The sequence below is a fragment of the Seriola lalandi genome, unplaced genomic scaffold (assembly GCF_002814215.2).
Source record: "Seriola lalandi dorsalis isolate HSWRI2012SDOR001 ecotype SW California unplaced genomic scaffold, Sedor1 jcf7180002054144, whole genome shotgun sequence".
NCBI classification, from domain to species: domain Eukaryota; kingdom Metazoa; phylum Chordata; class Actinopteri; order Carangiformes; family Carangidae; genus Seriola; species Seriola lalandi.
Window position 1 is genome coordinate 323,443 of NW_019524697.1, and position 144,179 is coordinate 467,621.

The 144,179-nt window shown below is 40.5% G+C and overlaps 5 protein-coding genes across 9 annotated transcripts in view; 4 read left to right on the plus strand and 1 right to left on the minus strand.

Annotated features, from left to right (window-relative positions):
• The window catches only part of n4bp2l2 (NEDD4 binding protein 2-like 2), a 5,741-nt gene extending 3,020 nt beyond the window's left edge, over nt 1–2,721 (plus strand). For both annotated transcript variants that reach the window (XM_087173274.1, XM_087173273.1), the window contains exons 4-6: nt 407–495; nt 585–661; nt 763–2,721. In XM_087173274.1, the coding sequence (XP_087029400.1) occupies nt 407–495; nt 585–661; nt 763–931 (335 nt within the window). In that variant the 3' untranslated portion in view covers nt 932–2,721. The remainder of the gene's footprint in view (nt 1–406; nt 496–584; nt 662–762) is intronic.
• A 3,708-nt stretch (nt 2,722–6,429) lies between these two features.
• trmt9b (tRNA methyltransferase 9B) lies at nt 6,430–13,663 on the plus strand. Its single transcript, XM_023403555.2, has 4 exons — nt 6,430–6,705; nt 10,460–10,659; nt 10,869–11,042; nt 11,484–13,663. The coding sequence occupies exons 2-4, from the start codon at nt 10,503–10,505 to the stop codon at nt 12,440–12,442; spliced, it is 1,290 nt and encodes a 429-aa protein (XP_023259323.1). The 5' UTR covers nt 6,430–6,705; nt 10,460–10,502; the 3' UTR covers nt 12,443–13,663.
• A 79-nt stretch (nt 13,664–13,742) lies between these two features.
• Nucleotides 13,743–16,426, minus strand: hdac12 (histone deacetylase 12). Its single transcript, XM_023403557.2, has 8 exons — nt 16,191–16,426; nt 15,938–16,081; nt 15,433–15,592; nt 15,139–15,335; nt 14,873–15,023; nt 14,618–14,734; nt 14,393–14,535; nt 13,743–14,248 (listed from the first exon to the last, which is right to left on the minus strand). The coding sequence occupies exons 1-8, from the start codon at nt 16,305–16,307 to the stop codon at nt 14,225–14,227; spliced, it is 1,053 nt and encodes a 350-aa protein (XP_023259325.1). The 5' UTR covers nt 16,308–16,426; the 3' UTR covers nt 13,743–14,224.
• A 10,425-nt stretch (nt 16,427–26,851) lies between these two features.
• stard13b (StAR related lipid transfer domain containing 13b) lies at nt 26,852–87,032 on the plus strand. Of its 4 annotated transcripts, XM_087173275.1 has the most exons (18): nt 26,852–27,065; nt 28,578–29,638; nt 35,504–35,647; nt 36,767–36,913; nt 41,996–42,029; nt 77,330–77,401; nt 78,469–78,550; nt 80,485–80,548; nt 81,438–82,801; nt 82,915–83,085; nt 83,299–83,458; nt 83,706–83,904; nt 84,142–84,355; nt 84,807–84,921; nt 85,039–85,260; nt 85,453–85,670; nt 85,776–85,952; nt 86,127–87,032. In XM_087173275.1, the coding sequence occupies exons 2-18, from the start codon at nt 28,697–28,699 to the stop codon at nt 86,242–86,244; spliced, it is 4,443 nt and encodes a 1,480-aa protein (XP_087029401.1). In that variant the 5' UTR covers nt 26,852–27,065; nt 28,578–28,696; the 3' UTR covers nt 86,245–87,032. The 4 variants fall into 4 exon arrangements, with proteins under 4 accessions (XP_087029401.1, XP_087029402.1, XP_023259335.1 ...); XM_087173276.1 differs by lacking the exon at nt 36,767–36,913 and having other exon boundaries at nt 26,853–27,065; XM_023403567.2 differs by lacking the exons at nt 26,852–27,065; nt 28,578–29,638; nt 35,504–35,647; nt 36,767–36,913; nt 41,996–42,029 and adding an exon at nt 54,879–55,260.
• A 3,371-nt stretch (nt 87,033–90,403) lies between these two features.
• Nucleotides 90,404–144,179, plus strand: part of LOC147819278 (neurobeachin-like) — an 83,061-nt gene continuing 29,285 nt past the window's right edge. The window contains exons 1-6 of the mRNA XM_087173264.1: nt 90,404–90,652; nt 136,304–136,535; nt 137,809–137,909; nt 138,153–138,248; nt 139,307–139,428; nt 142,122–142,248. Of these exons, the coding sequence (XP_087029390.1) occupies nt 90,404–90,652; nt 136,304–136,535; nt 137,809–137,909; nt 138,153–138,248; nt 139,307–139,428; nt 142,122–142,248 (927 nt within the window). The remainder of the gene's footprint in view (nt 90,653–136,303; nt 136,536–137,808; nt 137,910–138,152; nt 138,249–139,306; nt 139,429–142,121; nt 142,249–144,179) is intronic.

Consider the following 144,179-nt stretch of genomic DNA (forward strand, 5'->3'; position numbering starts at 1 on the left):
ACTCCATAATGTTGAGCTCATGGCCCTGTGGGGGACGTACCAGCTGTTGCAGGACTCACTGAAGATAGCTTAATGGCTCTGGCTATATGTCCGGGGTCATTTCCACTCTGCGGAATGAATTTTGAACCAGTCAGAAGCCTCCTTGATGGTATTGCGTAGTGGATAAGAATCTAAACATCTAAATGCCTGACACATTTGCACAGTACTGTGTCTGAAGAGGAGTTACAGTGGTCTGGTGAACCACTATTTAAATCAAAAATGTTAAAAGGTGCCCGTTCAGCCAGTGAAGTCTTTGCAATATGAGGAAAACAAGTTAAGCTTTAGAAATGTGGTTTGATGAGATTTTTATTTTCTTGCCAGAACTTTGTTCAATAATTTTTTGTGTGTGTGTTTAATCGTCTTTCAGCTAAAGATGCTATGCATGATTGCCGGTCTCCAATTATTATTGATAATACAAACATTCAAGCCTGGGAAATGAAGCCATATGTCAAAATGGTAGGTGGTGATGTCACATATTAATAGTACTAATGAACTAATAAATAGTTTTTCATAGATCCTAATAAAAATGTCCAACTTTTGAACAGGCCTTGGAGAGAGGATACAAAGTGGACTTCTGTGAACCTGACACCAGCTGGAAGTTGGATCCTTATGAGCTTGAAAAGTATGATTCCTTATTTATTATCATATCACACATTCATGCCGGTGCAGACTTTGAAAACTGAACTTCCTAACATGACCTCACTGCACTTCTTTAACCTCAAGGAGGAACAAACATGGTGTTCCCCAGGAGAAGATCATGCAGATGCTGGATCGCTTTTCATTTCCCATATCCATAGACATCGTGATGAGTTCACCAGAGCCGCCTCACATTAACCAGAGACGTCGACCAGAGCATGCGCAGACGATGAGGAGAAACAGAGACTTCTGTTAGTTACTGCAAGGATTTAACCAGCCAAATAATTTGCCTTGAAGAACAACATTTTTGTAATGGTTTAAATACTGTTGCTGCTGTTTCTACATGATTTTAATATATAATTTTGTATGATGTAAATTTGTGGAATGGCAAAACAAATATATTTTCTCTAAAGAAGTTTTCATTATTAAATTGTCATGTGTAAAATCTTTGCTAGAAAAACTCTTTTCTACATTCCACTCTATTATTTTTGAAATTTGTAAAATATGGAACAACATGGAAAACCATCTGCCTAATGTTAGTTTCCTGTTTAAATTGATTACCAGTTGCTTGTTAAAATAGTTTTCAGCATATTCTCATTCCCTTAAATCTGCAGAGCATCTGTGAGAATATTCTGTTCTGGTAAACCACAAGTTTCATAGTCAGTTTATCTCTATGGTTGTACAAACGCATTTTTGTTTTGAGCCAAAAAGTTGCTCGTTCTCTCTGTTGGTGCTTGCAAGACACATCAAAATGCAATTTGTAACGTAATTTATTTGTTTATTTCTCAATATTTTATCAATTGGACAATTTCTGCTTTTTTTAATTTTAGTTTTTGGGCTAAACTGTGAAAGTGAAGCAATAGTGAATATACCGGTAGTACAAAATAGCCATAAACTGTTGAGTCTTGTTAAACACTCAGTTTCCCATGGGAGAATAATCAGAATAATCCCACTACACCTGCAGTGCGAAAACAATATATAGAGACATAAGCACTGTAGCTTCTCTGATATTCAGCAGAATAATAGTGAGTGTGGAGTGTGACGTGCCAGTTTGATAGCATTCATTACTGGGTCTCACAGGAAATCACATTTTGCCTTTGTATTCCCTCTGGTGTTCATTAAAGCAGCACGAACAGGTGCTGCTTTATTGACTTCAGCCAGGGATTATTTTTGTCTGGACCTCAAGATTGTTGTTGCTCGAACGTATATCTCCATTTGAGGAGGCATTTTGATCCAATCAGTTTGAAATTTTATACATCAAATGGTGTTGGCTGAAATCATTATTATACCATGTTAGACCCAACTGTTTTATTGCTGTGGATTTTGGGCCAAGCTCATATTTTCCAGTGGAGCTTCACGTGACAGATCTGGGTTAGTTTTTCTGTTCTCTGCTTCACATTATGCAGACCTCGCTGTTTCATGTTTAAAAATAGCACAAAAGGAAAAGAACATTGAAAACTGCATGCACATAAAGTGAGAGTTCTTTCAACCAAGTATGTGCTGTTTTGGCTGATAGAGGATGATCAGTGGAGGCTTAAAATACCAAGGGGGGGACATCTTGCATTAGTACCCCAGCAGTAACTGCAGGTAAAGCTATGTATGGTTGTTAAGATTGTCAGAGGTCATTTTGAAAGGCTTGTGATGTTATTAAGCAAATACCCTCATTAAGTGTCTTTCAGTCCATGATAGTAAGGGTCCACTTTTCTTTCAGTCCTCCTCATGTGGTATCTCATCATTAGTTTTGAAACTTCGCCCTGCTACATCATCTTATTTTACAGTGTTTTAAACTGATTCCAATTAGTCAAGGTGATATTTACTGCAGTTTGAAACACTGTATAGTATTTCCTTTAATTTGTCCCCCTCCTGTTGGACAGACATGGACATTACACAGATGCCAGCAGCACTTTCATCACAAGACTGAAGTGCATTTTCTGGTAGACTTTGTCCAATTGGTCTTGACAGTCACAAACTCAGAACCTGTGATTTTTCCTCACATTGCTGAGGAGCATGTGATCCCTCCATGGAATAAAATTGTTTGCTCCCTTATGCTGTCTCAAGGTTGATTGTCCAAGACTTGTCTGCAACTGCATGTCTTTTCCCTGCAGGTTTGTTAACATCGCACCAACCTTGACCTACAGAATCTAGAGCCAATGTGCAAGCCAACAGTTAGCACTTCATGAAATCATGTGTCACATCTTTTCTTCAGTATAAATACAGTGTATCATATGCCAAGATGAAGTCAGTCTGCATTAGCTACAAGACAGGAAATACAAAACTGATGGGCCACTGGTACAGTCAGATGACCCAAAAATTCCTGCCTTTTTAGTCTGAGCTGTTTAGTTGGGTGTCCCTGACATAACAATGACCTTGTGTAAGAGTTTTAGAGAAGCCTTTAAATGGACAAAGCCTCCTTATCTCCATTGAAGAGGTGGCAGTTTGACTCATTGTGATTGTTGAACATGTGACCTGTGATAATTATTTGACTTCAAGAAACTGGTGCATCTAGGCACAAGATCAATCAGTGAGTCAATAACAAAAATCAATCAATAAAGAAGACAAAATAAACTGTGATGAGAAGGGCAGTGGTGTTACTACTTCAGAAAATTTATGTAAGATAGTAACAGATTTTATATCAAAACAGAGTCCTTCATAGACATTTCAGGAGCTTTGATGGTTCCATTCTTGTAAAAATATTTAATGTAGCATGAAATAATCTCCGGCAACCAACTCAGGAACACCATTATATTATCAGCATGGGGCATAATGGCAGCTGCCTTCTGTTTCTTAAAGGGAAAAGCTTTGACCTTTGAAATCCTGGAGCTGTTCAACACCGTGGTCCTTGATGAAGCCGTGGTCTGTACATGAGCAGGAGCATTGGACACTTTGTTACACACAGTGATATGAACTGCTCTAGGAAATGAAATGAACAGCTCATTTCCACAGAAAAACAAGATTATTCTATTTGGCAGCAGTTTGGCCTAATGCAGACAAGCTGGTAGTCAACACAGAGTTCCCAACATGGGTGGTCAGTTTGCCTCCTTCACACACACATTATCTGAGACGTGACCTCATGTGGGTAACCACATGTCTTTCCTTGTAATTTCTATTGGTAGCTATTGGGATTTGATTATAGCACACTCCAATCTTTGCACTATCCATTTACTTAGAAAGGCTTTCTTTCAGTGACCTTCCTGGAGCATGTATAGAAATGATCTTTCTATTATTAGAAGATCACTTATTGTAAGACTTTCTTCCTTTAATTATACTGTGCAGAGAGCTTCAGCAGCTCCAGCAAGCCTTTATCTCATGAATGTACAGTGGATTTCAACTTTGATTAAATTGTTCAAATTGTACTTTTATTTAATGTAGTTTAAGTTAAACTAAGCAGTATTTTTCACTCTTTATATACAGTAATTGTTGGCAATGTTTTACATTTATCCTTTATGCTACAGCAAATCTATGAATACGCTCTCATATGTCAGCGCTGCATGGTCACAGGGATTTAAATCACCCAGAAAACCAGAGGTCCTTTATTAGTAATACTACAATAGAACTCCCAGCAAGGCTTTGGCAACTGTGAACTGTAATTTGTGTAACAGTGACACAATATCCTGCTGATTTTCCAACAACAGGATGTGAGAAACAGGAAAACTCATGAACATTAATCCCTGGAGGAGCTAACATGCCCATGCTTCCTCTAGTGGCACTGCAAATACACAAATACACCGTGAATGGCAATAGCTTAAATCAACCAACGGATATGACTCTGCTTTTGACTATTAGTTACCTCCTCTTTTATATCCCGCATTTTCTGTGTGCCTCTATTTCCTCAGCCAGATGCTCTCTCTTGATTTTCAGGCTGGGGGCTGATAAGAGTCCTTGAAACACAAACATCATGTACGATGGTGCCTGACTACTACCTGAATTCATGATTGGGCAGATTAAACAGAGCAATGGAACAGAAGCTGACATTAACAGCAGCGATGTGGGGGTGGAGGTTTACAAGGTTACTGTTGTTTACCAGCTGCTGAACCTCACCTGAGGGGACAAGAGTGTTTTCAACATCTCACCTTGTTTGCTGGCTCACTGTGTACGTGTGTTTGTGCTGTGCACCTCCCAGGTGTGAAGGTGTACAATTGTAAAGTGAGGCAGCCTGCGGTAGACACAGAGGGAGATGTGGGCTCCCTGAATGGCAGTGTTGAGTCACAATTAAGTCACTGCTATTAACCATCTTAGAGACCGAAAGGGCAGATGAAATTAGAGCTGACACCCAGAGGACAACAAAAACTGGACATGACAGGCTAATGGGTGCTAATTACCACCCCACCAAGCAATGCCTAATGGTACAGAACTCAATGTTTTATATGCAGTTGTTGCATTATTATAACCTCCACTGCAAGTGGAAAATCAGGATGAACAGGAAACACTCATGTAGACCTCTCACTGTATCCTTACTCTTGGTGCTAAAGAGAGGAAGTTGTAACGCACGGCTTCACAGAGCATTATTTATTATCATTTATGTTTTACAAAAACATATGGGTCATATATGAGCACATTAGTATACCTAGTAGTTATGTCAGCATGTAGGCTATGAAGTAAATGTACATCTTATAGATAGCTGTCGGTTTCTTGTCAGTATTTTCCTCCTGGTGCAATTTAGCCTGATGGAAAAAGGAATGAAGCATTAAATGAAAGCTCTCATGAGAATAACAGATTTGCGCACAATGATGGCTGTTTTAAAATCATTTATCATCATTAACCTATGGGGAAAAGTCATTTAATAAATGTTCTCTGTGAAACTCATTTTAAGTGGAGCACGAGGTGTTGTCTGTCGACTCCAGTTCACGTTGTTTATTGTGGTTGTCACGTGAGGCTGACAGCCAATGACAACCGTGTTCTGCAATCGCACAGCGTGTCATCTTTTTTACACACTGACGACCAACCAGCTGAGTCAAATCAACAATAATAAGACCGGACACTGGATCATACGCTCTTCAAAATAAGAGCGTGAACTTGTGTATTATTGAATGTAAAATGTCACATATTGAGCTGTTGCATAGAAGCAGTACAGAATGCAAATAGACAAATGTGCAGTAAATACTAGAATAAAGTGAATACAATTCATATCCACGTGCATATGATAGCTATAATGGACACCATGGTGAAATAATCAAATGTCCCTCCTTTTACCTTGGTTGTTTTTATTACACCAAAAGCACTTAATTCAGTATTTTCTTCAATACTGGTATAATACTCCTAAGAGAAGCTTATCTGGCGCTGCTCATCATCTGCATCCATTCAGCCAAACACATAAATCTTAAAACAAATCATTCACGAGGGCAGAAGAGAACAAGAAAAATAGACTTGGATAGGTTGTTGTAATAGGTTGTGAATTACTGTTCCCGTGTAGCTCTGTGTCATGTCATTGTTTGTTGTTTTCTGTTCATTAGATAAGAAACCTCAAAAGGCAATCATCAGGATCCTGTGATTTATGCGTCCTTTTTTTTCAATTTCTGTTTCAGCTCTGATCACTGTTTATTGACAGGAACAACATCTGCCCACACCATTCTGTTCAATATTCATTTACGGAATTTTCTTAATCTTATCTTACAGTACTAGTTGACTATCATTTCTCGTGTTATGATAGAAAGTTTAGGGTTAACACAGTATTTGCTTACAGCGTTTTCACACTTTCACTAATGAGGCTGTAATTTTGAAACACCTCACCGGAAAAGTCGCTGTAATTTAATTCTACCTTGACAGGTGTGGGGTTCAACATGCTATGGATATGATAGAGTCCGGCGGCCGGTGCGCTGCTGGAGGTCACACACGACAGGTATTCCCTTTCGGCTCACGTTATCGGTCCTCTCGCAGTCCTTGATAATGCGCCCGCTGTCGCCGTGTCGAGCGCGTGCCTCTGATCCTCGCGGCAGATCCATCGTGTAGATGAATCGCATGTGCAGAGAGGGAAGTTTACCTCCGGCGACCTGAGGACAGAGGCGGATAATTCCGCGGCGGTTTGCACGTTCGGTAAGTGGGTTTGCGTTTTCGGTGGATGAGTAGGATGCAGCAGAGAATGGGGAAATGTTGACATGATGATAGCAGTTATTGCAGCATGTGTTATGTTTTTGATTGGTTAATTGCCTCTAAAAAAACCGACCTTGGATTTATTGTTTTGTCTAGTTTTGAACGCATCCATTTAAGAAACTTTGAAGCTGCATAAAGTAGCAGCCCAAATGAAGGACAAGTCTGATATCCAGTGTGTAATTTGGAATACACAAAAAAAGGAAATAGCCTCAATGAGTTTGAGTTAACTGAATTGGATTTAGTCTGTCCAATGGTTGTGCTCTATTACTATATATAAGTTTAATTAATTTCTGCATATCTTCAAAACATATTACAGTGTATAGGTCCCATACATTACCGCTCAGAACAATATATGCTTGCAGCAGTGAGGGGAGTCCAAGTTTAGCAAACATCCTCTCTCCACATGTTGATGTTGAGTCATTAACTGCTGGCAGACTTGGGTGAACCTGGGTAAACCTGTTCTCTGTGTCTCCCTGTGTGTTCATATAGGGGGCCAATGGCAGCTGGCAGAATCACTGTGCTGCCCTGTCTGTTCATAATAAACAACACCAATCTCATCAAGGCAACGGGGAGGGCTCAGTTATCAACATGGTCCAGGAACATTTAAAGTTTGATAAGTGCAGAATGATGAGGGGTTTAAGGCAAATGTGAGCTATTGTGACCAAAATATCTTGTGATGGAACTGGCTGATATTTAGATATTCGCCAGGAGAGCTATATGCAACCACAAAAGACCCAAAATGTGATGGCTGATTTTATCTTCATCCAGTCAACGTCCTATACCTTGGAAAAATCCGTGTGCCAGACGTTGCTTCTGTCCCCTGATTTAATTTTAGTCCCCATTGTCAGTCAGAGGCAGTGCTCTCAGCCTCCCCAGCTGCCGGTTACATAATGTCAGCCGAGGACTACCACAGTTTAGTAAGCAGAGGGGGGAAATCGGGCGGAATAGAGCAAAGACAATACTGAACGAGGCCAGATTACAACATTACATAAGGGATGTTTTGCTTCCACTTGGCTGGGATGATGCAGATGATGGTGGTCCAGAAATAGGTCTGAGGGAAGGAAGATGGGATGCTGCACACACTATATGTGCCAGCGGAGGAGTATTCAGACAAGGCTGTTAATGCACAGCGAGGGTACAGATCTGGCTATCAGTTTGTAGAGAAGAATATTTACATTTCATGTTGCACAGCCCGGCTTTTGTTGCTAATATCCTGTGGTAAATGTTCCCAGCACATGTTCAGTGTGTACACTGGTGCACATTGGGCACCAGTGAATATTACATTCAAGGACATATCAGTTTAATATCTTCTGAGAGAGGCAGAGGGGAAATGTCTGATAGCTTTCCTGCTGGTTAACCTCATCAGCAAAGTGCACTGTGGCATTACATGGTTCATTAGGTTGTGTTACTTTGGTTTAGACATGTTATTGAGAATTTCTTTACAGACAAAACAAAAATAAATAGGTACGTGATAGACTGGGTAAGATATGTAGCAGTAAGATAAATGTCCACAATCCCAGACTTTTTAAATTCCAAATATAAATGGCATCTAAGAAAATACTAAAACCATCATAAGCAGATTTTCTCACTGTGGCGAAACTAATGTAGTTGGAGGAAAAACATAAACAGCGATGACTTTATAACAGCGCTTATTGACTTGGCAACATATGACAGCGACATGATGGCATTGATGTATGATGTCTGCTGGGATGGGTCTGCACCGACACCTTTCATCCATCACATGTGATTCAAAGGAGCAAATCATCTCTACATCACATAAAGCAGAAAATCTTTGTCACATTCCTCAGCTTGAAGATTTGAAGTGTGTCACAGTCCTGACTGCATCCCTGTCAGTGATTTCAAAGAAACAGACGGACGTAACCCCACAGCACTTTACAGTATGATTTAATGATGATTTGTTGCTTAATATTGTGAATGCTGAGGAAGAAAGTGAGCGCTTGCCTCTCTGCTGGCCTTATTCAGTAGTTAGAAAGCAACCCCTTTTTTCTATTATCAAATTAAAATGGTATTATCCTCATTGAAGTTAAAGAAATGTAGCCCACAAAAGATTTTAAAAGCAAAATAGTTCTAGCAGGCCGCAATTTTTTAATAAACTTAGTCATTTAAAATTTATGAACGGCAACAGAATTGCTGATATATCACTGTTGCAAGAAAGCATGTGATGAATTTAACTTTTATAAGCTTTGGAATAAAAAAAAAAAAGTGTTGTTATTAAAATTACTACACTTGAATTAAATTCTCCAGCTTTGTGAACATTTGCAGTTTGTACAAGCGTGCTTATAAAATCTCATTGTGGTCAGCATGTGGTGGAAACTGTTATGTGTGGTTTTGCTTTACATGAAATTAATTAAAGCAGGTGATAATATGCTATGAAAGATAGCTACACAGGCCAAATGCACAGAAGTTTTCCCCCAAAATAACAATGTAATCCTTTGGATAATAACGTAGAAGAACTCTTCATGCATATAGTGCTTGAGGGAGCCGCAACAGCACTGCAGGAGCTGTGGGCCGCATCCTAATACACTGAGAAGACTGCAGTGGGAGCTGTGAAAACCAGACATAACACAAACATCACAATTACATAATCCCCAAATTCACTCTGAAATTCTGTAATGCATCTCTGAAAATTCAGCAGTAAAATACTCATTAATGTGACAAGCTATTATTTATGACATTGTTATATACACAAAATAATATATATAATATGATTTCCCAGTAATCCTCAATAGGTAAAACAATGGAAGTAGTATGAATTTGGCCAATTATGTAATGTAGATGAAAATGTTTCATGTGAAGATTAGAGAAACAATCTCCAGTAAAGCTGTAACACAGTTAAATGATATTCAGTTCTGCAGTGCTGTCAGATGATGGAAAATAATGTAACCAGAATGAAGATCTATGCATATGTGTATGCATTAGCCTTGAATTTCCAGGGAAATTTAAAGTCCGCCTCAGAAGCAATGAGAGTCATTGTAGGTGAAAGTGATTCCTAGAACGTGAGCTGGTGCTGAAATCTTCCATTGCCTGTGACGCTGAAAGAAATATTATGATCTTTAAAACCCAGCAGCTGCAGCAGCTGCATGGTGGTAACCTATCGAATGCTTCACTCGGCTGATGAAAATCTTTGTAAAAGGAACTCTGTTTCAGACATGACTGACGTTTTGTTTTGCATCTTGTTCCCAAAATGATTAATGTGTTGACCTTTTGCCTCTGCATCGCCATGAAAACAATTTGACGCGGCCGCTTTGAAAATGGACCCGCTGAGTCGTGGGACTGCCTCCTCGGACTCCCCTCCCGTTTTGTTTCAGTAACAGACAGTTAATAACAAATTAAACCTGACAACATGTATTCATATGGCTTAACATCAGTGTGTCCTCCTGGAGCACTGCAGGGTGGATGTAAGAAGCGTTACTGATTGAGACCGCAGCAGGTCCTTCGAGTACAAAGCCAAGGGTTCGGCGTTAAATTACCCTTGCTGCCTGACAGATGTTTCAGTGTGTCTGCTGATTAAGGTTTCCTGCTGACCTTGTTGGACTTTAACAAGCATGTAGAGAGGGACACCTCGGCGCTGTTCCCCTGTTGCTCTTTTCTTTTTTTTTTTTTCCTTAATGAAGTAGAGTGACTACTTGATAGATTTATCATTGCGAAATAAGCAGATAGATGTTTGTCCCCACAGGCATGATGGTGTGAGGCCGCTGCATGAGGCAGCCTGGACAAACATGATGGAGGAGGCTGCCAGCCAGCTCGAGAGAGACCATGTGCACAGTGTCTATGACAAGATTGCTCCATATTTTAATGACAGCCGCTATAAAGCCTGGCCAAAGGTGCGACAGTTTCTGCTGGACCTGCAGCCGGGAAGCATCGTCGCTGACATTGGTAGGTGTCACCTCCAGCAGTAATGTAATGACACTAGATTCACACATCATTTGTGCTTCTTCTGTTGGGTTTTTTTTTGTTTTTGAAAACACAACTAATTCTAAAATTGTCTTCCCCTTAAAAGAGAAGATGTGTTTTAAATGTAATCAGACCAGTAATCATTCCTCATCAGTCTATAGCGCGGTAGCTGATTGTGTTGTCCTTGGCAGGTTGTGGCAATGGCAAGTACCTCCACATCAACAAGGAGGTGTTCAAGCTGGGGTGTGACGTTTGTCGCCCCCTGGTGGACTTTGCCTGGAGCCAGGGACATGAGGTCCAGATGTGCGATGGGCTGCATTTGCCTTACAGAGACAGCTGCTTCGACGCTGTGCTCTCTATTGCAGGTAATTGACACCGACACCGACACACACACACACGCACACACACACACACACAGACACACACGCGCAGTTAAAGTGAGGTTTGGATCCTGTTGATCCCTCTCACTCAGTAACAAATCACTCCCTTCATATGCATGAAGTTCAACTGATGCAGCTGCCGTTTGCCTCAAATTTAATGAACTCATAATAATGATAAACATCAGTTTACCTCCAGTCTGTGTTGCCAGGCCAACATAGTGAAATAATTCATGTGTGTCCTCCAACAAAAGAGTGCAATTAGGACCAAAAGCAGACACCCACACTATTAATTTATCTGGTGTGCCATACACAGTGTACATAATGTGTTTGTTGACTGCAAGTGCTGAATGTGACAGTTCATCATAATTAAATAAATGCCTACTCACCATCCTACTTAATTCTGATAAATTAATATTTTTGTCACAGTCATCCATCATTTGTCCACCAAAGAGCGCCGTATTCGAGCAATAAAGGAGATGGCTCGCACCCTGCGTGTGGGTGGACGCATCATGATTTATGTGTGGGCCATGGAGCAGAAACGTCGTAAATTTGAGAAACAGGACATTTTCGTTCCCTGGAACCCCAACCCTCATTCGCCCTCTGGCTTCAATAGAGAGCACGCCAAAACCAGAAGGAGGGCCACTGCACAGAGCGTGAGCGAAGCCATAGACAACACTGACAAGCACAGGAAGGTTAGAAGCACATCCTCTGTGGCAGACGAAGAAGACCTGACCTGCACCACGCCGCAGCAGAGGACTCAGAGACTGTGGTTCTTCTCTAGGTCTTTGGATTCTGTGTTCGACTTTGGAAGTTTAGCCATCTCCCGGTCGTCCTCCAGAGACCTGAGCACTTTATCTTCACCCACGGGTGAAAACGAGGGGAACAGGGCCAGCCAGTGCGGGAGAGGACGAGGCCTCATCAAGCAGGTCTCCAGCTTCTTTTCTCCTCCGCCTGTGATCGGATCAGAGGAGGACGTCTTTGACTCGGTCACAGAACTGCACAAGGGACAAAATGATCCTGGGGGCAACAACAACAACAACAGCAACGGCACAGAAAACCAGAGTGTCTCAGTATCTTTAGCCCAGGAGTGTGGCTCTCTGGCCCTGCCAGATCTGGTGCCTTTCCAGACGGAGCACAGGAAGCAGTCTGGAGATGAAAGTGAAGTAGGGCCACTGGTAAAAGAGCCGCAGGAAAGCACAGAGAGTCCTCAGGGGAGCGAGGGACAGATGGAAGGCTCCTGCCTGAGGTACTATCACGTCTTCAGGGAGGGAGAACTGGCAGAGCTGATAGAGAATCACGTTGCAGAGCTTCATGTCAAACACACCTACTTTGATCATGCCAACTGGTGTGTGGTGGCAGAAAAAGTTCAGTTGTGGAAAATATGATTTTTAACTTGTCTGATTTTACTTTGCATCAACTCTGCCTCAAGTTTTAGCACTGAAACACACATTTGATGATTTTTACATTCTTGTAAGTGTGCAAAGGTACAGATTTAGCCATTGTTGAAGGTACACTAAACACTAAAGGAAACCACTCCACTGCTGCAGCTCTCTCCTGAACTGTTTGGAAAATGTAATTTTTTATTATCGCCGTCAGCAGCAGCTGACAGACTTATTTATATCTAGCATTAATTTAAATGGCATCTCTGAGATGTTTTCGCACAGGAAGGCAGTGTTCAACAATGGCTATCACTGTTAACCATGTTTCCATGTTTTTAAAGTATTTATTTTATTTCAATCCATGAAACCAACAAGCAGTATCCAGAAATCCAGTGTGTGTGTGTTTCGCTTTGGTGTCAAGAATTAGATTTTATCATCAAACCACAGGAAGCTCCAGGATTTTAACTCTTTTTAAAGAGCATTTCTGCAAGAGAGATGTTAAGAAATGCACTGTTTTTCTCTTTGGACTATTATACTAGCCAAAGGGGAATTTCTGAGACAATAGTATGCTCTTCCATCTGCTCTTATCCGTTTCAATGCTTTGATTTCAGTGAAAAAAGTCTTACTTTACTGTTTGTTGTCTGCCTGTTTTTACAACTGCACGTTCCTTAACTCTGAATTCAAAGAGCTAAACTAGCAGCGAGTGTCTGTTCTGTACTTTTTGGTGGGACTTTCTGTAAACTGCTCATGTGTAATTTATCATAAACACTATATTATAAAAAGAGCTCAAAGTTGTGCAGAATAATCTTCCAAAGCATATGTGCCATTTGCTTGTTGCGTTTCATTCTCGAAGTGTTTCTAAGAACGCGCCGCCGATGTGCGTGCTTGATGTTGATACTTGTAGTAGCTGCGTCGTCGTCTCGTAACAAGCTGAATATATACCACTAGTATGTTTCGGCAAATCAACTGCCTCATATACTGTGAATAAACATTGCACTGTACCACAAAGATGTTGCTGCTTGATGTCAGTGAATGACAACTGTAGGTGAAACTTGAAAACATACTGGGTTATCTGTATCCATTGTGCCAAGGACGGTGCACATCTTTATCAGTACAGTATGTGTGGACCAACTGTTTGTTCTGAAGTGACACTGGTACTTTAATGTCTTATGTGACTTGATGTAAATGCTTTATTTGTTTTTCCTCATTAAATATTTTTGTTCATGACTGCTGTTGTATTGCATATACTGACATTTTATGCATGTAATACGTTGGTAGATTGACATTCAGGGACAACCACAGAGTGTATAGTTCAATAACAGAATATTTAATAGTTCTACAGACAATTACTACTACAGAAGTAACCATAAAGTATCTTGATGAGGTAAAAAAGTTGGACATCTTAAACCCCTTCAGCCAACACACCACATGCTATACTAGAAAGTCACTTGCATGACCATGATCACCAACTTTTCAAAAATGAAAACAAATTATATTTCCAAATGAATACATTACTTAACACATACAGCATGTAGGTTAGCTGTAAATATCTTGTTCCAATCTACCACAAAAAATTTAAAATCACATAATTTGTCCAGCAGATTACAATATAAGTCCATTGTCTCCAATATCTTTTTCATAATTCTTGATTAAAAATGTCATCCTGTTAATATAGAGTATAAAACAAGTTGTGATTCACATCAGATTCTTTTATTACCACATATTAATATTGGTAGATCAAGTATCAGTTAGGCTTTGAGGGTCGTCTTGATTCAGGGGATGAGGGTTTTACATTCCACATTCCCTCCAAACCTGAAAAACGAAGAACATGAATACAACAATCACTCACGTCCAGTAAAAACCAGTGGTTACATTATGTTTACTGTTGCTGTAAGTCTTTCTGTATTGAAAGTGGCCATTTGGCAACACCTGTTTAGGCAGCTGAGTTTCCTGTACCTGAGTTGCTGCTCTGTGGACGATGGAGTGTCTGAGGGCCAGTTTGTCGATGTCTCTTGAATATCCTCCTCCAATAACGGCAGCGACAGGAACGCCCCTGCTCACCACAGTCTTCATCACATACAGATCTCTCTGATACAGCCCTAGGAGACACAGAGTCATTGAAAAATAAAAACACTCTCGAAATGTGGGGAGAGATAGTCGTGCGTCAAAGTTCTCGCTCACCTTGGTCAGTCAGGCGGAGCCTCCCGAGTTCATCTTCCCAGTGAGGGTCGACGCCTGCGTCATACAGCACCAGGTCTGGACGAAAAGTCTCCAGCAGCCAGGGAAGGTGAGCCTCCACTGCCGAGACCATCATCAGACATAGTTAGTTCTTATTAAAGATAGAAAAATAAAGTACGGATCTTGAACTGTGACTAAACTGAGATTTAGTGACTTGACTGCAACACTGTTTAATTATTACTGCCTGAGTTAACATGCCTGTGGAGAGGTAGTCCTTGTCTTCCATCCCATCCTCCACGCTGATATCTAGGTCACTCTGTTGTTTGCGGAGGGGGAAGTTTTTCCCACAATGCACTGAGAATGTAAACACACACGTCTCCTCTTTAAATATGAAAGCTGTGCCGTCACCCTGTTGGATGAAAAAAAATTAAATTTTTACTAGTGTTAAAAAAAAAAGTGTTGTACTTGTGACATATTGTTCTGATCCTACAGCGTTAAAAGTAGCAGAGATGAGTTGATTCCACCTGATGCACGTCTAGATCCACAATCAGAACCTTCCTCTTGGGCGATGAGTTGCCCATCAGGTATTTGGCTGCAACTGCTAAGTCATTGAGGAGACAAAACCCTGAACCAAAGCTTGGAAAAGCATGATGGGTTCCTCCTGCTGTACTGCAGGCCAGACCCCTCTGCAGAGCGACTTCAGCAGCCAGAACAGTCCCACCTGTCAACAAGAGACAAGGTGAACCGATCATGCGGTGTGATCTTTCCAGGGCATGCAGCTGTGAAGTCACCTCTGGCTGCAGGTCTCCCCTCCTCACCTGTTTCATATCGACATCGTCTCACCAGGCCCTCGCTCCAGGAGAAACCTGTCCTCCTTTGTTCTTGCTCATTTACCTTCCCATTTATGAAGTTGTTCAGGTATTCCTCAGTGTGCACACAGCTCAGTAAATCTTTAGAGGCAATTTCAGGGACCCACACCTACTGAAGAAGGAAAACAGAGAGTAAAATGTGGGAAAACAAGTAATAATATCAGTCTTGTAACTAACTGATTTTTCACTACCAATTAATCCTCTACTATTTTTGTTGATTAATCATATAATTTATAAACAGACAGAACATTAACGGTTGTAATGGTAGTACAGTCCCAAAGCAAAAGATCCATTTACAGACACAAAGACAATGGAAAGCAGCATAATCATTCATAAATTGTCAAAATTGTGATCAATTAATTAACTAATAGAAGATATTGGTGATATTTAATCAGTTAATAATAATAATAATCGCCATAAGGATTTTTTGTTGGAAATATCAATGCCCCCTCACCTGTTTCTCTGTAATGACTTGGTCTTTGATTAGAAAGTGTAAAACCCGGGGAAACTTGCCCATCGGAAACCTGTGCGTTGGTGGGAGGTCACACACGTACCCGCTGTGATGAACTACTGGCAGTCCGCCGGATCCATGTCTTACCTGGGGGGTGACGAGAAGTTGCACTGCAAGGTCAGCTTCACTGCGATGCATTGTGTTTTTAAGGTTCAGAAAACATGACTTCACTCAACCCGAAAAAGTAACTTCTTACTGTTTCTGCACGGAAACATCTGCAGGCGGTGAAAGCTGCACCAAACAAACGTCCGACTTTTATTCGAGGTCTTTTGCAAAGTATTTGCTTTATGCAAATCATTTCTCTGACTAACATTAATCAAATGACAGTAACTGACAGAGGACAGAGAAATGTTGACTTATAGTCAGTCTGATGTTATGAAACGAGGTAGCAGCACGGTTGTAAACGGGCTGGAGGTGTCCTGTCTGTTGACGGATGTTTGACTGTGACTGTTTCTCCTCTCTAACGCTGCCACCTGCTGACACGGAGTGGAAACAACAGAGTTGGTGTCATGGTTGTTTACCACCATCTACTGATTTGCAGTAGACGGACAGCATGATAGTCAGAAATTACTTTGTCATACGAACATGTTTGTTTAAGGAAAATACATTTTTATGCATGTTGATTGTTGTAATTATTGATGGATGCTTCAGATTTCTTACACTATATGTAGGCCTGCTTTTTAATGAAGATAATAGAACCTTTTAGTGTGCAGAAAAACTGTCATTAGAGAGGACAGTAGCTATAGAGTAGAAGAGATTGGGCACATTGGTGAAAGTGAAAGTTATTCTGTTAACAGAGGAGGTTGCATTTAATCAACTGTAATGGGTATTCTGGTTTATAGGGGCCTGCGTCTTAACCAGTGTGTCTGGCCTTCCTGACCGTGACTAATGGAATCTGAGACAGGATCCGAGCTGCTTGCCTCAACAGCAGCTCACAGTTAGATGAAGATACACCAGAGGCATCGTGAGAAAAAGATGCAGATTTGACCAACAAAAAGCTCATCAATGAATGGCCATAATACCAATGATCAGTCATATGTTTTGCCCACTTAAAAATCTAATCATCTAAATGTGTATTTTACACATTATATAAAATAGATTGACAAGAGGCAATTACATGAGTGCTGTAACAGAACTGAGACTTTTAACTACATGTATGTACAGGTGTTCTTTTAACCAATAATCAGGGTTACATTAACATTCGTTATCTATCTTAGATTGTAACAAACTTTTCACCGCAAAGATGAATATATTTCCAGAACTAACATTTTAATTAAATTATGTTTGATCCTCAGAAAAAGGATGAAGGGAAGAAGCCTGGACACTTCAGGGCACTCCTGAGGTAAGTGAAGACAAAGTAGCAAGCTGGTGTGCATTGTGCAGGTCAGGAAAATGTTTATGTGTAGCAACAGTCCAGTAACAGTCTGGTTGCGGAACTATTTGTGTTGGATTTGCAGAATAAGCGATGAAATAAATAAAACAAATCATAATCTGTTGTTGTTTATTTAACTAATATGGCGCTCATAGAAATGTATAAAAGCAATATCACACTCAAGGTCGTGATGTTGCACTGAATATCAGCACTGGAGTTGAGGTAAATAAAAACTTAACTGTTGTGGTTTGCAGACAGAGGCCGTGGAGAGGCAACATAAGAAATATATTCTGTTGCTTCTAACCTTCTCTCTGAGTCATCATTTTACAAGTAAATTAAGACAAAATCACAGCACAGTCTTTGTCTTTAATTTATGTATTTGGTGATTTTGTCAGATGACATCGTGGTTATAAAATAAAGGTTTGTCCGTAGGCGGTCCAGCCATATACTATGTTTTGACCCAGTCTTGTTTAAACAACTGATAAACTGATAAACTGATATTAAACTATTTTGGTTCTGTGATAGTGCCAGAAAAAGTATGTTGGAAAAATGTACATTATATAAATCTTTACAATAATTACCATCCATTACTGTAATGTTACAAGAAGTCTCCTATAATTCCATGATATCTTTTACTTTTAACATGTTATTTGTTAGAATGGTCACATACCTCTAAAAAAAAACACAGAAATACATAACTACAGATAATTACAGTCATTACAAAAAATGTCATAAATCTAAGACCATTTACACATAAAACAAAACACATGTAGCCTAAGGCCTACTGATTTCTTTCTGAGAGGAATGTCAGGCTGAGTGGAAAACCATGTAAATGAGACATTATCATTCATGAGGCTCTTTTCATTTTGTAATCTTTTAGTTTTTTCCCTCTTTATTCATCAAATGATCAAAGCTACTTTTACAGTTAGAATTTTCAACTCCCCATGACAAATTGCTCATCCTATCTAGTGTATTTACATATAATTCTGAGAGTAGATGTTTTTCTCTACATTCAGAGTTTCTCTGTGATGTTTGTCTGTACTCTGACCATCTTTATCCATCCTCCTCTGTCCTCCTCTGCAGCTGTCACTGTCAGCTCCCCTCTTGTTCATCTGAAGTGTGCGGTGGCCGAAGTGCTGAATCCCACTGGCAGAGGATCATTTATGGTGTCACACTGAAGTCATGTCAGACTCAACTGTCTTCAACCAAATGTGTTCCACTTTAAAGTGACAGAAGACTCTGTGGAAGGGTAAGTGATGTGATGCAAGTATAGTTTACCCAGACCTTTTGTCCTCCACCCCTGTAATCTTTTGACACGTTGGTACTCTAGTTGCTATAGCTTGACACCAGTTTCCTTCCCACTGTACTGAAACTGGTATTGTGTCTGGTTTTGCTTCTCCATCTGTGTCTGTTTTACATGACTGGCGGGCAGCTCAAGGCACTGTCTGGCCTGCTGCCGGCTGTGGGGTTCTCCCATGGGTGTGTGTATGTCTGTGCAAGAACAGTGTGGTGGATGGGGATTAGTACAACCCCCACTGGGAGGGGCTAGTGTACTCAGAGGCAGATAAGAAAAAAAGACAAGAGCGGTGGCCCCAGGTGCAGAGGAGAAATCTCCTCATAATAGAGAGAGGAGATTAGAGAGGTAAAATCAATTACTGACTTGAGCCCCGTTAACAGGCATTTCAAACAGGGTGAGAGGAGGGAAGGGAGGGGGCTCTCTTTTCAAATGAAAGACTCCAATATATTCTGGCAGCAAGACTGAATAACTTTGTGCAGTTGAAGGTTATATTGATTCATTAACATATAGATTTTCTGTTGGCATCGCTCTAAATTTAATACAGCATAAAAGACTGTACCACTGCTTTTGCATGTTTTAGCTTATTTACTAGACATCACTTTTACTTTATATCACAATTATTCATTTTGCAAACCATGCTAATAGAAAATGTATATTTTCTACTGTTCTAGGTATCCACTGGTTTCCATTCATTTCCATACAATAAAAAAAAAAAAAATCTAGAGACTACTAGACTCAAACTGAAACATGAAATGAAAACATGACATAACATTCACAGTGAACAGCAAGTCAGCTTTAGTTTTGGTTCCATTATTGTTGTAAGATGTAGAACTCACATTCATTTGATGATTAGAGATAAATGTGTCAGTTATTTTTTATTTATCACTTCATTGTTATGGTGTATAAAATGTCAAAATAACTGAGAAATACCCTTCACACCCCTTTTGCCAATTAACAGTCCAAAAATACTCAGTTTCCTATAACGGAGGACTAAGAGAACCAGTAAATATTCACACTTGAGCAGTTGGGGAATTATAAATCAGTTATCAGATATGCTGTCATAAAATTTTCCAGATTTTGTTTCAGCTTTAGTGGCAACTTTTCTTATCAGTTTACATTTAAACTGCATCATCATGCAATGATAGAGTAACGCACAGACGAAGGGTCTTACAGATTGATTAAGAACACAACTAAAGCAAGTTTCAAGTATCTTTCAATAGATTGTCATAGATCTACTGGCACATCTATGTATCATATAGAACTGGATGGCAGACTGGAACAGCAGTAACAATACATCCAGAAATCTACATCTGCAAAGAATGTACTTGAAAATGGTCAGTGAAATGGAACATAATACATGACCAGTATATACGCACCACCTCAAACACACTGGCATAGTTTAATGTAATATTTAGTGTTTAATAGTGAGGCAGAAAGCACAGCTGACAGTCAGCTGGGAGGGAGCAGCCGTCTGCTTCAGGGCAGCTGTTTTTTAAGGCCTTGCAGCTCTGCCTCTCATTCCTAGCAAAGACAAAAGAGGACGCTGACAACTGCTCAGCTTTGATCTGATTTTCTCCTCTCCCATCGGGCCGCCTTAAATCAGCCCTCTCTGTCTCAATCAGTCTTTCTTCCTCTTCACCGTGTTGTCATAAATTGCAGTCAAATTATTTCCAAGTTGTTTCCCTATTTGGAAGGAAACATTTAAGTGTATTCAATCAAAAAAAAAAAAGCCACACGTAGACTCGGCTTAAAGGACGTGTTGGACCATACGTATTGCACACATGGAGTGGATCAATGTTATGCTGCACGCAATGTGTGTTTAACCAAACCAAATGAATAACCCGTCATCTCTGGATCTCCCCGTCATCTTGACATGTATTTTCACGTTTTTGGAAGAAAACGTGTTTGTTGTCCGACCCCAGTACGGGGTGTGGGTGGTGTGATGTTTGCATCAGACGTGGGATTCAAACATACCTGTCATTTACACAACATCACAATCACAACATGGAGCCCACAACCCCCTCCCCCCTGTCCTCACCCTCCACCTCACAGCTCAGAGCGGAAGGAATTCGCTGGTTGATTGCGCGACTGCTGGCGGAGCGTGTTGCAGCAGGTGAGGACAGGGGTTGTTGTTGGAATGAATTAATTTGTAGCTGCTCCGGGTGTGTGTGATGGTGACGGGCTGCTGCCTCGTCCCTCCGAGGCAATCCCCCGGTCACATGAAAGGCCGAAGTGATTCACCTCTCATCCCTCCCTGTCTTCCTATAATCACAGATGTGCTGGGGAGACAGGCCTGTGAAAGCACCGTGCAGCAGTGTAATTTACCATCATTTCAGTTAATGTTTACATCTCCTCTCCTTATTGCTGGAAATGACATCTTCTTTCTTACTCTCTCGCATTCCTCATTATTTGGGAATGCCCTGACAGCTGTCGTGTGGCCGCTGTGTGGTAAACAGCGGGTGCTGCCCGCATGTGTTGTCAGAAAGTGGTGGTGTGTGAGCCAACAAAATGCCAAGACAAGGAGTGAGGCCAAAAAATATACACTTACCCAAATATTTGTCAAGACCCAAAGCATTTTTTAGATCAGACATTTACTCACAATTGAACAAATTGTGTGAATGGGAATAATTGGATATGTGGGTTGTGGTATCCTGAGGTTATAAAGTTTTGTTTTTCATCTGCCTTACAACTGAAGTTTGAAAGAATTCTGATTATACATTATACTGATGCCAAATCTGAATAATTGCATAACCTATAAAAAAACCCCCACTTAATTTGTGTTTGAAATAAAGCAATAACTCAGATTATCAAGATTTAAGTACACTAGGCAATCACACCACTTATTTATGCACTGATTTTTCAACAACTTTCATCACTTGCAAATTAAATATAGAGGATTAGTTGAAGATGGTTGTGTCTGGGGCTGTTTCATCAGCAAAATCAGCCAATTATCAAACCAGATTAATATCTGTAGGCTGCCAAAAGTAATAGCTCTCAAGGGTTGTTACAAGAACAGTTGGATTCTAATTAATTCAACAAAGTGTGTGATGAAGTCCATAGGGGGGTGGTCTTAAGATTCTGAATATGGAAACTCTATGTAAATGATGATACCGCAGTTGTCTCATTAGCATATGTGCACAATTTTACATTAAAACACTCCTTAGTACAAATGGAAATATGGGTTAAGGGGATCTTCGACGTTTTGATGGATAAAAGTTTAATTTTTGTCCTTTTTAGTTTTATAGTATTTGTCTGTGAGCTCAGTTTTTACAGTCTTACTCTTATGTGCTCACACATCGAGGTTGTTACTGAATGAATTACTGCTCTGTGAGATAATATCTATGTAAACATGTTTCAAACATTGAAAGCAGCAGTTTGTTTGGAACAAAAACGAGCTATTGAACTTACACCTTGACAGCCTCAGACACAACGTGAACAGTTTGATCATAGAGGCCATTATCTCTGCACGCACAGCGACTGTGTGATGATTCGATCAGATAGAGACACAGTGAGACTGCAGAGAGAAGTGATAATACACAACATCTGCCCCGGTCTGTGGTATGCTGGGAATCTGCAGGGGAGTCGAAAAGCAGTAGACATATTGAGTCAGACTGTGGTATTGCTGGAATGTTTTCTAATGATGTTTACGTTTTGTATTGTACTCGCCTGTTTTCCACAGCTGGGTACTGTTCATGTTACATAAGTTTGCCGCATGCAACAGCATAACAACCACCGAAGCAGATATTTATGCTCTGACACATTCTGTCCTTAGACGTAAATGCAGCAGAAAGTGAAGTGTTATCAGTGGTACAGGGGCAGATAGAATATTTTCCCATACTGTGAGTCTTTACCGTCCTCACAGACTCCCTCTTGTTCTGTGCAGCAATAACATGTTGCATTGCAGCCACATGTTTCAGCAACACAGCTGGCTCCATTCTTTTCCCCTCACTTTAATCTCACTATGCCATGTGAAGACCACAGGCACTTCACGACATCTGCCCCATCTTGACAGCCGTGTTGATACCGCTGATAAGAAGAAGCAGAAAGGGAAATGACAGCACAGAATTTGTTTTTCCTCAAACACTGTAAAACATTCTCTCAAACCATAAACCATTCGGTGGTTGGATGTACAGTAACCTTTTTGAGTCAAATCACTGTGATTTTATCCCCGGTGCACTAATGTTTTTGCCAATTTTTGATTGTATTTTCATACATTTTTTATTTTATTTTGGAAGGTAACAGAGTACAAAGAGTAATATCTGACTTCCATAACGTTGTTAGTCACATGAGAGACAGATTAAAAAATGATAAGTCAAAACTGTTGCACCAGAGGCTGAAATATCCTAACTGCTCAGTTGGATCCTACACTTTCCATAATGCTTACTGACAGGATCTTTTTAACTAATCTCAAACTGAAAGTTTCACTCCAAGTTCTAATAATTTATTTGACATTACCTCCATAAAGTAAGTAGGCTATTACTCAAGCATATTGTTCTCAATGGATCAAAACTGAATGAGGTAAAATATGAACCTTTCAAACGTCCACATATGGTGAAAACGATATTTATTAAAAGTAAATATTTAGTAAATATAAGTCTAATTACTGTAGCTGATTTACAGGACTGAGGTGTTTTGATGAGTATTTTTGCAGTGTATCAGGTGGTTGTGTGCAGGTTGTGTGAAGGGCAGCTCTTGAGGGCTGAAATTTCGTGCACAAGCTTTTGTCAGTATGTCACATGTTTTACAAAGTCTAAAATAATAAGAGATTAAAAGAGAATTCAAAACAGAACCAGACGTATTCAATGGACTAAAACGTTATCCTAAAAAGTCTACATTTTCTAGCCTGTAGTTCTTGTTCTAGTTCTAAGTTTGAGATTAATAATTAATTGGAAAAACTATTTTGTATCCTCAGGTGCTGCAATTCTTTAGTGAGTGGGTCATGAACTCTGTCATTGTCAGTCTCTAACATGCTTCCAGCTGAAGTGGTGAACAGACTGGGAAATTATCATTCTTATCGCACTGTAAATCAGACAAAGACAAACAATAATATCCTTTTACAGTCACATTTGCTTCTTTCTTGAGTTACTGGCACTGAGCTTCTCCGCCTGCTGATGATCCACATCTGGGCCTTGGTATGCCTGCCATCTCTGGCACTTTGCTTTGGCAGCCTGTTCACGTTCCCCAGGTCTTGTCTTGACATAGTTGTCATAGCTGTGATCTGCAGCAGGAAGCCTTGTCTTATTTGCAGTTTAATGCAACGCAGCTCTATATATGAGTTAGTTTCATTTAGTGTTGATACTGAGGAGATGTAAGTTTTCATTTCAACCACTAGAATGAAGCTGAAATGGACACAAAAGCCCCAACATGTTTATTTTAATTTAATGTAATGATTAGCAAGTGGCATTACAACTTAGTACACACAAATATGAAAACTGTGAATCTGCAAAAAAAAAAAAGAAATAATAACTTGAAAGGAAAATCATGTGATAGACACATAAAACACACTCATTTTGAACAGCCAAAATACACACCTCTTCAGTCCAGATTGATATATGTCAACAACTATATGATGGATAGCCATGAACTTCTGTACAGGTATTCGTGGCTCAGAAAGGATGAATTCTAATGAATTTGGTGATCCTCTGACTTTTCTGTTGTGCCACCATGAGGTTTAAATTTGTGCGTTTGAGTAAAATTTGGATGGATTGTAATGAACTTTAGTACACTCATTCTTTAGTACTTTACTTCTTGACTAAATACCTGCTAAACTTATGACATTCTCATCAGCGTCAGCTTTACTTTGTGTTTAGTGCTAATAAGCAACAGTTATTTATTTAGCAGTATGTTAACATGCTTAACTAACAGCTAAACTAACTACTGTGGTAAACATTATACCTGCTAAAGATAAGCATGTTGGCTACTTGTTATCTTTGTGAGCATGTTAGCATGCAGACATTGACATTTAGCTCAAAGCACTACTGTGCTTACTGCTGATGCACAGCCTCACAAACTCTCAGTCTTGTTAATACCCAAATTGTCCCAAACAAATCTTAAAAAGCTGTAGCAGCGAAACATATGTAATATATATATATATATATATATATATATATATATATATGTGTAATATAAAAAAGATGTATTTTTTTATATTAAAGTGAGCTTATGAACACGGTAAATGACTCCTGCCAGTGTGAAACGTGTATGATCTGCCAACTCCATAACAAAAAGAGGATGGTGTCGAAAGTCTATCAAACTTAACTGAAGCTCTGAGACAGGGTTTGGCACTTGGCCAGTGTAAAGTGACTACCTTGCTCTCTTTTATTTGCTCCCAGGTGCTGATTCTGCCCTCTATCCCCTGCGGAAGCAAAGTCTGTGTCTTTGTTGCAGTGACACAAACAGGGCAGTTGTTTTTTTTTTGTTTTTTCTTTCCATCGGGGCCAGGGGCCGACAGGCTGCCAGGTTGGCTTGTGAGAACATCCAGCTGCGTTTGAGCTGAACTGTTCTCACTCCCACCGGCCTTGGACGGTTCACCTCCACAGCTCAGATAGACCAGGCAGAGAAAAGGCTGCTATTCATTAAGTGCAGCCAATTATTCAAGTTGGTGTTTCCCAAATGTTTTTCACTGTAGGAGCCGACACAGGGGACTGACACATTGTTTCTCTCTACTTCTATTCCTCTTGTCAGCTCTTTCTCTTTTTCCTCCACCCTTTCCCCAATGCTTTTCTCTCAGTCACACACGACTGCACATTTTTGTTTCCCTTAGCTGACTGAGTAAACAAGATCATAACATGTTTTCTGCCACTTGCCCCATAGTCCCACTTGGTCTGTATCAAAGTGTACACAGCCTACAGTTTGGTTGTAAGGGACAATTCGGATCGCGTTGTACTACTTTACTTTTATGATTAGTTGAATTTCTATGTAACCACACGTGAAATGCAAACACAGATATCCAACAAGGACATCAGGAATGTCACTCACCCTGACCAAAGATTGGGAAACATTAAAAGTTTGCATACATACCTTATTGACCAGTGAGATACAGTGGTCAAACAGTGGATTTACTGATGTTGTGCAGCTGTAAAGACAACTTGTAAAAACAAAAGAAAAAAAGCTGAGGAACCTACGACCCTCTTTGCTGAGAAAGAGTGAAAAGCAAAGTATTTTATGAATGAGAGAAGTCAGTCAGAACCCCCCTGCTGGTGAGATGAATAAACAGATGAATGAATGAATGAATCCCCCTATGATATAAAATCAAGGACAATTTGAACAATTATGATTCTTTCTGCAACACTCCTGTCCCATCAAGGAGCCCAGGAGTAGCATAAACAGGAAGTTCAAAGCCAATGAACAAGCAAATGCTGAGACATGCCCCTTTCATGTTTAGTCTCCACGCCTATCTCTCACTTTCACTTATTCTCACCCACAATCATACATGCAGTTTTTACTCACGGCTTGGCTTGAATTTCCAAGATGGTGATTTGTTGTTTTTTTTTTGCATTATGATTTTGCTTTTGTTTATCAGTCATGTCAAATGGGAACTGCTTGTTCTACATGGCATGAATACAAAGTATATGTTTGACCATTTGGCTATTCCCTGATTGTCCAAGTACAATTTTTGTTTCTTTCGGCACTAATAAAATGTGAATCAATACCCAGTCATTTAATGCCCTCAAATATAATTAAGCATCCCATTAGTTGATGATTTGTAAAGCCTCTAAATCACATTTACCCTGCTCCTAACTGGCAGCTCTCCTATATACAGTGGCAAATAAAAACATGAGGAAACATGATTTTGGTTTCAGTTCAGCATCAAATCCTCTCATGAAGATATCATCTTAACCTATGTGTAATATGCCTCAGTAAATCTCGGTGCTTCACAGCTTTTCAGACTTGAAAGCATTCCTCAGGTCATGGCTGCGGTTCATCTTGCTCCTGCACAGCTCGGGCCGATGAAGTCAGCCATTCCTCACAGCCTGTTTGTGAGGGCTGAAAACCCATTTCACCTTGTTCTTTTTACAGTGCCAACCATCGCTGCTCCCTCCACTACCACCCATCCCTCTCCCCCTCTCCTCTCTCCCCCCCCACCTCTGTGTCCTTTCTCCTCCCCTTTCCATCTCCCAACAAGTACACATTCTGCCCGCTCTTACGCATATTCTGAATGGTTTAGTCACTGCTAGCTGAACACTCCTACAGGCCCCCAGGGAAACACACAAGGAGGGGGGGTGATAGTTGTGATGACAAGCTTGCCTTTTAGCAGAATAGGCCTATGGGGACATAAGTGTGGCTCTGCGAGCGGCTGTCCAATCCTCTCTGCTCCTACAGGAACCAGCCTCACTGCCACTGTTTTGCCATGAGCTCAGTGACAGTTAGGGCAACACAGACAACTATTTTCCACCTGGCAGGTGAGTCTTTTGCTTTTTCTTTTTTCCTTTGAATCTGACACATGGATCTGGAGAAACAAGTGCAGGGACAAACGACAACTCAATTCCTCTCCTCATTACTCCGAGTTGAGTTGAGAACATTATATTATATTTTGTTCCTACGTGAGACGACTTGTTCATGACCTTTCTGCTGACAATTCTCCAACACGGGATGCCTTTTTCACTCTCTTAAATAAGTCGTACTTTTGCCTTGCCAGTTAACACTCCCAGTTCATTTTCACTCTGTGACTTCTTCCCTCCATTTAAATCTGCTCTGCATTCATCTGAGAATAATGAGACCTTCTTTGCATAGTGTTTTTTAAAAGAGGGGTTTCTTGGAAGGAACCCTAATCTCCTGTACACTGGTTTCACATTCACCATGTAAGGACAGGTTTTACAGGAGGCTCTATACAGCGTTAATTTACTTATTATGTAATGTCGCTGTATGGAACTGCAAATACATGGAATTCCATACAGCCAGATCATTGTGCCAGATTTATAACAAGTATCCTCCGAGTGGGATTTTGTCCTTGTCCTACCGAGGTTGCTTTATCTGCCTGTGTCCTGAAGGCAAAAGAGTGTGTTTGCGTATACGCGTGTTTGTGTGGGTGTTGCTTTGTGTCAAGTATCTCAAGGCCACGGTTAAGGTGCTGCCAAGTGCAGCTTTCTCACAGTAACAGCAGAGACCCACGTGTACAAAATTACCAAACATTTACTTACTGTAGCTGTGTTTTATTTAACGGACTGTGAAATAACTGATTGTTTTCTAGAATAATCTCTCGGCTTCCATCTGTACAATCAAGGGTTTAGCTGTTACAACATGCGGGGAAAAACATGCTGATTTCACTCTGCAGGTCTCATGTAGGTTATCTTTGTTTTGGAAGTTGCCTGGTTCAGTTGCGCTGTTATCTCACCTGCAAACGTCTTCTTAGGAAAGTCTTTGTGGTTGAAGATAATCCGTCTGTCTTTCTGTCACATCAGTGGAATTGTTTGTTTTTCCATGTAAACTTCGGATGTCTCAGACCTGTCGAAGGTGTGTTTTAGAGAAGGGCTTAATGAAGGGGTGAGTGGGATGTTAACCACAGTCGACCAGGGACATCTTCTGTCCTGATGAATGGTGTAGTGTGTAGTAAATCACCTAGTGGGGAAGAGCAGTCGGATTCCTCTGTGCAGTGATGTCACTGTGATCGTGTGTGAAACAGATCCAGACTTGAACAGCCCAGCCTGAGCCAGATGTTGAATTTCACAGCGAAGTCTTGGCTGGATGGCACGTACTCAGAGCTGTTCTGAGCTGGATTTAGAAGCTTTACATTAAACTCCGGTAGCATGCTGACACTTAGCAACCCACAGGATGCAAAAACATACGGAAGCACTCCGAGGAGTACGTATAATTTTTCTTGTTTTACCTTTACTGTGGTGAAATGATCTTCATCTCTCTGTTTTTCAGATGTGTTACATTCCATTCACATATTTTCACTTCTGTTTTTGTTTCAGGTTATCTGCTGTGCGGTTTGACTGAGCATCTTGGATAAAAAATGGCCATCCGATACATCAAGCACAAATACCTGTGGATTTATGTTTTGAATTATGAGAAACTGTAGAATAAAACAAAAATGGAGATTCCATCTGTGGTGAATTTGGAGGGACATCCGTTTCGGACAGTTTTAGGATCACAGAAGTTTTCGACACAGGAGTCGTCTTCAGATAACGTCTCACCAGACCTCAGAAGGGGTGATTGTCTCCCTGAAGCCCTAAGCTGCTCGCTGCTGGAGCCGGATCAGGACAAAACCAAGCTGAAGAAGAGTTCTGTCTGTGTCGGTCATATCAGCACTGAATTTCCTGAGGCTGTGTGCTTTGAGGAGCCCGGACAAGTGTCAATCGCTCCCGAGGGAGCATCCCCTGGCCCGAATCCACTGACCTCAGCTCAGCTTCAAGAAGCAGGTATTGTGTTCACATCACCTAGCTCAAATGAAGACTGCTGCGGTAACTTTCCACTTTCTGTTCCTATCATAGACGGTCAGTCAGACCAGGTGGTTTATAATCATGCTGGTCAGACGGTAGATTTGAACTGTGGGTGTGTGAAAACAGACTTCCAGAGTTTAGAGACAATCTCAAATGGCCATGTCAACAGACATCCAGAGGACTCGTGCTCCATCCACAAACTAGACTCTGTTCCTCCCCTCATCGGCCCCACATCTGTCCCTGATTCATGCCAGGGAGTCCTGGATCTCCCACGCATCGTGAAGCACAAACTGACCTCCATCACCTTCTCTGACCACACTTGTACCACCGGAGGTGAGAGCCATGCTTTTGCCAATGAGAGCTCTGATGATGGGGAGTCTTCACCGGAGGAGGAGGAAAAGGAGGATGATGATGGTCACGATGAGGGTGATGAGGATGACGAAAACGATGTGTTTCCAGAGCTGTCTCAGAGTAGAGAGCTCCTTGTCAATCACAGATGTAGGAGCAGTGGCAAAGACAAACAGAAGAGGAGAAGTAATCAAACAGCCAGCAACAATGGTTACGAAGCAGAGGGGGAAACCGGCAGCAAAGAGGTACGCGACTACTGATTTAAAATCATCCACAATTAATGAAAGGTGTTTCCACACTGTTGTATAATCACTTATTAACTAAAAAGAAATTAGACACAAGATTATTGCAGACAGAGACATAAAAGCACCTATCAAATACAAAAGCTTTAGAAATACATTAGAAAAATATTTTAGAACCACAAAAAGACAAGACAAAACATTTCATATATAATTGATATAACATAAATACAATATATCACATGTGAAATGTTCAAATACTATATTTGCATTTGTGATTTTACTACATGCCAAAGCCCATTTCCAATTTCCATCCAATTTTTGTCCCTTACTGAAAGCACATGTGGGATTGATCTTTTCACATCTGGTGTAATGTGAAATATCTCACGTTACACCAGTTTCCATTATGTAAGAAAACCATGTGTGTATATGTGAATTTAGCACATGTGAAATGGTGTTCCACATGCACCAAACATGTGAATTGTATTTCACATGTAATAAATTCAGATGGACATTTGAAAAAAAAAAAGAGAATAAAATAGTAATAAAATAAAATAATAATAATAAAACATTTTAAAAAGTAAAATTGAAGGAGGGGTAGAATAAAGTTGCATTTAAGGAACAAATGACCCCAAATTCAGTTGAAGTGGGGTATAAAACTTAACATACTGTCTGCATTTGTATAAAAATACAGAAAGCACATATAGAGAAAATGGATTTGTAGTGACATTTTTTAACTTCAGTACTGCCTTTGGTTCAAAGACGGAAAAGACAAAATCGTAAGAGTTGATCTCTGCCAGCTACCTGCAGCTGACATCATTACACTGTGAGATAGCTGGTGTAAGTGTGTGGGAGTACACCGACTTCACATTCGTACTGGTGAAACACAGATCCAGAAGGAATGCAAACAGCTTCTGCTTTCTCTCCACTCCCTCAGCAGGCAGCGGTGTTTTGACAGAGCCCATCGGCGGCTGCATTAGCCTTCAATTACTGAACGTCTCTCTTCTCGTCAACAAGTCAAGGCACATTTGAGTCTCCTTTTCACATAACCTCTACCCTGACCTTGGTTTTAACCATCCTGTAACCTCTCATCCGTGTTCTTTATTGCCCATTTAAACTCTCTATTTGGACATTCATAAATATGTTTAGAATCTGTTCTACATGTTTCCCGTTACAGCTGCAGGGAGCAGATCCGATTGCACATAACTGTCATGCTTTTGTAAACAGTCTGCAGATAATAGTCCACATGTAAACAGGGTAGAGCAAATGGCTGGTGGAGATTAGCCCCCCTGTGTGTTGGTTGGGTTGGATGTTGGAGGTAATGCCAGCTTTATGTGCAGAATGACACTCGGCTCTGAATGGGTTGTTTTGGAGAAGAGTGGAAGAATGCAGGGAATCCAGGGAGCCTGTTGTAAATATTATCAAAGGACAGCGGGTCAGTGCTTCTTCACAGTATCGCGCCACAGGCTCTGTTATCATACGCTGGACTGCAGTGTGGGCATCACTGTAGGAAAGACTTCAATTTCAGGCAACATGCTGGGAAAGAACAGAAGTCCATTGATTTCAGAAGACGAAATGTGGAAACCTGGAAAGAGACAGAGGCTAAATAAGAGCAACTGTACCAATATTAAAGTTATTTTGATTGTAAGTAGGAGAATTAAGAAGACAGGATAAGGTAGATGAAGGCATAAAGACAAAATTCATGAAGTAGCGCACGGATGTAGTTGTTAACATTAACCATATGAGGGCACTGTATGCCTAGTGTTTCCACTCTGTGTCATCTCATGACTCCCCCCTGCCTGCATCATTTAGCTCAGCTGTGACTAAATGCCCCCAAAAATAAACATTTCTTCACCATATCTGTCCCACTCTGCAGATATGTCTGTGCCTGCGTTCGGTTGGTGTTTTTGCATCGCAGGATATTAAGAGTGTAATTTATTCCTCCAAGTAGCCAGGTAGCCGTTGCCCTTTCGCATGACCGGCTGCTACATTTGGATACCTCCATGGTGATCTCTGGGCACTCTCTGTGGGTGGCGCAGACTAGGCACCGAGCCCAGAGCTCACACACTTAACTCCTCATTTCCATGTCAAAGCCACTGTGTTGGGGTTCACAATGTGGCCAATTTGCGCTGATAAAGTTATAGTCAGCTCACATTTTGTTGTCCCATGAAGATAACATTAATGCATTTATCTAAAGGATTGACTCATACCAGCTCAGTTGCCATGGTATGAGGGCTCCACACAATTGCCGGGGCCGGATCGAGGGGAAAGGCACGAAGAGATGAATCAAGGGTAGTGTCTCACTTGAGCGTCAAGCCTCCTCTGGAATTTGTCTCATTCTAAGTAGAAGTGCCCACATTCCTAAACAGCACCTTGTGGGGATGTCACTGAAAAGAGACAGTGTGAATGTGTTCCAGATTTGGCTTCAGCATATGCAAGAATGGGGGCATCTGTTTCTTCCATTTGCGTTTGTCTGACGCCTGGGGTTAATTAGTCCAGCTCACAAGATGCTCAGCTTCTTCCATTTCCTCCTCTTATACGTTTTCAGTCTTTATGCCCAGAATATCAAGATTTTTTTTCCCACAATTATCTTATAGAGGCTTTCGCTCTTTATCTGAAGACTTTAAATAATCCTTTCAATCTCTTGCTCATAGACTTCTCAGCAGCATCGGTGCATGCCATCGCAGTGACTTACATCCAGATCTGTAAGTGAATACATATTCCTCCTATACTCGCTTCATAACAGTGCAGCCGGTCTCTAGCTTAACTTCAGTTGGAGGAATGTACACCCACTGAGGCGTAGTCATGAGGATTTGTTCAGAACCCGTGAAAAAAGAGTTTAATTTGCACACACTTCTCTTGTCTTTTAACTTGGTGTTTCACTAATTTCCGTTGATGTCAGGATGATAAAGAGGAGATCCAGTGACTTTCTTAAATGTCCCGGTCACAGGTCAGATTTTGAATTTTTAGCGTTACAGTATAACCACATAACCAACCATATCAACATCCTTTTGTCACATCTTGCGGTACTCTGTGAAACAAGCTCAAGTCATGTTCACACTCTTACCACAACTTTATGTCTCTGATTTACATAAATATGAATAAGCTATCTGTCCTCATTCTGTGATGACAGTCAGTTGAGCAGCTCTCTGGGGAATATAAGATGGAATCAGAAATTGCAAAATTAGGAATCAGTGTTAATTTCTTTGACCTGGTGTCGTATTTTAAATCTTACACCTGGAGGAAAGTTTTGATGTCTGTATTTGTTTTTGGAGCGGTTCTTACATCTTCTTGACATCAACATATCCAAATTATACAAGTATGTCAAGGCCTTTTAATACGTTTGGCAGACACAGAGGATTGAGCTGTCTAAACATGCTGATCCAGTGTCAAACATTTTACAGTCCCTGGTCACTGCCACGCTTCGGAGGCAGACAAGAGCAGAGAGGGGAAGCTTTATTTTTTCCTCTCAATGACCCCGGGTGACCCCCTCAGGCTTCAGAGGTCAGCAGGGGATTGGCCAGATTTAGGTCATTCCTCAGGGATTGAGGGGAAAAAGGCACTTTCTCCCAGTGCCAGTCAGCTGACCCTGGGTGGTCAGCAGGCTGAATGGACCGTCTGCTGTCTAGAACTTTAATTTCTCATAATTTGGAGAGAATGCAACATGATATCAGTTTGTTTGTGCCTTAATCATATAATTAAAATGTACTGCCTCATGGAGAATGCTTGGCAGTTTGTAGGAAACATACTGACATGTTCCAAATTATGGCATATTTACCCAGACATATGTAACCAAACTCATGAGACTGTTTATGATTTATTAATGTGAATGAATGGCTTTTCTTTCATACAGTCTCTGACTCCATGGATTGTAAAGTGATTACAAACACTCTCACAAGAGGTCACAAGGATGGCCTGTCCCCATTTGGAACCCGATTTCTATTTTCTTGCTCTGGATATTTTTAGTCAAACCACAATGAATCAATGAAAATACTAAAACAAGTGACATATTTGTTTCCAAATTAAAAAAAAAAAAAAAAAATCAAAGCACAGGGACGACGCCCTGTCCAAGACATCGTGGGGGTTTCCCATCAGAACAGTTATTAACAAGTCCCTTCAATGAAATGATTGTGCATGTAGAGGCTTAATGTTATAAATGGAAAAATGACTTGATTCAGAAGTGGCCTTCAGTAATTAGGGCTCAGTCACACTTCTTAGTTTTAATTCCAGGAAATGAATTAATGGTTTTGTTGTTGTTTTGGGGTTTGTTTTGACCGTTTGTTTTGGTGCTGGCTCAGTGATTGTCATTTCTGGGATTTGAACTGTCTGTGTAGGTCGGAGTCAATCAACATTAAAGTAGCTGTCTGTTATGTCATCCGCAGGAGACATTTTGAAGCCTGGAATTTGGTGCATCACATGTTGTTTTCTCATTCGGTTGTTTTCATCCAAATAAATCCAAATTTCGACAATGCAGTGAAGCCTGGAGGGAATTCAGAGAGATCTTGGTGTTTTCTTGGATACAGCACCTTGGTGAATACAACTCAGAAAGGACATTTCAATCAAGATGACAGCTCTATAATGTCAAGGAGCTTCCTGGGAAATACATGTTGTTACGACTGTGTCAAAAACTTTGGATCAACCCACAAGAGAAATCCTCCAGAAAATTCACTACGCAATAGTTCCAGGATTTAATACTATGATTTTTGAACAGGGTCCACTATGATGCTGTTAAAGAGTGTGTAGCATGTGATCCTCTCCAGGACCACAGAACACACACACACACACACACACACACACACTCACACACACACACACACACACACACTGATATCTCTCCGCTTCAAAACAATGTTAATTTATGTTTTGGTGACTGAGGTGTATCCTGCTGATTTATGAGGCTGGACCTCCAGATCCTCAGACACAGCTCCTGTCTGTGTAAGGATGGTCTATTTATATACACTGTGTGTCTGGGGAGTAGTGAAAGCCAGTGCAGGGAATTCCATCATGGTCTGTATGGCATACATGTCTGGAGCCCTCCTCCTCCTCTGCTCTTTCACCCTGAGAAGCGGCTGAGGAGATCACATTTCCATGTGTGGCAGCAGCACAGTCCACTGCTCTAGCATCTGCAATTTACAAGATACTTTTTTGGGTTTCCCTGTAACTCTTGTTTGAGTTTAGGGCAGTGTAGTAAATTGACAGATGCTCTCACCTTACCTAAAAGCTCTCATGTGACAAATAAGTCTAACACGGATGGCAGCCAGTTACTGGACAAACCAATGAAGCTGATTTCTTCCACTTTTACTTTTACTGCAGGTTTGAAAGTAAAAAAAAAAAACCTTTTTTGTTTTGATGTAAGTTTAGCTGAAGCATATAATTAAGATGCCAAACAATTTTAATGAAGTGTCGACAGCTCAGCTTGGAATTAACATCAAATTAATGCCTGAAAAAACTGTGTGTAGTACTGTGAGTGTGTGTAGCCTATCTTAAAATGTGTGTGTGAATAATCTATGCACGTAGTTGATTTGATTTAGTAAGGTAATAACAAAAAAAGCTGATATGCTTTGAACGGCAACATCAAAATACTTGAAGATCCAGATAAAATGTGACACAAATATATGGAAATGCCAAATTTGGGGGAAATAATAAAATAAATATCAAAATAAAATCCAAAACATTATGTTTGGGTTTATGCTAAAATAACAGGATTAAACAAGTCTGAATAATTGTGATCAAAACAAACAATGACATCTGGGATAAAACAAGAGCCAAAAGTGTATTAACATTTCAGTATCAGCCCTGGGTCTTACACAGAACTCTATCAACAGGGTGACTTGTCTTCTCTCATCTTGGTTCTTCCCTGATTACCCACAGGAGTCTCCTCAGGTCAAGTCTCCCTGGTCGGAATCAATGAGCCATCTGATGAGGAAACTGGACCAACTTAATCTTGACATAGAGGAGGCTCTGAGTGCGAGCTCGTCACCCTCCGACACACCCTGCACTACCCGCAAGAAACAGGTGAGACTGTGTTCACACAGCCTGGCACCAAGAATGAACTGTGTGTATTCTGTGTTTATAAAGCCGCAGAAGTTCAACCTCCAGCACCTAATGGTATGTGCGCTGTCACGGTTGGTACTGTACGCATTCCTGTGAAGCGTATGCTGCATACTTGGTCATGCTTTTTAAACTTCACTAAATCAATTTACTTTGCTCTGTCGAGAGAAAATCCCATTGGATTATTTGGACCTCTGAGCGACAGGTGTTCATCAGAATTTTATGTCCTGGATAGTTTTAAAAAAGTGTTGCGCATCAGGTCTAGATTCAAACAAGTTCTCTCAAATCAAGCAGTGGTAACCCATAAACCCAGTGCGGAAGATACAGCGTGTTGATCTTGTGTGAGTCTCTCACATGTCTGGGACTTGTGAGATATGGGGATATAGTGTGTCTGTGACACTATGGGCTTTGTCAGGCCATCTTATAGTATCCCACTGAGTCGAGTCTGTTTTATGATGTAGGTTTGCAGCTCTCAGATGTGATACTGGAGTCTGCAGTGATTTAGTCTGGTCTGAATGGTGCAGCAGGAACAGACAGCTGTTGTGCCTCTGAAGCTGGAGCTGGGACCATGCCACTCTGTTCCTAAACAGGGCTCTTCTCATGGTGGCATGTTTCATGAAATATCCCACTGGAGTTAGCATTCAGGAACAAAAGTGCTCTTTCGGACTCCATATGTATGTGTCACACAGAGGAGCTGTTGTGTTGGAAGCGAGTTTGTATGATTTGGTCCATTAGGAATGGTTGACAGAGGCTTACATGCCTCCCAGGCATCTGCATAACCATCCCAGGCATTCACTATCACTTGCTTTAACTAATGACAGGCGACTGGGCAAGACAAGACATCTTTACTGGGATATTTGACAAGGTCATAATCTCTGTCCTCTCAAAAGAAGATCCACAAATACAGGCTCCTTTGTGTGCTTCTGTCAAGCTGAATTGAGAGTGGAGATTTCACTTCCCCAGCCGTTGACCTCAGCCTCTTGTTTTCTTTTCCCCTGGCCACCGTTGAGACCATCCTGTCCCAGTCTGTTCGGCCAGACAGAGACAGACCCAGTCCTGATTGTTGTTGTGATGTTGTTGCAGTGGGGTGCTGTTTCAAAGTCCACTTCAAACCGAAACCCGAACAACCAAGTTCTCCAAAGAGCAGACGGAGGGGAATGTCCAAGCCAAGGCAGATCTTCTGCCCCTCGCAGCGCCTCAGTGGGAACAAGGGCAAGAACCAAGAAGACGGTAGGTTTCTCTAACCATAACAGCTTCCTGCAGGCTTCCAGCACTTTATCTTAATCAATAAGAAATCATACAAGTAGTGTGTAGTACAATATATGTAAACTTTCTCCATACAGTACTGTGGTTCACTTCTCATCTTTACCCCTGTGAGCTGCTAAATTCCATCGAGTCTACAACTGGTTGCACATGTTTTCTTTTTTCAGCTTAAATCTGGCTTTAGTATTTTTGGGTGACTGCCATGATCTGTTTACTTCCTGCATTGCACAAAGTATTTCTCCCTGCTAATTCTGTTGTTGGGAATTTTTCATCCTAAATTAGCATTTCATGTATATAAAGTGTTCATCGCTGGATTACTTTGATCTGAAATTAATCAAACAAAATTTTATTAGAGATTTTAGTCCTTTGTCGTAGAACTTTGCTTTACATCCTTGTTTTAGCCACATGATTTATGTTCCTGAAAATATGCTGTACAGTACATCATCATCCAGATCCAGACAAAATGTTCAAGTCCTTTATACACCTATTTATTTATTTATTTAACACTGATTTATTCAGGGTAGTTTCACTGAGGGGCAAACTGTCTTTCACAGAAATGCCCTGATCGTATTCACACAGTTACACACATTCACACTTACCAGCTGGAGTTAAAGGCACCACTGTGATTTGCGTTGATGAGAGATTGGCAAGAAAAAACAGAATGAAGGATGATTCATCCTCTTCCAAATATTTTCATAAGCATTCTTATCAGTTTCTTCATGAGTAAAGTTACACTCTGTGAAACCTACATTTCACAATCACATATTTGACCCTTGTGGCACAATCACTGTGTTGACAGAAGGGGAGTGGGGGTGGGGGGTGGAGGGGGGTAAATCACGTTGCAGAAGTAGATTTCTTTTTTAAGATAAATTCATCACCATTCAGCTGAAATTCTGACAGTCTCGCCGCTGCAGCTGCTCTTCCCCCGCTGCATCTGTAAATATTTGAGGTTTGCATTGGGAATAAGGTCAGCTTAGGCATTCATAAACAAGCATCACTCACTTCGCCTGGACCAAGTATATAAATGTCACTATTCAACAGCACTAAAAGAAACAGACAACTGGGAGATTTGCAGAATGCGAGGCGGCTTTAAATTCAAAGCCTTTCAGCTTGTGCTTTGTGCTCTCTTCATGGCTCCGCTGCAGCGTGATGGCAAACAACCTGCTTATAAGAGAAACCTGCGAGCGGCCAAGCTAATGCTCACAGTATATTTCCTTATATCATTTAATGGTATCTTGCCTTCTTGTTACTTTGTGATATAAGTTCAATGGTGTATTAAGCCTTTGTTTTATTTAGCTGGAAAGATTGGGGCGAGACAGAGTTGAGCATAATTAGATCAGAGATTCAAAGAAGAGATTGTTTTGTCTGAAGGCACCGGGTACTTCAGATGAGATGAAGTTTGGTTCTCAGAGTAGATGCCACCTGTCTCTTTTGTAGAAGTCATAACTACCTCTTGAAAATGACAGCAGCACAGGTTAAAACTCAGCTTGAGGACAGCTGGGAATGTTGACAGATGCTAAAGACGAGAGTATTTTGGCTGCAGTGTAACCTTGAGTTTAATGAGATCACATGTTACTCAGTTGCTGTTTCATGATTTTCCAAATGATAATTATTTTCCAGTTATTTTTAAAATAATGACTTTCATGTATATCGCAGTGCTTATGTATATTTTCTTGCAAGCTTAAGGCATAGCATAGCATAAGGACTGGAAACAGGGGGGAACTGTTAGCCTGGTTCTCTCCAGTATTAATAAAATTCCCTGCACCATGAACTTCATCAAGTGTATTACACCAAAAATGTCCTATTCCTTTAAGTATGTGCGCTGGTTTAAGTCGTGACCCTGCAGAGTTTCCGAAAACAGATGAAACGACATGTCAGCTGTATTGCACATGTAGAGAGTTTTTTTTTTTTTTTTTTTCTCCTCTGTACCCTCTAACTCTTACATAAGAGCTCTGGAGTCCCTATGAAACTTCTGACAGCAGGGAGCGAGAATGCGATACAGATTGAATCACAGTCTCAGAGTCTAAGAATAAACCGGCCCAACGTGTGAGCTAGTGCACCCTGTTTGAATAGGCAGTTACAGCTTGACTGGGAGATGTTTTATGGAAGTATCTGGTAGAAGTTTTTGGCACCTGCCCGAAAAAACCTTGGACTCCCTCCCGCCTCTGTACGAGCTCTAACAACTGGAATGTGCCTCATATCTCCCTCAATCTGCTGCACATCATGCAGGCAGAGCTAATCTTAACTGGAATGTGATTTTCTCTTGTTTTTGTTTATTCCTTATATCATCACTTTCACAGTGAGTGAAAAAAAAAAATGGTATGCACGTTTTGTCAACAGACAGGAACCGTCCTGAAACGTTCCAATAGCGAATAGGTAAAATTAAGAATTTCCCAGTTTCGGTTTAGTTTAGTAAAAGTATTATATTGTACACAATAGAAGTGCTTTTTCTGACTCCTCTGAGAATGATATCACTCTCGAACTGACCGACAAGTCTGTTAATACATCAAATGCTGCTTTTCTTTTCTTTTCTTTTCTTTTCTATCATTGTACATAAAATGTCTTTGAGTTTTAAACAGTTGCTCAGACTGTGAAAGCATAATCTCAGGCTCTGTGTGTGTATTATATGAATTAGTTGTGTTGACCTTGTCCAGCAGTCTTGTTGAGGTCAGCTGTTCACGTTGTTCTATTATTGCTGGATAGAGACATATTTGGGTTGAGGACTGCTACTTTTAATTGGTGTTGACAGAGACGGGCAGAACAGAGGACACCCCGCTCTGTCATTTGGACTGACCGGTCGTGTAACTGCCCTGTTGACTCTTAGGCAGGGCGTCATTTGTGCTGAGACAGTAGCCATCATTCACACACACAGACCTGTCACTCCATATAAACATCCTTGTTGGTGTAAGCAAGGGGAAGTTGTCCCTCTGACAACAGCCCTGAATGGGACGCTGTGCTGTTCCTCCGTGGAGGATGTCACTTTTCCTGACCTGCAACCTTGGACATGTGTCTACCATCTGACTGCGATTGGACTGAACTAGGACAATGTGTGTTTAAAGTGGGTCAGGGCTTACCAGTATGAAATACTTTCTCTTGGCTGGCGAGAAAGAGAGAGAGAGAGAGAGAGAGAGAGAGGGAGAGGGATGTGTTTGAGTCTTTGAAGTCTTGTCAAATCGGCACATCTCCTCTGGGGCCCAGCATCTGGTTTTTGGAGTGCTAATTTTCACAAGTTTATTTCTGAAACTGGGTCTAAAGCTGCTCTTTGGAGACTAACTTATCAAATCCATCATATTTACAGACGAAAATCCTATCTCCCTCTCCTCAAAGACACGTAGTTTATGATTTTTAAAGGACAGAGATAATGACCCACAGTGTTTCTGTACGTTAAACCTAGCCTTTGAACTCCACTACAGAGGTATTTAGATATGTGATGAAATTCTGCCAGACTGTGCCAAATCTCACAGTCAATAATGAGGAATACATCAATGGCAGCACCTCATAGTTTTCAGAGGCCCCACTGACCTCTACCGTGTTTAAACAGAGGTAAAAATACATATATACGTATATATATATATATATAAATATATAAGGGTATGAGTCATACTTTTATGACCTGCTTTTGTATTTTCCTCATTCCTCTGTTGTGTAAGAGTCAGAGAGTTGGGTTCGTGTACCCACAGCTAACCCCGGAGCCTAACGGACACCCCTGGTGGTTCAGGGCTGAAACCTGCCAGAAATTTCTTGGCTGCGACTTTCTCTCCGCTTTAAATCTTCATCTTGATTTGAATAAATCAAACAAGGACTGCCAGGTGCCTCCACTGTCCTCCATTCTCATTTGCCATGTGGCCAAGAAGTGCCAAGAAGCAAGTAACGAAGACGGATAGCGCGCAAACAAAACCACCTGTCTTATTTAATCCAACGAATCAGGTCTTTTTTGTTGTCACAGCGAAGTGGCAGCCATATAGGTCGCTCATCCGGCCAAGTGCTTCTTTACAAGCGCAAAGCGCAAAGCGTTTCCGCTTCCATGACAACACTGTGGGTCCGCGGCCTTCATGAAACATGCAGTACACAACTGACTTATTGTGTTGAGTCCAACTTAACAAGAAAAAACCTTTGCAAATATGTTGATAGAAGTTTGAATCAGCATCGTGTGGGCTGATTGCCAACTGACTGTCACGACGAAGGGTCAACAGTATCGCAAGCAGGCAGACTGGGAGTTTATGCAGCGTTTTGTCCCTGTCAGGGGGGGAAAAATGTGGAAACAGGGCAAGCAAACAAGAGTGTAAATCAGACCGGTGGGGCACACAGGGGAAATGGAGGAGAGAGCTGGGCAAGGGAAGAGAAAGGAAGCGATCCTGACTGGTCCAGATCAGGAAGACGCTTTCACTCCCCCACCCTCTGCATGTCATTTTATGATCATGGATTAAGATTAAAGAGATGTGCTTCCCGCAGTTTAAAGTAAATGTTCAGTTTCATTTTGCCGTAACAGGTAGTATGAATCACCTATTCCCTTTTCCACATAACACAAAGATACACTGCTGTTCCGATACTAACACAGTATTCTCCGGGAACAGTGCACGGTTTTGTAAAATTTCCTTCAACCTTTGAGCTTCCATCTCCTGGTTCTTATTTAGTTCATTATCTGGGATATTATTGCTGCAGTGACAATAGATAAGTGGTAATAACAGGCTGACAAGCAGAGTTAACAAGCGCTAAATCATGCCACCATTACTGCTGCTTAGACTCTTTATTGACTTTCTCATTACAGCAGTGATTCCACTATTGAAGAATGCGCAGAGACATCCTCTATCCCTGAGTTTAGGGAACTGGGTGTGTGTCTCTTAATGGTTTCCACAGCCAAATAATGTGAATTGCTTTTCTGAGCTTTCAGCTACATTTAAGTAAAGCCAAATATCTCAATTTTTTTGTCGCCACTCACATTCCTCTCCTCAGTGGTTTCAGTTATCCTCAGCTCAAAATGACATCAAGGTAAACAGCGACTTACTGTGAGACAGTTACTGACATTTTGTTGTTTCTTTTGTCTTGTAGATGTTCAATAAGATGACTAACGCAGCAGGTGCAGGTAAGAATATATCATTATATATTACGTTCTTTGATGCAGTGTGGTGATATTGCTCTCAGAAGTTCACACTGTCATTTGAATGAGCTGGTTTTAATCTCTGGACCTAACCCTCCATCTTTGTGTAGATGTCACCCTCCACAAACAAGCAATTCAGGTAGAGAGGAGAATCTAAAATGTGTGTGTCTTTTTTGTCCGTCTTGAGCCTGTGATGGGCTGGCATCCTGCCCAGAGGGTTTTTATCTTCCTCTCTGCTCAGTGCATGCTGGGATTGCACCTTTAAAAAGATGGAGCAGGTATAGAAAATGAATGAGTAAATGTGGTAACATTAGTGACTAATTGGATATTAGAAAACTCAATCAATACGCATCTGTTTGGCAGAGACTTTTAAACCTCAGCATGCTTCGCCTGCATATTTATACTGCATTAAATTGAATGTAATGGTCATCGGCTCAGGAGATAGAGTGGGTCATTCTCTAATCAGAAGGTCAGTGGTTCGAGGCTCAAGTTTCGAGGTCCGGGCTCCTCCGGTCCACATGTCAAAGTGTCCTTGGGCAAAATACTGAACCCCAAAAATTGCCCCCAACGTACCATTGGCACATGAGCGTGTGTGATCGAGATGTGCTGTGTATATAGAAAGCACTGTTCGAATGGGTGAATGTTACTTGTAGCAAATATGTCATATATGTATCTTTGTGTGGCCATTAAGACTAGAAAAGCGCTATATAAATGCAGTCCATTCACCATTACATTTACTTTCACTGGAATTGAAAAGGTTTGTCCATTCAATCCAGACTTTGCACTGATTTCAGGTTGCAGAAGTTCCCTTCCCGTTTCTATCCATTTTAACTAAGACTATAAACACAGATGTATCTGGATAAGCACCAGATCTCCCTGTATATTATATAATTTCTTTTCATGGGGCAATTCAATGGCGTTTAGAAATGCTATAAGAAAAGGGAACCTAAAATTTAGATGCTGTTGCCTTGTGAAATTTTCTTTTCACATCCTGGGTCTAAGAATTCTTTGTGTTTTTGACAGAACTTTATATCTGGATCAGTTTCAGGGAGTCTTTTCAGCATCAGTGTGCGGTCAGTGCTGTACTGTAATTGAAGGAGCGCTGCTCTGCTGTCTGGCACATTATGAAAATCTCCATGCAAGCTGATCCTGTGCTGCGTCCTGTTTTGCACGGGGGGCATTACTCAGGCCTCAGACAATGTTAATAAGATGGACGGCCACAGGTGTCTGCGAGCTCCCGCCCTCCCTCCCAGCCGGTGTCTCGGGAATGTCCAAGCTCACAGTCTCTTATTTTAAAGGCCTTTCTACATATTGGTCACTTGGTGGTATGCAGTTAAAATTAGGCAGCGTGCCAGATCATTGTTTCTGTTTTGCTGAGGGGAAATGTTTCGCCTGGTGTTATGCGGCCCTTGGGGGGCAGCTGTGGGATTTGGTTAGATGCCATTTTAGGCTCAGGTTGCACTCTCACATGACCTCTGTTGTGTATGATGGTACTGCACAAGTGGACATTATAGGCTGGAAAAATTCCATGTCACTTTTATGCAGCAGTTAACTAATGTGTGGTCTGCTGTTGTGTATGGGGTATGCGCTGTCACTGATCACTGGTCATTCCGAACTGTAATTCTTGGAAACCTGAGTGTGAGACCACCGTGAATAACATCAACATATTTGTCAACACGGCTCTGAGAGTTTCTTCAAAGACATTTATCATTATATTTTTCCACTATATGATTTTCGTAGCAAACCGTGGATTTAGCCACATGCTTTCTGTTTTAGGTGGTTATCTTGACTTAAACGAACCAGACCAGAGGCAGTGTCACTGTCAACTTCATTTAACCATCAAAAAAAATGAAATCAACATATGGTTTCAATTGGAATCCAGTGATAGAATGACTTGTAGAGTGATGCTGTGAAAAGGACAAAGCTGGCACAGAGTCAGGCGCATTAGGTACAGCTGGGCTGAGGAGACCTCTTTTATGACACGGATACGAGACAGCCAGATGGTTCTCAGTATCGACCATAACAACACTGTCCACCTCATTAAAATGACATTGTCCAGGAGAGGAAAGCACATTCTTTGGGTCCAGATCCAGAATAGCAAAGCAGCAGTGAGAAAACCGTTGGTATTATGTTATGTGCCTCTTTTTTCTTTTCTTTTCTTTTTTTTTTTTTTTTTGCTCTCATATGCTTCTGCTTCTCATACCACACCACACAGCTGCCAGTAAATGAAACGTTCTGGGTAACGATAGAAAGATGAAAGACCTTGTGTGGGAACTACATCCATTTAAAATCTTGTATATTCATAAAACCATGAATGTGTTTTTTTTACAGTCTTCCAATTGAACTTTTAGGGACAATTTTGCAGTGTTTGCATGATTGCAGTGTCATTTACTGCAATCATGTACAATTTCGCATGCACATTGCACGCTTGTTAATGCATGGTCGGCTTATTGTGTAGTTTATCAAACATTACCACACCATATAACACTTGAATCCTAAGAGCTGGATGAATGTTGGTTGTTCAGTCACAAAGGTGGCCACTGAGTCATTTAAATCATTTAAGGAGCAGTGCAGCCTGCAGGAGCCGCTAGTGGTTTTGTTTTGTTTTTTTTGTTTTTTTTAAACTCTCATTCCTTTACATTTCACTCATCACTGCAGTGCTTTTAACAGCCTTGGATTCTGTTGAACAATGGCCCACTTGTTTGTCTTATAGTCAACGCTGATAATAAGCACTGCACCATTTTAGAAATGAGATAGTGAGCAGAGATTTCAAAAATAGTTTAGGGGATTTCAAAATTCTTCTCACTTGTTTTTATTTATTTAAGCAGTGGAAAAAAACAGGAGACCTTTTAGCCCTCTTGACTTGTTGTTTTGTTTTTCCTTTGGCTCCATCCTTAAACCACATATGGATATGCTCAGAGAAGATTTGGTCTATGGAGGGGAAAAAAAACTTAATCCTCCCTCTCAAATGTTTATTTTCTGAAGGCATTACTCAACATTTACAGAGCATTTTTCAAGTCTTGAGTGGCTGCCGGGCCAAAAGTGTCTTATTCCCTCTCACACAGTGTAATTTGTATGGAAATCTATTCCCTACAGTCTCTTTAATTGCTGTGCGGAAATTAATGGCTTCCTCTGGTGAGAAGAAGCAGCTACGTTCGTCCTCAAAACCCTGCTGTCTTAACTGACGCTAATCACAGAATCAATGAATCTGAAGTGACATTGTGATGCTGAAAGCTGCATCTCCCGCCAGGTTCCTGTCACAGATACAGAGGAGATGAGGAGGATGAAGCTGCATTTTGCATTTATTGTCGGGCCTCAAAAATGAATTTAGTAGTGCAGACATGAGATTTTGTAATGGATGTGTTTATGATTTCGTGCCAAGATAATATATAGTTTGTAAATGTATTTGTGTTTATTAGAAAGAGGGTAGAAGGAGTGATGAAGTCCAAGGAGAAGCAGTTACTCTAAATAAATGCTCATGTGCTTTTGTTATGATAAACATCACCTTCCCAAATGCCAGACTGGAGGAAAATGACACAAGTGAGGCTTAAACAGCGCTCTCTGGCCCTGAGCTGTCAGGCCAAGGCTTCCCACTCAGCCCCTGCGGTTTCAAACAGACTGTGTGCATTTACACAGATCCTCTGTCTGAATAAATATGCTAATCTACTTTCAGTGAGGAAATCTCCTGCCACTGATTAGAAGAAAAACAAAGATGAAACTTTGTGTATCCCCAGGAGGTTTCTTTCTATTTGTAAGGAAAGTGAAGTAAAGCCTTCTCTCACTCACACTTTGGCATGGATGACTCCCATTAAAATGCTGAAGAAAAAGGAGGAAAAAAGGGAAGTTTTTAAGTGTTTTATCGATTTTTTTTTTCCCTTCACAGTCGGTGTCAAATTGATTGCCAGATGCTGTCTTGTTTCTTTTATTGATTCTGATTCCAGGATCATTTAAATCAAGCTTCAGACTGTTTTGGCATTGAGATAAGTGTCTCTGGCATGTGTGGCAGACTGTGGAAGTGAGATGAACTAAATATTGAATGTGTGGGGTGTAAAGCAAGAAGAATGTGTCAATCTAAGACCACTTGGCAGAAAATGAAAAAAGAAAACGGTATTGGTGAGATTTATATCTTTTTTTTGTTTTGGCAACACCTCTGCTGATGAGCTGTACGACCTGAGGTGCTTTGGCACCGGATGTACTGTGTGCATCACAGGTCAACTGTCAACAGTGCTGTGACGCACTTTCCCTTGAATTACCTGTTGATTAAGTTAGATTTGGAGATGCTGCATTTCTTCATACGTCTATCCACGGTGGGTTTTTTCTTCCAGTACCTCAAGACATGTCACATCTTGAGGATTATTCCTGGGAACACCTGCCTGATATCAGCTCCCTGGACAGTTTCACTTTATACAGAGAAAACATAATACAGGCCTCGATGAGATGGATTAATCGCGCTGTAGAGTTAGAGCCATTCACCAGGATTTTACTCGTGACTCCCACAGTATGAGACTGGCCAATATGATCATCCATCTCCCTGTGAAATGACTCCTCTGGGGGGCCCCTATAAGTATACACTGCATTATAAATCAGTGCAGCAACAGATGAAGCACCAGAAGGTATTATATAATGTCGATGACTACTAATGCATTACAGCAGGGTTATCTTTTCTGTTTTTGACTCCCGCATGTTCCTCAGCTGTTCTCAGAGCCCAGGCCTCCATGCAGTCTCACCCTGGGTCACTGCCTGGTGCTGAGGGCTGACTGTGACCCCGGACAGCTGCAGTCTCTCTGGAGGCCTGTTAGGGACCCTAATATACACATCACGAGAGCTTCTTAGCAACGAAGGAGGACATATGAAATAGCCAGTCACCTATGTTGTTGATATCAGAACATGCTGAACGTGAGAAGGGGGCTAGAAGGGTGAATATTGAAATCAGATGTAGCCTTGGATGTTTTGAGCTCCAAGCAGGATTATTAACTTTGTTGTTATTCGCTGGTTTCTGTTGGGTTCTGACCTCACTGCTGTTGCTGCGGCTTTTATTAGGAAATCTTTTTGTTGTGACAGAAAAGGTCCAAACTTAGCTAAGTGTCACATAGTTCCCAAGCGGAGGCCATGGGGTTTTAAAGGAATAGATCATTTTAGATGGATTGTATTGTTTTTTTTCTTATTTGTCCAGAATTACACAATTACACTTGTAGATGGCTTTGTACTGTATGTCGTTGCTGTGTGCTGTTAGAAGATACATTAAATGGTGAGTGTAGCTGAGTCTTTGGAAGTCTATTAGTCCAGTAGTACACCCAAAATCCAAAACAAGTACACATATGATCAAAATCATGTAGACATCCATTTTTTCTTGAACATCTCCAAAACCATGGGCCGCAGGGATTTGCAGTCACAACAACATTAGTGAGGTCCGGCATCGATGCAGGGCGATGAGGACCGACTCACAGTCAGAGGTCCAGTTCATCCCAAACGTGCTGGATGCTGCTGAAGACGGGGCTCCACACAGGCCAGTCAAGTTCTTCCATACCAAACTGGGAACAGCATTTCTTTACGGACCATGACTTTTGTTGACAGGGTGCTTTCATTTTAAAACAGTAAAGGGCCTTTTATAAACTATTTCCACAATATAGTCTAAAATATCATTGACTGCCGTGACCTTAAGACTTTTAATAATTAGTAGTCCACAAACTTTTGTCATATAATGTACAACTTAATCATATGAAACTAATATTTCTGCTACTGCGGCTCTTTGTAACTGTATACTGGAGTATAAAACTTACTGTATGACACGAATGAGACTAGACTTTTCAATTATACAAATTACACCTTGTTATCCATTTAGGCCAGCTGTCCCTCTCTGGAAGTCTACTGGTATATTTTCATACAATTTAGCATAGCTGCTACTAGATTTAACAGATATCCTGCAACTGAGGATGTGTTGCTCCTCCAGTTTACATGCAAGTAGATAAATAAGACATTAACATTGCTGCAAAGCTCTTTGGTTAACAGGGAAGAAAATCTTAAATGTCACAAGAACCAATGTTTCTCTTAAGCCCTAGGAAACAAGTGCACTGACGGGGCAGAGACACTCTTCTACTGTGTAAAGCGAATAGGACAAGAAGACGATTACAAGTCTTTTCAAACTTATAAAGGAGACCTGTCAAAGAGTCTGTCCTTCCTTCTTTATTGCCCGAAGGACATGTGTGCTGCATTAGATGTTGCATTGGTATTGAAAAGAAAAGGCAACGTAGCCCCTTTTTTTTTTTTTTTTCGCCCCCGTGTTTGAATATGGTCGAGCATTTTCGTCAGCTCTTTGACTATATAAAGATGGATGTGGACATTGTGAAACATGTTGATTTTAAAGGCTGCCTATAGCTGCAGGAAAATCCATTTTCATGAGATTGTGCCGTTATTTTCGCTCCCCATCTACTCGCTGCCTAACAGGTGCCAGATCAGTGACATCATGCGCTAAATTTATAAGCAAGTCGTCATTTGTAGATCCAGCTCAGACTATAAAGGGTGCTGCTGGCATGACGAGTGCATGAAAAATTCCACACATGGAAAGATGGAAAATGACTTGTGGTTTCCTGAGTGCAGAGGCCAACCCGGCTGTTTGACAAGGAAAGAGAGGGGAAAAAAAGAAGCCTGGTAGTATTTCTAGACTTTTCTTTGTGTATACAGTAATTTGTCAAGGTTGTGAAAACATTAGAGAAACTATTTGGTTAACCCACTCTGAAATCTTTTAACGTTTTTATTGCAGTTTCAACATTTTCATTACAATTATTATAGCCATCACACATAAAATAGCACATAATATCATTTAATAATGCCTTCAAGGCCCTTACACTGAATGAGCTCATCATGTTGAACGATTCCCGTCATGTTTGAACATAATTTATTGCCAAGTATAAATCATCTGGTTTGATCCTGTCATTGTGCGCAGTGTGTGTTCATACAGAAAATCTATTAGCTGCCAGTTTTATGCTCTATGTTCTGTGAGAGGAAACAGATTTACTGTTCTGATTCCCAATTATACCCACGCTGCCAATTAGACAAGAGGTAGTCAATAAACCCTTTGGGGAACAACTTCCTCAAAACAACCAAGGTGAGAGTGTGTTCTGTGTGTGTGTTGGCATGTGTGTGTCTTGAGGAATTCAGGCCTGGGTTTTGTAAACTAAGTGGAAGGAGACGTGGGCAGCCGTGTCAGGATGCAGGCCAGTCACAAGGGGACAAGCACTCTGTGTGTGTGTGTGAGTGCGCGTGTGTGAAGCAACACAAAAGCTAACAGGTTGGTCCAGCACTCAGCTGCCAACTGAAGAAGAAGGCAGTAACAAGATTTAGGAAGTAATGAGACAGGAAGGGCCACACTGCTGCAGGGTCCCACACCAGGATGTTAGTGACTAAACAGTCAACAGGCTCGAGCCTGTTATCTTCTTGTGTGTGTGTGTGTGTGTGTGTGTGTGCGTACCTTTTCTATGATTGCTCACCACTCTGCTGGAAATGAATCCAAACAATAACTCCTTCCTCATCCAAAGCTTTATCAAATCTGGTGCTCCACTTCACAGTTCCTTAGTGCTCTTGCACACACACCTACACACACACACACACACACACACACGCGCACTCACACACACACAGTTTGCAAGCCAAGAACATTTCCGCAGAGTCGGTTTAGATACAGTAACCACATTGGCTCCGTCACTGGCCTCCCAAATTTCCCACATAAACCCGGAGATTCCAGATGTTGCAGGGAGGCAAAAAGTCTGCGCCTCCGCTGGGCCTGCAGCCCTCACCTCCACATCCTCAGGTTGGCCGAGCGTGTGGCACAGCTCACACCGAACGCCGTGTCTTTCTGCGCTCAAGCAAACCCGTGGGTAACCATGCTACTGGAGATTTACATAGCTGTGCACTTCCACCTGTACCCAGATAACAAAAAAAACACAGCAGAGGCTCTGTCCCGGGGCAGTGTAGCACTGCGGCTTTCTTGTGGTTTCAGACCTGATTAAACAATTTGGCTCAGTAATCAAAGAGCAGTAGCAGGCAGAGGCAGAGCAGACTTCCTGCATCCTCTCCGCTCTCTGGCTCACCGGCTTTAAAAGTTAAGGGCCCAGCAGGACTTGTTTGTGTCTCAGTTTGAAAACAATACCTGCACTGTACTTCCAGCTTATCACGGCTGATGAGTTGAGCAGAATTGTTGGCAGTGAACAAAAGTGATTACAGTGAGTCCACGCATGCATCGCTTAAAAAAAGTGATAATTTTAATTGCTAATACTCTGAGAGACAATGATGGTGATGCTGAAAGTACAATTCAGATTTTCTTTTCTTTCAAAAATACTTTTCTTCTGTGTTGCTAACATAACACAGCTTCGTAAACAAGTAGTCTGAGAACACTTAAAGTGTTCACACAGATGTTGATAGCTGCAGTTTGTCTTCTATTAAATGGAAATGTTTTGTATAACTCTTTGTTTTTTGAGAATCATGTGTAGCAGCATGAGACCCTTGGAGGCAAAACTGTGATGATTTCAAACAGGACTCTATGTAAGACATTTGTCATAGGATGGGAAACCACAAGCCCTGCTGTAGGTTTAATTTAAAGCAGCTGTCATTTTCTCATTTGGTCTTTGTCAGGCTCTTTACTGCAGTTTCTATCTTGGGACATCTTGAAGTATAAACATCAACTTCCTGTTTGAATTTGTATCATGGAGACTAATGTCAGTACAATATACTGTATCTTGTCTGCTGTATTTATTGGTGATTGCTGTGAAGGAGCCTCAGAGCAAAACTTCCCTAATGTGTATTTCACATCACTGTAAAGGTGATGGAAATTAGTCCCTGGTGGGAAAAAAGATAGAGAGAGAGAGACTTAAAACCAGCTTGAAAATGACTTAAAATCAATAAAACATGAGCTTATTTTCTACATCTGCCACCTCTGTGAGAAAAAGAGAGAAACTGTGGGAGTGAGAGTGATTGAGAAAGAAATGTACCTCTGTGATTAAATCCTCATTGCTCTAATAGAAACCAGGTGCTGGACAGTGGTGTAAATGTTTTCCCATGCATTTTTGTGGGCAATGCAGCCTGAACAGATTCAGACCTGACAGCATTACATGCTTTGTCATTCAATGAAACAATAGCCACATACGCTTGTCATGCCAGTTTTACATCCCTGTAGCCTCTTTATACAAACTTTGACCCCTGCAAGCGCTCACTTAAGGAAAAGTTTCATATTGATATTGAAACAAACCTTTGAATTTTTCTATTTTTACACCACGCTGTGTTGTGGTTTAATACAAAAAGTCAAGTTATGTAAGAAACTGCTGCAGTGGGAAGATTGTGAATAAACATAATGGTTTAGTCATGTGAAAATCTGCAGGTTTTTTTAATGTTTCTTCTCTTTGATGTAGTTGATTATCTGTTTGGAAACTAATGATTCTGTAAAGAACTACCTCCACTCTAGGAGGAAACCATGACGTTACAATGGACGGTCCTCTAAGAAAATAAAATTAGTGGCCACTTTAATGGATTGGGACCAAACTCAGCTCCTCCTTCCCCAACCCCATAATCTAAACCCAGATATACACCACATGTGTGGCTCCTCTGGAAAAATGAACTCGACTTGGGAATATATGGTCAGGAAATTTATAGCACATGCCTGGGACGAGCCCTCAGGGGCCGGGGTGGAGGTGGAGGGGAGCTCTCCCCTCTCCCCTCTCCCCTCTCCCCTCTCCCCTCTCCCCGCTCCCTGAGCCTTGTTTCCATTAGGCTAGGAAGAGCAATCTCCCAGACTATTCAAGGGGGCCTGGTGTAAGACCTCTTGGCCAACATCATGACCCAATCGCGGAGGAGAAATCAGTTTCCTCACATCTGGGATTTTCCCACTGCAGCTACGGGACAGCATTCCACATCAGTCACCAGACATGGACACAGGCAGCGCACACAGACACAAACTCTGGAATTTAGTGCACAAATAAATATGTGTGTTTATCTGCATGTGTTTATGAAAGAGGGGGGAGGGAGATAGTGAGAGAGAATGGACTAAAACTAGCCCAGAAAATGTGCCAAAAGTTTTTTTTTTCAGTGCAAAAACGGGAAAACGAGCGCTCTCCAAAAACCTGCCCGGCCAAAACAAACAAGTGGGTGAGTCAGCGAAGGGAAAACATTCTCAAGCTGATTGATGTTTCCTCTCCTTGCATCTGCTATTACTTCCACTGCCAAGGACCTCCAGAGGCTAAGTCATCGTCTAGCCACAATGATCCTCGCTGCGATAATGCCCATCTTTATTGTGCGAGTGGTTTCTCTTTTTTCGAGGGGACAGAGAGGAGGCTCAGCGGTGGGGCTGTGTTTACCTCTCTGGTGATTCATGTCGAGAGAGGTCAGAACCTTGTTGCCGCACTACCTCCATCACTTTTACTCTCGACGGCTGACAGGGACGGTATTGTCCGTCTGTCCGTTCCGGCCTTGTCAGTCACTGAGCCTGGAGATTGATTCCTTGTTTACAACTCTGACATCTAGTACACTCATTCATTATCCTGTTTTCAGTTCACGTCACCCCAAACCAGTCGGGGGATTAGTAAGACGATGGACAGGTGATGTTTTGACGTTCTTCTTTGAATCTGTGTTATTTTAGTAGGTTCATGTCTTCACTTTTGTAGGAAATGGAACGCTGGTATTATAATGAATTAAGATGGAATGTGTTGAATGTTTTGGGTTTAATTCGCATTTAATTATAATTATATTCACTCTCAGCCTTTTTTCTTTCTGGGCTTCCTGGTTCACGTGACCAGCAGAAGAAAAGGTGCTGACCCTCACCCTTCCTGAAAAGTCAGAGGATCAAATGAAACAGGTTCTCCAGACAAGTGTGTGAGTGTGTGTGTGTGTGTGTATTTTCTGTCCGCCAAGCTGCATTTTAGCCTGAGGTCAGAACAAGCCAGGCTGAAAATAGTGTCATGCTGATCATCACTTGTGACCCAGGCTGAAAAAAGCATCTATATTTCCCCACATATCTTTCATTCCTGTGACTCAGAATAACAGTGACAAATTCAGCGAGATCCAATTAAATGCAGATGAAAAGCTGTCACACTCCGAGAATTATTTAGTTCCCTCGCTGTGAACGAGCAGAAAGTTTTGATCTTTTGCTTCATAGGAAGCTTCAGTCTTTGATGTTTGTGTCATTTGAGTCTTAAACCTGAAAAATGAAGATGTAAATCTTTTCAGGACAGATGAAGTAAAGATCATAAGAAGGTTCTCTGGGTCTCTTACACACAGGTTTCGGGTCTTCCTGACTGACACATCATTTCAGGTTTAGACAGAGCAAATAGAAAACTGAGCCCTTCATTAATATTCTCCCCTCAGCTGCACACTCCTTTGGCACTCGGATATCTCACTATGTGACCTTGTAATAATGTGTAAATCACCCACCCCCTCGGTGGCAAATGGGGTCTCTGTCTTTATTGAAATGAAGTCATGTTAGCTCAGCTTCATAGGGAGAGGCCAAACTGAGGTCAGCAGAGGTTTGTTCATTTAAGAAACTGTCAATCTCCAGCCAGTCACTCTGTGTTTATAATGGTATTAAACCTGTTATAACAGTAACCCCAGCTGGTGACCAAGAAATTAATACAGCATGATATGATATCATCACTCTTAGGTCATGCACTGGCTCAATGGGTTTTCAATAATCGGAGGAAATTCCTAAAATAATTGTGGTATAATGATTAGTGACATTGCTATCTTGCAGGCAGCAGCAACTGTATAGAAGAATGGTTGTTTTTTTTTCTGTTGAGTATCTGCAGCGCAAGATATTGTGACAACAAAAAATTAAATGTTGCTGAAACTGAACCTGTGTTTTCTGTTGAAGGGCGTACTGACTCTCACCTACCAGGGGAGAACTCGGTGAGCTCTCATTGAGCTTTAAAATAATGGACGACATTGGCCTGAAGTGAGATTTAGGTCAAAATCCTAATAATAGCTGTCAAATCAGTCCATGCCAATCATATGTTTTAAAAGGGTCCAAAAAAAAAAGGCATATGCCTACCTGCTGCAGTTAAAAATAATACTCCAGACAAACTTTTACAATACTCTTACAATTTAAAGGAAATTATGATTGTACTATATTAAATTATATAATTGTTGGTGCATTATTGATCATCAAAGACAATTACCTGGGACTATAACTATAAATGAACATTAGTGTAGTGCTTTATTGTAGTCTGTGCTCACGTGTTATAGTTTGTAGGATGATAATGAAGTGCGAGACAGGGCTGGTGTATTTTATAGCTCAGTTTTGAATTGTGTCATTTGAGAGCTACGGTGTGTGTGTGTGTAGTGGTGGCTGTGGGGTGGATTGAATGGTTTGCCGCTTGTGATGCCTTCAGGTGTTCTGCGTAAAACTCACTACATACTTGGATTGGAAGCTCTCTCTGGTGGTTGTTTGATTCTAGTGAACTTGTGCTACATTTTGCTCCGGTAGCAGACTGGGAGAGACTGACCTTGGACAAAGCATCCAGAGGTTGTTGTATCTTACATCACAGAATTGTTGCAGATAGTATTTTGTTGTCTTTCGCTTATTTGCAGCTGTAATCTCAAGGACAATTTATACACAACAAGGGTTTTTTTTTTTTAGTTGGAAGAACACTATGGAAAATGCTTTTTAAGTGTTATGTTTTTTTGTTTGTTTTGTTTTTTGTGGATGATAAGTGCCCAGCTGTTAATTGCCATAGTTCCCGCAGCACTTGAAAGCATCACGATGTTTAGCGCTCGCTGTGCGCGGACCCCTTCGCACACACACACAGACGCACGTACACACACATCTGGTGTGAAGTGTGAAAGTCCTGTCCTGGTGCTTTACTATCACTGTGTTACTTTTCCTCACCCTATTCGCTGCTTCATTGATTTCTGATTGAGAGGAGTAAATTCATTTTTCCTTTCAATATGTTTACAACTGTATCTGAAGCCCGGGCACCAAAGTCAGGTCTGCTGCTGAAGTAGGAAAAAACTTCAATCCGGGAACAGGAAAGGTGATTTTCTGTCGCAGACTTAAACACGGGTTTGTGTGGGACGAGGAGGATTTTGTTATTATGTCCGAGAGGAGGATTTGCGATGACATCTAGAAGAAACTCAGCGAAACTGAAGCTCCGGCGGTCTTTCAGCGAGCAGCTGCGGAGCTCCACGTCCAAAGCCTGGGATTTACTCTGGAAGAATGTCAGAGAGCGGAGAGTGGCAGGTCAGTAGCCCGCTGCAGGCAGACCCTAGCCCGCTGAGAGAGAGAGAGAGAGAGAGCGGTGGAGGGGTAACCTCCACAGCAAAACACCTAGGTCAGCAAAGTCATTTTAATTTAATGGTGCCAGTAACAGGGATGACATAATTCATGGTGTGCACTTAGTGTCATTATAGTGTTGGAGTAAGAGTTTTTATAGAGTAAAGAAAATTAAAATGAAAATTGCATTAATTTGTCTTAGCAGCCTACTATTGTTTTTTTTTTTCTTCTCTTATGTTAGGTTGGTCGGTCGGTACAGTGTAAAACCATGGTTCTACTATAATGGATAAATATTAAATGTGCATGCGGTCCACTGCAAAAGTTCATATAATTTGTCCGCTGCTGTGTTTGGTCCAGTGAACTTAAATCCTACCGATTTTAACCGCATCTAAACGACGTAAGCAACTCATAACCTTTTGCACACGTGTAGGAAATCCTTAGAAATAATGTAGCTGCAGTGTTCGTATTAACACAAGCTTTATCCATGAGAGATGCCATGTGCCTGGAAACACCGCAGAGTGGCGCTGATGGGCAGTTTTTACACGACATGAAATATGAGTGAGAATGGACTATATCATCTCCCTCATTTGATCTGTTGCTCATAGCAACAAAAAATTAAACTATCTATCTATCTATCTATCTATCTATCTATCTATCTATCTATCTATCTATCTATCTAAAGTCTGTATTCACTGTGACAATGTTGCAGCTGTTTGTCAGTCATAGTTTCAAATATAAACATGATAAGATGGATCCATGTTTGTCCTCCATTGCCTTGTTTGCTAATATGAATACCTGGCTGTGAATAAACTTGGACAAGCAGTTTCCTAGCAATGCGACTCCAATGAAATGGTAAATACATATTTACTTTAACATCTTAAAATGCACCTGTGCCGGGTGCAAGATATCTTGTTCAGACACACAGTCGCAAGTCATTTATATGAAATTATGCACAAGAGATCTGGTTTCATCCCTTTGATACAGCCAGTTAAAGAATGGAATTATGGATTAAAAAATTTAAATGAATAAAGGCAAGATTTGGCTTCAGAGAATCTCAGGAAAAAGACAAAAGTACAAGTGACATATTATGTTGTGTTGGGAAAATGTTTACTTTGATTTTCAATCTACTTTGAGAAACACCGAAGATTTAGATGTTAATGCCTGCAGCAATGATTCTGTCAAAGGTCTGTGACAGTGTTAACAGTGGGAAGCAATCATTTGTGCAGTGGCCTAAGTCTACCAGTAGGTGCAGTGAACAGTAGCTCCTCATGTGGAAAAGCCACATGAATTACAGAAACTTCACTTTAAGCTCTGAAGTCATACAAACAGAGACCAGATGTTGTGTGTGACATGTCAGAAAGTATCTCATGTCACCGGTGTGTCGTCTGTGTTTGGCAGGATTCGAAGCTGCTGGTCAAGTTTCACGCGAGGCTGTGTATTTTGTGCATGAAGTTTGATACATGCTGGCCTCAGCTGTGCAGCCTGCTGAGGCACGTCACTGATGCAGCAGCTGAGTCCTGCGTTGTCTGGATATTTGACACATTAATCTTGCATTCTCTTCCATATACAGTATGTATCTCAGTGATGTGTGCCATGCATCTGGCAGTCTCTGCAGTCCCGAGGCCTTGAGCTGCTTGTATACACAGAACGATGGGGTGGTGGGGGGGGGGGGGTGGCAGATGACAGATGGACTTAAAGTTTGACTGTTTTTGCAAGGAAGTTTGTTCTTGGATTGCTATAGATTTATATTTGTGCAAGGGTTTTTGTGCCTCTGTGTATATGTAGATCCTGTGGACTGGGAATGCATACCTGATGTGTTCTGTGGGTCTGGCTGCAGAAAAGGTTTGTATCCTTTCCAAAATGGATTTTAGGGAAATCAGAGAGAGGGAACCTGGATTTATGTGAAATTTAGGTCAAGTGCAGTAGACCCTTGACAGCTAATTCATAGCTCATCTGAAATGGATTTGGCCAGACAGTAAGGAAATCCATGTATGTCAAATCACAGGAGGTGACCCATGTAGAGCCAAACACTGATGGAGGGCAGCTGTCTCAGGAAGTCAGATTTCAGTGAAAGCTGCATAAAATCTTTTCGCACATTAAAGCGCTGGCTCCGAGTACAGAATCTATGATACATTGTTCAGATTCAGACTTTTGAATGTGTCCTGCTGTTACGTTGAAGGTCACTCCGCAGTGAGCAAATATTAAAAAAAAAAAAGCATAAGCTTCCTCTGCCCTTGTGTGATTAATAGGTGTTAATTACAGTTTAACTGTAAAGCAGGAGCCAAATACTGATAAATGTGCACTGTCAGACTCTGCAGATAGATTTATATCAAAAAGCTCTTTTTAGTAAAAGGGGGCCATGCGTGAAATGTCTTTACTTCTGTATGGGCTTGACTTTGAACTGAGGCAATTGCTCAACACTCACACATAAATGAAATATCAGGATAGTGCAAATCACTATTTAATCTTCATCCCTCAGATGAAAGTTGGGCTTTTCATCCGAATCATTCAAACTGCAAGTTTTGAATATTCATCACCTGATTTTAATTGAGCATCAATTTAAAAAAAAGAAAGAAAAAAAGCTGTCTTCTTGTAGCAAGTGGGCGTGACTCAGCAGCATCATCAACATCAGTCTGAGTTCACCCTATCAGGCGAACATTAAGAACTAAAGATTGTAATTTCTTAAGTAAGATTTAAAGATTAACATTATCAAATGCTTTTGAGAAGTCAGTAAAGAGAGTGGAGACAATATCATCAGCTACTGGAACTGCAGCTGTGCTTGTGTTGTGACCAGGCTGAACAACAGACTGCTGTGTTGTGGCGGCTGTGAAGGTTGTGAGTCTGCGACAGTTTTTGAATCTACTGGTCGGTAATTGCTCAGATCAGTGACATTCCCACTCTCTTGTAAAATGAGGACATGAGGATGAATTATACCCGTTAAAAAAAAACTGATTAAAGATGTCGGCCATGTGCGAACCAATAAAAGGGAGAAGAAAGGGATAAAGGTTCGTTCAAGATTTTGTGTGTATCACTGTAGCATTGATCATCCATGATGCCTCTTGCATGTGTTTTAGCATCTGCTTAGGTTCTAGCTGCCGGGCGGTCTCTGTGGTCTGAGAGACTTTCTTGTTCTTTGTTTTCCTCTCTGACTCCTCAGTGGAAACACTGTGTGTATGTTTAGTATAGTCACATAAAACAAGACAAAAAAAAAAATCTTACTTGTACCATGACCAACGCAAGTCTTAAAATGCCTTGATTCTGAAAAGGCACTACTAATACTTGTGTTCAATACTCTGATTTTCTAGACATACTCTGCAGATCTACTGAGAATAACTTGGTAATGTACTGTATAAGTGAGAAGCTTGAATATCTTAGGACAGACCTCTATTTGGGGAAAACCCACCAGCTTCACGCAGCTGTTCAGGAGTCCTTATTTCTAAAGAGGAGATTAAAGTGAATAATTATACGTGCAGTCTTACTAAAAGAGGCGACTCCGGTTCACAGTTGTAGTGCAGCTGAGCACCTACTGCCACACTAAATAACCAGGCGTTAAAACGGCTTCCGAACCGCTTCAAGTTACCTGGATAGCGGCTCAACTGGGCTTGCAGTATTAAAGTGCAATTTACTCCCAGACCTGAGCTCAGAATTCAGACATTTGGTGGCTCATGAGGTGGAAATCTTCACTCACACTGGGGCTATTCTTAAGCCGTAACCACAGGAAACATAGCCACACCAGAGCCAGGACTGCCCAGTGCAGATTACATGTGTCTGCTGGTGAATCAAACCACATCAGAGCAGTGTCTGAACCCCACTCTGCTGCCTCTGCACTCATCGTCTGTGGGTCCCGAGCTTCCACTGCATGATTCAGAATCTAAGTTTTCCTTTTATGATCATACCTGCCTGGAGCTGAGTGCTGGAGCAGAGGAGGAAAGATGGATGGAAATGCACTAAATGCCTGTGTTACAGCTTTGGCTTAATTTGTCATCACACAATAACACTTACTGCCACTCAGTCTGGCCGGACGGGTTCTTACACAGTCAGTGTTTGTGCGCGTGTGTTTAATGTGCGTCTGGATTCCTGCTGCCATGCTGTATAGTAGTTGAGCTCTGAAACCCAGACGGAGGCGTGTTGGAACAAGTTTGATAAGGGCTGGAGTCACTGCGCCTGACACACAACACTCCTACTAAGGACAAACCGCAGCCATTTCTTCATGGCATGCAGAACAAAGTTAAACACAAAGACATGCTGGGGATCTCGTGGATCTTTCAAAATCCCTGCTGAGGTATTTGAGTGCTGACAGAGAGGAAAACACCATTAATCTCATTCATTATCATGTTTCATAGCAGTGGGTGATTGATTCTGTAACGCAATACGTGATGCATTTGGTGAATTTCTTTGTCTAGACAAGGAGGGAAGAATAAAGAAAATGGGGTCAGGGAGACCACACTGTCGCCGACAAGCTGTCAATCACTTTTGCATCTGACACGTTAAGCGATCCCTTCACTCCATGAATGAACACAGGTGTTTGTGTGTGTAAAAAGTGAGTCACCGCCCAGTGAAATCATCTAAATAGTGTCACACCATCACCTCGTACCTTAAAAAAGCAGCAATCACGTATTAAAATAGCTCCACCTCAGGGTGTGGGGAGGGCCATTAAACCCAGGAGAGCTTTATGAAAATGTGCAGCGGGCCCTGAAGTGTGCTGCTGAATTGTGGTCTTTGTGAGCTTAAGCTAGGCTGGATTTTGCCAGCCAGGTAAAGGAACAGACAGAGGCTGTGTTTGACTTGGTGTCTTGCCCGTTTGTGTTCTATTCACATGTATGGCGCCATGCTTACACTACACAGACAGGTCTGTATGCTGAGGGCCACAGACGGTCACAGGGAGAGTGGCAGGCGCCCGGTCTGGCACTGGGCGGGTCTGTGCACTTTACTTCAGGTGTGAGGAGATTGTTGTTCCATGTTGTAAAGCGGCTGATTCAAGAGGAATTTTCAATCAGAGCAGCATGAGTTTTACTTTTCAGCAGAAATGATCATCGCAGTATGCTTCTGTTTCACATGTTGCCAGGGATATCATTTTTTGTTTGCAGATGAAATGCATTTTGGCCTTGACTCAGTTTTTTTAATTCTTTTTTTAATTCTTCCAGCTAGAACTATATCCGAAGTCACAGCTTGATTGATGTCCATAAGCCCATATATCACTTCCTGTTGGTACAGCACACTGGCTTCTCCTGACTGAAATAACTGTGTACTATAAAAATCAGTAAACAGGGTTTGTTACATATTATGAAGCTAGTTACAACTTTATGCAAAATCTCAGATTGATTGACGTCTGCTGGTGCACATCTTATAACACCTCACGCGTTGCTGTCTTATACACTACCTGCAAAAACTATATTCTATGAACATTAGTCTCTGGTAAATACTAAATATGTTTTGTATGTATGCAGGCACTAGGGGAACAGTGTCCAGTGAGGCTTTAATTCCTGTCTATTGAGGTCACTGGATGTATTCAAGCTAAAAATTTCTTGTTCCCCTGAGGAGCTGACACTTGGAGGAGACCTGCTGAGAGGCCTTCCTGCGGCTGGAAGTAGGGGTTGTGTGGTGGGGGTGGGGGAGCAGAAATTAGCATTCTCAAACCAAGAAAACAACTTCTCCCTCTCTCCGCTGTAGTTTCCTCTAAAGTGGCACAGACTCACTCTCGCCCAGTAAACTTGGCACCTGTGCGCCCGGGAACAGCAGAAGAGTTGTTCTAGTGCAGGGCGGGTCCAGAAACCACTATTTTTGTAAGCCCTCCCACACCCCTCTTTCTTCCACTCCTGCTCTCCTTACTCAGCTCACAGGCATTCCAATGGTATTTATATTTCCCTCCAGAGCAGGGGGAAGTCGACAAGCGTTCACACAGACATTGGATTCAGCTCTGCAAGGTGGGCAGTACTCCCACTGCTTCCTCGCAATTGGCCTCCCTGTGGTCACATGACACGAAGAGAAAGACTGTGTGTTGGCACTCCTCCCCCTAGGCTCTGCTCTGCCGTCCCTCTCAGCTCACTTTTAGGCTCTTTGCGCCTGTATGTGAAGTTTTCTGTTGGTTGGAGAGTGTGTGGGTTAGTGTGTATCAGCCAGTGGTCAGGGGCTTGTTTGGGATACAGTGTTCCAGTTATGTTTCGGGAGCTCCCGGAGTCCACAGGCAGCGAGTGTCTGGGGAGTATGACCCCAGAGACTCAGGATATCTACCTGAGAATGGACCATCACCGCAGACGCTCTGGGTACAGGCTGGGCAGGATCATTGCCAGGCAGCAGCTACTCAAGAGGATTGCTGGAGGTAGGAGAGGTGTTTGGATAGTGACAGTTCAGACTGTGGTCTTTTGGTTGGAAATCAGCCTTTTTTTTTTTAGCTTTGGCTGAAGAACCACCTTTTGGTATTCTGTTTAAATTCACTCCTCCTCGTCATACACCCAGGAATGCTAGGAGTAACGGCCAAGCAAGCTGGTAGTCAAAACACGTAGTGAGTAAGATATGACACATACATCTGAATGTGAAAGGATAAATGCAGGATGACCTGCTGGCAAGTGAGCAAGGGCATTGTTGTGTTTGTTTGGGATCAGCTGATTACTTTCGTCAAATGTCAGTTCATATCTCTGGCTTTTCACCTTGCTCGCTTGTTTCCTGATAAAGTTGAAATTCAATAGAAATAATCTTTGGAAGACAAATATAATGGTAACATAGAGTGCTTGTGTGTGTGTTTGTGTGTGTGTGTGTGTGTGTGTGTGTGTGTGTGTGTGTGTGTGTGTGTGTGTGTGTGTGTCAATGCAGACGAAGCCAAACTTGACCTTCAGCCAATAAGTAGTCAAGGGTGCGGTTGTGGTAAATAATTGGTATCACTGACTACAATGGACACTGAGGTGTAAAGCTATACAATCAGTTATATAAGAATAGATAAGCCCGGAGTGTAAACAAGATATATCAGTGAAAGTGTCGCCTGACAGTTTTACAAGCCTTCGGCTCATATGTGGATGGCTGGATGTGGCAGGAGAGCAGCAGTTTTTTTTTTTTTTACTAGAGCAGGGCCTGACCTTTCATTCAGCTTTCTCCAAGGTCTGTAACCTCTTGTCTGTCTTGCAAGTACCTGGAAATTTGATGTCAGTCCTGGGAGGGGGCAGGGCACGCATAACAATAGAGAGGACAAAGCTCATTCTACGCCCGTTCCCTCCCTCCTGTAAGTGTGAGAAACCTGGTGCTGGATCAAAGGCTGGCCGCATTTCATAACAGAAAAGTCATCAATAAGAAACTGATGGCAACCCACCACTGAGCTCTCCTCTCATAGCCACACAAACCAGAGCATGAGTCTGATAATGCAGCTCCTTGTGTGGGGAAAGAGGATGGAGGCAACTCACGAGCCATGTTTTGTGATAGTGACAATGTGAGGGATAAACAAAGTTTACTGCTGGATTGATGTGTCAAGATGTCCCTGAGCTGTGTGTGCGTTCGCTTGTTTTCAGGGGGAAAAGCTCCATGATCTGATGTTTGCAGGCGTGTGCAGTCATGCCACCTGGCATGTGTTTTCAGATTACAGATGTCTGGTCTGACAGCAAACCAACAATTTAAGTCGTCTGTGACAAGGACAGCAAATATCCACATGTTTGAAGAAGGTTTTCAGATTCTTTTATCCATGGTAAAAGTCATTTTAACACCGTTTACTTGCTTGGTTATTGTCAGGTGTGACATTTTAAATACTTCTAAATATGACATGCTTTGATTTCACTGCCGTCTCAGGGGATCATTGATATTGATCCAATGTCGTTGCACAGCTTGGCGTTTCAAAGTGACCAAGATAACATTAGGCTTTGATTTCTCCTCAATATCATATATGAGTCTTGTTAATATTTTATATGATAGTGTATATGATCATGATCCTCAACTTCCATATAAATGTTAGCTGTTTCAGCTAGATACAAGCAGTAGAAATCACAACGTCAAATTGTAATACATGCATAAGGAAACTTGTGTGTGCCGAGGTGTGTTATGTTCAGACAGTTTGTAGACGTGTTTAACTGTTAGAAATGTGCTTACAGTAACTAATGAGAAACACAGGCGATAAAACACGGTAAATGTTAACGTTCCAGTGAATTAATCCCACATAATATCAAGCAGTTTGTTTAAGACAGTGAACACAACAACTACAATTATCTCCAACAGTTTCTAAGAATATAAAAGGTTTAAAAAAAAGCTGTGAGAAACTTAACGTGTTTCACATCTATTGTTATCTGCTTTCTTAAGTACTGCCATTATGCAATTTTCTTGCATAATTTTGGCTATTACATTTTTTTTATCTGACTTGCCTTAAATGCCTCAATGGAGCAATTTTCTTGCAGTGTGGCAGTTTTTCTTAATTTTCCCCAGGGAACAGTGTTCGTCGCTTTTCGGATCTCACCTTGTGTGATGCTGACGTTTGAGTATTTTAAGGGACTGACGGCGGAGTGCGCAGAGCTGCAGGATTGATCTCCATGCGTTGCAGTGGCTCCTGCATTCCAGCTGGCCGGCTCTGTTGACATAGCAGGTTGAAAGTGAATGGGGGCCATGGTGATGGACAAAGTTACTCATGTATTGTTTCACCCCAAATTCCAGGGAAGCCTGTGGGGTCTTAGTCATGTTTCCGATTTGATGGCCTTTCAAAGCCACCACAGCTTTGTGTGTGGGTTCTTGTTCAGTCCTCTATGATTAGCCATCGACTGACTGAAGATCCTACTGTCCGAAAAATTCTGACCACAGTATATCTCAGAGTCAGTGGATATAAATGCACGGCTGTGTGTGAGATGAGATGGAAAGAAACAGACGTTTGAGTGCTGCACAGTGGGATTGTTGTGCAAGAGAAAGGGCTTGTTTTTTATTGTGGAGGAATGTGTGTCCTTTCCTGAAAATGTTCCTCAGATTTTGGAGGAGTTTTTTCCAGACTTCATCACTATGGAAGGGCTACTGTGTTTCTGCAGCTTTCTGCTCTCTGCACCCCAATTCCTCCCTCCTCAGCCCATCTGGACTCCAGATTCTCAGGATTTCTGCGCCTGTTGCTGCTACTCTTGCATCAGAAAAAGAAATGTTGCAGGGCCATATTTAGCGTATTGTATGTGTCCAGTATACCTTTAATCTATGCGTGTTACACCGGTCGTACACAGGCCAGTGCTTGTAGGTCAATGAGCTCTTCATGGCATCATAGAGAAAAATCTTATCTAATCTTTTATGTTTGATCTTTGCAGTTCATGCTTGTGCATAAAGCTGTTATAGTTCATAAATATATATTAATCAGGTCTCATAGGGGCCATTGTTTGCACTTGAAAATCTTGACAGTGTTTTGCTACTGGCTATGGAATCAGTTGAGATGTACTGACGTGTGTTTCATGCTGGGAAATTGACTGATTCAGTGGGGATTTCAGTAAATGTCAAAATATGATTGAATAATTTTGTTCATAATATACCCATATATCGTTTAGAACTCACATGTTTATTGCATTTGATGGTGGTACTTCAGCTGTTCTTCTTGTGCACCAAGCTGGAATGTAGTGACGCATCATTGACACAGACAATTATTAGGTTTTGGGAGTGTTTGCATTTAGCAATGGAACAGTCCTGGGAACGTCTGGGCTTCAGTAGAAACCTTGAGCAGCTGAAAGCTACACCGTGACTAAAAGCTCGCTCGCTGACTGTGGATGTTTAGTCCGCTTCCTCATTGAGGAGCTGTTGTGTGTCAGACAAGAAGCTCTGTCCAGTGTGACCCCTCCATGGCCCTCCATGCCTTATTGACCTTGGTGCAGCCAGTGGGCTGTGATCTCTGCCCTGGAAAGGTCATTAGTGCCTTCTGCCCTGGTTGAGGACATTGAGTGTTTCTTGTCAAATGACACAAGTTATTGCGTGGCAGCTGTGTGCTCGTCAGTGAATCTCTCTTGTGTCCTGGAGTTACAAAGTGTGCCTTTTATTTGGCTGTCATGGCTGAAAGGCCTGTGTCTTTCAGGTTGACATGCTGTCAGCCACATTTGTTCTTCTGCTGGCACATATCAGTGTTTGTACTGTACATGCTCACTACTAGACTTACTTTTTGCTTTATTCAGGTGTATTTAACTGGAAATTTTATGATTTATAAAGATCAACTGCTTTATCTCAAGGTTCAGAGAAGCTTAATGACTTTTCTTGCAAAGTTTAAATGCACATTATCATCAGAGAGGGAGAGAAGCAACACGCTTCTGAGCAGGATAATGTGAGTAATACTAACACATTTGATTTTAAATGCTCAGCACAGAGAGGACAGGAGCACTTGAGCTTGTTCAGAGGACAAGCTCTACCCTCCCTCCTTCTGGATGGATAATTGTTCGAAACCAGCTCTGAAAAGAGGTTTGCATTGTTCTGTCTTTTTAAGCTGCAATGGTAAAAAGGCTGTTCAATGTAAGGAATCTAGTTCGACTCTGCCCTTTCCCTCTCAAGACTCCTCTCTCCAGCACCCTGAATTATTCATCAGCGATCTGCTACGACGTGTGGGACGTTAGATCATCTGAGTGTGAAACAAATATAACTGCTCCTTCATTCAAACGGAGGTTTGATGATAAGTGATGATGTAGCCTCACACACTGTTTACTTAGTTCACATGAACCCAGATTATCTTTTATTCATGAACCTCTCCACTGTTGATGGGATTGTTATGCAGATTTTGTTTGTTACCTTCAGAGGGCAGTAAATAACACTGACAGGGAGTCAAAAGCAATTTTGAAAATGTGATTAGCTGGTAGTCTGCATCCAGTCATCACGCTTCATAATTAAATCTATGGCTCGTTTTCTTGTTTCTTGCTTAAGTTGCATGATGATTCTGTTTAGCAGATACTAAATGCATATTAAAAGAATGAGAGATTAATACCACGTCAGCTGTGTGATTGCTCAGTCATAGCATTGCTGTGTCGTAAATCCACACTATACAGGATTTCTAATGAAGTTTGAGTATGTGGTGTGTTAACACGGTGAATAAGTGACAAGATGAAGTAAGCTCAAACTAGACAGTAAGCACACTAAATACACTGAGTGTTTAAAGATTCTGTCAATGTCCCACAGTGCAATGCGCAAAGGAAAAAAACAAATTGTGGGTGAACACACCCAAAAAAAGGAAAAACAGGGAGTGTAAGTGTTGTTGTTGTTTATTGGGCAATTACAGTCCAAGGTCACAGTTTCACATATTGTATATCCTGTTAGTATAAAACAGAAGAGTATGCAGATTTTTTTCCATGTGCTAATTGCAGCAGTAAATATCTCTGACGATCAGTATGTAGAGCATACTGTGCAGATTCACACATGCTGGTGTTTGCATGTTCTCCCTGTGTAACTGCGGCATGTGTGAATGTTTATACGTGGGGCAGACTGACACTGAAGAGGGGAAGAAATTTAGAAAGTGCATGTATGTGTATCATTACAACTGTCTACGTCCTTTTCTCAAATTCTTTGGCTAAAGTAGCAACACAATTACAGATCCAATTTCCTCCTGTTTAAAACCTATACACATAAACAGATACTGTATCATGACATTTTGATATTGTAAGAATTTATTTTGGTTATTGTGATATTTTTTCATATCTCTGATATCTCCTGTTTTGCTGAGCAGGCAAAGAGTAAAAAAAAAGATGTCCAGCTGAATTCAATTCACAAAATACAGACAAAAACAAACAGAGCTCGACCTTTTATTTTAGATACATGCTTACACAGATGAGCTGTGAACAGATCTGATGTCTCTACACCTCTGAGTGGTTCCTACTGTACGTCCCACAGTTCACCAGCCTCTGTGTCTCAAGCCAAAATGTGCAAACAGTTGTTTGGTAGCCGTTGGTAAATTCCCGCACTGCTAACAAAGAACAAGTAAATGATTTGAAAATCTTGTAACAGCCGGGAACAAACTGACACAATCCAACCAGCCTCCGCTAAAGGTCACATTCATGAAGCTCTTATGTATATTCCCATTTTTTGCCTGTAGGTGGCAGGCTGAGCTCATAATCCCTGCTGAGAGGGTTTTCTCCTGTGTGTGAGTCAGTGTGGTTTTGCAGTCAGAGTAGCTGACAGCTGCCACATGTGCAGGGCTAATCATTTACTAAGTGCAGATTTCAGAAATGCCTCGGTTGCACTGTAACAGGAACGGAAAGTCACATATTAACAAAGCCACGATGGAAAACTTGTCCTGGTTTCAGGTCTTCTTACATTCCACATTAGAAAATGCTGCTTCACTGAAAAAAGCCTTATTAACCTACATAAAGCAAAGAGGGTCAAAACGTATTTAGTGTACTAATGGTCAATTCTTAGTCATGAGAAAGATCATTTTGAGAGTGGTCTTGGGATCCAACCTGCCCTTTTGAAGCTGCTGCAAATTAGTCTTGAAAATAAAAGAAGAATGTAGAGATATTAAATTACATTGAATTAAATTAATTACATTTCATGGATCCAAACATCCACATCTGCTCATTACAAAATAAATATGTTTTGTATGAATATGTGCAGATAAGTGCGCATAACATGCTCCGAACTGATCTCTGTTGATTAGATAACTGCTGTTTCAGGCTCCACTTTAAAGGCTGTTGAGCTGTTTTCATTTCTGTTCTAATATATAAATATTAATAGTATTCATCATCTGCACGTAAACCAGCAGTTCAGCGCTCGGCCGCCCTCCTGTGGTAAAATTGCACAGTGCGTGTCATTAGCTGGAAAAACTGACAGAGGCACAAAGGCAGCATGCATACAGACCACAGACACTCAGCTACTGTCGTTTCACTTTATGGGCCTTTCAGGCAGAGGGTGACTGTCTGAACACAGCCTGTCACATGGCATGACAAATGGCCCTGTATTTTCTATTAGTGCTCTGTGTTTGTCTGTGTGTGTGTGTGTGTGTGTGTGAAGCAGAGACTGTGAATGCTCTGATAAAGCAGAACAAACACTTAACTCTGCCTATGTGTAGCATTCTTGATAAGCCACGCCGCACCTCATCGTACACAAGCGTACGTGCTGACAGTATCATTATCTGTGCTGCGACTCGCACGTCTGTTGCATGAGTCCTGTGAGGCTCCTCTTGTGGCCGTTCACTTTGATGTCGTTAATTAGGACCAGCGTCCCGAGGGATGGCTCTATGCTTTTATTGTGGAGGTCCTGAGAGGGCTTTCTCACGGTAGGGGCCCTTGTTCTGACATTGGCCCCCTCTCTACTCTCTGACTCTCGGAGGCCATTCCCAGAGAAGGAGGGAACCCCACTTAGTCCCCTCTGGGATCCAGTCCAGATGAGAGGGAGGTGGATCTAATGGAGCTCTGCAGGATTCGACTTCAGAGGAGTTTCTTCTGGATGTTTTTCCTTCTCCTCTTTTACCCGTATCCTGTACTTTACATAGCCGTGTTCACACATTAAACATCATTTGTTAGTGTAGAGTATTTTTGTACTCACCGGCTTCCTCTGAACTTAAAAAGGGCTTTCATTGTGAGACGTTTGATTTGTGTGGGTGCCAGGACTTACGGAACATGTGCTGATAACTTTCCAGTCAAACTTTTTCCATGTTTGAGTCTAGATTTTAGGTCAGCTGGCTGAGTGTGTTTGTCAGTAATTCATTGTTATGCCCCTTCATTTGTGTTATATGGCGCTCTCGGAAAACCAAATTACAGTGTTTACATAGGCTATCAAAGGGAGGCAAGAATTACAGCCACACAACCATATATTATGAATGGGAAAACAGCATGACATGGCGAGGCACGCAGCCTACTGAGCTTTACATAAAACAAGACATGAATGGATTCAAATCAGGAGGCACACAGAGAAAAAAACACACCTATAGGGAACTTGTGGCACATGTTCGTAGGGCTGAAGAAGGGTTACAGTTAACTACATGACCACATGGGACACTGTAGAAACCAGCAGTAAAGGGGGATGGCATAAGGGACGTGGAGGTGGGAGTTGAAAAGACATCTGAAAAAAAAAGGCCCAGTTCAGAGTCTTGCTGTGAGAGAGGGAGGAAGACAGAAGAAGAAGCGAGAGGGAGGAGGAAGAGACAGAGGGGAGTAGACAAAAAAAACTGAGCTGGAGGAAAATCAGACAGGCCCAGAGTTAAATCCTCTCTTTCTCAACTCTGTGTCTGGAGTGACGGCAACACTGATGCCCACAGGTACAATACCTCTCCTTATCTGTTACATCTCACTGTTTATATACTGCCTGGGAAGATTTGTCATGCTCTAATTAACTTTGAGCAGCTCACTTTAATAAATCATATTTCAGTATGAAGACCAAAAACAACAAGAGATAAGATTTGGCAAAAAAAATAAAATAAATAAAAATCAGGATTTCTGAAAGAAGATAGCAAACCCCTTGATGTGTGTTATCACTGTAGCCTGCACTATCCTGAAGTGTGTTATTTATTTATCTGTGGATAGAGTGAATAACTTGAACTGAACAACTAGCACATTGATTATTCTGCAAAGATCAACACTGGGTTGAAGAAATAGCCCGCTGTTTTAGTGGAGTATGCCTGGGTGAAATAAAGAAGGGAATCTCTATAAGCCAAAGCTGCTGGTTTTATCACCAAAGAAAGCAAAAGCCTTCATAAAGGCCACCATGATGGATGTCAAAACACTTTAACATGCGTGGGAACATGGCTGCAGTCCAGTGTCTGGAAGTGTTTAGCATGTGCGTCGTGTCTTGAAGTCGTTGCAGTATGTATTTCACAGAAAGCTCCGCTGATTGATTTCTTCTCTGGTCAGAGCTGATGGCAGTCAAGCGGAGGCACTTGGGGATCTGGACATCGCTGAGATGTCTCCTCCTTCCAAGAGGTTCGGAGGTCAGAGGTCCTTCTTCTTAGTAGAGGACACTTCTTTTCAAGTGTCTGCTGGAAGTCACGTGCCGGAGTATCTCAAGTATAGTGTGACCAAAGGGGAAGAAGGAGAGCACCTGTGTGTGAAGCTGGAGTACACTCAACACTTCCCTCGGTTTTTTTTTTTCGCTGTTTGTTAAGCAACCCCGGGGAATCACTGTGTGGTTGTCAGAACATTTTCTCAAAACTGAGTGAATGTGAGACACTGTAACGAGCTGGATGAAAACACTGCATAGCTAACAGTTTGAACTTTGAAGCTTTGGCTTGTTCAGGGGCCACGCAGCCCAAACCTCATGCGCCATTATTTGTCTTCTGGCTGTGATATCCAACCGGAGCCAGCGGGCTATCTGTTTGCAGTTTGGGATAATTTGTAAATCCTTCACTGAATGGCTATTTGTGGAAGAATGAGACAGCGACCCGCAGATAATCTTTCCCATTTCTCCCCCAGGTTGTTGTGTAGTGACTTGGAACACACATAATGTCTTGTGGAAACAACTTGAAGTGATTTTCCATAGTTCAAAAATGTTTACAGCATCATTCTGACCCCCTATGGTTTTAACAGTATAACCCCACTTCAAGCAGACATCCCTCTTGATTTCCACTGTGTTCTCAGGCTGGACTGTGTGAAAGAAATTAATCAGCTTGGGCTGTTATTATGTGAATGAACGTCTCGGTATTTTAATACTGTCACTGTGCATTGTTTCATCATTAGTAACCTGTAAATGTTTCAACGATGTGACTAGTATTTCCAGTCTTTAGGGAGAGAGAGAGAGAGAGAGAGAGAGAGAGAGAGAGAGAGAGAGAGAGAGAGAGAGAGAGAGAGAGAGAGTTGATGGGCTGTTGCCCCTGAAGATAAAAGAACCTTCTCTCTGGGTGTCCCTCAGAGGTGAAGGAGAGTGTTACCACAGCTGTGATGCTCTTGTTTAAATTCAATACAGGACCTCAAGAGAAAAACACAGCCCTGATGACTTTTGACCCAGCAGGCTTTGGCAATGGTCAACAACAGCAGCTCCCTAGCTCACATAGTTATGTTATTTACTCTCAGAATCAATAAGCTCTTGCTGTGAGTGTGTGTGTTTGCTGTGGAATGAAAGGTGGACCTCAGTGTTTCTCCAGTGGAGTCATTAAAAACACTAAGATTCTTCATCCAGACTATATTTATGCATGTCTGTGATCAGTCTTTAAACAGAGAAGGGAAAAGAAGTGAAGAGCATTGTGTGTGCTACATTTAAAGTGATGGCACGTAATGAATATAGTGACTCTAAAGTTAGTTGTGACACAGGCTCAGAATGTGAAATGAAAATACCACCCTGGCAGGGGCTTTTGCTGGGCTGGCACTGTGTTTGTCCTCAAGTTCCCCGTCCTCCAGGAGGCATTGAGGTCCGCTTTGTATATTCACTTGTTACAGGAGACCTGTGGACCACTGAAAGGACCGCTCCACAGGTCACTGTGGACCACAGGGCACAGGCAGGCCCAGGAATCACTACCTCAATAGTATTTGAGGAAATTTTGCTTTGGTGCCTTAGCAACGTAGCCTAGAGCTGATCGTTTTGAATCTGAATCCCATGATGACTGGGGGTGAACGACAGGTTCCCTGTGTGCCCCTCAGGATCAGATGAGGGGGCTGGAAGTCTGTGGGTGATTCAACACAGGCTCTCTGTAATTACTTGGCCTGCTGAGCCAGCCAGCTCATGTGCCAATCACTGCATCAAGAACAAAGTCACATCCACAAAGACACTGTGTTGTTACTCACCTTTGAGGACAGACAGTCCTGTACTATTGTCCTTTGTCTCAACACCTTTTTGGTTTGTAGATGATGAGAATGCTGTGAAGGGAAGACGTGCTGTGATAATAGCGAGAGGCACCGACTGCTCTGCCGGTGATTGTGACATATTGAGCAGCGGTTGTTGGAGTCCGAGTGACATGCAGAGCTTTGTTAAGGAAAACCCACTCTTGAAATTAGGACTAGTTTATTCCCACACTAGGTGAATTACGGGAGACACTGCAGTATGAATCTAGCCCGTGAGCTCCCAGCATTTCCCTCACCTCTTACCAACAAAGAATAGATCTCCTGTGTCTCCTGTATCTACAGTCACATGGCTTCTCGGTCATCATGTCCGTCTTTTGGCTTTCATTCATCATTATTGGTGCTTCCTGTTTGCTCCCCTGTGCACAATTTGAAACTGTGAGACAGAAGGAAATGTTAGGCTAATTTGGGCATGAGACATCAGATGTTGTGGTTTTCAGGCAGACTAGAAGAAGGGGGGGGGGGGCACTGTGTTTCCCCTGTCTGTCTGTCTGGTCTTACTCTTACAGTAAGGCTGACTGCTCACTGTGAGTGGGTGTCTGTATGCAATTAGCATCATAAAGGGGAAGAGAGGCCTCTCCTCCGTCCTCGCAGCGTGACGACACCTCTCCGCCAGCCAGCCCACTACTGGAATCTTTTTTTTTTTTCCATATTCCTGGCTCTTAGTGTCTCCAGGTGTTTCTGATAAAGACAGTCTCAGTGCTCAGTTACAGTCTGTGTGTTTTTTGACTGATATATTTGGTTGGCTTGTCTGGCTGATTCATTCAGTTGTCTCTGCAGCAGTGTAGTGTGGGGGAGGAATGGCCAGACACATCTGTAAGGGTCCGCATGGTTAGTGCTTATAAATTTTAAGCAGTTTGTTTTAGAGTGCTTTTAAAGCTCTGATATGAGCTGAGGGTATTTACTGTTAAATGGTTTGTGATGGTGACTAAAGTGGATTGCCTACGTCATCCTGTCTGTGCTTGCAGCTTTATACTGAGTCCTGGCCCCAGTAGGTCAGAAGAGTAGTGTTTTACAAGAGGAAATGGTAACATAGTGAGGCAGGCACAGCAGAAGCAGGGGGCATCTGGATTTCTACTTACCCTATAGGAAATTATGGACGGATATGATGTCCTTACGTAATCGCAGAGCCACGGCAAACCCCAGAAATTTAAAGTGCTGCTCATTTTATCCACACATTTATACTAATAGATTTTCCTTATACAGCATATTCTTTTGTGATCTCACCTTTTATTATATAATGTAAAAGTGCGCTATTAAGTAGAGAAAATTGGGAAAACGTGACAGTGGCTTTGCAGATGAAAATTGATCTCTTCTGTATATAACTTGCCAAATAATGAAAGCATACAGTAGATTATTGTCTCACCCTAATGTATTTGTGAACTCACTCACTGTATCGACTTGGATTTGATTTATGAGAGTGCCTGCTTACAGGTTTTTTCCTTATATTTTCCTTCTTCTTTCTTCTTAACAGTTTGGACTGTAAGTTTGGATAGATGCTGAAATGTATTGCCTAGAAATATTTGAGAAACTTTTAAATGTCATTTAAATAAGAAATAAATAGTTTGGAAAATATGATTATATTTGGCTATTTACAATTATTCCTTTGTAGCCTTTCATTCTTATTCTTAAATAAATCCTCTGGAAATAACTTCTTCTTTGTTTTGTGTCAAGTGACACAGCACCACTGTCTCAGATGACACACGTCACACAATTTCTCTCACTCATTGATTTGTACCTCAGACAAAGAGGTTGAGACAGAGGTGAAGCAGAGTAGATCACTCAGATGATGTTAGTGCGGCGTCTTGTGAGCGGAGTGCCTCAGCATGATTCACCGCTGCTGATTGCTGACAGTTTATGTCATGGTTTTCCCCCGAAGTTCAGCTGCCTATGTTTTTCCATTCCGTTGACCTACTGGAACAACATCTAGACTCTGCAAAACCACGCTTTCCTCTTGTATGTTTAAATGAAACATTTCCCACATCAGCTTTAACACTTCCCTGATGAAATGATAAAAATCTGACATTGTGTCAACTGGCCATAATGTCTGAAAACAAAGAATCATATCAGGGGGGAAAAACAGTGTCTCGAAATAAAAGAAAGTCCCAGGATTGAGAGGAAATGCTCACCGTTTGGCTGCAGCTCAGATATTTGCCAAAAATGTGCTGAGTGGGGTATAAAAAAGTTGTCACGGGCAGAGCTGGGTAGGAGGGTCGGGCACAAGGAGCTGACGAGGGAGGGAGAGGGGGTAAACGTCAGGGAGCCTGCCACAGAAAGGGGTGGGTTGAAGGAGAGATTTAGTGTTGGGACCGGCACATGGTGGTTGGGGGTAGATGGAAAGAGAAAGGAGAAAGAGGGAGCTGTGGGTCTGAGTTCAAACTGCAAGCTGTGTTCAGAGAGAGAGCAGGAATGTGGCTCAGCGTGGGAATGAAGATGCTCTGACATGCTGAGAGACACTCTTAAGTCTTGATGGATATATGAAACACTCTGGCTGTATGATGAAAATATCCCGTAAGTACATGATCATTTATTAGCGGAAACAAGCTTTGGTGTTGGTTGATTGAAGGATTTTGGAGAGCAGACGTATTGAGGCCTGTGCTTCAGTGATGATGATGGCTTGTTTTCATTCACAATAAGCCTGAATGAATGATTCTGGGATTTTTGTTTTGTTTTCTAAAAAAAATATGAACAGAAAAGGATTACTGCTAGTCCTAAAGCTTTGCTGTCAGACAGATGGAGATCAGGAGAAAACAAAGCACATCATAAAATCCTCGAAAGTTTTTACTCATGTACTCGGCTGTAAATATTTTCTGAAATAGTGGAATGTGAACGAGCCTTTAAAACTGTCAAAATTTTAACGGGGCTTGTATCTGCACAGCCCAAGGACTATCCAAATGTGCCCTATCTCTTCCTGCAGCAAATTGTTACATGTCATATCTTGCATAATCAATTCACTGCTGAGAACTTTGCATGAAGTGAATCTTAAAGGCCCTCGCCACAGATACTTTCCGTCGCACACAGCTTTTGACATTCTGGGCCATTGTGTCACAGCCAAACTGGGTTTCATCTCTTTGTGAAACTGTAATTTTATACTGTACACAGTTTTAAAGCTGTGGGTTGTGGAAAGTAAGCACAAGTTCTCATTCTTTGGCATGATGCCCGCCCAGCCTTTTATCCACAAGAGATTTCCTTAGAGAGAGGATGCGAGGACAGAATGTCTCGGTATCGTGTTACAGAATGCCAAACAGAGAGGAATTCCCAGCTCATGTTACTTGCTCCCAGTGGTCCAACCTGCGGCTGTGGGACACAAGAGGACCTGGCATTGCTCTCACTATGAGCTGCAGTTGAATAATACAGGCCTGATATTATCCACCTGGGAGGGAAGCCTAGCTGAACAGAAAGCCATCAGCTCCTGGTGATACAGGTGGGAACAGACCAGAGAGGCTCCTGGCAGCGTACACATGTTGACTTAACTGCTGGATAAAGGGGTAAACAGTAGACTTTTTTTTTTTTTTGTCATCCAAGGACACAGGGAACTGTTAATATTTACTCAGTTGTTGGTCAGTCTGAAGACCAAAGTCACTTTTCATTGATTTCTCAGTGATTCGGACATGTAGGTCAGTCCTGGATCAACACTTTTTGAAAAACAGGTGATAGCAGTATCCTCAGTGCGAGGCTACAGTCGCTGTAATTACGCAGTATTGTGTGATGAATGACCGCGGTTCATGTTTCAGCCACAGTGTGACAGGCACAGACCGGGAGTGGAACTGAGACCTCAGATGTGTGATGGGAGAGCTGTTTGTTACCCGCGGGTGCAACTTACGTGCAACTTTTCTTGTGGAATTCTTTACTTTGTGGAGAGCTGGTTAACGCACAGATGTGTGTGTGATGATATTTGGCAGTTGGACATTTATCAGCTGTGTGTGGCTTTTAAAGAAGCACTGGAACTGGTAAGAATATTTTCATGTCAAATTGAAAGTCTGTGTTTTATATTTTTTTACATAAAATAATATATGTCATTTACCATATAAGCACTTTGATTTGTAATTCTCAATAATACAGCTGCAGCTTGACTGATTTTGGATGATAAGTGATGGAAATAATTTATTGTGTATTTTACTATTTTACTTACTCTTATTTTCATCATCTTTCATCACATTCACCATATTCTCTCAATTGATCAAGTTATTGTTGGAAGCCACTACAGTTCCCTAGAGCCCAAGATGACGTTTTAAAAATCTTTTCTTTCTACTGTCAGTTCAAATCATAAAAATATTTAGTTTATTATTATAGAAGACGACAAAACCGGCAAATATTCACATCTGGAACCAGAGTAGAAGCTGGAAGCAGTCATTTTTCCCATTGATTCTGAAACGATTTATATATTACTAAAAATTTAGCAGATTAATTTTCTATCAATTGACTTATCTATTAATCAACTAATTGTTTCAGCTCTGCTTTTGTTAAAATATAGTTAAGGAAAGAAAGAGACTGAAAACTGTCTGTATAAATTCAAAGAATAAATTTAGACATTACTGGTGTGAGAATTGTAGGTAAAATATTGGGTTTATGTTGCTTTTCTTATTCAGTTTTACTGTTTGCTTGTTTGTTTTTTTGCATTCAGTCATTTATTCAATGAAAGTTTCTATTTTCTTTTGCAACATAAAGCAGACTTACTGTAGCACTGCTGTGTCACTTATCGCTGAAGCGGTAAATGACACCCAACTCTGTTAGCATTAATGGAAAGGTGCCAACGGTCTGTTTCCTCTCCTTGTCATCAGCGGCTCTGAAGTCTGCAGACGACTCACTCTGTCGGGCAGCTGGGTCAGTTTGTGACCCTGGCTGATGTGTTTGCTTGCTTTTATTCTATTAAGGAGTCACAGAGAACTCTGATAAAGATTATTTTTAACCCGATCTATAGTTTTGTATCATTCTGTCTATTTTGTTGGAAAATGAAACGTGGTTTATACATAACAGTATCTTAGGCTCTATGCGATGTAGAGTGATGGTCTCTTTTTTATCTACAGTCTTCAGTCTGTTGTAATATACGTTAGCTTAAAAAGTAAAAAGATAACAGATGGTTATATAAGGCCCCACGTTGCCTCGTGTGAGTGAACGAGGGTTTCCTCCAGCCAGACGGTCAGAGCAGCAGGTTCATCATAACATCCATGCTCTCTCAGAATAATCAGACAGGGGGGGTTTCAGTTTCAGAATGACTCTGGTCTTTCTCCTGCCAAGTCTGTTGTGTCTGTAAGATACCAGGTGCATAGGCTTTTTGCTGCTTTGTTGATGCTGTGGTGGGCTTGTCAAAACGAGATTTGAGTTTTACCTTTTATTTCTATTCTTGATGTGCGCACTTTCTTGTGTTTCAGAAATCGAGGCGAAAGAGGCATGCGACTGGCTGAGGGCAGCAGGATTTCCCCAGTATGCTCAGCTCTTTGAAGGTAATAAAAGCACTCTGTTCACTCCCACACACATTCATCACAAAGGAGGGAAATGTTGTTTGGTTAAAAGACAGAGATTAATGAAGTAGCACACCAATAAAATGACTCTGTAATAAACCAAAATAGCATTTTTATTTTAGATTTTTTTTTTGTTGTGAGACGAAACACTGCCATAGCTGGAATGTGGGTATTTTTGAGATGATGAGTGAATAATGGTACACAGTGTCATCTGGTCTGTCACCCTCGTCCCCAACACCGAACAAAACCACACGATCATGGGTTACATAGTGAGCCTCATTTTACACAACTGTCCTCAGGACGCCTCAGAGCTCGGGCTCCAGTCACCCAGACACCACAAAACAAGCGGAACATCAGCTGCTTTTAAAGTCTAATCTTTTCCAAGCTATGGTTACTACATAAACATGTCTTCTGTGCTTTAAGACTGAAGTCATGGGAAGAAATGGGTTTTTATCAGCGCTTAAGTAGCTCCACTCCCTCAGATCTTTGTGTCGAAGCCAGACTTTTGATGTGCTTTGGTGCAGTATATTTGTTTGCTGACAGTTTGTAGATAGTTGTAACAGAAACTCCAGCGTTGTGCACTGACGACGGCCGTTGGAGTGTAAAGAAGTTAGCATGAGCTTCACTCCTGATGCTGGGGGGTTGTGTATTTAGAAATAACATTAATAATGAAATCCGTTATTTGGGTGTAATCATGTTTCAAAGCCGACAGTATAGCTGAATGTCTGCCCCCTTAAAGAACAGTCTGAGCGCTCACTGCTGCTTCTGCTTTTCATAAAAAAGTTAATGACCTCACATGAATGCAGTGGAATGTTAGATTCAGAGGGTCTGGATTCAGTCTCTTAAGTTATGTAAGAGGAGGCCCATACCCAGAGCAAGATGTAATGCCTGCACAAGCCTGAGTGCTGTTATTTGGGCAAATTCTGTCTCTTCTCATTAGCATCACATACAAAACAAGTTTGATGGTCTCCCAGAACTTCAGTGTATTTCTGGAAAGAATGTGCTTTCCAGATCTTTCTTTAATGTTGGTGTTACACTTCTTTCCACAGATTCCCAATTCCCCATTGACATTTCGCCTGTGAAAAGAGATCATGACTTTCTGGACAAAGATCTCGTGGAACCTCTTTGCAGGTAACCAGACAATTCATTGAAACTGAAAAGACTCGTACATGAGTCAATGCTACAAATAACTTTCTTGGCCCAAACAAGTAGAACTATGTGAGAATCATCCCTACATGAACTTTAAAGTAAAAACACATGTCTCATCTGATGCAAATTTTAGTTTTCTTATCTTAGGTATTAAGAAGCTTGTACAGAAAATAAGATTTTCCACACACTGCTGTACATTTAAAACATTTAATAAATCAGTCAAATTTCATCAGACCTTCATCAGTCTGGACTGAAATGCAACATATTGAAATGTTGATTTAATAAATGCTTTAATAGCCATGGAATCTCCGTGTCCTCAAGATGTTGAACTGCACTCTGACATAACTGCTTGAAAAATATTGGATGAGTGTGATTCTTCCTAATTTGCCAGAGGGTGTAAAGAATAGAAAAGTACACAGAGCCAACAACTGGTGGTTCCACATCACTCCCTTATAGGGCAAGACAGCTCATGTACTCTTTCAAGCCAAGATGAAAACAGCACTTCAGTTACCACAGTAACTATGGCAACCCTCCAGAGAGGCAAGCAGAGAGTAGCATGAGGGGTGCCTCGAGCGGCTCAATATACTGTGACTCTAAACAACCCTAAAGCAACTCATCTAAATTCCAAACTAGCCACGGGATAAATGGAGGACAATTGGAAACAGTTCCACCTCCAACGTGATTTTGTCCATGACTTTCCACCATCTCTATGGCAACATAAGGATGGCCTTGTTGTCAGTTACGCCACCACAGCCTTGTGCACAAAAATAAGTACCACCCTGCATACTGTGGGTGTCTTTGATAAAAGTGTAACTGATAGATATTTCATGTATGCGAGCGCTCTTTCTGATCTCTGGCTAAGCAGCCTCCTGTTTTAGAAACCACATTCAAAGCTCTTCAGGCCTGTGGAATAAAGGGCCCCCAGCTTAGAAATCCTCTCTTCAGTTGAGTCCTACTATCTACAATAACAATCATGGGAACTTCTTGTTTGGCTAACCCCCGTCATCTACAGCACTAGAGGAAAGCTGTATCCTTCATCTGAGTCTATTTACTGTCACAGAATAATACTGTCAATCTGTGAAAAAGACTGTTAGTAATATCTGGAGCTGTTACAGCTTGTGATTATCTCTCCGCAAATGAGTTTCTTTTTGTCTACAGCCAAGGCCCAGTCAGCTGCAGTGTATTTTATTATGCCATCATCTTTTCCCCTGTGCTATTAATGGTTCATGTACTTTCATGTAGTTTTTAGTGCCGTTACTTTATATATCCCAGTTTGAACACCCACAGAACCTCTAATCGCTAAGCACACGTTCCAAGGCTTAGACTATAATGTTTATTACAAATATTGAAAATGTTCCATTACTTTTCTGAGGGAGATTTGTAAAACTGAGCTCAGAAATGTGCATTTGTATTTCAAAAGCAGCAAGTTTTAATGTGTTAATGTGACTTTTGTTTAACTGAGCTGTCTCTCAAATCATGTGTGTACACAAGTGTGAAGTGGCATTAAAGACGTGTTCATCTGTAGATTAAGATCTGCAGATGACTATAGTGACTATAGCGACTATAATTAGCCAGGCTGTGATTAGAACATTATATGTGGCTACTCCATCTGCTGCCCTCAAATTCACCTTTGTTCAAAGTACCGCACAGCAGCCTTCAAGCCACAATCACTTAGATCCAACCCTCAGAGAAAGAGAACAGAGCAACTGACAATTACCGGTGTTCATTAGGTTTAGGATAATGTGTGTGTGGAAACTGAGTTTCCCTCTGGGTCTGGCTGTGCATCCAGAACAAAAGCTGATCAGGTTAACACTTAAATAGCAAACAGAATGGGATTTATTTCTGGAGTGGTCATTAGAACACTATTCTGGTCTTTCTCTTGTTTGTTTTTCATCCTTGGTCCTTCTTTGTTTCAGGCGCCTCCACACCTTGAATAAGTGTGCCTCTATGAAACTTGACGTGAACCTTCCGAAGAAGAAAGTAAGTGTCGACACTATCAAAGTGATGCTTCTGCAGTTTTTAAAGTTTTTAAAGTGGATTATTGCAACACTGTGGCAGCTGTGACACTACACTATATTTTTTTTGGGAAAAACACACCACTAACTTTAAAAAGATAAATATATTAAAAGACAGATAATTCAGCAGGTAAAAAATATTTTGCTCAGTCAAGAGTTTAGTCTGAAGCGAGTGTCATGCTTTTTCTCTATTTTGAACTATAACAGTTTGTATGTGGTTCTTTGGGTTTACCCCTCAAAAAGCTTCATTCCCCCAAAAAGTTTTCATTTGAAAGTTGTAAGAATTTGAAGACAAACATCAATGGTATTTTCTTACAAAGACTGCCTGAGGTTGTGCATGTGCTTCATGCATCAACACAAATATAATCTGGCCTCATCGGCGTAACCTAGATTATACGATATTTGAGATTGCACCATTGTTGTGTTCGTCCCCGTTGAGTATTATTACTTTTTATCTGTCTCCACATTGGAATGTAGCCTGCTGGCTGACATTAATGACTTTTTCCTGTCTTGGTCTATTTATGGAAAAGTATTCAAGTCAAAGGAATCGTTTGTCTGGTGTTATATCACTGTTGGCTGATTGTATAATGTTATTAATTCTGAGCAGACACATCCTTCAGCCATTTCCTGCATTTCTTATTTAACTGGTCTTTGTGGCATAGATTATGTGACACCTTCATGTATATATTTTACCTTACCAACCTCAATTATTATATTTCCACTCAGTGTATGGTAATACGTACTGTATGTGCAGACCTAAATAGAAACATTCATTACTACAAAGAAGAATAAAGAAAACAAATCAAATCATAGCGGCTAAAGTAATTGGTGTAACATAATCTATCTTTCCTCAGAGTGAAGACTCTGATGAAGACGACCTGTTTGCTATCAGTGACAAATGGACCTTTGAGTGGAGCAGCCGGCGCTGGTCCAGGTTACAGGACATTGACTGTCTGCTGGGGAACCACAGAGAGGGCCAGCCCTCCAGGGACAGCTTACCTCTGAGGGCCACCACCAGCAGCGAGAGTGTCCTGACGGACCTCAGTGAGCCAGAGGTCTCTTCTTTGCACAGTGAGAGCAGCGGGGGCAGCGGTCACAGGGGCCTGAGTACAGAGGATTCTGACTGCTCCAACCGCACGTGCTCGGACTCTGCAGCAATGCCAGACTCTACTTCTCTCACAATGCCTCACATCCCCAAAGAAATTGCTCACTACGGCTCACTACCTGACAAGCACGGCAAGACAAGCAGCACCCGTGCCAAAGACTTCCTGAAGCGCATGGAGACACTGCGCTCCCGAGGAACTCTGGGAAGTGGTCGTAAGGCGTTAGTCATCAGCTCTCCAGTGCTACAGCAGGAGGCCCGGGCACTGAAAACGCTGCATTGTGTTGAGATCATAAATGGAAACGGTGTGGCTCAAGAACCACTGTCCAACAAAGTTCATCCGTCCCAGTGTAGTAGTGAGGGCAGCAGCCATTCTAGTGGCAGCGCTGTTAGCACACCCAGCTTGAAAGAGCGCAAGCCTCATCGGGCTGACCACAAGCGCAGTGGCATGTATCTAGAGGACATAGACATCTTCTCAGGCACCCAAGTGAATAAAGTCGCAGAACAAAACCGCAGGAATGAATTCTGCTCCTATGAAGACCTGGTGGTCCATATTCCTAAAGACCACAAGCCAGGAACCTTCCCCAAAGCACTGTCCATAGAAAGCCTGTCCCCAACCAATGGGGCCTCTATTAACTGGCACACCGGCAGCATGCATCTGGACTCTCCACTAATTTCACGCAGAAGGGAATCCAGGCCTGTCACCCAGTGCTGCTCCAGAGGTAGCCGCATCAGTGTGTATGATAATGTTCCTGGCTCACATCTGTACGCCAGCACTGGAGACCTCATAGATCTAGAGAAAGAGGACTTGTTTCCTCACCTGGATGATATCTTGTTGCATGTCAATGGCCTTCAGCAGATAGTGGACCACTGGTCTAAGAATGTGTTGCCTGGAGGAGAAGGGCTGGCACAGGTGGATGGCGAGAGGGAAGATACAGTCCGACTCCAGTCCTCTAGTCAGATCACATTGGACTTTGAGGGAAATTCAGTCACAGAAAGCCAGACCACACCTAGTGATGGGGACAGAGACCGGGTATCACTGGCTGAGACAGAATCTACAAGGCTCAGGGAAAGGAGGGACTCAGGAGTAGGTGCTTCACTCACACGACCAAATCGGTAAGACTCTTGGAACTGTATTGAAAGTACTGAAACATTTGAGATCACACAAGTTTAGCTCTTCTTTGACCACGAAGTGAACTGTTTTTCTTTTTCATCTTTTATGGTATTAGGTTACGATGGCCCAGCTTTCAGATCTCTAATCGCCTGAGTCACTCAGTGGCATCCCTGCAGATTACCAACCAGTCAGCAGGCCAGCTGAGTTTGTTGCAGAAGTTTTCTCTGCTACGTCTTACTGCAATCATGGAGAAGTACTCCATGTCCAACAAGCATGGCTGGACTTGGTAAGTCTTCATTTAAATTTCCAAAGGTGTGATTCTTTTTTCTATTAGTGTATAAGTAATGTTTGTCAAGTATGGTTTTATTAGGCCTCAATTAATTATTGCAACCAGATTCCCTTTTGGCTTTAAGCTTCGAAGTCAGTGCCTATATACTGTATATTTTGCTCTCTCTGGTTTAGCAACTTCCTAAAGATGTTGTGTTGATGTCTTCCCTAGGTCTGTGCCTAAGTTTATGAAGAGAATGAAGGTACCAGACTATAAGGATAAGAATGTGTTCGGAGTGCCTCTCATAGTGCATGTGCAGCGCTCTGGACAACCCCTGCCCCTTGGCCTGCAGCAGGCCCTGCGGTACCTGAGGAGCCAGTGTCTTGACCAGGTAGGTCGCAGTATACATGCTCTCACGTTACGTGTGACTTGCATTTTCACATGTGATGTAACAAATGGTTGGGTTCATCTAATGCGCATAACGTGGTGTAAGGTTTCTGTGCACAATGACTGACACAGGTGGCCGACAGATACAGTAGTTGTATAATAACAATACAGTCAGCGGAACTGCGGTACAATGCGATTACATGTTACTTCCAGCTGTCACGCTAACATTAACGCTCCTGCTTTGCTCCCAGGTGGGTCTCTTTCGTAAATCGGGGGTGAAGTCTCGAATTCAAGCTCTGAGGCAGATGAATGAGAATTCCCCTGACAATGTGAACTATGAGGATCAGTCTGCCTATGATGTGGCTGACATGGTGAAGCAGTTCTTCAGGGATTTACCTGAGCCTCTGCTCACCAGCAAACTGGGGGAGACGTTCCTCCATATCTACCAATGTAAGGACATAAATTTCTGTGTTTTTTTTTTTTGCCCATGGCAGGTTTTCATTTTATTGTCTCACTTGGTTTTGCTCTATTATTGTTCAGTTGTAACCAAACTAACATACATGTGGCTGCGTGAAAATATAATTTAAAATAAAGTAAATGACCTTTGACAGTGTGGATGCTATTCTCTCTTCTATCACTGTGTCTTTAAAGCAGAAATAATACAAATCAATTCTCTCATATGTGCAGATGTGCCAAAGGACCAAAGGTTGCAAGCTGTCCAAGCAGCCATCATGCTGATGTCGGATGAAAACCGAGAGGTGCTGCAGACGCTGCTCTGTTTCCTCAGCGATGTCACTTCTTCTGTAGAGGAGAACCAGATGACACCCATGAACATTGCCGTTTGCCTGGCCCCCTCCCTCTTCCATCTCAACATACTCAAGAAAGACAATCTCTCACCAAGGTGCATGTTTTTTCCTCATGTCTTATAGTGTTGTAATTAGCTTGGTGTCTGTGATTTTGTGGCAGGACCATTTCCTGCCGTTCTGTGCCTCAAAAAAGCCTAATGAACAAGACATGCATGCACTCTATTAACTCGTGTATGATTATCTTCACCTATGACTCCATAATACAGACATAAAACGGGTTACAGAGCTTGGTCAGCCCCCAGCGGTGCAGTAGATTACTGTCTCTCCGGGCCAGTTTTAAAAGGACATGGCTCTCTTTTTAAAGCTCAGTGTTTTATGAGACCATGCTGTGTACAAACAAAGCAAAGCTCTCTAATTTACCATGTTGAAATTGTTGCTAAAGGGATCAAAGGGGTTTCCTGCAGAGCGGAGGAAGGGTTTATATACTGTGTTTGGTGTGGATGTTGACCTGGGGACTAATAAATTTTCTCTATCCATAATCCCCAGGGCCATGCAGAAGAAGTATGCCACTGGCAGGCCAGACCAGAAGGATCTGAATGAAAATTTAGCAGCAACACAGGGCCTTGCTCATATGATCATTGAGTGCAACCGTCTCTTTGAGGTACGAGAACCTGTAGTTGAGATGATACAAGAATTTCAAGGCTGAATGTAATATCCACAGGCCTCCCTCTGTTTATATTGCTGTGAGTCTTACCTCATGCTTTTATGCACCCATTAGATCCCTCATGAGATGGTTACTCAGTCGCGTAACTCATATGTGGAGGCTGACTTGCATGCACCAACAATAGACGAGCTGTGCAAGCAGCTGGAAGATGATGATGGAACATACCAAACACATATGGAGGGGAGGCTTCAGAACCTGCTCAAAGAGGCCCGGGAAAAGTCCAAGTCCTGGGTGTCATGCAGCAGCTCTGATAACACAGAGCTCTACTATAAGAAGGTTTGTGTTAAGTTTTTTTTTTTTCATGTATAATAATACATCAGAATGATCCCAGTGTCTCGTATCAACGCCAAAGGGTTACAACAGCAAATCAGTAATGCAGAAAATAAAATGCTCTTTTGTACCTCAAGCATGGATCTTGCTTTCAGATCTGTAAGTTAATGATGATTTGTGTCTTTGTGTCTTATCAAGGTGGGAGATGGGAACCCTTTGAGACGCTGGAGAGTGTCTGTGGAAGTGGAAGCGCCACCATCTGTCGTGTTGAACCGGGTGCTGCGAGAGCGCCACCTGTGGGATGTGGACCTGCTACAGTGGAAAGTGTCTGAAACACTAGACAAGCAGACAGAGGTGTTCCAGTATGTTCTCAATCGCATGCCCCCTCATCCCAGCAGAGACTTTGTAGTTCTCAGGTAAGTGGTTTAAAAACACCAAACAACACATTGTCCTTTGTTTGGAAGTTGCTCTAATTTCTTTTCTTTTAGGGTACATACTCAATTTCTTTTTGTTTATTCAAGGTCATGGAGGACAGACTTGCCCAAAGGTGCCTGCTCCCTTGTTTCTGTGTCTATAGAGCATGAGGACTGTCCTCCTGTTGGAGGGGTACGAGCTATTGCCCTGGAGTCCAACTACCTGCTTGAGCCCTGTGGCTCTGGGAAGTCCAGACTAACTCATATCTGCAGAGTGGACTTAAAGTAAGTCCTGCAATAATCTTGTTGCAAGATTTAACTCTTTTAGCAAACGCTTAATTTTTTTCTGACACATTTAAAATGCATCAATATATATTACATAAGATTTTAGTTTCATATTTATTTGAAGCTTGTTATACGCGCATGTACGCTGTATTAAATATACTGTTTTGATTTCAGAGGAAGGACTCCAGATTGGTATAACAAAGCCTTTGGTCACCTTTGTGCCGCAGAAGCTGCCCGGATCCGCAACTCCTTCCAGCCACTAATCACGGACGGGCCAGAAACCAAAATCTGAAACTATTTGCCAGTTGTGTCTGCTCAGGCTTGAGATCAAGAGTGAGCCTTTAAGACATTGCCAACAGGCAGACACGAGGCATAGACAGGACCCCAGAACTAAAGCACAGTTTATTCAGTTTTTTTTTTATTCAGAGTACAAATGCTCTGAAAATTATTTTGAGCTCCTCTGTACTTGCACAAGGACAAAAAAGGACATCTTATAGGTGCTGAGCATAATTACTCATTGGGAAATTAATCATCCTGCCAATATTGTTAGAATTAGGATTTTATTTACCTTGATGTTGCTAAACCTGTATGCTATAATAATTATTATCTTTGATAATGTTATTGTTTTACTGTTGCTATAATCTACAATGTCTAGGACATTAAAGCTCTTAAATGCTTCTGGGAAGCATGTTATTCATTTTAGATTTAAAGCTATAATTATTATGATGTACACTCAAGTGTCTGTATATATGTGTGTGAATATACTGTACATGCAAACAAAATGTATATATTGTGAATATGTGAGGCGATAAATAGTACATATGTTAATTTCCTATATATTGATTCTTTCATTGTGTCAACCTTCCTGTAATACACATGGTACAAATTTGTAAGCTGGTTTTACTTTGCTTCAGTATTGCCATTTTTAATGGGTGTAATTTTATTAAACTTTGACCCCCTGTGGTTGTGAAAAGAATGACTTAAGGTTTGACTTGATCATACCTGCTTTAGGGTACTGGATTGTGCAGTGTCAAGTACAATAGACATCATTTTTTAATAAAAAATATCAAAATTGTAAAACGTTAGTATGGACTGTTTCTTAATATTGCTCTACTTCAAAGAGAAGGAACACTACATGTAAACGATTCAGTAATGGCATTTATTGTGTAAGGATTCTAAATACCTGTCATGGACAGTTAATAACAAAAAATGCCAGAAAAGCTTCAACAAAAATGTTTATATACACAGCCAAAGAATCTAACTTAAAACACAAATCTTTCTGATCCGGGGACACAGGGACCTCTACTGGTCATTTGAAGGAAACACATGACTGTAGTCAACCCACTTGGGTGAATAGACTTAAATAGACACCTCATTTGACCTATATCTCATTTGTAATGCAAACACATCAGTGATTCAAAATTAAAAGCAAATGAAGACTGCAATTCATTTTGTCTGGCCTTTTCATACAAATTGTATCCAAAGGGAAAAACTTGGACTGAACACTTGAACCTGATTGTCCTTTTTGTCCACTAGATGGCTCTTTCTTATCAGTGGAATATTCATTTTTACTGTGGCCACATTTATTTTTTCCAGTGACAATGCTATTGAAATTAAATTCCTTTTTTCATGGGTATTTTTAATTACTTTCAACAGGCAGTAAGGATGAGAAGATAGATATCCACTGCTGAGACATCTAACAAGGAAAAATAATAAAATAAATTTTAGGTGATGGCATGAAATATTATCACCATCTGGGATCTGTTCAAAACCTGACTGAGATAAAGATAGAGGTGATGGCAGCTCAGACATAATTAAAGTGTGTAAAAGGATCATTCACCCAAACCGTAACAGAATATAGCACACCACACCGAAAAAATAAATACACGGAAATCAACAATCCTTTGGCTGCATGAGTCTGGATCTGTTTGTCTGATTCAGTTCCCTATATTTGCTCTAAGTGTGTGAATGGCATCCCCCTCCATTGACCTCTATCCAGCCCCACCAGGGTTTATGTTTCTTATTGGAATGGGGGCCAGTAAGCTTAATGCTGAAGATAGTAGGGTTTGAGTTCCTTGTAGTTATTTCCCACTGATTAAAAATACATTATTGGACACATTGCTATGTTTGGACAACAGAATAAAAAGGACTAATTCCGTAAGGACACAATAGCTATAAAGTATTTAGGACTAATTTAATACGGTCTGCATTATAGCATTATAAAGATACAGCATTCTGAGAAAACATTTACAACAGTTGTCAATTATTCTGCACTGTATTACAGCAAATTAAATTAACTTTTTAAAGTGCACAGTACAGCTGTATAAAGCCCTACAATATTTTTTACCTCGTTTGAAGCCATGCTGACACAGATCAGCTTAATGAGGTCATGAAATGCAAGCTCAGCTTCTGGCTGTCAGTCAGGACGATGGACAGGATTGTTGCCAAGCTGTCAGTGTCAGTCTCTTTTATATAACCACTGGAACCTGATGGCTTTTTTTTTGTCAAATTGTGTTTCTAATTTATTTATATATTTACATTTGTCCATGTTTTATTGTACGTGTAAAGTGGAGCTACATTAATACAATATTTCTTGTCATTACCATTGTATCTTTTTTCGCATAAACAAACCACATATAAGATGCTGGAGAAATTTAAGACAAAAGGCAGTAATAACTTCTATTATGCGATTCTTTTGCATTTGTTAATTAAAAAATTCAAAGCAATAATTAATTTGAAAGCAAACATTTTTCTGGCTTGGAGAGTAATAAAAATATGTAAATACTTAACATGCTTGATCAACAGTAGTGGATGCAAAAAGGACAAAATAAATAAACCAGGCAATTCGTAAATTTTCACAAGTGTCAGTTCAATGTGTCAACAAGCAGACCCTAATACCAACTCACCAGGAACACTGGGAGAAAACCTGACTTGTAGTTGACCAAGGGAAGCTGTAGCAGGATTTGTTGTATTGCATAGATGACTGTCCAGGGTCATCTTTTCGCCTGGCAGACTGACCAAAGAACTGTTCACACCTGGAGCTCAAACTGTAATGAAACTAGCACACATTATGTGAAGAGAGGACGAAATGATAAGATAATGATAATTATCTGCCTGCATAATGTTCAGGTTCATGCATGGCTTTAGGCTAAAAAAAAATGGCCTGAGAGGTTTGGTGTCTGCAGTGTCTTGATTAAATAAGATGTTTGAAGTAACCTAATAATAAAATAATAATTAGTCTTATAACCACTAAAACTAAAGTATAAAAAATATAGGCTACATTTATGTCAACTTTCAATTTTTGAGTCTTTAGATAGACAACTGGCCCTAAAAGACAAAAATTGTATTATATCGTTTCATGGTGGTACTTAAGTCAAATTACCATCATCATAACAAATTGGGAGACTTTTTGTCAGTTTTTTTAAAATTTAGTTATTTTAAATTTTAAAATGTGATTTATTAATTGTCTCTGCTGATCCAACTGCTGCGGAACAGTTTTTACATGTGATTGGATTGCAGGTGTAAGAATACCAGCTCCCTGTACTGGGAAACCTTAATGCGACACAGCCATGATTAAGTCATTAGGTACACCTGCGCTCTTCATGCAATGACAAACGATAGTTAACTATGAATATTTCTCATTTAGATTTTTTTTTATCCAGTCTATTTTTGTATTATTTAAAATTATTTTATATTTCCCGTAAACACAATAATGCTTCTAAAACCTATATTTTTGACGTCGGTGCGTAAACCTTAACTCAGGTAACTTCCGGCTACCATCTTCGTTTAGGAATGAGTTGCTGTGCTGCGGCTAAATTTGCGCTATTTGGGATATTTTATTTAGTTTAACTCTACTCGGTAAAATCTAACCTGACTGGCTCAACTCACTAAACTAGACACGAACTTTATAAAACGGACGTAGGTTACAACATACTGTCTTTAAGAATGTGGCCATGCAACACGCTTTAGGAAGAACTCTGCACTTCGCTGCTCCCAGTCGCCAGGTGGACCGGACTGGGAAGCGACCTGCTAACGGTCAGCCTCCGGATCTCCTGCTCCACCATCGCAGCCAGCGCAGGCGTGGTGAGTGGAACCGCAGGCAGGGGGCGGCAACATGGCGGTGACAGCAACACAGAGACGGAGACGCGCATCCAAGAGAGCGGCACAAACACATACACACAGCCTTGTGCACACAGCGCAGGTCAGTCAGCTCAGTTAACCGGCTGACACCGACAATACACCGGGCTCACTCACCGGAACTCTCGAGAGTGGATTTTTCTGACAGAGAGGGATTTCTTGTGTGTGTTTTGTTTTTGTTTTTAGGGGGCTCCTCTTCTCCTTCATTTCTTCTTGATGCTCCAGATCAGTGATTTAAATATATTAAAAGGAGAAAGCGTATAACTATCTTCTGAAGCCTCTTGGTGGAAATGACAAGCGAGAGACCGGTGGCAATGCCGGGCTCGGTGTCGCTCTCGGACCGACAACCTCCTCCAGGTCACAGGCAGCACACGGCTGCAGTCTCCGCTGGCTCCAGTGAGACAATGATGATGTCCGCTTCAGGTTCAGTGGTCCTCCCGGCTGGGATTATCAATCCATCGGTTCCAATCCGGAATATCAAGATGAAATTTGCTGTTCTCATCGGACTGATCCAGGTTGGAGAGGTTAGCAACCGGGATATTGTTGAAACGGTGCTGAATTTGGTAAGTAAACATTTTTGCCTTTCTTTCACTCTATGATCGGATATTATTGCCTTACTCAATGTCATCAAATAACAGAGCATACTGTTGACACAATGACAAAACAATGTTATTTTAACCTCGGGACAGTGTCAGTGATTATTAATTTATTTACAGTATCACTTAGTGCCCCGGGATATGAGAGAGTGAACATTCAAAAGTCACACATGCTCGCCCATTAGGTGAGTTGAGGGATGATTGGATACTAAAACAAAGGCAGTTCTCAAGTTTCGAAGTTCAACAAAGTCTCAACTTCATGGTGTTTGCTTGCAAATTGAGCACATTGGTGTGGGCGGTGTCAGTGGAGGTAAAGTGCATACCTGCTGAGATTAAAGTGTAATGTGAGTACTTCATAGCTTGAATTCAAATGGCATCTATGCTGATAATTCAAATGGCATATATGCTGATGCAGAGTGATGGAGGTGAGCAGAGAACAGGGGGCATAGCTTCTGTCTCTGTCTCTCTGTGTGTGGATGTGCCAGGGACTACAGCTGTTGCTAAGATGTTTTCTTGGAGCCCAGGATGGCTAACATCCCTAAATAGAGGGTTCACAAACTGCTCAGTGTTTGATGAGCATTTGGCCAGTGCAGCTTCTATATTCTTGGTGTGTATTGGACCTGCTCCTAACTAAAGTGTGAGTACTTGTGGGAGTATGGTGGTCATCACTCTCTCCCCAAATGTATATTGCCCCAGGGAGTATTTTTTTGTTTTGTACAACCTCTTTCTACTTTTTAACCAGACCTAGGGTCCATTCTCATAAATCATTGTATGATGATGATGATTATTATTATTACTGCAGCAGAGAGAGAGGAGATTGATAAGTAATGATTGTCAACACAAGGTAGTTGGGGATTTGAGCCAGGGTTAGCAAATAAAGCTAGTTTCTTCCATTGTTACAATTGAACATGAGAGAGAGCAGTCTGTAGAGAAAGCTCATACCTTTGCTTTGACCAGTTGCAGGAGTACAACAGCAGATCCTGTTCGCAGTAGTTGGCCTCTCCTTGTTAGCACACTAGAGATTAATTACGACCTGTTCTGGCACAACAGAAATCCACTTTGTGGAGTGGGACAAATTGTAGCCCTTGGCATGTTCAGACATGAGAGTAGTACTGCAGTAGTTGAATTCTCTGACACCTTGCCCTCTCACACTTGCTATTGTGCACCGTGCTATTTTCACAGGAAATGTGCATAAGGTACAACATGCTGTGGTGTACCGTGATTATTTTTTTCATCACTGATTGTCCAGACAAGAGATTGCCTGCTTATTTGCACCAGATCCTGATCTTAAGTAATTTCTCCATCTTGCTTTATTATGATGAGTTATTGAATTGAATGCCGACCATCAATGTCACAGTTGCCTTTTGCTCTTCCGTGCATGTTTTGTTTCATAGTATTGTGTGCATGCTACAAACAGTAGAGTGCACTTTGTCCAAACACTTCTTAGTCATATGCAGGTCTCAAACTATTGAATGACAGATTTAAATAAGAGAGATTTTAGTGCTATGATATGGTTTCAGTCAAATTTGATTTTACTTGACTTGTTTGCAAACAGAAACACAGCTTCCATCCATATTATGTGCATTCAAATGAAACATGTATAATACAGCAATTTTGGGACCATGTGACACAGTAATTGTTATTATATCTGCCTCTTCATCTAAATCACAAAATGTGCATGAATAATAGTAGCCATCAAAGATGGCGGGAGAAAGCTGTCATGCAAACCCTCCTATCTGTAAGATGTTATGACTGCAGGATTTTTTATGCTTATAAGTTGAGGTTATTTTTGAAGTGTAGAACGAGTGTGAAGATCCTGAAGGATCCTCAACTGTATCTCATGGGGTCCAATTTGTGGTGTAATGAAATAATAATGTTTTTCTCCATTTCCATGGAGCATTTTGGAAAAATTGTGGTTGGAGGATACTGGTCTGAACGTCCTTAATGAATAGTGTCTTATTCTTTTTTTTTTTTTTTTTTTTTTTTTTTTTTTTTTTCATTTTGTTATTTAGCTGCGGTTCTTTTTGAGCTTCCAGGATTGGAAAATTCACAATAAAATGGATCTGGTATTACTGCTCCAATAGTAGAATGAGAGCCTTCTCAGCCTGCCTCAAGAAATCAGGCACATTACGAAATGGGGATCGTCCATCAGAAAGGTGTACTGAATCAGACACAAAACATCTTCTGAAGGTTAATCACTAAATATCAATGTTCCACAACCACCAACTCTGTACCTACACAATTCACTCTTTACTGGTGTTTAGGTCTCATCAGATGTACATTTAGCAATTTATTCACTGCATTATTCATGTTTAGAGCCATGGGGATCTGGAGCCTTTCCAAACATATTATGAGCAGAAGTTGAAACACTGGACAGTTTGTGTTTTTATCTCAGGATTGATAAAGATACACTGATTATATATACAACAAAAATGCGAATCAGATAATATGAAATACACTAAAAACATTTCATTACAGCATTTTCTTTATAATATTATGATATCAACAGAATCAACAGAATAATATTGAATTATAGTGTGTTGACTTTTTGTTGTAGTCAGCACTGATAGACTTACTTGCATAGAATTAGGACAGAGTGTATGACAACCCATTTGTGCTACTTTCCCTATCAAAGCACTGGATCAAAGTGGATTAAAGCTTGAAAAACTACTGGGACCAACTAGTTTGAACTATTTCCAGTCAGAACCAACCATAAGCTGATGGCTGCTTCTAAGAGCTGACCACTAGTAGGCTATACATCTAATCAAATTTGGTATAAGCCGGATAATATTGCTTGTTGTCCTCAAACTATGAAGTTGGAAACAAAGTGGATTTCTCACAGTCAGATGTGCAGTTTACAGTAGTCACCCCCGTTTGTTATCTGTTAGCTGACTCACTGCGCTTTCCAAGAAGAGAAAATAGAAAGTTGATATTTTTACTTTGCTAATTGTCACTTGGTGTGACTCATTAAAGGAAGACTTATCTGACGAAAGAGAGAGTCACATTCCTCAACAGCCTACTTCTTCATGATCAAAGTTAAATATGATCTGATGCATGATGGTGTGAAAAGAAGTTAGTGTGACCTGTGAAATTAGGAAAAAGCTTTCACACCACATCTTCACCTTGATCCTGACATTTTGAAACAATGCAGCTCTCATGTGCCATCTTCAACTGGTTGATATTAACACAAAAGCAAAAAAATAAACTGTAGATATCCTTGACTTTCATCTCAGCTCAGAGTTACAACAAAACTTATTTTCTTCTGTAAAAGGATTCTCCACACAAATTCTATTCTTGTAGTATTAATCAGTCACCTCCTGTAGAATTGAAAGGTGGGTGCATGACAGACCTAAACTTTATTTCCTACCAGTTGTTCTCATGGTGAAAAAAACTTATCAAATCACTCATAAAATCTTGTCAGCCCTCTCAAATGAATTTGATCCATCATCTATTGTATGCTCCTGTTATATGTTCCTATTTTACCAAATATGTCAAAATAACTGTATCTGTAGCTTGCGTCTACATTTGCTTATGTTTGTCTCAAGAGACTGCATAAGCAAAGCTACAGACAGGTGATATCTGCAGTATTTGACAGATTTGGATGAAAAAATGAGTGGGGGTGCCACTGAGTATGTAAAAGAACAGGGGACAAGAAGATTATGCTGTAGGAGGGGATTGATACATTTCTGCAGTGTGGATGTTGGAATTCATTTACAGAGACATGTAGATATGAATTGAATCTTTCCAGAGTTACTATTTTCCATAAAGAACAAAACTGCCAACATGGTCTTTCAAGCCTACAGGGGGTGAGTGTTGGACACTAAAAAGATTTTTGGTTGATTATCACTTTAATGACATGCTTCACCTTGCTGACCAGCGCTCTGTAGAGGGGAAAATGTAATCTTCTACCGGGCTTTTAGTAAAAACATTTCCAGAAAACATTCTACTAACAGAAGCAGATTACTCTCGCTACTACAGTAGTCCCTTTTCCTCTGTGTCAGTGATTTTACAGTTAATCCTCTGTTACTTGCTCAGTCCTTACTGTAGGGAGGCCCACTTATCAATTATTTGACATGAATTTGTATTGCCAGCTTAGACAGAAAGCACTCCAGCATGCTGAGATACTTTTGAATGAAGAATTGACAGATTCTCAGTATTTCATTTTCCCTTACTGCTTCATTAAATACATGATCACCAATAGTTGCCAAATCAGTCATTTTCATTAGCGTAATGGCATTACACATGCTTCTACAATTATCCTTATGACAGGTGCAATGATGCACATTGGAATATGACTTGTAATCACTGATCCTTGCTGTTTGTGATTAAGATGCTTTTGAGAGCATGTTTACTGAGTCAAAAAAAAAGAAAGGAAAAGCTCTAACATGAATCAGTTTTTTAATATGAGAATTATTGTTGTATTGAAAACCAAATTAGTCAGGATTCGGTCTTTATAAAAGGGTGATGTGACTGGAGAGTTGGCATACCTGAACCACATGAGTACTCTCCAGAGTTGGTGTCAGCTGAATGCACTGGAGCTTAACTTATTATCTGCTCTAAACATGACTCTGACACTCAGCCTGTCATAATTAATGGTCAACCGTTTGAAACTGTGGGCAACATGAAGCACTCGGGATCAACCCTGCGTCCTAGACGTTATGTTTATACAATACACATTACAAAACTGTTTTCTCAATCATTTTGTGCTGTCAAACATCATAGCTGCTTTGTTGAGAGGCAACTTTTTCTGAGTGAATGAAGCACCGCACTAGAGTAACAAGGAGGTGGTTGTGGTGGAGGATGGGTGTACAAAGCACGTACCACCAGAGCTCAGGGTTCACATGATGAGTCCTGTCTGTGATGAGGTTTAGGCAACAAATGCCTGATGTTAAAGAAAGATTGTGGTTTTGGTTAAATTTTTAAAAAACGTGTGGTGATTTAAGCCACTGTGGACTTCTTTTGTTTTTAACCAAGACTATTATCTTTTCATGGTTGCCAGTGTCTTAATGTATCCATAAAGAAGCTTTAATAATAGCAGAGTCATATTGCATGATATTTTGTCAGAAAACACATGAAATACGTTGTCAGTGAACATTTTGCTGATGTGATTGCCAGATACGTTAATTAATATTTCCTCATTAAGTTACTCGATAACAGAATCTGCCATTACGTTTCCTTCAAAATGTTTTTGGTGTCGTAAATTAGTGGTACATTAATGCAATCTCTTGGAGATAGGTTTTCTAGGAATATTCGTGACCTTTGTTTCTCTGAATGTGGATTATGTGTTTGAGAAACATATGCAGTGAGAGCAGTTGCTCAGCTGCTTCTGCTTGGAAAGCTAACCTGAACAATATATATGGGAGCAAGCTGGCGAGGGTCATCAGTGTGGCCAGTAAATAAATCAGACGGCCACAGAGCCAGCTGGAGGTTCTTTGAGGACAAAGAGTTAGGAAAGCTTTGTGTATTGCAGAGGAACCTTGACATCCAGATTCGAGTAGCTAGACTCAGGATTCCTCTGGCTGCAAAGAATGTATGTAAGAAGTCATTTATCCCACAGGCTGTTGGCTTGCTCACTTCTGAGAGAGACAATTTTGATTTTTATGTTCTTTTTGTATTCTATTCCACAATTGTGTATATATATATATTTTTTTAGAGTAGTAGCTACTTGTCAGCTCAAAACAAGAAGTGACTGTGTCCAATCTACCAGTCTCATGAAGAGTTTCAATTGTTAACTCTTGGATTTTTTTGTCCACTGTTTACAGACAGAGATTTGGGTGTGATGAATGTTCTGAATCACTAATAGTAGTCAGAGTGAGTGACTTTCTGTCTGTCTGAATTAACTGTAATGATGGATTGACAATCTGTCCGGAGAGTCTTTGTTAAATTCTAGGATAGGCTCCAGCCCCCTGTAAGTAACAATGAGCCTGAGGTTAATTAAATAATGTCCTGTATATTCCATTTAAGTGATTGATAGAATAGCTTGGGTAAGCATCAGTTTGACACATTACCGAACACAGCATCACTGTAAACATTAACAGGTTAATTAAATAAGAATTGAACATCATTGGTCTGCATTACCCTAAAAAATTTGTTTGTGGGACTGAGTAATTGAATGTACTAAACACTAAGATGCTACAGTTTTGTGCCACCATACCTTATCAAAACTAATTAAAGGGAATGTCATTAAATGAAAGCTTAATTAAGATAATGTGTTATTAGACAGGATGTGGAGTCCTGGCTTCAAGGTTGATGTAATTCCACAGGAATTAAATGGAAAATCAAAAGGGAGCCTGAGCTCTGCCATTTTACATTGACACATTATCCAACTTGTATCGTTGAAGTTGGTCTTTTGCATGTCGTTGTGTATTAGATATGCATCAGTGTATTAAGGTCTCTCGTATACACACTGAAAGTGGTAATCACTAACCCAGTGATTAAAGGTAATTAATAAATAGAGATTTGTCATAGGAAATGCATACCCCTCATGTAAGTAAGTTTGGTTTGAGTGTAAAAACACTGTCTCAGTACATTTTACAAAAGAAAAAAGACAATTACAGAAAGAGAAGAAGACAATTTAAAAGATATATAAAATATATTTAAGAAACAAATATTGCTTATTAAATGAGAGCTGTAAATGAGGAGCAAAAACCAGAAAAAGGTAGAAATTAAACAATTCAGTTACAAAAGAGGGAAAATACGATTTCAGCATTGACTTAATACTCTCCAGGTGTTTGCTTCTCGGACTGGGCGAGGTAAAGTGTTGGAGCAAATAAGAAAATGTTCAGACAAAATGGATTGCTTAATAATCTTTGGAATAATGAGTAGCCAGCATCCTGTGATCTGAGTGATATAAGGTCTGAGGAGTTCTGTGAAATAGGGAGGTGCTAATCCATGGAGAGTTTTGTAGGTAATGAGTAGCAGTTTGTAGTCTGGAGTGAGGATAGAAATGGTGTTTTTCAAAATCTTTTTGGTGCTAGTAAGAATGCTAGCAGCTACACTTAGGAGTAGTTGGAATAGTATTAATGCTATTAGCAGTAGTCCAATCTAGATTAGATGAGTCCATGAATGAATGAGTCAATATCTGCATCTGACTGTGTCAGCAATGGGTGAACTTGGGCAATATGATGGAGCTGCTTTAGAGATGCTGTTGTCGATGTGTCCTTCAAATATGAGTCAAAGTTGACACTCAGATTTGTAACTGTTGAATTTGGTATAATATTGCTACCCCGCTGAGAGTGGCATTTGGGAAAATATGATTATGATAAACAGTAATAGGCATTTTCTGCTTGGATTGTTGTATGATTCTGGAAAACAGATCTGACAACAGTCTGTTTTTGCAGAGGAATAGATAAGTCTTCCTCCAATGACAGCTGCTTCAGCGGAGCAGAATACAGTACAGGCACAGAGCGTGTTGAGACAAAGGGGATTTTGCCCATCTGGGTAAACTGCTGTCTTCATGTTGATATTGCCATAACTATTAGTTTTGCTTTCTGCCATGACATACTGTATGTCATGTTGCTTGCTTTCTTCCAAATGAAGCTGCTAACAGCTACTCAAAAAGTTGCTCATGTTGCCCACTAATTTACACCATTCTTTTCTGAGGCATTAAATTCATTCTGTCTTGTGATTACAATAGCCTTGATTAAAATTATAGATCCGCTATCACACCTGTCAGAAGCAGAAAACAAATGAATAAGGCATCTTGTTTCAGCATACAGTATTAACATTGTTCCTCTCGGATACAAAACATGATTAGAAATAGACTGCTTCAGTTGTTGTTGTTTTTTTTTTTTAAGAAATGAATGAAATCTGCAGTGATAGTGTCTGAAAAGTGACTGTATTCAAGTTCTCTCTGGAAGCTGCTTTCTAACTGAAGAGGAAGTACACAATGTAGGATCAAGGGAAGTCAGTATATTAAAGAAGTAAATTACAACACATCACAAAATAGCAGCAAATCACCTTTCTGACCTCGGGTCATACTACACCTCTCAGACGCTAGATAACTAATGAAGTTGGTCTCAATAGTTAGGCTCCATCTGAATTTTTATAGATCATCAGACATCTTTCTCTTAGATCATCCTGCCTAACACTGCTTGTCATCCCAAGGTCTACAATGAAAACCAAAGGTGATGTGCCTTTGCTGTCAGGGTGCCGTTTTACAGTACAGTTTTCTGGAGGAAGTATGGTCCACCCTTCTTTTGTTTATATCATTATGATTTATATATTGTTATACTTAAGTGTATGTTGTTTTCTTATGACTTCTTATCACTTTAGATACACTTGCTCTTTGGTACCCCATCCCTCTCGTGAGACCTTGGTAGTTTGTTGCGATAACAGAGATCAGCATTTCGCCACAGAACAAACTACCAGGGTCTCATGAGAGGGATAAGAAGAGATTATAAATAAACCAGCAGCCATCTTTCACATCCCATCTGTTTAAACTGAGTTAAATGTGGTATGAGAAGATGAGTTTGGTCACTATTTTTTTTTGTTTTGTTTTGGTTGATGATGGCTGAAGGACAAAGGTGAAGGTTGTATTTATTATTCAGAAGCAATCTAAAATTCATGGTTTCCCACACTGAAAGAGTTGGACATGCAGTAATTTGAACAGAGATATTTTGTCATTGAAGCACTTGAACCATGTTCATTGGATTTTGCAAAATATGTAACTGCGTTGGGAATTAATTGAAAATAGAATCAAAGCTGCCCTAAATAAATTAACTTTTTTTCATAGTATTGAATGAAAATCAACTGCCCCCCCTCCCCCCCAAAATAACCAAGCAAAAAAAAAAATGAAAAAAACTACTGTAGTCTGCAGCTGTCAAGGGACAATCAGTATATCTGGAAATGCATAATAGATAAAAGCCAGAGATTGAGACTTGTGTGCACCCTAAGCTGTTTTCAGTCATGGTTGGCCTTCACTGTAAGTATCCCTCTGCTGCTGTTGAGTCAGTGGCAAACTTTGATCAATGTTGGATCAATATATCCTCTAGGCACTGGTACAGTTTTGCCAATATCACACTTAAATTTTTTAAACTTTTTTTACCACAAATTTTTTTTCTGTGTCATTCTTGAAACCTTACTTAATTGGACTTTGCCTTTTTTCTTTTACTGCAGACCCACTGCATGCATGTATCCATGTATGCATGTATGGCATTACCATGAGATTCTGTATGACTGATTTACATTTATGTATTATATGAAACTTGTGTTTCTTTTTTTCCCAGCCCCTAATTATGTCCTTCTGAAATGTCCTTGATCATGAACCTCTACATCAGGGCCAGAGATGTTCCTCTGTAGATGTGCACTCAGACTGTTATGTAGAAGAGGTCAATGAAAAATTTGCCTGCATGGATCAATTATGCATTACAAAGCTGATAATATATGTGATATACCAAATATGCTACATGCTCTATATGGTAAGAGAATTAACACGTCAGCATTCATTAGAAATAGCAGTGTTCATCTTCATGAATTCTTTACCAAGCCTTTCATCCTTTCCAGTTTGAACTGTATGCATTGTAGGGGTCTATGGTATGCTAAGATGGTATGCTAAAATTGTGCTTCCTCAGTAAACTTTATTCTCTGCTAAGCCATTCAATTTCTGCCAACAGCAGTTTCCTCTGATCTACTCTGATAATCTTCTTAGGATTTGAGGGAAAATTGAAATTTCGATTCTGTGCAAATTTGTTTGTTTAAAAGTAATTTACCTGAACTGTTGATTGATTCGAGGAGTGTGCTGATATGCATTTTCTTGTCCTCACCCAAGGACAAAGTGAAGGACTGCATTTTCAACATTCTCTGTGCACTGCCATATCTGCAGTTTTTTTGGTCTCTCTGATGTCTAAGTACTGTTGCAATTGTTATATTTCAAATTATCATGAGATCACCAGGTTCTTTAAAAAAAATTCTTGATTCATTTAAAAAAAAAATTTTTTTTAATTTTTTTTAATATTCCTGATAAACACAAAATTATGGAGAAACGGTAAAATATTTGTGGTGGAGGAGTTGACCCTCATAACTGCTACTCATGTGGATCTTTAGGCTGCTACTCTCTTGCTTGGCAAATCAAAACAGTCCTACTTTAAGTTTTATTCTCTGTCCATTGTTCACTGCTTAGAATGTTGCCAAAATAGGAATTTAGGCGAGCTCTGTAAGTCAGCTTCCTTTGGATAACAAGAGCAGCAAATTGGAAATGCTGTTGGGTATAGACCTTTGTGGTTTCATTGATAACCAACAGCCAGTGCCTTAGGGAAATGCTAAAGAGATAGGTCAAACGACTGCGCAAAAGCCATGGATCTATTTTCTCTCTGTTCTCCCTTTGGCTTTACTTTTCTCTTGCTATGCTCATCCCTCTTACTTGCTCATGCAGTTTTACCCTGGAGAGATGCTGATGGTATATTATTTGGCTGCTGCCTACATTTGTGTCAGGGTGCATTCTGGGATACATCTTCCAGCTTAGTGTGATAATTTTTACCCGGGGCACAACTGACTCCTGGTTGTGAGGACTCTTTAGCAGTAGCTGACCCTGTCTCTCAGGTCCTGTCTTTTTTTATCTAAATGTGTTGCTTTTTTACAGGATGATGATTTTCAAAAATCCTCTTGGGAGAGGAAACAATGAAATGGACTGAGATAGTAGAAATACAATTCTGATACAATTCTTCCAAGTAACCTCAGACTCCAAACAGTGTAGCCACATTCACTAGAATCAGCTGAAGGTTATTTGTGTTTGTGACCTTACTCAGTTTAGATTTTTCTGCTCCCAAAAACAACAAAACATGAACATTTTCTTCTATATATTAATTTATTTTTGAATTTAACTATTTAGACAGACAAGTCTTATTTACATTTTAAATGTTATTTTGTTCCTTGCTGAGCTACTTAGAAGTATTTCCAAAAGCTTATCACTCTGTATCTGTCAAAGGATGTTTGATTGTGGTTTTACTGTGATATTTCTCTTTTACATTGAGATGACATTCCATTGATGCTTGATCTAATGTGGCATCACTCATCCTCCACTAATCTCTGAAGGGCATATTACAAGAAAGTCTGTTCAAACCAGTATACTGTATATGTTATATTATGTCCTCCGAGATAAGTCTGTCACTAAGCTAGACTATTGTACATGCTGGACTTTGGGATAGCAGTGCTTTACATATGTTAAAAAAAAAAAAAGAATTACATCTCCTTTCGCTCACTTGATGTGGATAACCATTGAACATATTTTTAAATAAGTATTGGTAGAAATTGACTGACAGCACAACAGGATCTTAACCCTCTAAGCTGCAGCAGGATTTGTTAGCATTGCTTAGCAGTGGTCAGTCACTGAGTCAGTGTTACTCAGACCTGTTTACAGCCAGGGACAAGTGTGTTGGCTCATCATCAGCAGAAATAACAATGTGAATACTCAGGCTTACTCCCGGGTGGAGCTGGTACTGGCAGTAAACCAAATCCCAGCCTGGGTGTTAATGTGTTGTCTCCCCCCATTGGGACAAGGCCGTGCGCACACATGCTCATTTCTATGGAGATGAGCTGCATCTCTGATCAGGCAAACATGCAAAGTCATAATGCTTCTTGCTGCAGCACAGTGACAGCCGGTTACTGTAGCAAAGTGTTAACATTGCAGTGTAGATGCAGCAAAAGCAAAGACTGCTTGATAACTAGATAGTGAAGGTGCAAAGAAAATCTGTAGCCCTCTTCCTGGCAATCATTATGTGATATAGTTGTGCTTTGAAACTAAAAGCTTTGTTTAATATGTATCTTACCTGAATATATAAATGAATGCGCGAATACATATGAGTCATTACAGATGAAAGCCTGCCTCCTTTTTATGTGCTACAATTTTAGCTGTGGTTCAGCTTGTGTTTGACACTCAACAAATGAATCCAGAGGCAGTCAGCAGTGTAATTGGATGTCAGGGTATGATTGATTTGATATTTGAATTGTCTTTGTGTCAAGAAGTTATTTGTACATCCTTATGTCATGAAACATAAAAGATGGTTCTGGGTGGATAACAAGCAAAAAACTAACAGTGTTTGCTTTTAATACCAGCAGCCATGTCACCATGGCACATGTTGACCTCATCTTTTGCACCTGTTTTTATCTTAACATTGGAAAGTGTGATTTATTCAGATTTATTCAAATCATGTTGGAAAGGTAAATCATGACATTTTCTCAGCTCCCTTACTCAGGTTGTGATTTAAAAAGGCTAAGAACAAAAAAAGTAAAGAAGAAGAAAAAAAAAAAAAAGTTTGCATATAGCTCACAATTTAGGGAAAGAAAAGAGAGACTTCAGCAGACCCTGGCAATAGGTTGCTGTCAGGACAAACAAGGCAAGCAGTTCTTGACCAGTTAAAGCTAAAAATAGACATTAATGAGAACGATACCAAAGTGGGAGAACAGTGTTTCTGTCCCATAAAGGATCTGCTATTTTGCCCGTTGCATTGATCTTGTAATTTATTGCCCACTTGTGGCTGCAGTGGGCTACCAGCCATTGCATCTATCATTTCTGTCGTTTTCATGGACGTGGCCGCGTTGTGTTGACAAAGGCTGGGGCTAGTCGAGCAGAGTGGGAAGCGGCATTTTTTTTTATTTTTATGTTTGTGCATGTACATTGTGGATAATCCTGGGATCTTTGACGGGTGACTAGCTATAGCTAGCTACAGACAAGTGTGCTTGTCAAGCTGCCCTTGACACAGCTTTGACTGTTCTGAGATCAGTTATGATAATGCTCACATTATTATACGCATGAACAGCTGTGTGTGAAACTGTACTTGAGCACTAGAAAATAACTTGAACAGTCTATTCTTCCTAAGCACTAAGAGACAGCCTCAGCAAGTGAACGAGCAGATTACACTGTGATTCATTATCTCAAATCAGTATAAGCCGTTTTATTAATCACCTCAGTCAACATGTGTGATGATGAGGAGTTAGGGTGTATTGTGGAGCAGCTTTTAATAATTTCCTTTTTGAAGGAAAGCTTTCACAGACATATTTATTCAGTTTATATATTAAGAGTTAACCATGTAACATAATACCTAAGCCTTTAATTCTGTTCTGCTTTTTAGTTATCATATTAATATCTTTTCCTTCCTGTTAATCAAGGTGTATCAAAGTCACCGCACACCACTGGCACGTACGATATCAGCTTGATTGATTTCATTTATAGAAGTTCCTGATCTTGTAGATGTGGTTATATTTCTCTGTGAATATGATTACATGATTTCACTGAAGTCCTGGTAGAGTCCATATACTTGTGCACCTGTTGTTATTATATTATTATTATTATTATTATTATTTTCCTGAGGGTGTGAGTGAAAAAATAAACCTGTCTGTTTTGTGGGCTTTGTCTGCATATTGTTCTGAATGCATTTCACCATCAAATACAGGTATTTCAATACATGTTCACTGTCCTACAACAGTAGCTTCCCCATGGAAAATATGGTCTTTGTATAAGCAATTTCTCTTTCCATCTCTGCTAGTGACAGAACACACACAACAGAGAGTAACCCACTTTATTGGTGTAACATAAGACATCTGAGGTCCGTATTACAGGAAGTGACAGATTTATAATTCTCTGTTGCACATGAGCCACTAGGCAGTTAATGATGTGTGCTGTGAATACAGATTTCTACATTCCCTTTGGTCTTGAAGTGCTGCAGCTCTGTAGCCTGCAGTATGTTGTCATTAGATGACTGCAGCCAGGATGCTGTGTTCATCCTGCTGTCCTGCTTTTTTTTTTTTTGCAATCATGTGAAGGTTTTGCTTTTGATAAAGGTTAGTGTAATCAATCTCCTAGATGTTTATATTTATTGCTCTAGTACAGCTGGAATGTTTCCATTTCCTGCTGATATTGAAGCATGAAGGACTCTGTAAGAGCTAGATCACACACTGATTTAATGTAGCTGAAGTAAGGGGGGAATAATTGAGGGCTTACTGAGAGTTAGGGGTTTGGATTACAATTAATACTAAGGGATCAGAGTAATGAACGAAGACACCATCCATTTTTATGGCTCATTATCCTCCCTGCCACATTCTAACACGTTCTATCTTTTTATAATTACTCACTTTGGATGTACTTTGTCTGCTGTCCGCTTGATTTTCCATCTGGCTCAATGCACTAACTTTTAAAAAACATTTTGGTGGGCTCTCATCAGTTTGCTATTGAATACCTAGCTATGCCTCTGATGAAACATCAATGGTGCATAACTTTTGATTCAGATTTCCTCAGCAGGGTCTTTCTGTGTCAAATCAGATAAGCTTGTTGCAGCACCGTCTCATTTTGTTCAGACCTTGTCTATATGATGAAGAGGTCCCAAAACCAAGGCATGTAAAAATATTTCTGTTCAAATCCTGTTTTCATATTTTTTTTTTTCTCATTTATAGTCTCAAAAATTCCTTTTTAGGGAAGCCATATTCAGGCATTGATATTTTGACAAGTATTTTTGCTAGCCTCACAAAACTTTGTAGGATGGAAGACAGACATGTTTTCTGTATGCCAAAACCATTAAAAGCCTGTACTGCATGTCATTTTATTTTTATAAGGCCTTAGAAACAGTGCAAAATTCCTAAATGAATAAGTGATATTGAGGGTACTATAAACCCACCTTTTTACAGCAATATAATATCAATCATCATATCTTCTGTAAATACAGTTTTTTTTTTATTAACGTAATTTTGTGCCAATATTTGAAGTCTATACCACCAATTGACATGAATATATTCTGAATAAAACAAGGCATGCGTAACAAGGTACAGTAGCATATTTTGGTCATTTTCATCGGACCAAAAGTCCTTCAATTTTTCCTTAGTACAAAAATACACAAAGATTTGAGATGGCAAAAAAAAACGTCCATTTCAGGATTACATTTTTTTGCCTCTGTATCTCCATGGTTGTTGAAATCCTGTGTCAGGAAATAAAGGATAAACATATTTTCCATATGTTCATTGGAATAGAAGGGATTTTGTATCTCTGGTAAGGTCCTGGTTATTGAAATTAAGTAGAATATTTTGATAGATCCTCTGGTATTAAGAGAAATAAGTGGTATCCTAAATGGCCCTCTCAAGCTCCAGTGGGAGTATCTAAATGTGTTTCCACATAAAAGGCTGGATATGTTACAGTGTGCATGCATATCTTATTCTTTTTCCAATATGGAATATAAAATTTAACCACTCCATTGAATATAGCATCTATCATAGTTAATGCCTTTTCATGCCTCCTTGCCGTCCATAGCCGTGGTGGGAGGCATTATGTTTTCCAGTTGATATCTCAGTAACGCCTTGAGGGAATTTACTCAAATTTGGCAGAAATATTCACTTACACTCAAGAATCAACTGATTACAATTTGGTGAGGTGATGACATTTTATATCCAAATGGTCAAAGTTCAACTTCCATGTTACATCATAATGTTCTGGAAAAGCACACTACTTCATGAAGGTAGGACTTACCGCAGGACTGTTGTATTGGACTGTATATGTCGTAGCTAGGTGTACATAATAAACTGCCAACTTAGTGTAGATTCATGACACGAAAGAAACAACATATGTTCTACTTCCCCTGCTTAATTAAATGAAATAGAAATTACTTCTCAACCGCTTCAGATTGTGTTTATTTTTCATTTGCAGGCACATCAGTGTTTGTCCTCTGTTGTCTGGGATGGTAGACCTAATAATGATTTACGATGCCCAATAGATTACTTTTTTGTTGATTTAATTTGATTTGAATTGGGAACCAGTATACTATGGCCATTGTTGTAACCAATTTTACCACCCGTTCATGCTCTCTACATCCAAAAAAATGGCAAAAACTCATGATCAGTTTTGAGCAGTTTAGATTTCATTTCAGATTTATTTCTGACATTTTAATACCTAGTGTCCAAATGCTGCTCAACATGACAGCACAACAGTGGATACATTTAACTGCTCCATGCTGAACTGCAGATCTCTTTTGTAGCTTTGAGGAAGCAGTTCAGTCTGTATGTTGTACGCATGGGCATATTGAAGCCCAATTTGAAGCAAAGGCTAGATGCTGAATGTGTGTCTCGGGCTAATGCTATTAGTTGTGAGAGTTGGACTGCTTTGAAAGGAACATCTGCCTGGAGAGCCTCACTGTTGCTCCAGAGTCTCAAGCAGAGAAGGATTACTGCTATGGCATTTGGTTGAAGATGATTCAGCATGGAATTAGATGGCCTATATGGAACAGCTTGGGACAGTGTGACAGTCTTACTCTTCTTGTTAATATAAATACAGGGTGTCAGGAGTGGTGAAAGGCTGCAAAGATTGTTGAATCCCAGCATCATGCTTCTCACTGATAATACATGTTTTGATTAATGTTTGAGTGCTTTAGCTCACATTCCCTGGCTTTGGGCAGAAAATCCCCTCTCTGGACGCAGCTTATATTTGCTTGTTTCTATAAATTGTGCTGAGCATATTTTATTTACGAGAAACATGGTCATATGTAGCTTTTTCAAAGGTGCAGGCTGCTTTTGATTTTATCACAGTATCGATATACTGCCTGTCAGGCCCCATCTCTCCCCTCAAGCTTTATTCACTTGAGAAAAAAATCTTTTACATCCAGTATATGAGGAGAAATACATGTCAGTACACCTGTACTGATTATTATGAAATTGATTCATAGTGCAATAATTGCATCACATAGTAGATGGTAGTTAATATACAGTACCAGTTAAAGGTTTGGACGCACGTTCCCACTTATATTTTCTTATATTTTGAGTCTAGGTTTGTGCATTACTGCACTTATGTTCACTGAGCACTTTATTCAGAACACCATACTAATACTGGACAGGTCCTATTTTGCTGTCAAAACAGTCTCTTTTTTGTAGCATGATTTTCACAAGATGTCAGAAACATTCCTTTTGAGATTCTGCTCCATGTTGATGATTTCCTCTCATCATTTCTGAAGATTTGTCAGCGGCACAGTAATGCTGCAGTGTCCTGTTCGAGTACATCCCAAAGGTGTTTTACTGGACTGACTGACTAGGGAGACCACTGAAGTTCACTGAACTCATTGTCATGTTCATGAAACCAGTTTGAGATGACTCTCTGTGTGACATGGTGCATTATCATGCTGGATGTAGCTATTAGAAGATGGTACATTGTGGCCATCAAGGGATACACATGGTCAGTAACGATACTCAGACAGGCTGTGGCATTCAAACTATGATTGGTATTAGGGAGCCCAAAGTGTGCCAGGAAAACAGAGATTCATCAGACCAGGCTGTTTTTCCAGTCTTCAACTGTCCAGTTTTGGTGAGTTTGTGCCACTGCAGCCTCAGATTTCTTTTCTTGGCTGACCAGAGTGGAACTTGATGTTGCCTTTTGTCGTTGTAAACCATCCACCTCACGGTTCATTGTGTTGTCCATTCTGAGATGTTTTTCTGCTCATGGTTTTAAAGAGTGGTTATCTGAGTTACCTTAGCCTTTCTGTCAGCTGGAAGCAGTTTCGCCATTCTTCTCTGAACTCTCTCATCATGCCAAAGTGTTTCTGTCTGCAGAACTGCTGCTCACTGAATATTTTCTATTCTGAATGGAAACACTACAGATTGTTGTACTTGAAAATCCCAGCACATCAGAAGGTTCAGAAATAGTCTAACCAGCCTGTCAGACACCAACAATCATACCATGGTCAAGTCACTGAGATCACATTTTTCCCCATTGTAATATTTGATGTGGACATTAACCAAAGCACCTGACCTGTATCTGCATCATTTTATGCATTACACTGCTGCCACATGATTGTTGGACCATTGCATAATTGCAGGAATAAGCAGGTGTACAGGTATTCCTTATTATATGCACAGTGTATATTTCCATTCAAATTGATACACCAAGTAAGTCTCCCTCTGAATCCGCAGTATTTCAAGGGGACCAGACCGCAGCCAGACGAATAGTGCAGCTATGCCTCTACAAAGGAGGATAAAAGTGCTTACTGAACACAGTGTCTCTGTATCCCAGCTGTAACTTTTTGGAGGTGGCATATTTTTCCCTAGAAGGCACACTGTTGTCTCCACACAGTGTAAATATGTGGCTTCAGGTTCCTGGAGAGAAATCAGGTGTACTGTTTATTTTACTGGCATTACACTGAGACCATGTCTGTCATCACAAACCTAAAGTAGGACTGCTGGTTTTCCACTCCTACCAGGGTGATAATGGCTTTTACCAAGTGTCCCAGAGCTAAATCGATATGTCCATTGACTGACTGGAATGAAAAGCAATAATTCTGTTTGGCAATCACTTGCACAGTGTGACAGATAAATAGAGCATTGCAGCTGACAATGAATATATAAGACAGAGGTCGGTCTCTCACTCAGGAATTCTTAGTGAAGGTGCAAGTACCAACACATTCTGTATAAAGCATACAAAAATCTCAAGACAATATGCATTTAACTCTCTATTTTTGGAGTATTATTCTGCCTGGTTTGTTTTTGGCAGCTGGTTTTGCGGTTTTGGGTTGGGCCAGAGCAATAGAAACATTTTTGCTGCACTCTTTGGGGGTGCTTTCTTCTCTAGTGGCACATTGGGGTAGTAGATGGAGGATGGGGAATGGGGGATGGGGTGAGGAGAAGTTCAGGACAGCCTCATCGCTACTCCAGGGCACAGGAGGACAGCCAAGCTAAATCCATGTGGCAGCTGTGCCTGCACTTTATAACATCAATGTGTTCTCAATGTAGGCATTAACAATGATTACATTGTTCCAAGTTGCTCTTCACGGCTAACAATAGGAGGTCTCCCTGTGGCCACAATCCTGCAGTGATCATTGTTAATTTTTCCAATCAGCTGTGCAGCTCTGTGTCCATTACTCATAGTCAGAGGTTGCTGTGCGTAGCTGTCTAAATATTTTAACTGTTTAAAGAAGGACTCTCTAGTGCTGTCTTTACTGTATAAACCAGAGTGTTTTTACAGCCAAATAGTCTCAAAGTACGTCAGAAGGATTGAAATATATAAAAGCAGTTGATGTGCATATCGTCCCCAAATGAGAATCGACCAATTACCAATGGAGTCAAAGGTAGTCTGCTCTGCTAGCTACACTGGAGTCAGAGCCACTTCTGTCGGAACAGTTTTACCTGCCTGACTTTATCAAAAGTGTTGAACAATTTAGTGAGCCACTACTAGCCCAGAAATGTCCTTGAGGCTTAAAAGTAAATTTGCACTGCCAAGTCGAACAGCGTTGTACATCAAATGGCTGACAATCCAAAACTCCTAAAACCTTCAGTGACCCTGTGCCATTGCTGACCACGTTTTTCTTTCTGTCTTAGAACCACCGGGAGATCCTCGATTTCTTTTTTTATTACTATGGAAAAACTATTAATCTAATGTTTAAGGTGGAACTGGCTGGCTTGCAGAGACTGTGAGGTACAGTGACACTCTGAATACATTTGACGAGATAAACGTCTGTTGTCAGTCTATCGTTACAATCTGCAGCTCCTTGAGCATCAGTCTTTTCATTTTAAACTTCTGCTCAGAAATGTCAGAGCATAAAAGTCTTTGAAAATGAGCTACTTCATCCAGTAGTTTCTTGGATAAAATCCAACACGTTTTAGTGGTGTAAGTGAAACACATTGAAGAAAACATCTGCCATTTCAACAGTACAAGAGAGTGGCAGCGAGTGATTTGGTGACTGTGTCTCTGGCGTTCTGAATAAAGTTGGTCAACACGTTTTCAACAACGTTTTTCGTATCTTTCAGCATTGACTAATGAGATGTATACACAAGCAGAGGAGGTCTGGTGGTTGAATCATGGGTGCTTGCATAAAATATGAATGTGTTTTTTTTTTTATAGTCTACCTTGGGTGTCAGTCTATAGTGAGTATTAGCAGCAGGTTTTGGCACAATTTCAATCAGTAGCTTTGAATGACAATGTGAATGACAACCTAGCCATATGTAAGTTAATAGTTTTGGTTTTGTGGGTGTGCAGAATAAAATGTCATTGTGATCCAACTGTGTCCCCACTGACTGACATTGTCTGAACTAATAGGTGAACTCATCTCTATGTATCTAACGGACAGTCAGTTGGGTGTCTCCTTCACTGGCTCAACCTGAAACAATAGCAGAAACTACGCAATCATTTCTCTCCCTTTACTGGAGTCTGCACTTTTTCTGAGTCTGGAGAACAGATTTCTGTGAAAATGTATCTGAATATATCTCTCCAGGTGTTTAATTTACTGGCTTGGCTTGAGAGCTAAGATGTTAGTTTTGTTCTAGTACTGTGTTTTGATAAATTAATAACCTTGCATTAATGCAAATGCCACAAAAGTTACAGCTTTCTTTTTAACTGTTCATTTTAAAATGATAAAAAACAATAGCACAGAATTAATGTGAATGAAAGTTTAAGTGGGAGAATGTGACTCCAGAAACTGACCTGACATGACTGTTAGGAGGATGTATCACTGTGTTGGAGTTATCAGAACTACAAATGCACTCCGTCCAGCCTTCAGTTGAGTGCACCAGCTGCAGAGTGCACACAGACCTGAAACCAGCCAAATTGCTCATGTTAATTAGCGACCGCTGATGTGACCTGCTGCTGCAGTTTTTTCATTCTAACCGGCGAAATAGATGTACAGTGCCAACTAAAACTGAGGAGCTGCTACCTGCTTTGTACGAGATGCCACAAATGACTTTTCTGTCACTCACTGTATGTGTGTGAACCTAAATGTAATGTAGAGTGATGAAAATGGTACTGCATGTTCACATTGCACAATAGCAAAAATACATTTCAGCATCTCTGCTGCTTATACTGTACAGCCTACCATTATGACTTTGGGAGTTTTCAGCTGCTGCGTTATGTCAGTGAAGTCTTGTTCATTCATTCCCTCTGACAGCTGTCATTTTTGTCAGTGAGTGGGAATGATTTTACTTTGCTTCCAGCAGTCAAGCATGTTTCGAGTTTGAATCAGTGTTCTGTTGCTAGTTTGAGATTGAGAATGTGACCTGTTGTAGCTGGGGGTAAGCTTGAGCGAGGCAGGGGGAAAATAGGGAAGTAGTTGGTAACAGGAAATGGAGTAAGCAGAAGAGGAGAAAATGTGTTCTACACAGTTAATCAACCCGTCGTCATGACCTTCAAGCCTCTAGTATGCAATCCACATTTATTCAGCTTCATCAGTGTGAGTGAAATACACACGTTCAGTTATAGTCCTGCAAGCACTACATTGATTCACATCAAAAACACTGTATATACTAATGAGAGATGAAAGTTTTGCCATTAAAACAAATACTACATGCATGACATCATTAACATTTATGATACTTGTTTGCTTGTAAACATTCAGTTTATATGAACATTACTTTTGTTTTTTCTAAAAAAGTCTGCTAGACTCCCTTTGAATTCAAAATGCAGAATACTGTAGACTAATGATGCTCTGATGTCATATTCAGCTGTATTTCTTTCTTTAGGCAGACCACGGCCCTTTGACTGTGCATTGCTGGACCCCAGTGTATTGTTTTAATTTGTCACTTTGTATGTTCCCATTTTAAATTATGGATCCAAACCTTTTTATATACAGTCTATGATCTAAACACTGTATATATCCATTCACTGATAAAAGTACTTGATAAGAGTTGATAATATTTTATAGAATAAAAATGACAGAATATCTCTGTTGGCTGTGAATAAACTAAGTAATTAATCAGTTACACAAGTCCCGACATGTGATGACTTGTGTCTTGTTAACATCAGAATCTCTGAAGAATGAAAAGCCATATCGCCTTAGATATTTACCAAAAATAAAAGCAGTAAGATGTTTACAGGTCGTGCTATAGTAAACAGTTTGAAAACTGATTTACAGAAATTCAGCTTAATCCTCATGACAGCAGTCAGAGCTTAACCAGGTTAATCTAAACAAGTTATGACATTTACACACGACGCACAAAAACTGGATTAAATGAGTAACCAGATTAAGGATGAAATTCTCCATGCCTGCAAGTGTGGCCACTGATTGAATCAAACCCTCGCTCTTAACACTCTCAGTTCGGCTCCAAATTACCTCTTGTCTCTGTGTCTGTGAGGGCTCCAGAATGACACTTCAGGGGGGGAGACAGTCGGTCCCTGTCAGGACATTCATTCTCAGTCAGAGGGCAGCTGGTGCTTCCAGGTCCGTCACTGAGTCGGTGGTGTTGTGGACGATATGCCTGTGTTTCTGCACTGAGCCGTGTGATTGCCATGTGTCAGAGAGCATGGCCAAGTCTCACTCGGGGCATCTGCAGATTAGTGTGTGTGTTGCCTGAGTGACCATGTTTCTTGGCTGCCCAATACTCTCCTCTCCTTTCCTCTGAGTCTTAAGATGCTGGCTGGTATTCTGAACACTCTCCAATTGTAATACTGTTCACTTCACATAGACATTAAAGCAGCTCTGTTTGAAGTCTATCATGGTAATTAGTAGGCTCTTAGCTTTAGATGTACTGGTGTCAATCGCAAATAATGTAACATTTAGAACAACACGAATCCTTTAGAGGCACCACCTCTTTGTCACTTTGGTAAGCATAGCTGGCAGGACACCACTACATAAGAAAGATCATTGTTGGAAAATAGACAGTTGATATACTAGTTCCTGGCATCCATTCATTTCTCTATACAAGAAGAAGAACAACGTGTTTTAGGATTTCTTTTTAGCAGAGAAAACAATAATGGGACACTGTGTTGATTGACATGTGCTCTTTGGGAAATGCAAAACATCCACGACTAAAATGTTACAGAAAGCAAAAAAACAAAACACATGTAATTATTTTAACTTCAGTATTCAATATCTGTTTGTCTGTAGTAGTCACTGATCTAAGAATCACTGAATAGTTCATTAATGGAGTCTAGTTATAGCACACACAACACATTAAATTAGGACCATAAATGACCAAAATAACCATAACAATGCAAAATCAATACAAAACAATAAAACATGTAACAATAGAGACTATAGAGACTACAGAATACATGAGTTGGTTTATTGCCAGTGACCCCAGGGAGGGAGCTTATATTGTGCCATTTTGTGCTTGTATCCTGGAGGAGACGCAGTGGGCCCTTCTGTGCATGCATCGCCTGTGTATTTAAGAAAACAATGCAGCTAAATAAATGACCTTTCAGTATAACAGTTGAGCTCCTGAAAAAATTGACATGTTGTTTGTATGAAAAAAAAAACAAGAAAAGAAATAGTTACACCTGTTTAACTAAATGTTCTCAGCTGGCAGGCATTTAACTTTTTAAGTAAGTTTTTACTTGTTTAATTAGTGGCCTTTTGCCCATGATGTGATTATAGAAGCGTTCAAGGTTTGCTTTTCCCCCGCCATTTCAGGAGGTAATTGCTGTGTTTTTTAGGGACAGATGATGTGAATGGCCTCACGCTGTGGGCAAACTCCACTGTTGGCACTGTGGGGTGACTCTGCTGTTTCACAGCCATCTGGCTCCTCTGTTGGCCTGTCTAGACTCAGGTTGCTCCACCACAGCACACTCCATCTATGATTAATAGATGTCCACATGTGCTTATGCTCATATCTCGGAGATAATTGCAAACAATTTAAATCCTACGTTTGCAAAAAGTTGAAATCAACCAAGCCAGACTTCAACCACAGTGAGTGGTAGCATATCCTGAGCAAAGCAGTGCGCTGCTGCATGGGTTATTTTCTTTTAGTGATTGGATGTTTTGTCATACAGTGTTGTTGCTGAATACCTTTCCTTCGTGGATTGCCTGTGGGTTGTTTCTTGAGATGTAGCAGATGATGGTTGTGAATGATGACATGTTGCATACTCCAAAGAGAGGAAGCTGCTGAGGTGATAAAATAACTTTGTTGTAGTCACACTCTTGGTCAGGAAAGTTTTCCTTCACAGTCTACACACAATGCAGCTCTGATATCGGTCAGACAGAGAAACAAAACACTGGCACACTGGTGAGTCGACATGTCCTTTTTGTTAACGATTTCCTCGCCGTCTTCACCAGCTGCACTCATTTTATCACCCAACGCTTCTGTTGTTGTTGGTCCAACTTATCACATCATGCAACACATCCGTTAAACGATTGGCTGTTACAGTGTGACTCTTAGCACAGGGGGATATGATAGGCTGTTTATGAGCCAGGGACGGAGCGAGCTTGACGTTTGTTCATGCAACTGTAAAACTATCAGACTTTCAAATCAACAATTTTCTTATTGCTATTGATGAAGTGTCTATCACATATATCATTTTATCACCCAGGCCTACAGACCGCCACAGAAAGTATTTTATGTTCCTTTCTAATTTTACAGTATGCATGCAGTTTATTCTGTAGAACATTGTCAATACAAGAGTGAAATCTGGTATTCATGTATTACACTAAATTAAGAAAAACAACAGTTTATGCGCTTTCACTGATATGTTGGGTCATGATTGAAACTGGAATATCTGGCAGCTCTATCCATAAAGGTCCAAGAGCACATTCTCTCAGCATGTCCTGTACGTAGTAATTTACAGTGTCACACTCATTTATGTTTGATTTTACTGGGTCACTAATCCACACAGTTCTACCGAATGCACGGAACAAACAAACAAACCTCATATTTTGTCCAGCTGAGTAGTTCAGTTTGGTTGAATATGCACATACCCTGCAGAGGCTAGGCCAGCAGTGCACTGTCTGCAACACTGTCTGGAATTGATCAGTGTATGTGACTAAGAAGGATGCATTGTTGACATTACTCCCACTTTCAGTGAGGAACATTCTCCACAGCAGCCTCATGATGTTGGGCAGATTGAGGCTGACAGCTTGTGTTGATGCAAGTAATTACACAGTAGATCAAATAAGACCATAATAGAGCTATCAATCACTGAGCTGAGACCATACACACTAGTGCACACACATGCAGTACACATGCGCATACCCACATAAACACACACGAGGGGGATTTTAATTAAATGATTGTAGCCTTTTTCTTAAACAACCTCTTTTTTTAAGAAATAGCAATGTCATACATTTTATTATAAACTGCATTAAACTATTTTCATCACATTCTCTAAGCATCTGTGTGCTCTTGGTCGGAAATGCAGTTGATTTTTGATTGATTTTCACAAGTTGTTCTTTCAACACTTCAGTGCCAAGAGACTGTCAATAATGGTTTTCCATGCAAATGATTCCAGCTTGTTCTTGTTATCTTTTATTTGTTTTTGGGGTTTGATAACCTATTTGACATTCAGCCGGAGAAAAGTGAAAAGCTCCTTGTCTTTTCCTGATATAAAGTGAGCATGGCACTTGGCTGTGTTGTTTTATATTGCTGTGGCTTGTTTCAGAACAGCTTTCAAAGCTTGTAAAAAATCTCTGCTGCAGAGGGGCAGGGAATTGCCTCCCTCTACAACTACCTTGTAGTCTACCAGTGCTACCTTGCAGCTGGCTACAAGATGAGACAAAATTGTTATGCCTCTGCATCGGCGACAGCCAAAGCTGGAGGCGTTATGTTTGTGGTTTGTCCATCCGTCAGTCTGTCCGTTCCATTCTTGTAAATGCAATATCTCAGTAGGGAATTTTGCTAAATTTTGCAAAAACATTGACATGGACTGAAGGATGAATTTATCTGATTTTTGTGGGCAAACGTCAAAGGTCACTGTGACCTCACCAAACACGTTTTTGGCCATTGCTCACAAATTAATTAGCTAATTATGACACAATTTAACACAAATTTCTAATGGGTCAAAATTATAAAGTGATGACATTTTATATCCAAACGGTCAAAGGTCAACTTCACTGTGACATCATAATGTCTTGCTAAAACACTTTTGGCCATTATTCAATGCTGTATCTAAGGAAGGGGAGCTTCTGACTATTTCCTGCAATCTGGCTGGTTGGCAGAGGCATACAACCAGGAGGCGGTATTTGGTTGTGTGTTTGAGTTGTACTTTCACATGCTTTAATGTATGGCGTGTGCGTATCCCTACACTTCTCCATAGACCACCCTGGCAGAGCTTGAATTATTCATTCTCTGTTCATTTTCTCCCAGCATGAATGTAACAGTCAGGGTTGAGGCAGAGGTTGAAGTATGAGCGAGCCAAGGAAAGATTCACCTCTTTCCGTCCTGACCGGCCATCCTGTTTATTTAAGTGCAATACAAATGAATCAAAAATAAAGTTTGATTGATTGATTGATTGATAATTTTACACAGCATTCCTGAATGAATCAAGCAGTTTGAACTTTACATCTGTTACTGAACTCCATAAATATTTGGACAACAATGGTTTGTGTCCACACTTTTATTACTGGGTGTGAAGTCATGGCACAATGACTGTGGTTAAAATGTTGACTGTCAACTTTGACAAGAGAATGTTCCTCTAACCGGTCGACATTTAAATACCTAGTCTGTTTTCTACTGTCTGTGTGTGTCCCACCCCCTATTGCAGGCTGCAAAAAGCAGACAGATAGATAAAGACAGACAAAGAATGCAATTAGTTGAACTGACTTTTCTGTTAAATTTTACAAAAATCAAACCTCAGTTTGGAACCAATAAAAAAACCCTCAAGTGCATTTTTTAAATTAAGCCACTATTATGATATATTTTATTATACTATGAAGTTTGTGCTGTTCTATAGAACTGCATTATATTCCATACTTATATGAGATGGCATAGGGATTTTGATAAAATATTAGCTTAAAATATCCATGATAAAATATATTGTATTAAAAAAAAATGTATTTAGGCAAATCACTATTTCTTCTGAAAAGCAATACGTCAGAAAACACTGATGGTCTCATGTTTACCTCAGCAATGGACATTTGCACAGTAAACACCTTAATTATTACTGTCATATCTAATTATAAATGGAGAAATCTCTCTGTATTGCGATTTGCTCATCAACTGCTTATCTGATTGACTTCAAACTTTGTGGGTGTATTTTAGTACCAGCTTTGCAGTCTGCAATACTTTTAAAAAAAATAAATAAAATAAGATCTGTGAATTCTTCACAGCTTTGTTGTGCACTTTTTGAATTCACTTTTTGATTCTAGACAACATACATATTAGATGTTTGGGTTTATGTTCGCACACCAGCAGCATGCATCCTTTTGAATCAGGAGGATTAAAGATCCGGAGAGTGTCTAGACTGCCTCAGATACATTCAGCTACACTGATTTCATATTCCACCTGGCATCAGAGGAAGATCACGTATAATACCAGCAGTCATAGGTAAATCCTCACAAAGGAACATAGATTCCTTTATTTCCCTGTAAATACTAGTCTTGAATACAGGAACAGTTCTGTAGTGGAGTTTAATTGATGATGGAAATCTAGTTCATGAGTGCTGAACATTACAGTGAAGCACATAATGTTGTGTATTAGAAAAACAAACATGATCCTGCTCTTCCAAAAACATCAAGTGGAGGATGTGGGCTCCAGCATGGGATCCATGTCCTTTTGTCTGTGGGTAATGACCATGATTGTTCCAGGGCTGACAGGCCAGGCAGGTTGGGCGGGCTGTAATGCAGTCAAGTAATTACATTGCACTACCAGGGGGAAGAAAGGCAGGACTGCAATGACTCAGAGGTATGGAGATTGGCTAAAGTGGCTATACCTGCCTTTGTTGAGGTGACGAAGTGGTGAGAAGAGGGCAGCTGGTGCTGGAAGGAGTAGATAGAACAGATGGGAAAGACTGTATTTGACAGAATGCAACCTGACAAGGGAAAGCAGATTCACGACTGTCTATCACAACAATTGCCATAGTGTCTTCAAACATTGCCTAGATTTGGAGGCGGCCATGTGACATACTATACCCCACTGTGACATCATGATGCTCTTATCACTGACCCGTGTAACTGCTTACTTCAAGTCTGACCAGCAGAGTCAAAGGGTGCAGCATCCCAACAAATTCCCTAGCTAGAGTTGGCCAGATTATCATGGCAATTAGACAGTGATTAACATCAGATTATGGGCATCAATGGCATTAAAGGACAGCAGAGCTCTCCTCCTCACTCCCATTATCCAGCAGCATGACTTGACACAGGATGCCTTTGAAGCAGGACCTATGAAGCTGTTAATGTACCTCTACCAGCAGACGATAGGGTGGCCTACTTGACCCCTGCCTCACCCTGATGTTGAATATGCAAAGCTCTCTGCTCAGTGTCGCTACAAAGTCAGTCATAATGAGCTTGAACATCTGATTAATTGTGCTCATCCAATAGCTATTAGAGCATGCTCTAACTGGTATCTAGTGCATAATGATGCATGGACAACCAGTGTCCCGATTCATTTAATCCTCCCCTGCCCACCCACATTGCTTTTTATGTTGCCCTTGCCTGATCCTACAAGACCTATTGTACACTCAACAGAGAGCCCACACACTATTAAGCAAATTGCAGTTTTCCCTGTAATTACAACTGCAACCCTACATGATTTTTAAGTGCTTTATTTTTTAACAGTAATAGTTTTACTTCATAAAGTATTAAAAACCCGTCTTGTGAAGAGATAACATAAAATGTGCAAAAGAAATCATCCACTTTTCAGACATGCTCTTACTCCTCTTAATCTTGTTAAACTATAAACTCTCCCTTTTAGTGTATCCACATCCATCCAGAAACTTGTAGAATTTTGATGTAATAGGAGAAGGGAGCTCTTTCTGATACTGTGTATATTATCTCCACTGTTCGTCAGGCGGCTCAGATCTGGTTGATGTGTAAGTCTTGGTCGGTCGGGCATATCGAGCATCTCCAGCATTTGAAATACAGCCAGTGGATGGTTGGTTGGTGGTACATGTAAATACAAATTACATTAAAGGAGAGAAAGATTAGGAGGATTTGAATGTACATGCCCCAGGCAAGGATCTGCGAGTGTGGGAATCACAGAAATAGAAGTGCTGTATTATGCTTATGCTTGTATTAGGTGTTGAAATAGAGAGTGTGACAAGGTATGTGCTCTACTCTTGTTCTAGGGATCAGCAATTTACATATTTTCCCTTATGAATTTTAATGAAGAAAATATATGCGTTCTTTATTTACTCAGCTAATTGCACATAAACCAGTGGGAAAAGGTATTTTACCAAAAATACCCCTGCTAGACTCACTATAAAGCACCCAGCTTTGACATCATTACACAGCTAGATGTATGCTTTTGTGATTTTCACTGTGTGGAAGGACTTTGATTTTACAGCTCATTATGGTTAGGAAGGAGAACAGTTGACTGGCAACAATGTTTGTATGTGTGCAGTCATCTTACTCTTTCGCAATAACCTTAATTTTTTTGGCTCTATAGCTGCATTGCCTCTGCCCTTACACACACCGAAAAGGAAACTGCACTCAGGAAATTATTCTAGCACATGTATTTTACATATTTTTTTTTCTTTTTGTGTAAGTAATTGCTGTATGTTCAGCTGTTATTATGGGTGACATCTGTATTTGTTTTTGTCATCTGAGATTTGCCAATATCATAATCGCGGTGTGAAAGAAACCAGTATGGCTTGCTGACAGACTGCTGATAAATTGTCTGTGAGGAAACAGTGTCATTAGTGTTGTGGTCAGACAGAGGAAGTGGGGAGTTGCTGCAGTAAACACAGTGGACTGTCTCCGCCACTTTCTTCCTCTCCCCTCCTCAGTTCTGTGACCTGCATACTGATCTCAGTTTTTAACCTGGAGGACATCTTGTCCCAGTCCTAGTCTCGTAAGAGAAGTGACACTTTGATGATCTGGAGAGGACAGAGTCAAGAGCTCTGCTCTGCTGTCATCTCCTTTTCATTTTTTGCCTTTCTTGCCTTCTGAAAGTCCATCTCAAGCCTCTCCGTTTTCTGTCTTCCCTTTCTATCTCTCCCTCTGGTGTCTGCATTGCAGTGTACTTTCCCCTATCAAGCAAGAGATGTTTATATCAGCAATCGACCTTTAAACTCCTCAGCTCCGCTCCGCACCACATTACACCACACCACACCACACCACACCCCGCCACTCCACACCACATGGAAACTAGCAGCACATATTTCTGGGTGGATGCACCTTGCTTCTCTCTTTTATAGTACTGTATATGAAGACGTAAGGAGGAGCATATGTTCTTTTGACAGCAGTGTTCAGCAGGAGAAAACGGTGCACACGAATCACCGAACCCTTCGACTGTTGGGTCTATCCCCAGCTGTCTGCTTCACCCTGCGTGGATGCAACATGATGTCTTTGAAATGTGAGCTTTACTTACACCAAATTATATCTCAAGGTCAGTGGGGTTAATACCAACTCACAACTGTTGCTCCATTTCTAATGTGATTAATTAGCTGGTAATTAGAGAGGCTTGGTTGATACTTGTGTGTTCAGAGATGGAGAGGAAGGATATTTTTTTCAGTTGTCTTGTATTATGGGATTATATCACATGGCTATGTTAACAAAGGTGAACAGAGGGGAATGCTACAGCGCAGAGTACAGTTGAGGTGCCTGTTTGTCTTGGGTCAAATTTATAACTAACTTAAGGTACAGTTTTTGGGGAGCAGCGTCATGTCTCTGCAACCTTTCTTTGGATTAACAGGGAGTTGTTCTTATTATTTCAAATATATTTTACTTTTGCATTGATGTCCATGCTGTCCATCAAATTTGGCCTGGAGTCCGCTATTGACAGGAGCATTTTTTAGATGTGATATTGTACATATTCCTGGGTCCTGTGGGGTTGCTGTTGAGTCAGGTTAACACTCAGATTGGGCGACGTGTCTTCTGTTAATAGCACTATCATTCAGTCAGGTTTCCTGTAGATGTGTTCATACAGCACACCCTCTTTCCTTTCGTGAGATATATTTCCTGCAAGATTGCTTTTTAATTTTCTTCCTCTCCCCCTCTGGAGAGGTGAGCACATCTCCTGTTTGACAATTCCAAGCATTTCAAGGGATTAGAGGAACGACCACATGATACAACCCACCAGAATAGTAAACAGGCCTGTGTTGCCACACAGTAAGCTGTGAATATGAGATAGGAAAAGCAGTGCGGCTTGGGGAGTTTTTTTTTTTTTTTTCCCCTTGGACCCAGACAGCTTTCCCACTAACTGCCCCACTGAGTGTGGCCAGCTAAAAGGTGTGATTAATTAGTCGAGGGGAACAAAGGCAAAGTGCTCTCTTACTCTTAACTTAGTGCCGTTCAAAAGCAAACAGACCAGCAGTAGTTTGTATCAGTCAGGACCCTTTTAATGTTCGAGACTGACCACAGATGAAAGGCCTCACTTCAATTTATATGGGCTGCTCCACATGACAGACTTTGACATGCAGCTGAGGAGCTGAGGGTAGATGGTGAGGAAACAGTATAAAACCATTTTACACATGCATGAATCCACAGAAAGTGAGAACTCCATGTTACAAAACTAAACCTGTCAGTTTCGCTTAAAGCGGACCCTCTCGTTTGACTCGTCAAAGGTTACTGCTGATTCCCCACTCGTTTCCAAAAGAAGTGTCCTCAGTGCTGAAATCAAGACAGGCGGCTGGTGTCTGGGGTAGCAGCTGGGGGAATCTTGCTGTTCAGCAGCCCCTTTATCATTGCAATAATAATCAGTCACTTCATAACCTTCTACATGGAAGGAATCTTTCAGGGCCCCTACTTCTTCACCCTCAAATCCCATTTTCTGTTATTAGGTTAGAATTTCTAGATGAGCTGAAGAGCTTCAAATATCTCCTCTGGGATGAAAATTCATTGATTATTTTTTACTTTGTAAGACAGGTCAATATGATATGATGATGAATAATATAGCATCATATTTAAAAACAGGACCCCTAAGTTCCGTTATTCCCCAGTTTCACCTTCAAACTTTTCAATTTATTCACCCCTCTGGCTTTTGGGATCTGAATAATATCCAGATCCCATAGCTTGCGGGGAGAGCTAACTTTTCAAAATAAATGCAGCTTCCCATAAAACTCTTAAAACTCTCATCTTATGACCCATTTTCCTTCAAATGCTCTCTGTATCTTTATTTATTTATTTTTTTAGTATAAATATGTCCTGATTAGCAGGGAGGTTAAAAGTTGTCAAGTATTTTTATTAAGCAGGTGAAATTATGAATAATGTGACATAATACATTCAAATAACAAGGACCCCTATGGTCCTTTGTGGTCCACTTTCAGATTCAAATTAAATAACCTCTCGTAAGATGAAGTGGCACACAGGACTAAATGATTTTACCACACCTGACATGTATTTCCATTTATTTCATTTTCCTGCAGATGGAAATTGGAGTCATGCTATTACTTCTAATTTAGCTATAAGCATGAGCAAACATCCTGACCATTTTACTCTAAGTCCAGGCAGCTAGACAAATTGCACTTTTTTTGCTTTTGTGATTTGTTACATTTAATTTTCCCCTTAATTTATTGGCAGAGAAGATGAAAACAGGCAGAATTCACACCTTTCCCTAGGTAGGGCCTGTTAGACTTGACAGTGGAAGGGGCTTTTAATATTCAAGTCATGTTTCTGTGCTTCTGTGCTCTTTTTGTATGATCACCTATTCCCCTCCTCTTAAATAAATCACAAATAGCTTTTTAGTGTTTGATGAGGGACTGCAGATTTGATTATAATTTTCTCTGTGATTGAAATAATTGTAGCAGCTGTGTCAGTTCAGGGGAATACTTCAGAAGGTGGAGGTCTTGAGAAAAAGAAGGCAAATTATTTCAGTCAAGATATTAATGAATAAATGTTTATAAGTGTGTTCCTGGTTGTGTATATCGGTGTATATGCGTGTTTGCAGTGTGGTAGATCAAGCCTTCTTTGTTTGAGTGCTACTTTAGTTGATGTTGCCCTTTCAGTTTTATATTTATCCTTTCCCTTGGATGAATTGGTTGTTACAGGAGAACAGTGTTATACCATCTTAGAAATGAAATGACAAATATTTGCTGATGTTGTGGCAGGGAGCAGAGACCAGGACATTTAATACAGCTGTACATTGCCAGGATCAAGATGAGATTAGATATACGGGGTGGCCGTGATGCTCAGTGGGACACGGTCATCTGCTGTGCTGCTGAGGATGACCGGGAGATCAGATGAGGAGATTCACTGCCCTTTCTCTCTGCTGTTTCATACTATAAAGTCAGATCCACCGCATAGTCTCACTTATGTTTTAAATTTTGCTTCGGTGGCTTTGTAGTCAGGCTGATCTTTACGCAGAAAGCTCCTGGATTCATACCTCCACCCTGGGTCTTTCCAGTCTCCCTGTGTTTTTGTAGGTTTCATTTGGCCTGGTTTTTAGCCTTTAGACCAATGCATGCTTTTGACCTTGAATAAAAACAGCAGAGTGAAAATGAATCAATGGGCGGAATACAAATGAAATTATGTTGTCATGACTCACTCTGTGTGTACACCCTGTAAGTCTCTCTTTTCTCTTATGTGTCCTTTTCAACTGCACTCTCCCACTCTTTGATGCATTTTTCTACTATAGCATTGTCACCTCTTTCATTTGCTACTTCCCTCACAGTCTGTCTGTATGCCATGCCTTTAAGTCTGAATCCTGTTGGAGGCTTAGCCTGCTGGGCTGAGGAGTTTCAAGTCTCAGCAACAGTGAGTTCTATACGACTGGTGTTGATCTGCCGTGTCTGCCCTCAGCTGCACTTTTAATGATAACCTCAATCCACTCAGTAAACATATTGGTTCATGTTACACTCTGCCAGCCTGATTTCCACTTCACTCACAAACTCACACAGATACACACACACACACACACACACACACACACACACACACATATACACAGTGTAGCTGTCTACCCCTTGCCCAGTGGTTTTCAAACTGGGGGGCAGGCCCCCCTGAGCGGGGCACAGAGCCACTGCAGGGATTCTGTGAATGACTGGGGCAAAATATGGAGTGAATCTAAGTTCAACAAATATGATTTATGTAGGGAAAATAAACAAGAGTTTGCTGATGCTATCATGCAAGGTGGGGGGTGTAAACTTCGGGAGGCTGGCCTGCCAAAAAAGTTTGAGAACAACTGCCCTACTCTTCATAAAGTCACAACCTTGCTGTTTGATATCTGTAGTTGCACTCAACATCTGATGAGGCAAAGATTGGATGCTACCTCAGAAAAAGGAGCGATGATGTGAATGATTGTCTCAGCAACTCCTCTTATGTAGACATGAAGCCATGGTGATAGCCATTTGCAAAGCTGGCTGCCAGCAACTGATTCAAACTGTTGCTTGTGTTTTGTGGCTGTTTTGGAGAAACAACAAAAAGTGTGACAAAACAAGTTGAACTGTCGCCCAGTGAAATCAGGCACATTTGAAGGATTTGGCCATTTAGAGATCCAGTGCTCTCGCACTAGCAGGGGAATTTACACCACATGCCGTCTTCAAGTGCCCCTGTTGTGCTCCAATTAACCCAAACGCACCCTGTTGTTTGGAGTGAAACGTCGTCAGTGGAAAATATAGTCTACTATGACCTTGACTTTCTACTTGAAGCTGGTACAGTGAAGTGCTCATGAGGCTGTTGACAGAGCTAGAGCTCAGCATTTGAACACTTTTAATTTGGTCTTCTATTTTGGTCTATGTCTATGACCCCCAATGAGTATGACTGAAGTGACCAGAATCATTTTCATTATCTTTATATTGGCGTCATTCCAGTACGACTGTGACTTTATTTACAGCGTTGAGATTTTTTGTGCCCCGGCACAGCCTACCAATAATTATGTTACGAGTTCAAAAATGATTTTATACACACTGAATACAGAAAACATTTAGTATAAATAGTGAAACATACTTATTCTGCAGATTGAGGTTATATGTACTTATGAAGATCAGTCAGCTTCATTTATTGTTCTAATGACTGGGATATATTTCACCCTCCTTAGAATTGAAATGAAGTAATTAAGATAAACATTGTAATTTCTGCTGACTTTAATTTGCAACCTGAATATGTAAAAGTTAATAAACAAAAAAAGCAATTTACCAGCAATTTGTATTGTGAATGACAGTTTACATTAGGTTGAATTAACTGCCAGGAATAATTATGTTATGTTGTGCTCAAAACAAGCTTAAACCAAATAATTTTGTCTGAGATTTGTGTCTTTTATCATAGATTCTTTTAGTCTCCACAAGTTGCCACAAATTGAAGCAATGCATTGAATTCTTAGTGTGTCAATTTTCAATTCACAGATACTGTTACTGCGCTAAGCTAATAATCAGAAGGTAGGGAAACAAAGTTATTAAACTGAGAAACAGATGTTTACAGACAGGTGATAAATTGATGCAATTCTTAATGAAATTAAGAGAAGGGATGAAACGCAGCATGGCTCCATTAACTCTAAAGATTTTCCAAAATCCTCAGTGATGGACTCCCCAGACTGAATCATTATGAAACACCTTTCATCTTCAGTTTCCTGGGGGCTTGTTAGCCACATCTGTATGCCGCAGGCATCCAGCTCAGTGAAGCATAAACACTGTAATCTTTAAATCTTCAGCAGTGTTTCCACAAACAATACACCAGCCCTCCTAACATCTCAATCACAGTCTAGTCACATGCAAGGAGTTAGTCTTTGTTTCAGGTCGTATTCTCTCCAGGCCTACCAGTGCCTACTAGTAGGTTTAGACTAATCTCTATTTAAATGCAATTAAACAGGCAACACTGGTGTTTAAATTCAGTATGCTATTGTGATTCTCCCCTCATAATGTAGGCACAGAGACCGTAATCTAGGGATGATGGCATTAAACTTTGGTACTTATCGTCCTAAATACTGCTGTTTTTTTGTTATTTATGGTTCCTTGCATAGACTGTAATGCAACTTTTGACCCATGTGTTTCACATTTTATCACTGAAAGAATAAAGATGGTGTCTAAACTATGAGGAAACAAGTGTTGGCAAATTTGTTCCGGTGCTGAACCACTGTCTGACACATGGATGTCAAAACTAGACTTACTGTGCATCCACTCTCTGTACATGGCAGGGGATGTACTCAGAAATTCAGACATACCAAGTGGCAGCTGTCTGGTGGCTGTTGGACTGAGTCTAATTTTTAACGAAGGAGAGTAGACGCTTCAGATATCACACAGAAAGCAGTGAGCATTATGCAGTTCATGTCCTCTTACCTGTCTAGGAAGAGCTACTCAATCATGTGCTATACCCTCAATTATGATGTGCACATCTGCTTTACAATGTAACCAGATGAAAAAAGTTGGGTCTAACTTCTGGCTGATGCTTTTTTATGTGTTCAGGAGACTGGTTGATTAGCAACAGATTCTGGCTGTGTTTTGTATTGTTGTAGCGTGAAATCAGATATGAGCACAGCTCTGTGCAAGATCCCTGTGTTGAAGTCACTCAGTAAGCCACAAGGCCTGTATTAAATGTTTGGCCTTAGTTAAATAGATGCAGTTTTCACATGGTTGCGTGATGGTGGCAATGCAAATATGAGTCTGGATTAAGTAGAAAATGAGGACGCGTTCCACTCTCTCAAGCATGTCAGGAGCAAGATATGGTCCTGTGTTTCTGCACTCCAGAGACTGTCGTATCTATTACAAGTCCAGCTCTCTCTCTGTCTCTTTTCCCACTCTCTCTCATCTTTTTTTTATTAAATAAAATACAAATGAAATGCAAATTTGCATAACCATAATTAAGTACAGTAATGCCAAAGACATATCTCTGTCTGTCACACTCTTTTCATGTTGGCTTGCTAACATAGTGTACATTATGATTCATGCTCCTGCCCATCATAACAGCACACCTAGTTATCAGCCTGTACAGGTCACCAGTCCATCGCAGGGCTGACACATAGAGACAAACAACTATTCATGTTCACATTTAGTCACAGATCTCTTCAACTGGAATTATTTTGTAATCAGGGCAGCTTGTCTGAGAATAATTGTGCAAATTGTTCACCCCTGTGTCAACAGTTTGGGCAAAAAAATGTCTTGTGGTATGAGCTGTACACCATTTCTAAGACTTTATAGTAATCTGAAAGTAAATAAAGATTTGCCCATGATTACACATGGAGGACAAAACAGGAAGTGAAACAGATAAATGGGACAAAAGTTAGTGTTTCTTTCTCTATCTCCTGCTCTGTTTATGTTTCTCTGTGTGTGTTCTATAGACAAGTAATGCTTTTTAAAGAGAAAAAGAACAATTATTTTCTCACTCGGAGTCCCTAGCTCCAGCTCTGTGCTTAACTCATCAGCGAAACAGAGTGGATACATAGGGCTTTTGAAGTATGGTCATTAGCATGGTTCAGCATTGATGTGAAGCCCATTCATCAAACTAAATGGAACCACAGAAGCAATAAGCTCATTTGTTACATATTTGACACCCCCTCTCCAGTGTTCCACACCCCTCTCTCTTAAATGGCTTGACCTTTATTTTGGTGACATTTTTAAAGTAAAGAAAGATTGGCCCTGGCTAGGCTTCCAGCTCAACTATTTAGAATAGTTCCCTGGAGTGGCAGTGCCATTTTGTCCCAATGCATGCCATTGTTTGCATAATATCTTCATACATCTTTCTTTTCAAGTCATTCATTTTAACATTTACACATTGAAGAGAGACTCGGGCTAAATGTGAATGACTGTCAGTTTAGCACTTGGGCTTTTGTCAACTGACACTCCAGTCAGCGCACTGACCTGAGATAACAGCTTAAACAATAAGTGCAGTTCACCAATCTGTTGAATTATTTTTCTTGTCTTCATGCAGGAGAAAATTCCTCTGCATGAATGGTCTTCCATATTAGTTTGACATTTGTGTAGTTGCTCTAGCAATGAGATAGTTGTCAAAATCACTTTTATATATGGATATGACTGAAGTGACTGTAATTGTTAACATTATCACATTATGCTGTGTTAATTTACTGTATGTACTATTAATGTTCTTACCACCTAGTTGCATTACAATAGCACTAATGTTAATATAAGATCATTACCTTTTACCTTGCCTTTTGTTGGAGTATTTTATCACCTGTACTTTAAATACAGGAATTTTAAAATGATCCATTTTATTTTCATTGACACCTTCCAAAAAGAGTAATGCCACTGAACAGGGTGAATTGATGTACTGAGTATTTGTAACAAGTTATTTATGCTAGTGCTTTTGTGAATATGTTATCCTTACAGGTCTCTTTTATGTCTTTTACTTTTAAACAGTTCAAACATTCATCTCCCTTTGCCTCGTTGTTGCTGAAAAATATTTTTTGTAGGCTGGCTGTGAAGTGAGCGGGGTTGTGGGAAAATCCAAGTATTATGTACGGATATTGTGGTTTGTGTTTAACTCCCTCTGGTGCTGCTAAGTACTTGGCTGCACAATGGTCAATTCATTGTTTCCTGCTCTTTACTTCTGCATACACTGTATTTGTATCATACTTTATCCCTTTGACTGTATTTGGTTTTAAAAGACAGCTGGAGGCTGTTCAGATTCTGTAGCTGAACCTTGTTATTAGTTTTTAGTGCGCTTGAATTTACCAGGAGAGTTTGGCTTCCAAACCAAGCCCTCCATTGACAGACAGTGCTTTTTACTGGAATAAGCCACATGAGTTTTATATTGTCCTTTTGATGGCATCCATTGTTTGTTTTCTTTGTTTGGTCTCCTGCTGCATTCACACAGTTCTATTTGTTAGCAACTCTGAACATCATATGATGGAGCTTTGCACTAGAAAATGAATGCACCGAACAGACACAGAGCTGTTTGTGTTGCAGGCACTTCATGAGCACTCGCCTCTGGCCTTTTAAGTGTGAGTGCAAACCATGATAATGGGCAAACCTTAGATGAATCTGGGCTTTTATCAAGCCAGGGCATTCTCTGATTGTGTTGATCGTGACCAGTTAATGTGATTGTAGAGATTTTTAAGGGCAAAAAAAGAAGAAAAAATTTTGAAAAGGGGGAAGGGCTTGCTACACATGGTACTTGTTCAGAAATAATGGGCTGGACAACACTCCCGCCAGTATCTAACACTGTCCACATCTGGCAGACCAAATGAATGTGTTTTTGAACCTGGAACCCTTCTCATTTTATTGATTCAAATAATATCGGGTAGGACATCTCTCCTCTCCACATCTGCTCCCAAGTGACTCCTTCACTGCAATGCTTGCACTCCACCAGCAGTCTTTGTAAATAGGACATCAGTTCTATTTATTTTCACCCAATTTAGTGGCCACTGTAGCCTTCCCTTGGAAGCTGTCTCCAGTCCAATCTTTGCTGCCTGTCACCATGGCGACGGCGAGCCTTCAGCCCTGGACTAATCAGAAACAGTTGAAAGTGGAGGGATTCTTGAGGGCTCAGATGTAACTCTCTTAATTCCCTGCCTCATACAGTAACAATGGCGCGCAAATGAAATTCTTCTAAGGAAAAAAAAAAAAAAAAAAAAAAACAGACTTGATTGAGGCTCATAACCCCTTTACGCTAAACGAGAGGAACCACAGGGGTGAAAAATTAACCTAAGCGAACACCTAAATTGCTTTCACATAAACAATTTTTTGTTTTTGCGGCACCATAAAATAAATGCCTGCTTGGTGGAATGCTATTCCCAGCACATTAAAGAATCACTATAATGGCTTAGCTTCTTTCATTTCCTCAGACACAACAAGCTCAGCTGGGTTATCGCTAACATCCCTGGATCTCATTCTTTCCAGGTCAGCCACGTCAAAGTGACTAACCTCATATAAGCCTTTGAACAATTCAGTGAGCTTCCAATTTATAAGGGTTACTGAAAGACATTGTTGCTCATCTAGTTTTACCTCTGGTTTGTGAATAGTAAGGCCTTCTCTCTATGTCTCTGTGCTATTACAGCGAGAGGAGCCAGCTGTCACTTACTTCTCTAGCGTAACCACCATGACAGGTCTTCCAACTTGAGCTGCACAGATTCCAGAGTCTAATTAAAGTCGTATTACTCTCCTGTCTCACATTGTAATGTTGTTTCTATAACCTTCATCTCTGGTTTGCAAATAATCGACCCACAGCTCCACTGAGCTTCTGAGCGTCTTAATAATCCGGAGCTGATATTCTTAATTGAAATTATATGATTAGCCATAGCTGCAGGAGGCAGGTTTCCTCCTTCCATTGCCCTCTCTCCTGGGAACAGGGAAACATCTTAGCTTTACCCCTGTCGGCAAAACCCTGATTTGGACCAGCACATTGGTACTTGCATCATATAGTATGTCTGAATTTGCCTCCCTCCCTTACTCCGGGTTTGCATATGACTAAGATTTTCTGTGTGTTTGTGTGCCTCTGCATTTCACTGAATTCACACTATATAGAACTTCCACATCTCTTTGATGTTGAATTATGGTGCATTCAAAGAAATGTTAGAAGATTTAATTCCATTTGAGAGGAAACAACGTGAATACTGATTGGTTGGGTGGGGTGTGCAAAGACTGATAAATGCTTAAGCTGACACTTGCCATTCTGACTGACAAGTTGTCTTTTACTAGAACTGCAACACAGACTTCAAACACTTGTAACACCTGAAAGACTTCAGTCAGAGCCCATTAAATTTCCATTTACACCCCTAAGTGAGACACAAAGACAGAAAGGAGCATTCTGTATGTGGAATGGTTCGCTGGGTATGGCATCCCATATGCTGAGCTCCTAGCTACATACAAAGACAATACACACTTTAGGTAATCTCTTCCATATGAATATGAATAAACTCTGAGAGTGTCATCGTCATAACATTCTCACATCCAGGAAAGATGCACACTTGTAGACTTCTAGCCTTGTTTAATAATTTAAGTGTTGATGTATTTTATATTTGTAAAAAGATAAAACTGAAAAACATTCTAAAATGCTATTAACTCACAAATCAAGTCAAGTTTGAAATCATTGGCTACAGTGGCAGGTGTGAACAACAGAGGCACTACACAGATTGAGTTGCAGATTCTTAGCAACCTGGTGACCACATGTCACGATAAAGCCTGCAGTGACTCCTGCAGAATGCATAATACGATTCCTCACTTTTCCTAACATGGATCCATATGATGCCATTTTAATTAGATTGTAGTTGTAGTTTAAATGTTAAGGGATGAGCTTATAGGCTATAGTAAAGATCTTTGACTAATTCATAGATTCAAATTCCCAGTGAGAAACATATTCACATTTCAGTGCAGGAAGTTAAATAAATAATAGCAACAGTTTCCAGTATAAATCAGTACAGTAGCCCAGCAGTAAATGTGGTATAGTGTGATATTGTTAAATTAATGTTTGTTTCTTTGAAAGTCCTGACTCATTTGCATCTTAATTTATGACACGTGTCTTTCCCAGAGCAGGAGTTTTATTGTGCAGATTACTGATAGTGCTATCATTTCTGAGTCTCATTGAGGAAGGATTTAGGAGAGGAGCTCAGTCTCACCAGTACACCGAGCTGCCGTTGGGTTTAACTGTGGTAAACACACCAGGGCTAGCAGTGTTCTATCATCAGAAACCATCAGGAGAAGAAGTCAGAGATAGGCACAAAATAAATGAGTGTACAGTTACATTCTCTCACTGTCAGTGTTCCATGCTGTTATGGTATTTTAGATAAGTCCTGGAGAGCCAGCAGGGAGTCAGAAAGAAAATGAAACGTGCAATTCTTACAGTCGAGTTTTGGAGGGAGTGAAAATTCATATTGCGTGTTTTGTCTTTGTGTTAAATGATACTGTAAAAGACACCCACAGACTTTACCATGGCAGTCATTAGACAGCTGTATAAGGAGGTTTAGTGTAACAAATTTTAAATGCCTCCAGCATTGCCTGATTAAAAAAAACTACTGAAAATTTTATGCCAAGGGAAATTTCAAATACATGACTGTGGCAGATACACTTAGAAGTGATATAGACCTAAATTACAAAGTAAAAACATATTTAGAAATGTTGCAAATAGTAGATGAAAAACACAGAAATGTCTAGTTTACTTAGAAATTTAGACTCTTTATTACTCTCTGAAAGCTCCATTTGCAGCCATCACACCTTTAATTCCTCTGCTTTTACCATCTAGTGCACCTGTTTTTGTGCTCTTGGTGGCATTCTTATATAGAGATGCTCTCAGATCCTATTAGATTGGATGTGTAAAGAGATGCTGTCCCTCCACAGATTTTCAAACAGGTTCAGCTCCAGACCTTGTCTGGTGCCTGGGTCACTGATATTCAGACTCTTGTCATGAAGCCACCGCAGCACTGTCCTGTTGGTTACACTGCCGCCATCGTCATCTTGTTTGTTAGAACACTATTAGCTAGGTGATGAGCCATGGCTGTTCGCTGCTGCTTGGTTTGCCACATGGCATCCAGGCCAGTGTTATATTTCTTCTCACCAGACAACAGAATATTTTGATCTCGTGCTGTCAGGTTTACTCTCATTAAGTAAACTCCAGGCTGCCATATGCCTGTAATTTAAAAGTGGAATCTATCTAGCTATTCTACCAACAGAGATTGTTGTCTTTGTGGCAGGTTCTCCATCTCTGCAGAGGAACTCTGAAACTCATTTAGAGTGGCCATTTGTTTCTAATGAAGCTCTAACATGCAGTTGTAGTCGATCCAAACCATTTGTAAAAACCATTCCCAAGATTTTTACCCTAACACAGTTACCTCAAAGTTCTGTTGACAGTTCTTTGGACCATATAGTTTTAGATTTGTCATTCTTGCCCTGTCAACTGTGAGAACTATGTTTGTGCTTTCATGTTCAGTTAAGTGAATCTCAACATCCCAAAGAAAACAGAAGAAAAGCTGTATTTGTGCCATGGCAAAGGTTTGACTATATATGTAAAGTGGGTATTTTTAGGGATTCTTTTTTAGGCATTTTGCTTTTATTAGATAGGCCCTAGTAGAGTTGCAGACAGGAAATGATGAGGGAAAAAGAGAGAGGTATGACATGCAACAAAGGTCCCCAACTGAAATTGTGATCACCATATATAGTATGTGACTTAACCACGTACCACCACAGCTCCCCCATATATTTTTATGCCTCCCCTCAGGCAACAGCCAGGGCTGGAGGCATTATGTTTTTGGGCTGTCTGTCCATGCATCCGTTTCAATCAACTCTGGAGCTCAGCCAGACTGACCACCAGGTTTTTGGTCACCTCTTGTACCAAGGCCCTTCCCCCCTAATTACTCAGTTTGGCTGTTTGGTTGTTCCAAACTTCTTCAAATTAAGAGTTATTGAGGCGACTGTGCTCTTTGGAACCTTCAGTGCTGCAGCCTTCCTCAGATCTCTGCCTCGACACAATCTTGTCTCTGAGCTCTACAGGCAGTTCCTTTGACCTCATGGTTTCGTTTTAGCTCAGTTATCTGTGTCAGCTGTGAGACCTTATATAGACAGGTGTATGCCTTTTCAAATCATGTCCAATCAATTGAATTTATCACAGGTAGAATCAATGTGTAGAAACATCTCAAAGATGATTAAGAGAAATGGGAGACACATGAGCTAAATTTCAAATGCCATAGCAAAGTGTCTGAATACTTATGTAAATGTGATTTTTCAGTTTTTCCTTTTTAATAAATTCGAAAAAATGTCTGAAATTCTGTTTTCACTTTGTCGTTATGTGTAAATCGACTGAGCAGTTTGCTCCTATATACAAAGAATTTGGTCTTTTACTTAACATTGATTATGGGGTTTACATCACTGAAATTAAGTGGTATTCAAACTCTGCATTGATTTCCTCTGTAGAATTTTTGTATGGCTCACAGAAGCTCTGCTCTCGATGTGTTAAGTGTGTAATCAGTGATTTCATGTCTTTATTTACCTCTTGTAGCATAATGGGGGAAAATTGTCCTCGGGATCTGAATCTGCAATTACACCACTTCTCAGGATTGTGGCGTGCCTGTGAATAGTGTGATTAATGGCAATAGCACTGAACAATGATGAGGTTTAGTCTAGACCTCATGGCTCTCTCCCCTCCTTCCATGTAATATTGGGTAATGTGCATCATGATGGTTGCAACAGGAGAGCCTTTTGTGTGATGATAATAACTTACTTTTAGACAAACAACCCTTGACAGCCTCTGGATCCAGCAAACATCTCTTCTTCATTATCAGTTGATATATTGGTATCCTTGATGACACAAAGATCACAAAGTAATAGCCATATTAACACAATGTGGTAGCAGGGGAAGTTAAGGCTAACAATGTTGTCACTGTTAATTCATGAAAACAGCACAGTTTACCTGGTCACAGCACCTTGAGCTGGATGTCTGTCTCGTGACATTAAACTGAATATGAACTTTTTCTCCTCTGGACTTCAGGGCAGACATTTGCACCTTCACTGCAATGTATAAATGATCTTAAAGCAGAAGGGAGCTTGACAGGTGCTGCATAGACTCCATTATTAGGTTTTTGTCCTCAGCAATATTTCATATGGTTAGCATACTGCCAGGTTTGCTTGAATTTGTTTAGTTTGATTGAGTGAATATGTGATGGCATCAGGCAGGTGGTAGGAGGAGCAGGCAGTTTGGCATTGAGGATCGTCTCCACACAGATAACAAGCTTTCCACTAGTGTGTTAATTTCCCATACCACTTAACATAGTGACTTTATTTAGGAGACGGACTTGTTACAGCCTGCTTGGCTTTATAGGAGTCTTCAGCACATTTTGGTCACTGAGCTGTCTCAGACTGCATATTACCCCCACCCCATGAGTTTTCAAGCTGTGAATTCCTGTTATTGTGAGTGCCTCACTGAACAATGACTCTGCTCTCTGGGCTCATTGATCAGGATGTCTGTCTTTTCAGGCTGAATTTCAGAATTCAGCATGGTTCTCAAAATATGTTGGAAATTTTTTAATTTTTTTGTATTTAAACTGCCACTATAAGCTGCTGAAAATCTTCCTGATTGAGATTTATTCCAGCACTTACACTGCTTGGATCTACACACCTGCAACACCAGCTGAATGTAGAAACTAAAGTGTGTTTAACAAGGTTAATTATTTACATTAGTGCAGCATTTCACATTGATGTGTGTTATACTTGAGAGAGATTAAGACCCCTAGCTTTAGTGGAGTTATCTTTTTTTTTATCTGCACAACAGCCGGAAAGACTGTCTTTCAAATCTTCAGGTCCAATCAGTCCAGTGCCACACATCATTGTAATGTAATTACACAGAGATCTGATGATGATTGAGGTGAGGCTAGATTTATACCTCTAAGGACTAGTCTCTTTCCACTACTTTAGGCTGCTTTTGATCTCACCTAGCTATTACCTGTCAATCACAGTAATGTGTAGTGGGTATCTAGGCTCATTTTCCACCTGCTTGCTTTGATGCCCAACAGCAAGTTGTTGTCAGTGCTTTCCATATATACCATGCACTTCTTTAGAGGGCTAATTTCATGCTTGTTGGACTTGAAGAACTCTGTTATTGATTGTTGTTTTCTACTTTCTTAATAGTGATTATCTTTTGTGACTCAAAAGGAGCAGTAGGGCTGTATGGACGACCTTTCCCTCTTCTTTCATTAAATGCCAGGCAGTTTTATTTTCATGGGTGCTTAAATTCGGATCAAAACCTTTTAAAAGGAAAGAGATATCCACTTTCTTTTCCAGTTCTGGCCAGCCCTTTAACATCAGAGTAGTGACCTGGAAAATATGTGAAAGGGTCCTCTTGGCTAATTTCCCCTCAGAGAAAAAACCTATCAAGAACAGGGTTGAAAGCTGGGTCAAACAGCAGTGTTCAGCTTGAAAGTTTAGTTTAATCCATGTCACTCCAAGCTGGAGCATTACATCAGTAGAACACCAAATATAATTTAATAGCATGTGAAAGGTATCAAAACCCAGTCTTTTCTTATATTCCTTATCTCTGTCCCATCTTTTTTCTGCAGTTGGTGGGTGGTGAGTTTGATATGGAGACAAACTTCATTATACAGGATGCGGAAAGCATCGGCTGCATGGTGGAGCTGTTGGAGCACTGTGATGTCACCTGTCAGGCTGAAATCTGGAGCATGTTCACCGCCATCCTTCGAAAAAGTGTTCGAAACCTGCAAACAAGCACGGAGGTGGGCCTCATCCAACAGGTGCTGCTCAAAATGAGCTCAGTGGAAGACATGATTGCAGGTATGATAACAGTCTGAGCAAGCCTTGTTTTGCTCAGTAGCATGTTGATTTTCAGTTTGATCCTTATCATGTTAATGTCCAGCCAGTACCACATACATTGGCTATTTCTTCTTGGTTTTGGCTTTCAGTCAGGCAACAAAACCATCTCTCTGAATCTTTTAATAGATCTGCATTTGGAGTTACATTAGACTGGCAAAGTTAAAATATTGATTCTCGATAGAATAATCGAATTTCCATCTGCAACCTCCACTCCACTTGATTTGGCTTATCATACACCTATTTAATGATCATTATCTTTTATTTTTGAGAGTGATTAGGTTAATTCAAACATTTCTCTGACACTTGAAAGTAAATTTTAATTAAAATATGATTTCAAAGAGTACTGTATTTTTAATGGATAGTGGATAAAAATTTACACTTTCACATATTGAATTTAGATCATTTTATTTATAATAATTACAGTTCTAAGTATTTTCTACCTGACTTGCAAAGGGGCCTCAGGATATTGTCCTGACAAATGCAAGACACATTGTCATGAAATTTGGTCACTGTGAAGTTTTGTCTCTTGCAACTTCAGGTCAGAATTTCCCCTCGACCAACATTTTATTCATGAACAAGTGTCAATACAGCATCTCAAATGAATGGTTGTATTTCCACACAGTGTTATAGCTGCTAGCACTGCGGTTTGAATCAAGGATGGTTATTAACATTGCAGTCTACCACTAGTTGGGTATTTTGGTATTGCTGTATGACACATACAGGCCTTTCTGGAATGAGCCCCTCAAATTTGAATTCAGGTCATGGTGTTATTGTCTGTGGAGGTCAGTGTCACTTTCATATTTTGCACCGTGCAAATGACATCAATACCTTGTGTAACATATAAATTATATTTCAGCTGATGAAATCTAAATGCATTTTCCCTGCAGTGTTACTGTTAAACAATTTACCATATAGACATCCCTTTGATATGCAAGTCAGTTTCTATGTAATTGTAGTGGAAGTGTTTCTGTGATAAATATAATGGAATTTCACAGACAATCAACTCGGTGAGAATGAAGTTAATCTATAGAAAAACTGTTTTTTTCTCGGGAGTTGATGCATTTGAATACTTCTCACCATGAAGACCTCCTCTGCAGTGCGGATGAATTATGATATAAGTAAAATGCAGTTGCTTTTGATGATCTCTCATCTTTCTCTTCTTGTTTGTGTGTGTGTTTGTGTGTGTGTGTGTGTGTCTCTTTGGCAATATGTGCATGCTATGTTACTTTTAAAGACCTGCTTGTGGACATGTTGGGAGTGCTAGCCAGCTACAGCATCACAGTGAAAGAACTGAAGTTGCTCTTCAGCATGCTACGAGGAGAAGGAGGCCTCTGGGTAAGTGATAACAGGGACCAGATGCAGCGAGTTTGACAGAAGTGTGTGTTGGTTTGACACTGTCACTTGAGTTTCCCCCAGAGAGCCATCAAACTGATCTGTTTGGAGCTCGTTCTGTAATTGACTAACTGCAGAATGAGTGAATGTGGTAACTGACAGTGTATTGACTGCAGTCCAAATGGTCAGACAGAAAGCCTTTACAGTTTTTTTGTTACTCTTTTCTATTCTTTCCCACCTGTGCAGCCGAAGCACGCAGTCAAAATGTTGTCAGTGCTGAATCAGATGCCCCAGCGACATGGTCCAGATGCCTTCTTCAACTTTCCTGGTCGCAGTGCAGCAGTAAGCTTTCACATTCTTCCACTCTGCATTCAATTTTAAAATGACTTGTACTTGTAGAATTTTATGGAGCCCTGTAGGTTATAAGGGTAAAACAACTGAGAATCCATACGTAATAATTAAGAAAACAAATAAGTTCTTGTACTGCACCATAATGGATTATGCATGAATGCTGTGGTCAACAAAAAAAAAGTAAATCCACATATCAAAGAATTCACCTCTGATATCTGCTGAGCTTTACAAAGTTATGTCATCAAATTGTAAGATTCTGTGTTTATTGCAGCAACATACTAAGAGTACAGATGAATTAAAGACTTTCTAGATGACATGTAATTAGTCTATCTTGTATAAAAAAGATAGTGTGATTAAATGGCTTCAGTTCAGAGCTGATTATCTTTGGAGCGGACATGTTTAGAGAAACCAGAGACATAGGAGAGATAATAGATAGAGAGAGAGAGATGGGAGGCCAGTGACATTACACTGGCTACAGTGGCTGGCTACTTTTTGCATCATGCCAAAAGCATGATGATTAAAGTAAGTAATTAAGTCTATTTTTTCATTGATGGCTAAAGGGTTGGACTAAATTACTCTTTCCAGAATCATAGAGATTAATATCAACTTTACCCAAATGCAGATAGGGGTGGAATCATGGCTGGAATTATTTCAAAGAGGCTTGACACTTTCCGTCAAATATATTCAACATGTGCAGGAATTGTAATACAGTCAGTCGGCCAGTAACATTTTGGAGGACACTACATATTTGCAATGTCCTGTGTGATATTTGATTTTATGAAAGTTATAAAATTTACATTAACATTTACTTTAAATATTTGCTGTAAATTTTAACCACAAAAATAGATTGAAAATGTTTTGGATTATACTATAGTCATTTGGTCAGTAATGTTAAACGTCTTAGTTTTGTTTTCTGACTCAAGCTTAATTCTACACAGTGTAGTTTAATTTTACCTTAACTCACTGTAGTACGGGCAGAGCAACAGATTACACAGACAGTTATCCCTCATACACCATGGTTGTGTCTCATCGTTCTGTTTTTTTCCCAGGCCATCGCTTTACCTCCTATTGCCAAGTGGCCTTATCAGAATGGGTTTACGTTCAACACCTGGTTCAGAATGGATCCCTTGAATAACATCAATGTTGACAAGGACAAACCATATCTCTACTGGTGAGTAAACAGTTACATCTATTTGTGTTGCCAGTCTCCAGACATGTTTCCAGTGTCCTCAGCACACTCGCAGCTCTCTCACAGGTGCTTATGATGCAAAAGGCAAATGCCACTTTGTTGTTTTTCATCAATCTAATTGCTTTAGCTTTGTTTGAGAAATTTGTCCCTCTCAGCAGACACCTATAAAGCTACCAGCAGCTTTATTATGCCAGCACACCAACGACAGCTGTGGCCTGAGGCATTATGTTTTCGGGTTGACTATGCGTCTGTACCTGTATCCGTCCCATCAGTCTGCCCCATTTTATTTTCAATTTTCGTCAAATTTGGCACAGCCATTCACTTGGATTCAATGATAAACTGATTATATTTTGATGGTCAAAGGTCAAGGTCGCTGTGACCTTACAACCATGGCAATAATTCAGACTTCATACATTAATTATGACAAAATTCCATACAAATGTCTAACAGAATAAAATTATGAAGTGATGACTTTTTATATCCAAAAGATCAAGTGTCAACTTCACTGTTCTGCAAAATGTTCTGCAAAATCACTTTTCTGGCCATTATTGAACACACATAACTCAGGAAGAGTAGGGGAGGTTGTGACCATATTTCACATTTGGTTGGATACTGAGTTGGTGCCAGTAATTTTAGGTGCCCGCTTTGAAACTGTGGTGCTTGTATAGATCTTCTGTGCTGCTGTTGAAGATGTGTGTGAAAATAGTGAAGACAGCGTGATTCACATTGGAAATTATTCAGTGTTATCATACATGCCAGTATAGTGATATCTTCCATTTTGCCAAAAATACACTTAATACATTTCATTAAATTTCTTCAAAGTCTTCGCTACAAATATTATATGAGTCTGCACAGCCATGGATGTAAACTGCAACTTGACTGGTTGGAGGAGGCATACAACCGCGAGACGGTAATGCGAGTTGACAAAGGAATATGCTGTCTGCTACTCTGTGATCTACAGTGATTTTCCCATCTAAGCAGATTATGACTTAAACTTGTTTTTTCAAGGTTAAAGTAGTTTTACAGACACTATGTTTCACACACTGGCAACACCTATGTAATGTGGTTTGTGAAAGGGCTGTATTTTTTTCCAGATAATGTTCATGAATTATAGTAGAGAAAGAGGGAATTAGGTCAGATTACTGAGATTAAAACCCATGGAAGCATGAACTACAATGACTGGTACTGGCTGTTACAAAGGTAGACTGCTGCAGCGGGAGGCGATGTGGAGGTATTAATTTAGATTTGAATATCTGCCACATAAGGCCCACATACTAGCTCTTGCATGGGCTTGTGGGTAATTAGTACTAAAATCAATAACCCACACGTACAGTGATCTTCAGCTGCTGTTCTGTCTGTTTATGAGAGGAGCTTGGGGAAAAATCACAAATTACAATGCAACATATAAAAGAATTGTGGAAGGGAACGAAAGAGCGAGTGGATAATAAAGATGAAAAGGTAGAGATGGCTGATGAGGAAGACTGTTCACACTAATTGGTCAGAGATAACAGTTAGTTCGCTGTTTATCATCTGCTGACTGCCATTGCTTTACCTGGATCACACAGTTTGAATGAAAAAATTCACTCATCTTGGAAGGTCTCGTTCTGTGTTCCTCTGATGTGACATCAAAAAGAAAAAAAAAAAGAAGCCTGGGCTCAGCTAAGTTGTTGGTGTTCAGGTGGCAGCAATTCCTTTCTGACAGAGTAACAAAAAGGGTGAGATATGCCAGGCTAATCCTGTTTATGCATTTCTCCAAGGACCTCACAGCTCAGTGGCAGGGCATGTAGACAACAAAAAAAGAATTGTATCTTCAGAAACGGACCAAGGTTACTGCTTTCCACCTGATGTGTGATCACAGCCAGGCTTGTCCACTGTAGCAAGCACCCCACAATATAAAAGCCGTTGCTCTTTATCTGCCTTGACAAAGAGGTCTGTTTGTTTTAGATGATCCCAGTGGGTGGTGGTGGGGGGCTTTGAAGGTGACAGACTGTTATAGACCTAAAGACTGTAGGAGTGTAGTGAATACATGTCAGTAGTGAGAAAGATGTTCGGACCAAGCAGGGAAAGAATAGAGAACTACTGTGGTGTTGCAAGAGTTTGTGTATGTGTGCTGCACAGGGTCTGCTCATATTATATACAGGTGACATTTCCTCTGTACTGAAATTATATATCTATTATACATTATTTGTGGAATCAAGAAAATCAGAGTGAAGAAATTACACACTGGGAACATCACTAAAGTGTGCTCATCAACTACTTGTTCTTCTCTGCCCCTTTGCATTTATTTCCATGCCTGCAAAATGTGCAGGCGTTTTAGTCTCACCTCAGGTACTTTCCTGTTCTGACTACTTAAGCACAATATCATATTCCACATAAGAATCTTAAGAGTTACCTCTCAATTATTCCTGCAAATTGCTTTGTGTCTGCATAGCACAAAGCATTCAAAAATGATGTTGATCCTGGTGTTATTATGAGGAAGGAAGCAACTATTACACTTCCGTTAATGGTTTGTACGATATGTGTAGTGTGTTAAGTAGGAAATATCCATAGGAATACGCAGCACAAAGCACAAAATGGGATGAAACGTATTTTATCCTGCTTGTTGATGAATTAATTATGTTTACCCTGTCAAGTGTGTCGCCCATGATAGATACTGCTCATGCCTCTTTTTACAGCTTTCGCACCAGCAAGGGCATTGGCTACTCTGCACATTTTGTTGGTAACTGCTTGATCGTGACATCACTCAAGTCTAAAGGAAAAGGTTTCCAGCACTGTGTGAAGTATGATTTTCAGCCCAGAAAGGTAAGTTAGTTTTCAATCCTGGTTTCCAGCTGAAATACAACATATGGTTACATTATTTAGACCCATATAATTTATATATGTGCCCATGGACTTCATATTTATTCTTAATACGAGTTGTGTTAAAAGAAATATTTTTTTGAAGCCATTTGGAGGTAGTGGCTACTTTAAATAAGTAAACCAGATCTGAACATGAATTCCATTATACCAACCACTGAATGCCAGAATTGTGGTTTGAGATGAAAGGAAGATTTCACAAATAACACTGCTCTTTCAAAACATCCTTTTGGCTACACCTACCCCTGCTGACTCCCTGCCTACCACCTGTTATTTTATTGATATTACAAAGTTGCATGTCTACACATGGACCTGAAGTGTTTAAGATCCCCATGGGAGTCTTACAGGTGTAATTGGATGTAAATGTAGATGAGAAAATGAAACTTAATTTAGCGTGGAATGTCAGAGTAGCATACCTGTCCCTGCAGAGAAGAAAAACTGGCTCAAAGCACGTGTCAAACAATTAGAGCTTTCACATAACACCTGGGAACAACTATTCATCTCACCTCTACTGCGCACAAAACGTGCTGTAGAAGTTCTTAGCAGATAAAACATGTTGAATTAAATTTTTAATTGATTTTGGGTTCAGACATCTGTGGATAAGTGCCTTTCTAAATTATCTCCGGGCAGATTGCACTCTTCCCCTCAGCCATGAATCCTCTTTTAAGTGTCCTTACGTTAGACGGCTGGCAGTGGCCTTCTTTGGTCAAACCGATAAATAGTGGGCACATAGGAGATGGACAGCCTTTTGCCGACTGCTGTGGGTGTTTGTACCAGTCTTTTCAAGTGTTCATACTAAGCAGCTTGATTGTTTGAAGTTGTGGAGGTCTTCATTCTTTTACACTTTGTCTTGTCTTCATGAGTTAACACAGACAACAAGGAAGTATTACCTATATTGCATTGTATCAAAATTGCCAAAGAAATTCAAATTATTTAAGAGAATACATTTTTTTACACATAGTGTTTTAGGAAACTGTCCTGAGAACATCTTTCCACCCCAGCAAACCTTTTGGCACCAAAATTAAGTATATTGATACGTGGTCATATTCACCTCCTCTTTGCCAATGTTCCACTTTGCCTGAAGGAGTTCAGCACAATGGTTCCCTTTCACTCTGTAGTGTTTCTTTATATACCAAGTATAAGTCCTAAAGTTTGGACTGGAGGCTAAACTCTGCACTTCTTTTTTAACTTTACAATTCAAAGAGGCGAGAAATGATCTGAGTAAGGAGAAATATTTGGACAGACCCCCAGTGTTAAATCAAAAGAACTGACATCAGTACTCTTACTGCTGCATCAGCAGCACAGAATGTGAGATAAATCTTAGGATAAAAACAGAGAACTTGAAGAAATAAATTGCTGCTCCAAAGGGTACTGTGTGAATGAATAATATATCTATAGGTTTTCCATCCAAAAATATGAGCAAAGCAGTTTAAGTTTGAAACTGATTTTTATTACTTTATATACAGTAGTTAAGATATAGTCTGTTCCATTTTATTGACTTGCTGAGTGCCACAACAAATACAAACGATTTAGTGAAAATAAAATCAATCACATTTGGGAGAGCTGTTGAAAACATTAAACTCTAAAGCAAATAACTATGTATGTGATATATATATATTTTTTTTAATGTAGGAATAATTGCCCTTGATGATGTGTTTAAATTATTATAATAGGTTATGTTCTCTTCACCTTTTCACTGCAAGAGTCCCCTGAGGACGAGTCAGTCACAGTTTACATGTTCACATATCAATAAATATGCGCTCAGGAATGGCTTAAAATTTTTAAGACACTTGAAAATAATTATTAGCATACTCTGTTAAATTGCAGTTGTTTAGAGATCAGTTTTGCTTTAATGTGATTTTTGCACCCTCTTTACA

Excerpts from the sequence above, each read along its gene's own strand:
- stard13b (XM_087173275.1), top strand. The coding sequence starts at position 28,697 with ATGGAGATTCCATCTGTGGTGAATTTGGAGGGACATCCGTTTCGGACA. Across the intron at positions 29,639-35,503 it reads GGGAAACCGGCAGCAAAGAG|GAGTCTCCTCAGGTCAAGTC; the intron begins GTACGCGACTAC and ends GATTACCCACAG. Across the intron at positions 42,030-77,329 it reads GACTAACGCAGCAGGTGCAG|AAATCGAGGCGAAAGAGGCA; the intron begins GTAAGAATATAT and ends CTTGTGTTTCAG.
- trmt9b (XM_023403555.2), top strand. The coding sequence starts at position 10,503 with ATGATGGAGGAGGCTGCCAGCCAGCTCGAGAGAGACCATGTGCACAGT. Across the intron at positions 10,660-10,868 it reads AAGCATCGTCGCTGACATTG|GTTGTGGCAATGGCAAGTAC; the intron begins GTAGGTGTCACC and ends TGTCCTTGGCAG. Across the intron at positions 11,043-11,483 it reads CGCTGTGCTCTCTATTGCAG|TCATCCATCATTTGTCCACC; the intron begins GTAATTGACACC and ends TTTTTGTCACAG.
- hdac12 (XM_023403557.2), bottom strand. The coding sequence starts at position 16,307 with ATGTTAGTCAGAGAAATGATTTGCATAAAGCAAATACTTTGCAAAAGA. Across the intron at positions 15,336-15,432 it reads ACGATGTCGATATGAAACAG|GTGGGACTGTTCTGGCTGCT; the intron begins GTGAGGAGGGGA and ends TCTTGTTGACAG. Across the intron at positions 14,249-14,392 it reads TCCACAGAGCAGCAACTCAG|GTTTGGAGGGAATGTGGAAT; the intron begins GTACAGGAAACT and ends TTCGTTTTTCAG.